Raw genomic sequence first — 121,896 nt, forward strand, 5'->3', positions numbered from 1 at the left:
AAAGCTAACGTGTCGTTCTTGACGCAAGTAAGGAACTGAGGAACAGTCACAGTCGTGTTTTTTGCTCAAAAACTATAGAACGCGATATTTTATTAGGTTTTGTACATTGTTCTTTTATGACCGACATTTAATCAAAGAAAACCCTCTTTTTTAATTATTATCAAGGTTTTTCGGTCACAACAGTCGAATAGATGAGATCGTATCTCTCCGGTCGATCATATCGTGTACAGATCTTGGAGGAAGTGTCACACGAGCCGTCTACGGGTTCCCCAGGGCAGCAACCAAGTTCCAGTGCTGTTTCTCAATGATGCTGCGATTTTGCACGATAAAACATAGAAATGATTGTGTTGGTTTTCAACACGCGCTTGACATATTTAGCTCTGGGTGTCGTCGTAACCTATTGTTGTTTTTCGTTTCGAAATTTCAAGTAATGTGCTTTCCGAGATTCATCCGCTAGCATTATTTGACTACAATTGACGTATTAAATGTGCTATTTCGATCAGGGTTAGAAAAGCTAGTATTGTTTTAGCTATGATGGCCTACTCCATAACCGACCGAATGAGGGAGTGTTATTACCGCATTTTCAAAAGGCATCGGATCACGAAGCTCACGCGTTATGTTTATTACCACCCCAAGCAGTCGATTACATCTTAAGACGAGTATTTGTCGTCTGGAAGCATCATATACAGATCAATTATGTATAGCACAAACAGCAATGACATGAGTTTGCTGCTCTGCGCAATGCCTGAGGACGCACAGAGTGATCTTGACAGGTGGAGGGCCTTCCTCATAGAATAAGATCATCCAACCCGGTAAAAGCTGATCCTGTTCACCATGCAATAAGCATCATACTCAATGCCATCATCAAGTACTCAATGCCTACTACTGGCACACCTCTCAGGAGTCGCTGGTAGTGCAACGATCGACAACACAGTGCCTGTTGGAGCATGTAGGATTTTAAGGCTACGCGAAATAATTCGTATAAGACACAACAAAACAGTGATAGAACATTCAGATCCCTTACATTTCAGGTGTAAAATATTCAACGAAAGCTACTCTATGTACGCATTTGGTGTCACAGTCCGCGTTTCGTGGGTGTCTTGCAAACATCCATCATTAACACATTCATTAACCCTCACGTATTGCTGATGACTGTAAGAAATAAGAAAATTACCTTTGAAACAGAATCAACTATTATTTAGAGATATTTTGTTTGATGAAATCGCGTAATACCTTCACCTTTCATAGTCTGCCTAAATGGGGCGTGGGCAGTAAGGCCATAGTGACACAATCCGATGGTGGAGGCCACATCTGGACCGCCTACCCTTACGTAGGGCTAACTACTTTACTACGGGTAAAACTAACCCTCAGAAAGCCAGAAATGGCAGGCCGAGACCTTTCGAGGTTAAAGTGCGCAAGGAAACAAGGTAGACGAAGAAAATCGCACTCATGCGATGTCCATCATACTTTGTGTGAAAATCATGCTTCAGTCAGTTTAGAGCAATGACAAAACGCAGTCTAGGCCCTTACAAGACTCGTCATGGTCGAGTAAGACTATTTCTAACATTAAAATACTCTGCGACTTTACTTTCGTTTAGATTTATGCTAGTAGAAGCTGAGCTGGAATTGAAAATGCACCCCAAATTATCAGTTTTCCAGCATTAATATTCCAACTCATATCAAAATCGGGTTCTTTACACAGCTCTTTTAAAAAAATTGTTGCCCATTATCTGAATCATCATGGTTGAACATTAATTCATCCTTTAAAAAATCCACTTATTCACATTAATCCGTCGAGGAAATATTTTTTTTCACTGGCTCATTTTCCAATAACGGGACAGGCACATTGTATTCTTTTCCAATCATACTTCATTTTCTCTTCCTATTCTCGTATTCGTGTATAGAGCTCTACCAACATGTCAACACATCCTTTTGCATGATATTTTTTTGGCTAAAAATTTAACGGTTGTCAAAAATTTCAAAGTTACGATTTAAGTAGGGTAAAAATTTAAAGTAGGTTATTTTAACATTCAAAAATAAAAGTAGAAGAAACGAAGAAAAACTTGAAAATGATGCCAATATTAGCAAAAAACATATTGGTGCTATTTGCATTTCGCGCAGTGTATTAGTGAAACTATTTTCAATTGCGCTCTTCCGTCTTCGAACACACGAACGAACACACACTGTAGTTATTGGATTAATTTCCACCAAGTGTTGAAAAAGGCAAGTGCAATTTTTTAATTGACCCGAGAACAAAAATGATCCACACAACGCCACGCAAAATACAACCACTACCGGTCGGTCCGCCATCCTAGCACGGCAGCTTTGCGCTTGATGACAATTTTTGCTAATTGTAGCTATTTCCGTTTTCCCGGAACCAGAGCTGGTGGCGGAACGGTCAGAAAACAACGAGTCGACAACGAGTCGTACTAGTCCGGGCATCATCTGTCACAGACCGGCCCGGTTGTACCGCGTCGTGGTTATCGCGCAGATTTGCTAATTGTATTCATTTGTTACCACCCGGAAACCCGACTGTGACATCCAATTAGCGCGAACGAAGACGGAAGAACCCGTCGGAAGCTCGGATGGAAAATGAAGGTGGCAATATATATGTGGCGGTGAAACCGTTTCCGATTTCTCGCCGTCTCTCATCACGTAAGTACGAGCTTATGGTGGCCGGCAGGCAGCAGAATAGTGAACTAATGCGGAAGTACTGCGGAAGCACGTTGAAGCTTACAGAGACTCGTCCACCGGATTCATCCACGAACGGCATGGGATGTTTGAAGAAACAGCGGTCGAACCCTATTTTGCGTCGAATGTCGTCGAAGGACGAAACGGAGCAGGAATGGTAAAAAGCTGTGTTAAATGTTTAATTTTAACTTCCATGCGATTCGTTTTCTTGGCCACGTCCCTCACGACCCTCTTCACAAGCGTCTAGCGCTCCCTAAGCTCCAGTGCCAATGATGAATAAGCCTTCTGGGAAAAAAACATTCTCAGCGTCAAAAGGGCTAAGAAGAGAGAAAAAAATTACCCTCTTTCACCGCTGTTAGCTAAAATGCCAAGTAATAACTCCAAAGCAGCAGCAGCAGCAGCAGCAGCAAAGACGGTTCTGGCCATGGCTAATTAACTGTTAAAAGTTTCGCTGACGCTACCATTTCTCCCGAGCGCCGAAGGCTATCAATCAAACTAAAGGAAAATAAACTTGAATGAGTCACGATTGAAAGAAATGCGAAGTAATCCTAAAATTATGAAGCAACAGCCGCGGTGGCCGACTTCAACCACGGGGACGCTTCTAAGGAAGTGGAACGAGTTCCGTAAGGGGATCTGTGCGGGTATCGTTCAAGGTGAGGTTCGATTGAACTAATCGAAATAAGGTCAAAAATTAAGTCTGTCCCATGTAGTGGTTGAAGCCGCGAGTTGAAAGAAACAAGTAATCAATTCTAATTTAACAATTCCATTGTTCAAGTGACCCAAACTCAATCGAACTGACCATGCCTGTAATGTGCTTCACTTCATTATGAGTTGTTCATTACGCAGGTACAAGACGAGTACAAGCCGAACTCCAAAAGCTAAAGCATCCTGCTGTCTGCAGATATCGACCCCTTACCATCACTGACATGTTGGCCACACCAGGGCAGAAATTGGCGAGTACAAAGGTTACGCTTACAATTTGTTACAATGCGTAAGCATCGGAATCGTTTTGATGAAGCATAGGAGAAAGAAAAAACACACCAAAGTTGCCAACAAAGGCCTCCACATCACTTACTTACAGCGCGACGCCAGTAATCATTTTCACCATATCCCGAACAGTACCGTCGGTACTGGTTCGTTGGCTGGTTGCTCTGACGAAAGGCCGTCGTCATCGATAGCGCGCAAATAATAATGAAAAAACTTTTTCAATCAAGTCTTACCACCCAACAGGACGACGTCGATCGCAGAACGTAACAGCAGCAGCCTCGTCCTGACGGGTGACGACGGGCTTTTGCAAGGCACATTACTTCCGGCCTGTGCCCCGTGTACGCACTTGACGGACAATGAGCCGAGCGGTGTTTGTTTTTGCCAACCGATAAAGCACACGGTAAACCTCCTGTTCGAAGTTGTTTTTGGTTTTTGTTTCTGCCACACACACATACACCTTGTGATAGCTGGCAGTGCACCCGCTGGAACCGGATCAAAAAGTATCGTTTGTTATTTAAAGTAACGAGTTTTGTTTTCAGCTTCATTACCTTAGCTGCAGTCTATTGTTTGTGCGAGGTGGAGCAACTTTTACTTACACTTTAAAAATCGTTGGGCGAAACTCGTTGAACCGGTGCAAGGTAAGCAATGTGGCCACCTAAACGTGGCTGTAAATAAGATGAAATAAAGCAAATTGCTTGTACAGTTGCTCAAGGCATCGATTAGTGTCGATTGTTTGTGGACTTCCACTGTTAGGCACTTACACTTTTAATCTTCTTCTAATGTACTTACAGTGCAAAAAACAATGTGTATTCGCTAATACGTGGCATAACTTGATCGCGATAACATCAACACAGCTTAAGTGTCACGTAAGCTGATAAAAACTTACAGGGTATCCCGGCGATTTTTTACGCTTTTCCATGTTCTTTTATTAGTTTATATATTAATTGAAATAAAAAGATATATTTGCCGCCATAGCAAATACTAAACTAAAAAAAAGCGAAGGTAGAGGAGTTGTAGTCGAAGAGATCGGAGAAAGTATTGAAACTGCGCAGACAAACAAGGAGCGGGTCATTATGACCGAAGCACGTACGTAGGCACACGATAACTAGTGGAGCACGAGGACAGAGTGATCGGGTGGGAACGTATAGGCCTATCCGGTTCATAAGATCAGGGGCGTCGTTAACGTGCAGAAGCGGACCAGCGGAATTAGCCACAGGCCACCGCTTCTCTGAAGAAGCTAGAACCAGCTGATGCTCACGTATTCAAGGAAGGATCGAACCAAGCTGTAGTAAAGCGAGTTCAGGTATAAGGGATCAGTAATGCCGACTAAATATTTGCGAATAAGTTCCAGGGTCTCATACGCCTTTGGACCTTGAGAGGATTTGTGGGTTTATGGAGTAAAGCGCGGTCCGGTGGCCGAGGCTACAGCGGCGCTGATCTTACACGGCAGGACTAGGAATCAAATCTCATCCCGACCACCTCTGCGAGCACAGGACTGACTGCCTTGCTACGGTTTAAATCAAGACCTAGAAAGACAGAAATGGCAGGCCAAGACCTAATGATGAAGGAACACTTATCTAGGCTTTGTGATAGACAGTTAGAAGAGCACCTTAGAGGGAAGGAATCTAAAATTTTTTGCAGGGATATGAAATCACGGGAGTGCGATACAGGGAGACAAATTTTCACGTTGTCAGTGTACATTAGATGGGAGTATCGTGGGAGATGCTGAATATGAACCCCTAGACGCACATATAAAGTCCGGACGATGTTGGGATACATTCCGCAACACGTATAATATCGAAAGAGGATAAAGGGACAACACCCTATTGGTATAGTGCATAAGGAGGCCATTGATGCACATAAGAGCGTACAATTCGGCACATGGAACTCAAAAACAGTACAAGTCCGGTAGCTTAGGTTATTCATAAAAAGGATATAAAATAGAGGTCCTAGGACGCTGCCTTTCGGAACTCCAGGCGAGTAACAAAGCTCGTGCTTACTCGGGAAAGCATTCCCTAAGATATTTTTGTTCTTGTCTCGAGATTTTTTAGCACGTTGCCAGCTGGTTTTGTTTTGTTGCTTAAAACCAAACCTGAAACCTCCCTATTTTTGCATCGAAATTCAATTAGTTAAATTTATATCGCTCATGCTATTCATCCTTAGCAGTATTATTAATTGTATATGTTCAGCCTCTAGCGGTCTGCCATAATTTTATTGGCTTCTCTAGACTTAAAATAGATGGATAGCTCATCTTGTGTACAGGGAAGTGATCCGGAATAGATTCTATAACCGTCCCTGCCCCGCAAAGACGCTGAAACCGTCTCTTCCACCTGACCACCTTTTTTGTACTCCCTCATCACAATATTTCATGTTTGGCAATATTCAAAAATAAATTATAAAAAAAATAACATAACGTCTTTACTGCTTGGTTAGTAAGCCATCAAAGAACTATTTAAAGTTTATACAAAAAATTTTGGATCAACTTACAGCGTGCCAATATGAAATTAAAATCAGAAAAACCAAATCAAAACTAAATGGGAAAGCATTAAAAAAACACAGGAAAAAACTGAAATACGTAGAGGACATAAAATAGTAAAATATGAGAACTCGTCAAGAAACTTCGGGATACCCTGTAAATTCACCGAAGAGACTCTTCGATCAAGCATCCAACAGCCCTCTTCTGCTCGTCTGACCCACCGATCGATCGAACATCACGATGCCACCGTATTTAACCATCTATCAGTACTTGACTGTCAAATAGTGGCATATCAAATGACCGAGGTTTTTCTATCCGCTTTGGACGCGTCTAACCTTTCGCATCCGCCACACACCGGAGGCGATTGGAGAAGGCTCATTCGGTCGTTACACTAGAGGCCCCGGCCGAAGATGATCTTTTGAAAGCGTAACACTGTTGTTAAGAAGTTTTTTTGCTTCGCCTCCCTCTCTCTCTCTCTCTCTCTCTCTCTCTCTCTCTCTCTCCCTCTACCGTACGTCCATTGCTACTGCTGCCATCCTATACTCAAGTCTCCGTACTATGATTTATGGGTTCTTCATCTTGAATTGGACCCGGAGCGGACGGTACCATTTTGTGTGTGTGTGTGCCGTGTCTTCGAACGCCCGGTTGCATTAGCGACGGAGCAGTAAAGCACTAAATCATGTCGGGAAAGCAAAAAACTTTACGACAGTCTCTTATTGTCGATGACGCTTCGCTCACAGCATTATCCTTATGTCATCAGCCACTGTCGCAAGAGGATTCCGCAAGACTCTGCAATTCAATCTCCTCTGCCTTCGGTTCCACGGCTTGCACTTCCCGTATCCTCAGCGTTGCGATACGGGAGCGCAGCGAACCTTGTTTACAGATGATCTTTGACTCAGCCTTGTTTGTAGTGTTTTGGGTCCCCGTATCGGGGGGAAATCAGAAAGTATTGAATATCCTGCCTGAATAAATGAAAATTTGAAAAATGCATATCAGTACCGTCGAATCGAACGGAAGGCTATCCCCAATTGTGAGCTGTTTTTGTGCAACGCTGACCATTTCTTGATTTAATAGAAAGCGACCTCATGCATGCTCTTCCGAAGAAGTGATCAGACAGGTGGATAAATTAACATTTGGGATAGAAATTCCTCTAACTCACCCCTTCCAAGTTAGATATCCAATTCCCTCGATTGTACTTATTCGACCAAATATGTAGAGGCCACTAGTGCCAGGACTCTGGACGATTCGCCTAACACGGAAATAAAGTTCGCCAAGGTAAGGTGGCTTTCCACCGGTAAACAAATACATCGGATGTTTTATTTTTAAACATGCCAGATTCAGCACCAGCACCACCTTCATAACTTTGCTCCCGATATCTCCCTGGGTCACTGATAACAACTGGAGAGGTGTTTTGGGCCAAAAACTTTCCAGGTATATTTAGCTACTCAGAGCGTTTGCACCGTGTAAACCAATGGCAAACAAGTTTAAAATTCCTTTGAGAATATAATTATGTTTTACGGACAAAATTCGGTATAGCTGTGTTCCAATTTTTATAATGCTTTATAATGAATGTACATTGGTACATTCCCGCCACAGTGTACTTGTTGATTGGCTAAACCTACAGTTCAAAACCCTAAGCCATGCTTCATTACTTGCATTTCATTAATATGAATAGAATTTTTAATACACACTCCCCTGGCCGACCCAAAGCCCGGGACCTAATCCCGAATCCGTAAATCAGCATTTGGCAAAAGGACGGAAGTACGCGAGCCCATTAATTTTGTCACCGTGTATATCACACCAGCACCTCCTGAACCTCGTGCTCGACCGGCCGAGAACTAGTCGTAAATTATATACCACAGTGTAACCTACCGTGATTCAGTTCCAACGGTGGCCCATACCGTATTATTTACCATAAGATACCAACCCAACCTTCTTCCAGCTCTACCGTTTTGTAATTGGTCAAGAGCACTGACCCTCGGCACGGTTGCTCCCGGTGTATGCAGACGGCACAAGCGCGACCTGCAAATGACCACGGTTTTGTATTTTCAAACATGGCCGCGGGCTATAATCTCTGATGGGGCAGATTAAAAATGCATGATTGTACCGAGCTGATGATAGCTACCCGCAACCGGGCCGGCACAAACCAAGTAGTAATTATCAGGAGAAGGATGTTTTATTCACCCATGTGCACTGGAATCTTTGCACACCTGTTATGCTTTCATCCGTGTGGCTTAAAGCTGTTGCTGTGTAACGGATTTTTTAAATCATAAACGGTTTGTATCATGAATATTTACCTATACTTTTCGAATATTATTCATGATAATCTTCCAGCGCAAGTTTTCAAACTAGACCAGAGATTAAAAATAGTCTTTCGGTATTGTCGCTAATATCCTTAAATATCCTTCATTCCCAAATCTTTAAACTCTATACCCTTGAGTGCAATTAGACCGGGACAGGCCAAAAGCTGAATAGTGTAAGGGGTTCATTCTTTACCCGACTAAATCGATAACAAATCCCAGCCGAACCGTTTTCCAACTCACTCGTCTCACTATCCAACCACGGTTAATAACAGGGTGTTCAAGTTAAATTTGATAGTTACGGCTCTGGTTAGAATTCGTGATCGCCATGGCATATCAACACAAGCGATACGTCAATCAGCAACTAACGTTATATACTAACAAATTTCATGAAAAAAAAGTTTAACCGGTCCTTATTCTGAATTCTCTGAGCACTGTTAAAACCATCTTTTTGGATTGGTCAGAACCAAAAATATAAAGGCCTCGACAACCGATGGCTGGCCTACTGCTCTTCGGACGTTCCGCAGGTGCCGCAGACCAAATTTCCCCAGACGGTGATGGTGTTCAGGTGCGTGTCTTCAGAAGGGGCCCTGATGCCACAAGGCATCCGGTTCAATTCCGAAGGCTACATTAGAACGATGGATACGATAGCGATGCTTTGGATTACTAGAATGGCCGATGGTAGGCCGTATGTGTCAAGCAGTATTCCGCTTCCTACCACACGGCTACGAAAAGCATCAAAGATTGACTGACAATTTGTAGGACTTCACCGCACCGAATTAGAGGCCACCTAGCTCGCCAGATCTAAATCCTCAAGTGAAAACCCTCAACACCAAGGCAGAACTAGTGAAAATAAAAAAAGACAATTTTTGCATCATTGCCAGGGTCTCGGTTACCAGTAATTGATGCCAACGACGATTTGTTTTCCTTTTTCCATAGGTGACTGTCTAATTTACCTTGAACACCCTGTAAATAAAATAAAGATCTGGCAGCTTAATACCTTCGATGATTTAGTAAGAATAGGATGATATTTCAAATACTTGATTTCATTCAAAATGTTAAACCTTTTTAAACTTATTTCTATACAGAAACTACCACAAAACAGGAAACATTACCAAATACCAAACTTACCTAAATAATCACTGCTCGCCTGCCTAATATGCTAACGAAACGCTTGCATTCGCCTAAACCCTTAGGTTAAGCTGGCAATAATTAATCAAAACCAGGCTTTTCCTTGCTCGAGGTGGTGGTAACCATTATCGTTTTTCACGCTATACCCTTTACGGTTGCAAACCCAAACGATGTCGATGTCATTAATTAAACACTATCCCAAGAAAAGTCAAATTGTGTTTCAATGCTACACGGGGCCTACACAGAGCTACACTGGCGGGGGGTTCTGGGGTGAAATCGTTTACCACAAGGCTCAAGTGGTCCCATTGCAGCCATATATGTTGATGAGTTGTACTGTTCTAATTGAAAAGCTCGAGCCTTGTTTAATTAGTGGGAAAGAAATCGACATTTAATACAAGCTGCTTCTTCTGCTGCTGCTGCTGTTGCTGACGACTTCTCAGGAATCCCCCCGTCTCGCTTTTTGGAACTGGGTTGTTAAAGCCAATCCTTTGTCAAACAGAAAAGTTCTTACCAGGAAGTTCTTACCGATAGTTTCTGGGAAGATAAGCTTCGGAGAAGGCAAAAAAAGAATGTAACATTGTTAAATCGTTTCTCAAATGACAGCATGCCAAGAATGCTGTCAAATTTGAACTGATTCTTCATGGAAGATTCTATTTGTCATTCGACAACGACCACGTCACACGATGAAAAGATTTCAATAAACAATACCCATTTGGCAAAGTGACGGCTAGTCATTTGAATATGTATGGGAATCGATCTCAGCAACACAGAACAGCAACAACAACTGACAATCTAAGCACGGAAGTACCGACGCGATAACGACAGAAAAAGCAAAAGCATGCCTCATGCATGCCATTTTCGCCAAAACATCGCACCATCCATCCATCCATCCATCCATTACGTCACTCCGAATCCGGGCTGATGGCTTTCAACTTTAAAGGGCAATGACAATTTCTTTACGGCCCGTTCGTTCACGGAGCAAACAACGGAATCGGCTCGAGGGAAATGTTTTGTCACGCTTTTACAACTGTTGTGCCACACGACAGGACACCCGCATTGATGCGCATGTGGGCAAATATAACGATTCATGTGCTTACTGCTGCTGCTGCTGCTGCCATCCATCCATCTGCCATCAAGCTTGACGAATGCTGCCAAGGTTGTTTCCGTGGATCTAAACTTGTCTTGGCGAAAAACAGGGAGTTTGAAAAATGATCAACTACCATTTCCGCTCCCCCGAGATGGAAAGAAACAATCGGACAAAAAAAAAAGAAATCAACACAGACGGATCTGACAAGCACGACCAGAATTCAAGTATCCGTTTTTAAGAGTCATCATGTTTTTCCTTTTTTATGTTGTTGTACAGTGCTGGAGTACGTACGGTCTACCGCTTCCAAGGGTAGGCGCTATGCCGGTAGAATAGAACGCAGACAAAGCCATGCGTAGCATTAACAAAATGTTGCCGTTGTTTGATTAATATACCTTGAGGGTTTCGCACTTTTCATCGCCCTTTTGAACATCGCTATCTCTTGAACAAATTTCCTTTCTTGTTGTTGTTTATTTGTTGTGTCGAAAAGGTGAACGGAACAAGCGAAAACACAAGGCTGTTTTATTATTCTTCTTCATCCGAATAGTGCCGCCACGTGTTATTACATTTGATACGATTTTTTATGTTCGTTGTGAATTTTAGATGTTGAATACTATTTTTTTGAAATGAATACATTTGTATTGGAAATAAATTGGCCACAGGCCGTATTCCCATCTTTTTAATTGCTATTAGGCCTTTTATTTTTGCGATATCGAGTGAAATCATCTCTTTGAAAGTGGGATGAAAGACAATAGATATGAATGCATACACTGAGCAAAATAAGCATAGCTCCATCATTTTTTCACAATATTTCCATAATTTACAAACCAATTATTCTTTTTTGAGTGTAGTATGTTAAAATATCTATTTTAAAGCTTTTTGAAACATTGCAGTGAAACCTCTAGAAGTTTTTTTTACATATTTTAAAAATATGCAGACAGCATGCTCAATTTTGTATAAAAATATTTTGCTCGGCTTTCAGTCAGTTCCCATTGAAGATGCAGTATTTGAAGAAGGGACCATTGTTTTCCTGTTTTTTTTATAGCAATAGAATGAGAAAAGCCTCGTAAATTCTAACCAAAGTAGACATATCATAGATCAGGTACTTGTCCTGGTGAAATTGGTCATAGTATCTCCTAATCAAAAGCAAATTCAAGCGGATTAGTTCTTGAGAAATGCTTCCGATTGCTCACTTTTAATGAACCGTTTTCATAGAATAAAAGAATAAAATGATGTAGCAATCAGGATGGTTTACATAATTGGTAACACTTTTGACAAGATCTGCATGAAGAAACCCCATGTTTTTTTTTCTTTCTTGTCACTACAACCTTGAGAGGTCTTGGTCTTCCATTTATGACTCTCCGTTATTTGGTTTTACGCGTAGCTGGATAGTCAGTCAGTCCAGTCAGTCAGTGCGTACGAGTGGGCGATTTTGTTGGGATTTGATTCCCGGTCCTGCCGTGTGAAGCGCGGTGTCGTTGTTACCCCAATTGATTTTAATTTAATTTAATCTTATATTTATTATGATTCGATGGCCTGCAAGAGGGCTCTCTTGACAGCACAGTTTTTAACAGATTTTACTAACTTTATACGGAATCACAAGGGAGACTTTAACGGTCAGGGTTGGACAAACGCTGGACATTGACACAATTGACGAACTCAGTAACGGGAATACTAGGCTCAAATACATCACAGACAACGTTGAATGCTCGACGCATACGAAGTAGTAGAACACGGGAGCCAAAAGTAGTCCGTGGTTCGATGATTACCAGCATTGCTCGAGCGTAAAGCGATCCGGCCGGCACGTACCAGTTTATAGCGGTAAGTAGTGCTGGGTGGAGGGAGAAGCATCGATGCTACCGTTGAGGAGCCCTTTGATCAATGATGACTGTGCCTGCTCTAGACGCTCTTTAAGAAGAAGCAGCCTTGGCATCAGACACCTAGTCCTGTATTCGAGACGGTCATCCCAGGAACGGAGTACAAAGCGCGAGATCTTATGGACTACAGCTACGCAACAGCACTTGTAGCAGCAGACTACCACACTATGTTGGCGTACTCCATAACAGCATAAGGGTACGGCACAACGTTTCTACTGACATTGGATCACGAAGCTCACGCGTCATGTTTATAACCAGCCCTAGCAGTCGACTACATCTTAAGACATCTTGATTGAACTGTTGTTTGATAGAGAATTTTGTGTCGAGAAAAACGCCCAGCTCCTTCATACACTGTTGACTTTCAAGGAACAGTCCGTTGCACCTGGCGCCCGTGATCGGCTGAAAGTGATCTCTATACGTTTGTAAACGCAGAGATTTTATACATTACGCTTATTACGAATCTTAACGAGACTGAAGTCGGAGGATATCTAAATATTAGAAAAAAGTTTATTCGAGCATGGCAAGTCTTTGAAGGGTTCAAGCTTTGGTTAGCAGCTGGAGAATGACACGACACATAGCTCTTAACTGACAGCATGTTACACGGATCTGAATCCATTTCACAACCTCATGTTTATCCTTTCTGATGGCATATATGAAATCAGCAAGTAATTGAACAATTTTAACTCGCTGTAATATTGTACACGTGAATGCTGAGAACTGGTCAAGCTGTATGGAAAAAATATGTTGGCAACGAAATCACGGCTGATTGAAACAATTAAGGCTAATTACTCGTACACTCTTTTCTGATAAGTTGATAGGATTCTTATTGCATTGTAGGCATGCGTTGATTAAAGAAAAAGGAGTGCTGTACTTTGTGTCCCACACGTTTTCGTTGCTCTTTTTACATGCTTCGTACAAATTTCAACACAATTTTTCAAAAAGGATTCAATAGATTATTATGACATTCTGACCTTAAAAAAGAAATATCGGTAAGTAAATTTTGAAGATGTCGCTTAAAAACATGGTGCTGCTATTCTTATTTCCCGCAGCGTAGATGTAGAGTTTAAATAAACAGCCATAAAGAAGCCCCTAGTATGACGCAACTGATTGAACCGTTCATTTAGTTCATTAAAATGTTGACTTATTCTACGTGGCTTTAAAAGTTTTGCTAAAGAAATGAATTCTACCAACTCTTCAGTTTTATGAGAAATTTCTACTTCGATAAAGAACTGGGACATTAGTTACAGCGCATGGACCATATTCGATACATAGTTCTAGTTTTTCCTGATCCTAAAACTTGAGTTAATTAATATGCTTTTGAAACCCTTTGTACAATAATGTAAATCTATACCCGAAAACGAATAGAATAGAAAGCGAAAGCTATCAACACCGCATTGATATACTTCCTGCGAATACTGCTGGCCCACAAAACCTACACAGCAAATGGCACAGCAGCACGAATCACCACCAAGCCCAAACCCCATACCCGTATGCGTAGGATAAGTATCTTATCGTAAATTGAGCAGAAAAGCCTTCAAGGATTTATGACCTCCTGCATTAGATAATATTTCCGTGTCACGCAGGGGACGGGAACTTTTTACGAGCCCTATGAATATTGCAGCTCCATCCAGCTGAAGCTATAGATAGCTGTAAAGACGATCTTATCCGACCGATCCGCACAATTATCTTCATCGCCCCGAGTTTGCCGAGAGCACTTTGCGGTCGTGTACGGTCGATGCAGTCGGGTATAAAAAGCGATAGTTTCGTAAATGATTATTGAGTGCTATCACATAACGAAGCGTATTTGAGGGCGCTTCGAGAAGGGATGTGGCGTTCGACCAAGAAGGCGAAGAAGATTTGGCTCACATTGTAACAAATTGTTTGCCAGCTCTCGTATAGGGTTGAAATATTTTTTTGATAAAGAGATCTGTAACGAATAATTCAACTACAGATGTAACTGATACTGAGACGACTCTGACAACGAAATCCAAAGTTGACAACGGTGGGCGCGATCACACATAAAGGACATTATTTGACACCAATTTTATAGCTCAAGAACTTCTCACCGCGCACAGTACGAGTAAAACATGCCCGTGTGATTTATGACACTTGTTTGTAACATTTTGAATCCACCTCGTAATAAATCATCTTAAGCACACTAACAAACACGCATGCATGCAGAGAGCGAAGAAAAACATTTAAAATTAAAACATCTTCGATGGCACATGAATCGAATCGGTTCCTATCACCATCTGACACCGCATTCGGTAGGTACGCACGCACCGTTTTCGTTTCATAAATTTGTTTGTATCAAATAAAACGAACACCGATAAATTACCGGAAATAGCTTCACAAATCTTTCTCCTCTGCCGCACGTCTGCCGCACAGCGCACAGCGTTCTCCCAGTACCCCAACCATGTGCGTCGGAATCCTTCGAGCGATGATAAGAAGTAGGCAGGCGACGTGACCTTTTTTCCTGGCTGTTGCTGTTATGTATCAACAAAACGACCAACACCGTCACCCAGCCAGGAACAGCAGGAGTAAAGCCGCAAGGAGCAGCTACTACCAGCGACAAAACGGTAACGGGGCCGTTTGCGAACCGAAAAGGTAACCGAAACGTAACTTGACATTTTCTAACGTGTCAACATCGCCGGTGGGCTCGTAAATCTTGTTCAGGCCCATGCTGCTATGTGCTGAACATACCAACCAACAAAACAAAAAAGGAAAGAGGAAAGAGGAAAAGAAGCAAAACTCCATGCGTCACTCCGCATATGAATACGAATCAAGAGTCGTCGCACTGGTTGACATATCGCTTTAATAAATGAATTTTTATGTCGTGTCGTTTTGCAGTGGCGGAATGCGGAAAAAAACAGCGAGTAAAACCGATTTACGATCACCGATTCTGTTTACTTTGAAGCTGCGAATTCATCGTAAAGAAGTGACACTGGACAAATAGCGCTTCGCGTAGGGATCAAATTTCACCGAAATTATGCGAAACGGTTAAAAGGGATCATATGGAGCTGAAAAAGTAACGAACAAAGACAAAGAATTTAAAATATTCATGGACATGTGAATCCTGGCTCAATATATACTTCTTAGACTTTGACATATTTGAAGCAACATTAGACCATACACAAAGGGCAAATGGAAAGAAGCAACCAATTGTGACATTTGATCGTTATTTTCTCATTTGCCTTTAGTGTCTTGGGACATTTCTTCTCAACAGGACGGCCTTATGCTGAAACGTCCGTTTTCCTCTTATTATCTGTGTGAATATGACCGTTGGTCGTTCATTGGAAACTGTCCATGCAAGCGGGTGATCTCAAAATCTGTCTTCCTGGAATCAATAAATGAGGACTGATTGTAATAATTTAAAAATTATTCTCTGTTTCTGTTTGGTGTTGTTCCAATGGACTGGAGGTCGTTTGATGACACTACTTATAGAATACTTTTGGGAAACACATTATGTGCCGTTGACACTGATTGCGTATATCCCATCGAAGATCTCGAATGTTGGCTCAATACGAAATAACAAGTAACTCTCCGTAATCTTTTTAGCGGATAGATCAATCTTCAAACATGATAGTGAAGTTTCTAATTGGTTTATGGTAGCAAAAGTGCAACGCCGACGCCGTCAACACCCGGTCAGGTCTCGTGGTGGACGCGTCATCTGCTACCTTTTTACTCGGAAGTTTCGAAGTTATGGAGGCATTACCTTCCCCTAAACCCAGATACTCCTGGGACATGACTATTCCGAGAGTATCTCTGTCTCAAAGGCTTTACGTCAGCAAACTGCCATTAGCGCCTAAGAGTCCTGGAAGCCACAGAACACGCAGCGTTCGAGTGTATCTGAGTCACTAATGTTCGAGAGGTGTTCCTCGTCTGCGGATCAGGTGACGCCTTGATATCCCATCTTAGAACCTGGGGTGAGAGGTACTATGCCATCTGTAGGTCAGCGAGAGTACGCCGAAGGGAGAAACGCCGAAGCGGACTACCTTCGCCACCACAGCAATTACAGCAGCTCGCCACCAGCTGAATTAGAATTGACCGCAGACGAAAGCAGTGAATGACAGAAGCCAAGCCCCAGAGACTGTTCGAAGAAACTTGTAAAAAGGTCCTCCAAGGATTCCGATTCCCAGCTATCGGAATCCGGATCGTGGAATGAATCCGTCCATATATTTGGGCAATTTTTCAAGCGTTCTGAGCGCGGCAGAAGAATCCTCGACGGTTCATGGAGGACGTGGCCTCCCGCTACATAAAGCAACTACGCTCAGGACGTAGCTTCTTTCCTTAACGCTGTCGCTTATAATACTTTGAATCTCTGCAAACCCGTCTTTCTCATTTCAATTTGTCTTTCCCAGGTCTTTTCTTTTCACCAATCAGTCTTTCTCTGGTCTGGTTAAACATTAAACCCTATTAGACTCACTAGACTTACGTAGATCCTTACCATAGCGCCCCTATCTTCGTGATTCCCTTTTCTTACCTTTCCCTTAAAGTTAATTTTGAAATCCAGTTTCGAACATTTCAGATAGAATTTTGTTAATAGTAAACAACAATCAGTTTTATAAGAAATGATGTCTAGTGGCAACGAAATTAAAGCCTTGCTCTACGGCATAGTTTCGTCGTTTTCAACTCGCTGCAAGATATAAAAAATAGTGTCCTCTCCACTAAATGAAACCCGTCCCACTCGATCTCAAAGTTCTACGTGACGCAATGAGTTCATGTGGCACTTCGCTTAGCCAATCGAGCTGCTTGACGTGTGCCATTGCCCCATTTCGAAATGAACAACCGTACCATTAAACGAACAACACTAATGGAATGTCTTCCAACGAGATACTTCAATTACCATGCACACAAAACGTAAAGCACTTCAGCTTAACCGTCAATTAAAATATCATTTTCATGGGTCATTACTCTGTGCGCTGTGAGTGTTTCGCTAAATTTGATAGAAACGATGGGCCAGCACCACCACCATCACATCCACAGCTGCTTAGCTGTGAGCAACACCACCCTGGAAAAGGCATTTTGCCCAAATGGTAATGATTTACTCGTGGCAGTCGGATGAAAACAGCAGCTTGATTGGGGGTTTTTCGGGAGCGATGTGGCTTTTTATTTCATTTCTGAGCTTCGTTTGATAAATGCAACCGGTATAGAATTATTCATTGCTTTTCGGTGGATTCCCTCGGTATCACGGGCCACGGGTAAACTCATCCATGCCCTCGGTGCCATCCATTCGGGCTTTCGATTAAATGGATTGGACTCGCTTTCTCCCTGCACGATAGTGGCTTCTCCATTACGAATGCTAACCAACCCGACCAATGCGTGTATATTAATACGGGCAACCATTCGCTCGCTCGCAGCCACGTGTTTCGGGGCGCTTTAGTGGAAAACCCCCGTCAGCTACGCAGATAGTGGAGAAGAGTTTACTGGTAAATTAATTGCTCGACGGAGAAACTACCTGCCAAGGACGGGGCGTCAGACGCGCGATTAGCGAAGATTGCAGCTGAGCGGAGTGGCTCAAGTGCGGCTGCGCGCTGCTAACGAGCCTTGCTAATTACGCTCAAAGTTTTAATTTAGTTTTAGCAAGGAATTTATTACGTTTCGTGTCATGTTTGAAACAGTCACATTCGAATTTCGGCTCCACTCCTCGGTACGGCTTCCGTTTTCCGATAGCGGGGCTCGCTTCTGCTGCTGGATGCTGGTTTAAGCAAATGAAAAATACCGGTACCAGCTCTTCAGATGATGTACAGCATCCACGTTCCCTCGAACAGCGTGGAGAGTAGCTTGCAGAGTGAAAACAATTACACAGCAAACGGTTTTCGGTACCGCTGGACGAAGTGTAAAGTTTTCGCTTCGTTTTTGCTTAGCACTTTTGGCGCGCTTCGATACATGAGCTTCGAAATTAAAAGAAGTGGCACAGCACCAACCATAAAGGAAGTTGTACGAAGATAATTGAATTGTAAATTACGTTACGTTTTGCTGTGCAGAATGAAACAAACAAGAACGAACAAAAAAAAAGAGAACAAAAAAAAGGCTACACCAAATAACTCCAAACAGGCGTTCATGTTTCGTAACCGTGGCCATTGCCTGCAGACTCCCGCCGTTGCCGTTGGAATTGTATTAATTTTCGGGAAAGCTACAGTTTTGCTCATGACATCCGGCGTACCGCAGTTGGACAGCGGTGTTTATGAGCAACATCCTGTTTCCAACAGCGCCCGGGCAATAACTCTTTCGCCGTAACGCGGCGTGCCTAGTACGCCATGCTGTTAATGATTCTGTTGAATGTGTGAGGTAAAGTGGGTTTTATAAAAATTTCACGTCTTTCCCGAAACTGTAGCTCTACAGGAAATGCTGTATTGATCTCTCTTTATAATTCCATATTTGTAAACATTTAGACTGGACTTAAGTGTGGTTATCTAATTCATATGCAATTAGTACAAAAGTAGTCTTAGCATAACTGCTACGAAGAACAGCAGAGAAAGTAATTCTGCTACACTTTGCAACCGGGAACAGAATAACTTAATCGTCCAAAAGACCTCGTCTACAGAATTTTATCTTCTTCTTCTTCTTCTCTGGCACTACAACCTCGAGAGGTCTCGGCCTGCCATTTCTGGCTTTCTGTTACTTAATTTTACCCGTAGAAAAGTAGTCAGCCTTAAGTACGGAGAGGCGGTCTGGATGGGATTTGAACCCCGGCCCTGCCGTGTGAAGACCGGCGCCGCTGTCGCCTCGGCCACCGGACCGCCCCACACAGAATTTTATAGCCATCCATATTTCAAGATAAATCTATATATAGACCTATATATAGACCTAATAGATACCTATATTAAACCTATATAGATACCAAACAATCTAACTACCAAAGGGCTTTGTCGTTCTAGGCTAACCAAGACACCAAGATACCAATAGAAAAGACATAGTCTTCGAAGAATCCTTAATGTCGAAGAGATTTTGTCATCGGATAGACCTTGTTCACCAACAAAACTATGTGGCCTTCAAGACTTTATCGTTTAAGAGCCCAAGGGTACTTATCAGAAAAACCAAAACTCCTTGAAAGAAGCAGAAAGAGCCTCATCACCTTATAAGGTATCTTGTGCAGGGCACGGAGCAAGTCTTGTTGTCCACAGGAATCCGAACCTTTCAAAATTCATTCTCATTGCCATTCCCGTTGCAACTTCTCAAATCTGGATACCCAGCTTGTATGACTTTTGTGTATGACGTAGTCGGTAAAAAAAAATCCTTACCATAAAATAAAATACTTTTCATCCAACTTGGTCAAAACAATCCATTGGACAAAGCTATAAAACTGAGTTGATCAATCACTACATTATTAACGACGGATAAAAAAAGTTAAAACCTGGTTCAGTGCTCAAAATCGAAGTCCGGTCAATTAATCCTTTTGTCTAAGGTGAATCCTTTAGGGATTAATTGAGCCGAATATCCACATTTTTCGATGATAACCAATTCAAGTTGGAAAAAGACGTTATTGTTGCTGACCTTTGTTTTTCATGGAGTAAATCTGCAAACAGAGACTCACGAGGCCCACAGAGGGAACCCTCCATTTTCAAGGCACATGTTAACCAGGTTAAGGTCAGGTCAGTACTCTAGGGTACCGACTAAACTTTATATGTAACTTCACCAAACTTTTCCCGATAACCAGCTAGAGTACTTCAGAATTAAAATGTCCAAACAGGCGTCCTAGCTTCAAAATGACCGGTGAAAACTGCCGCCTTGAATACTGCAATTTTTATAAAGCGGTCACTTCATTACACGAGTGGACCCGATAATTGCTGTTTACATTAAACGGGTTATCGATGTATAAGCTGGCAACCAAGGTATGATGCATCGAGCAAGCATCACGCTGAAGTCAGGGGCGAAGCCCTACGATTAGCAAGACTATCAAGCAGTAGAAGATTAGTGATCATAGATGGAAAGACAGATCGTGTATTCGGTGTGGAAGAGAGACAACCCATAACATCTGTGCAGCTCGAAAAGAGCTGTGTTTCGATAGGATTAAACAACACGTGTCTTTGTGCTGTGCAACCTCAAACTTCAATGGGAGAAGCAACATATCTAACGGAACGTATTTTCTCCATCTAAGCCTGCTCAGGGAAGAGCACGTCCATAAAACATGGCCAGGTCGCCTATCCTTTTCCAGGAAACTTTTACACGTTTCCACTCCTTCAACTCCGGCTGCTTCTTATCTCCCTCAAGTCTCACTCCACTTGATGAAGCACCTTCTTGGTACGCATCCTCATCACGTGCCCCGACTAGCGTTTCCTTCCGGCTTTGGCAACCGTCAGGATGCCAACATCGCCAAACAGCTCAGCTAACTCGTGGTTTATTCTTCTTCTCCACACGCCCTGCTTGCGGCGAATACATTCCGTCAACATAGTCGAAGACTCTTGAGGATCGTCCCATAGAGGATAGCTTGGCAGGCACGATTAGGTTGGTAGTCCGCAGCTAAGATGGTACTAAAATAGCACAACTTCTCTGCTGATAGCTGATCGGTTTCTGTTCCGGGCTCTATCACGGTCAGAGCCTCCAGCAACTAGGTACTATGTTTTCGTCATATTGATCCTCAGTTCAATCCTATGAGCTTCGGGGAACGGAACGAATATACTATTTTAAATTAATTGTGGGGCTATTATTCCCTAGTATGCCCATAAGGTAAAATAGAACAATGTGCAATTAAAAATTACGGAACCAACAAATTTAAATGAACGGAAGAGAGAATAATACCTGTCGGTATAATAAGAGCCAGTGTATGCGTCAAGAGGAACAAAATTGAAAACCAATTCGAATTGATCGTTACATGAACGAAGCAGCGAGAATATCCCTTGTCAGACAGAAATGAAAAAGATTTAATTTATCCAAGAATGAAATGGAAGATTTTTTTAAAATTTATTTAATGGAAGAAGATTTTCCATTAAGGATATGCGGTCCCATTTGCACTAACGGAAAAAATCGACTCAAATTTCGAAGAGTTTAAGCTCACTATTAGCTCACTAATTATTCCTAATTGGGGCGGTCCGGTGGCCGAGGCCACAGCGGCGCCGGTCTTCACACGACAGGACCGGGGTTCAAATCTCATCTAGACCGCCTCCCCGTACGTAAGGCTGACTACTTTACTACTGCTAAAATTAAGTCACAGAAAGCCAGAAATGGCAGGCCGAGACTCTCCAGGTTAAAGTGCCAAGGAAGAAGAAGTTGCTAATTATTCCACAACATACTAAAGAAAAACAACCCCGAAATAGTTTAGCTACGAGATATTTCTCACTAAGCATCCGACAAATCATGAACAATAGACTGATTTACCTAATAACAATCGGTATTTGATTGAGATGATGGTAGATAAAAGTTTTTGCTGTTAATCAAACCTTTCCCAAACTTTCCTGCCAGCTCCCAAAACACTTCTAACCAATTCAAAGAATTCTTACACCACCACCACCATTTCCAGTGCCCCAGTTTACCCCTTATCTAGCAATGGAAAAGGCCACTTCTGAATCGAGAAAAGAGCGTAAGACAAATGGTAGAACATCACACGAATTTCTATTGAAATTATTGAAATGACTTCATCACGTCCCCAAAGTGCATAAGCATGCCGACGTCACCGCCGAAACCGACCGCTCGTGTGCGAAGTGCGAAGAAAACTTTCTGCTTAACGCCAACCAGCGCCAGACATGGCACGGGACGAGAGGGGGTGGAGGGGTGGTGGTTTTCTTCCAGGCACACGTTTCGTTCAAGATCCGTTCAATGGTTGCTAGAAGATCAAATCAGAATGCGAACCAAATACCATTCCCGCATTGCTGCTCCATCAGCCATTCAGCCGCGACAACTCCGGACGACCACAGACGGAGGAAAGTTTTGAGGGTAAAATATTTTCACTCCCAACCGATAAGTGTTGGGCTTGCGGGAGAAAACCCCGACGTGGATGACCGCGGCTCTGACGGGGAAGGCAAATTAGAAAATTCATTCACACATTCCTTCAAACCTGATTGCTTCTTCTGCTATTTAAAATTTCGTGCTGGACAACGGTGTGAACGGAACGTAAGCAGATGTAGATTCTCAGGTTCTAGTGGCACGTATCGCAAAACACTTAGATTTGGTGTTCCCCATCTCTTCGGGATTCCATTTGATGATTTTGGCTTTTAAGATATTATGTAAACCTTTTTAAGCGTAAAGTTATTCGTCAAACCCTGAAGAGTTGCTTTAAGAAAATGGCACAGAGAGCCTGTAGTGCCTTCCGAACGGCATCTCATGAATCCTGTAGTTTGTGGTTTTGGGAAGGATGCCGCTTCACATTACCATCGCAGAAGACCTATGACAGGACATGTTTTTCTAAGGTCATCTTAAGCGAATTTACCTTATTTAGGAGGAACACAGTTCGGAATGTCCACAGCTGACAGGGCCACCGGAGCACGTGATTGTGGGAAACATCCAGCCAGTTGTACCAGCCGAAACAACTGGTGCGCTAAAGCCGAGACCATCAAAGTGATCTTTAGATGCCTGCAGCAGTGACGTATTCACATCGAAGCGAGTACGGTTCATGAGACGTCACCATCATCCGCAGCCATTTTGAGGGCCGCAAACTGCTGGTGAAGACAATTGAGGGACTTATCAAGAAAGATGCCTCTGTGGAGTCTTCCATAGGTGTTAATTCTGGGCCCGACACTGTAGAATCTATTATATGACGAGGTGCTCGATGTTCCTCTCGCTCTCGGAATAGAAACCATTGCCTACGCGGACTCCATGCGGCAGGTCGGACGGAGTCCAGTAGCACCCTAGCAAACCCTCGAGCAATGGCAGCAATAGTGGGATGTGGATGCCGCCGGTTAGGAGGTCAGTCGGTGTACACGGTGTGTGCATGTATCCAGACGTAAAGACATGGCAGTATGAGAAACATGGAGACGTGACGTTCCAACTTTCACAAGGTACCCTCTATTCACGGTTTTTCCGTGAATACCTGAAAACGATGGGCTTCATGTCGTCCTGGAACTGCCAACGATACCCAGACGAGGTGGAAACGGCGAGTTAGGGGGCGCAGGAAGTTGCCCTGGAGTTAATAGAGCACCTGTTTGCTGCAGAGTTCGGCTCGATAGAGCAGCATTTGCAAGACCGCCAACCGATCCGTTCTTGAAGCAGCAGGACTCGTAGACGGTAGCGTGTAGTAACCTGAGAAGAGCGATGATGTGTGCTGCCCCCTTCACCACCTACATCGCCAACAACTGGAGGCTAATCTCCCCATTTTAACAGCGCCTTCGAGAACATGGAAGTAGGTAAGGGACAAGGGTTTGTTAAGTTTTTGAAAAATTAATGGTGGTCACGGCTTTATACTCTATAAGTGACTATGATCTGTGTGGAAGAACATTCTGCATTGTCAGGCTAGATCACCGTTGGAAGCTGGAAGGGAATTATTAGCTCTTAGGATATCAACCGTACTCGTGAAGCTAAGACAAGGCGTCCTATAATCATCACCAAGTTGGCCCAGTGCGACGCCGTGACGAGTTGCCCTAGGTAAAAACCGTCAACACCACTCAATTCTAATATCATACCAGGTAATCTGATAATGTTAAGCGAAAGACCCCGAGGTGGTTTTAGTCAGTACAAATCCTCTATGAAGTTGTCCTCGGATAAAAAAAACGTGTCATTTAAGTAACTGTTATTTCATTGCTTCTAGGAAAGGGCTCCTAGGAATGTAATTTATCCAAAATAGAATATAATAATACTTCCCAGAATACGCTACGTTACATCTAAGAGCATCTAAAACAATTACAATTTGTCGTTTATCTAACCGCACTTTGCCTATCATCTCGTCCCGAGGTGAATTATTGTTATCACAATGCCACGCAACTGACACATCTGCCTGCGCCTACCTTCAGGCAAATCAGCATTGTTGTTAAAACGGAAGTACCCGCATGCTCATAAACAAGTTTTCGCGCGCACAAACACACACAAGCGTCCAAAGCATCGTCAAGTTTTGGGGCAAAAGCGCCATAATGTTTATGGGGCGCGCTCAACGAAGAAACGAACCAACCAGTGCTGTATGTAATCATAAATTTCGCTTTTTTACAGCAATGACGGCATCAGCAGCAGCACAAGATGAAAGTTTTGGGCCATAATTTTTTATCTATCTTTTCTTTTTTCTTCCACACGCAATACCGAGCAAAAGCCCCAAGGTGACACTTGCGCTTGCGATCGTACGCCACACGGTTGGTTCACCTTTAATATCCCATCCACGGCAGATAACAAAACAGGACTAATTTCGTACGCTAAGCGCGGCTTTAAGCATTCCCGTCGACGTGCTCAATAAATTCACGTTAATGGTTAAAACTTTTCGTAGAACCTAATAAATGTCTCAACGAAATGTGTTTTGCGTGAAGGACTTGATAGGCTTATGGGGAGTGTTTTTTTTTCCTTCTCGCTTTTCTGCCTAATCGTATATCCAATTTTTCCGCAAGGGCAGATTAATCTACTGAAGCAACATTCCAGCCGATTGAGAACAGCATTTGCCGAACAGCAGCACGATAAGCCGCACCGAATTAAATATCCATTCGCACAAACCATCAACCGTGCCCTCTGCATCTAATCTAGATTGAGCAAAATCAACATTTTCGCCAGATTGAAAGAGCAAAGCTGAAAACATGCTGCAAATAGCAGAAAAAAACTTTTCCACCGAACCATTTTTGTTCGCAGCCGAACGAAGAGATTGTAGTTAACCACATAATATCGACCACATTTTACTCCTAATGCTCGTAAACATCGATTATCGTGTCCATCGTGGATATCTGACGACGGCCCATGACGAAGTAAACGACTGACAAACGCGTGTCTTGCCGTGGAATCATCATCTTAAGCACAATTTGGGCCCCAGACAAGACCGTGGGCTGCCAGAACCAAGGCAAGAAGGGCGGAGGGCCAAGAGAATGAGAATGAAAATGAGCACACGACACAACACAACACAACACAGCCTCACTCAACAACATCGTCGAAGAACATGGAGGGAAGGATATGGCGAAGCAGATTAGCTTTCGGAGTGGACCATTCTTTCTATTGGACCGTCATTTCCGTTGAATAGCATCTTATCAAAATGAGGTCAACTATCGAGAGTATAAGTAGATGGAGTAGAGCGAAAAGGCGTGGAAAGGGATTTTGCTGGAACAGCTTACAGTGGCGGTGGTATGAGTGACACAGCCTTATGGTCGGTTCTGCCTGCTATAGACAATACTTAAATGGCACTGACCGTGAGAGTGAACGATCTTCAACATAAGTATCCAATTATCTGAGCATTATGTATAGTTTCGTGAAACTTACAACACTGAAGTCAATCGTGCCTTGGAAAGGTTAACTTAATCATTCTAGGAGCGGTTTGGTGTTGGTGGAATTTTGTTTTAATTATGGGCTTGCATGTGCGTACATAGGAAACACTTGAATTTATTATTTATATTTCGATAGAGTCTGCCAGGTGGTTTAAACTACAAACTTCCATACTAATTACAAATCATGCTACGCTTGATGGTGAGAGCTTAAACGTGTTGGGAGCTAAAAAATGAATCATAATCAGGATCGGAACGGTGAAGGTTTGTTTAAATAAATAAGACGAGGAGTTGTACGAACTGTTAATTAAAGAAAGATAAAGGCAAAGGGGGCGTTCTGGTGGCCAAAGCGGTAGCAGCGCGGATCTTCACACGGTAGGGTCTGGGATCAAATTTCATCTGGACTCTACGTGGTATGACCGGCATGACTACGCAGGTAAATCAGAAAGGAGCAATTAGTAACATACAACCGGATGTAGCAGAGTGGAGAAGGAGCATCCATAGAATCGAACAATTGCGAAGCAGCTAATAGAGTTTGAGAATTTGAACGATAATTTTCGAAAGGGTCAAAACGCAGCAGATGACATCAAGGCTCAAAATAGGACAATATGGAGAAGGATCAATTTGCTCAATACGATCCACCAGCCGTTGAGTATTGTGGTCATCTGACAACTCTCTAGCAAAGACCTGACCAACAAACAATACAGTGGGTAATAGAAGTCGCGAACATTAAATTTAAGCAAGTATTGTGTTTTATAGACTGTAGCAACTAGAAATTCGATGAAGGTAGTTACGATAAGAACACAAAGATGGAGGCATCTAGTGCAGAAATGGTTATGCGAAATGATTGTCACTTGTCACGGCAAAGAGAGATAGGATTTTACTTTAAAGAAAAACAAAATCTGATCCAACCAATTTTCACACATCGTTTGATGAATTGAATTGAAATAATGTCTTGTTAAATTTAAAAAAAAATGAAAATGTGCTGGCTTTCTAGGACATCTAGTGTTTGATGTAGATTCTCTTAGAGTGTAATAGGCGTTTGAGGGCTCAAAGACCCAAAGCCTCTAGAAATAAATGAAATAAAAAGATCCTCTTGGAGTAATGTTACGATTTCATCTGGATAGTGAGACTGCCACTAATATATGTGGTCGATTTACTGAGACGGATGACAATTCAATATGACGAGATGGACGATCGAATCAGTGTGACTGACTTGTGAAAAACTGGGTGGACTCTCTTAAATCGAGGTAATTCGAGGTGTAAATCGAGGGAACTTACAAATGACACTGTATAAATATCACGTGTCGTAAATAAGCCTTTTCAGTAATGTCCCTAATTTGAACCTGTGATAAGATACTGTACGATCTCCTTGTAACTCTTGTAGCAGGAGCTACAAGTATGTACGCTCCTTGTATTTACCTATCAGGCGCTATAACAGCTTCGCGGTCTTGGCCTACTGCAGAAGTTCCCAATACCCCTCATGGTCTAACGCCTTCTTGTGCTAAACCATTATCGAGGCCATTCTAGCGGGCAAATCTACGTCGAGTCTTACTTCATCTCAATCTGGGCTTTTCTAACTTCCTCTGTCCATGTGGACGATCTAAAAGGATTCTTCGGGCTGCGTCGTAAGCATGATGATAAGATCACCGTAGACTACTCGCAAAGCTCGTCATTGTAATGGCTGTTCCAATATTCTTCCATGCATACTAGACCAAAAGTCCTGCAGTCCATCTTCCTCTTGAATGCGGCTGATAGTGTTTCATTAGTTTTAGGCATATTCCATGTCCCATAGGCGTAAATGAGGGTTGGGATTATCGGTTTTTGACGACTTCAAAGGTGCGATCATCTATCTGTACCGAACCCTATTGTAAATCAGTGTTTTTTTTTTTATTAATTCCACCACCATTTTGGCTACCGCCATCTCTATGCACATTGTCAATGAAACACGACTGTCTTGAGGTTCAATTTAAATGAAATTTTCTTTCAAAAAACGATTACCAGACACGCCATACTGATGGCTAATCAAAAACTAATCTATTTCAATATGGTCAACACAGTTATTATAGCGTTTGTCGTAAATCAATGAAAAAAATTGGTATCACTTATAGAATAAGAAATTATGTCAAACTCTTTGAAAAAAATGAACTGGATAGAGTGGATCTTTACATAGAATTGTGTTTGCCAGTTCTTCTCCGAGGCGACTGCTGCTTGATACTGCTTGACATACTTTAAAAGCTCCAAAACAATGCTGGATGTGGTAGATTCTTGGCTGGATGTATGGCAGACCACCTTTACTGCCATGCGAGTGAATGAATGGGATGGGTGATGTATCAGATAATGATATTTATATTGATGGCACTCAATGCAAATTTTCCAGGTTTAATTGGTTAGAGCATTACAAAGGTTGTAATGTGTCAAGTGCAATAACATTATCTTTAATCGATCATCTCAATCTTATGCATCGATTTAAGGATGGATAACATTATCATCAATCGCCAATTTATGCTAGCTTTTATGTCCGTGTGATATTAGAAAACGGGCCGAGAGTTAAATCTACACGAACACAAATTACTAAATGCTATGGGGCACTACTCTTATCCCGTTTATTTGTATGTGTTCGCCGTGCCGTCCCGATGTCAAGTCCCCGAGCCGAGGACACGATCTTTGCGACCAAGATCGTTTCCACTCAATTCTCGTCAACTGCAGTAAGAGCGACTTACTGCAGAGAAAGTGCGTGAGTGGTTGGTCGCATTCTCACTTCCAACACTATCCCAATCAATTCAAAAATGTTTGTTACCCAGCTTCAAACCCTAATACGCTTCAATACGACTCACCGCAAAAATGACACTAAATGCAGCTCCTTTAGATCTTTTTTTTCTTAAACTATTACTAAAAACTAACCAAATCAAACAGTACAAGGCAGAGGAGATGTGAAAGCGAACAAAATCCATCACCGCTGACTGACGGCTTCCGTCATGTTCATTCCCCCTGCCACAGTTGTTCTCTCTGCCCGATGCTCATCAATGCACGCTTGGTAGGCATTAGAAGAAAATGTGACCGTTGTTTCCCTGCCGTTAAAAATGGCACCAGAAAATCCTGTGCCACACTGCTCGGAGGGATTTTATCACAATAAACAATACGACGCATCGCACCGTAGCCTTAGTCAATAGAATCGGCTCTCGAATCCTCTCGAACCTCGGAACCGCGCAGGACAACCGGCTGTGTGTCCGTTCGAGAAAATGGAAGGAAAATATTGGATAACAAAAGCAACAACAAAAAAGCGGTCACAAACACCGAAAGCGGAAAGAATGTCTGACAATGACTGGCACAAAACAACAACTACAAAAAAGGAATAGGGCAAAAAAAAAAACCGGCACCATCCAAAACCTATACGACTTTCCACACCCAAGGATTTTCGAGCGAGAAACAATGGAAATTCGAAACAGTAACTGTTCCTCCCCCCAGCCCTGCTAACAAATAACACCCACAATACAGCCGCTTGTGGATGGCATTTTTCTCACATTCAACAACAAAAGCTCGGAAGAAAAATGGTTTCCTTTCCGTCTGCTCCACACACACACGCACGGCCTCACTCCCCTTCGCTTGGCGTCTCGTCGGTCGGTTCTTGGAAGAAAACTGCAGCGGCCAGCCATTGTGCGAGATAGCATAATGATGTTTGAAAGAAATAAAAGAGCAAAACAGCATCAGCAGTATAATATTCAAAAGTTCAAACAAAACATTCACCACCCCCCTTTCTCGGGAGCCTCTCGGTACCGTCTCGCGTGAACTGCACCAGTGCAAAACTTAATGCACTGCAATAGTTATGCCACTGCACGGGGCCGTGAATTGCCGTGCAGGGAATATATAGGTGAGCGCATTCTCGCGCGCCACTGAAACAAAAACACCTCCGGTGCGGGAGTGTGCTCATAAACGGAAACAATTCTTGCGTGGTTTTCCTGTTCATCAAAGAAAAGTTTTGAGTATTTCTATCTCCCAGTGGCCTCCAGCCCCGGCGTTTGTTTTTTTTTTTGTGTTCGCCCCGTGGAACCCCGGCAGCTGGATAGATGCTTACCACAACAGCTACAGAAGAAAAAATATCACGAGTTGGTGAATTGGGAATGGATAGCAAACACACACACAACACAGCACAAAAAAGTACTTCAACGTGAGTTGCTATAATTCACTGCACTAACAATAATGAAACACCGGGCGTCTCCATCGCGACTCAAACGATCCCGACTTTCAATGGGTTTTTTTATTTACCTTTCAAAATACGACAAACGACACTGCCCGCTTGCTTTGATCGTTCAATGTGCAATTCGTGTTTTTTCCCTTCCCTTGTTTGGTTCAAGAGAGCTCGTTGACAAGATCTTACATCTAGTCGGTTGAGCGTGTACCCACCCTACACACGGTAAAGGGCGCTCCATTTGAAGCGGCTAATAATAATGCACTTGTTGCCAACGCCAACGCCGAACCCATCTCCGGGTTTGATAACACAGTTTCGTAGAAAACTCGTCATATCTTCGCGACAGCATCAAAGACTTTCTTATCGACGGTCTTCCCAGAAGAGCATCGATTTGGCTTTCCTTACCACCGTTGCGACGTGTTTTATTGGGTTGGGGGCGAGCCTTGTATTGCTACGCAATAACCAAGCATCCAAGCTACCGAGCCGTTCCCGAGACCCTTTTCGCGCGGTTGACAGATTTTTCCCGAGACCATATCTCGGGCACAATTAATCACCCCAAAAATATCGCTTCCCATTGCTTCGTCGCCATGCGTATTGGAGGCCCGGTCCGATATCGGTATTTTACCAACTTGCTCAAGCTAATTAGAAAGCGCTCAAGTGGAACCACTTTCAAACGAAATAGAGCAGCAGTCAGGAAAATGACTTCAAACAGCTCCACGCTTCCAGTGACACCCGTTCCGTTTTACGGACTTGTACATCAAACCTATCGTACGCTCCGATGTAGCTTGAATACGCTTACATTTTATCGAACTGTTCAACTGTTCGCCAATGCCAATACATCTAGCGGCCAGTGTTACAGGCGGGAGTGTTTTGAAGGCTGCAGAGATAAAATACATCCCACAGCACAGTCTCGCACCATCAGATATCCCGAAAAGTTGACTCGTGTGCTCGGGCAGCTTCGCACTCGGTCGCACACTAAATCCTTCGCCAAACAACCAGCTGACCTTGCAAGGACTATTGGCGTATTTTTTTTTTTGTTTGTCAGAAGGAGGGCGAACGAACTAAAACTGTCAAAGCCCAAGACATGCGCATTTTCCGACATGGAACCGACATGTCAGCGAGGAGCGCGGAGTGGCGGACTGGACGGTTGGACTTTGTAAACATTTTACGCTGTCTGCTCGCACCATCTGCTTGCTACCGTTACCCTCGGGTCCTTTTTCGGTGCTGCTGCTTCTGCTGCTGCTGTTGACCTGAAATTTCTTTATAGATATATTTTACCATCTCCCCTGCACCCCATCCCCACGCTTCACACCCTTCTCCCGTGCTTTGCAGTTTTGTGCTCCCAGCGGAGTTCCAGTGATTTTTCTCAGGACGTGACGTTATTCACCAATTTGCCCGAACCGTCGATAAACATTGGTCGCCTTATACCGTTTCCACTTCCAATTCATTTAGCACCCCTCTCAGCCCCACCAAAAACACGACACATCGTTTAAAGGCATTACATAAAAAGAACATTATGCTTTCTACCGTAACCATCGACATTGAGCATTGCGATGGACTATTGCGAGCTTGGAAGTGGGATAAAAGCAGATGAGCAGGGCAGCATTGTTTCAAGGTGTCCGTAAAGACTCGCTTGCTCTGTTACAGTTGAACAGTTGTAGAGTTTAGAAATATGTGGTCTCGACATTAAGTACACCGGATGAAGTATAGTTTCGTTCATCTAGAGGTATGCTTCGTTCACGGCTCTTAAGTTCATGCATAGCTACGCTTCCAATGCGCAGTCTCAAACAACAGCTAGCAGCCGTGGTGGGGAGCAATGAATTCTGGAGCGTTATATCAGCTGATGCCTTGAGGTACAACTTTCATCTGCCCAATTCATTCTATTGGATGAACCAAAAGTGTTGCTCGAAAACCAAATAGAAAAATATCTGAGACCGAGATCTGAGCTTCTGCAAACCTTGAATAATAGCAACAAAAACATTCAAAATGTTACAACATTTTGGAGCAGGAAAGCATAAGCGGATTAATATTATGTAAAACAAGCAAAACATGTACCGTTGTTCTTCAAATCATTAGTAAAACCACAAATTTCTTTAGCTTTCTAATAAAGTATTAGGCGCACACCTCAAACATACGGCCCGCAAAGCAATGTTGAAATAATCGACTACTGGGAAATTTTCAGTAGGTTTTCCTGCAGACATCAACTTTAACAGCTTGCTATACGGCCAGGCCGTTCCTCATGAATAAAAAAAAACAGCTGATTTAGTCATAATTTTTTAAACTGCAACTGCCAAATTAGATTGGCAAATTGTACAGTTTGGTTTTCCAAATTATCATGAAGAAATATAGAGAGTTATAAAAGATACAAGATTTCAAGAGGTTCATCAAGTTACCGTTTTGGGTATGCATCTTCTTGAGTTAAACCGTCGACAAGCGATGACTCTCTTCTGGTCGATGAATTCAACGTGTCCGTATACTGATGATGATTGTGTTGCGTGAAATTAAGATTTTGTGGACAAACCGTGCCACCCTTTTTTCTTACTCCAGGCCTTTAATAATTTGCGACATTTTCTGATACTCTTCAAGTCAACAATGCACCTACCGCCGACATAGAGATTCCGCTCGACTTATGGGCACGGGAGTCTTGGAAAATATGACCTCTGACACAAAAGTGTAGACAATCAATAATTATCTAACATACAATTTCAATGTACGTTAATAAACGTTGTAATATTGGATGTTTCAAATAATTACCTATCATCCTTGCTCAGAGATCAATAACTGAAATTAGTCACTTCAATCTACTGTCATAAGTTCTCTGTCATAAGTCAATTTGTTTGAGTTTGACCTCACCCATTACTGATATACTGATTTTCAAAAGGATTTTGTACAGATAGACAATCGCACCTGAATTCCTGAGTCATACGAAAATTCCTCTATAGTGTGTCTCGACACAAAAAAAATCCTGATAAATGAAACTGAGATTGAACTAACATTCCTGGGACCTCAACCTCAAACATATACTTTGTTCAAAAAAGAAGAGCTTTATGATTATAAGTATCTTTCAACTTTACTACTGCCCAGCGATGTAGAATCGCCAAGCTCCAGTGTTTTTTCATGGGAATTTTGAAGGACGACTCAGCTCATCGAGCCGTTTGAGGCGGTCCAAATGGATAGATGTGGTATGATAGGTACAAATTGAGATTTAGTGACGTTATTGACTCGCTCGTTAGTAAGACAGTTATCTGCTCGATAGTTACTGGTTCAGAGGATTTTTGCAGCTGACAAAGACTATCAGCAGTTAAAGCGCCGAATGAGTAACCTAGACAAGCCACATCTAACTCTGTTGGTAGTCCGTTTGTCCGGAAATCTTCTAAATTGTATCTTCTTCTTCTCGACTCAATGACCTACGTGGCCGAGCCTGCCGCATACCGCGATCCTTTTTTGCGGGGAGAAAACTTTACATAGGATCCCTGAAATCAGCAACATAGCTTAAGATTCCTACTCACTCAAAGTCTTCTCCTGTCTTCGCCTCTCTAATTCCTGGTTCAGCATACACGGAGCATACTAGGCGTAATGAAGTTGGATGGTCAGACCTCACTACGAAGGAATGGTTCGGATGGGATATGCAACCCAGTTTGGCCGTGTTAATACCTGTGCCTCCACCAACCGACCACATCTATTTTATCTGTAAAAAGTGAATAATATCTGGATAAAGACCTATCTATTATTGATCTATACGATACTGTCTTGTCCGTCTCATTCTCAAGTTACTAGACATCATTGCTCACTAACTATCATTACATTGTTATTATTATTACGTCTTGTTAGGTTTAGAATCCACTCAACTTGATTGATAGATTGATCTCGATGTTTTATCTTTAACGGATGAAATCGAACAATCTTTGATTTAGCTGTTTTTCAAATAACACCCTTATATAAATCATAATTACCGTTCTTTCTTCTTCATTACAGCATTACCCTTATCGTAAAACAAGTGTTTCAATGGTGATCAAAATAATTAGCAACTGTGGCATAACACACTTACATATTTTCCTCATCTAGGATTGCCCGTTCTGCAAGGCATCAACGCTATCACTCCATCTCAATTTGGGCTTACATCAATTCCTCTGTACATGTAGACGATCTAAAAAAACTTTACGGGTTGTGTTGTCCGCTGCTACTCTCATGACAAGACTAGCCCAACGGATATTGGCGAGTCTAATTCCCAACGGAGGGGGCGATCCCGGGCCGGCGGACAACGACGACGGTCTTCACACGGCAAACACCACCGTAGTGAGGGCTGACTATTCAACTAAGTGGTATCGTTGAGTCTAGTAACTCAGAAAAGGCAGACATGATCTAAGGAGAATATAATACGCTGAAGAGATCACCGTACAGGTGCCTGCCTCCAGTGTCTTTAAACGCATACGAGAACAAACTTGCTTCTGAGCATCTTCCTCTCCAACGCGCCTAAGAGGGTTTTGTCAGTGTTGGACTAAAGCCATGATCTCGGGCATGACATCATCATGACAGCATCAGCCTCGGACAGATATTTTGTGGGAAGAAGTATCCTCATGCTGTAGTATTACCGGTTTGCAGCCTGCTATGTATTGGAGCCACAAACTAACGCTGTCTATATCATCAGCGTATTCCAGGATCTGGATGGACCTATAGAAGATGATTCCCCAAGATTTCACCTTCGAGTCACGGATCAAACCCATCTCCCTGCCACGATCCCTGGTGCCAGCAAAGAGCCCTGAGAGTCTTCCATCCACCTTCATCTGACATGTAATGTTGGTCGGAATTACGGGATGGGTCGTTCGTGCAAGTTTTAATAACAAAAGAAAGACTTAATTGTCTCAAAAGGCACATTGTTCTAGACATGGAGACACTTGTATCATTATGTAAATAAACTCGTTGAATACTGAATTCCCAGCCAAACCACCTCACAAAATGTTGGTAGTATTGATTTTTTCCGTAAAATTACAACTGCCATTACTTTAGTTAATTGAGCGTCTAATGCCAAATTTATACTAGCCATCAATTTCCACGAGCTACGACAAATGCTATTGACAAAATTAGCCACAAACGCAAACCTTCTGGAAAGAGCCAATTTATAAATTAAAACTACTCAACGGCAATCCCCTACCGACCGACTAACCAACCGACCAGTTAGCGTTGTAACTATGTATCAACAATTAACAGCCTCACACGGGCGGCACAGAAAAACAAACCTCCCTATCATAAATCGTGCTGTTTTCTCCAAATAAATTTTATTTTTTCGCCCATTTACACTCACACATTTTTTTTCTTCCTAGACCTGCGCCGTTTTCCCGTTACTAAATGGCACCAACACGACGCCACGAGACTCTCAAATCAACAAACAAGGACACACAATTTATGCCTTCTATTAGCATTAATATATCCGTGAAAGTAGTTCATTTGAACGATAATTAAATTCACCTTCAACCACGCGACCCGTGTCGCACCCCGTGATGGCGTTTTTGCACGAAGCTGCCCGTACTGGTTCTGTACGCACCCAAACCCTTCGAAGATATACCGCGGGGCCGAGTCTGGACGGTTAGAGCTCATCCACCCAACACCTTTCACCAGCCCGGCCAACCCATGTTGCTGAGTGTCGTGTCGGGCCGAGCATGCAGCACTTAGTCAACTGTCAACGAGTCGTACGGAGGAACACTCGAGAAGTGTGCGTCCACTAGTCGACGGTGCAATCCAATGGCCACGGCAAAAACCTGTCCGAGCTGGTGCTGGCTGTTTGCTTCACGGTCCGTTTCAAGCGTCAGTGGCAATAAATTATCTCCCCTAGTACGATTCGAAACTCAACGATCGCCATGGTATGTTTCATGTCGTGGCTTCCACCGTGGCTGCATCCGTGCCGGCACCATTTTCCGTTCCGCGTCCGGCGGACTACGAGCGGGAAGTCCCTTGTTTTACCCAACTCACCACTCACCAGCAGCCCGTCGAAAAGATCACCATCAGCGGAATTGAATTTACAGTTGTAGCAAGTTTTCTGTCTCCACCTCCTAGACTACCTTCTGCGTGGCCAGCGAGCAACCGCGTGGTTCGCTAAGAGTTCCTGCAGTCTCTCTCAAGATTTGTGGTTTTTGTGCGCTGCAATCTTTCCAAAAGAAACCTTTCCCACCCAAAACCGTTTCCTCAAAAGTGCCCGTTGAAACACGGCGGCCCAAAGAAAATCGGGTGACACAAACAGGGTGAAAGAAACATTTTCGGGACTGCCAAATCAACGGTCATCGGGTGGTGCGCGCTGCGGTAGCGGTGTGGGAAAAATTTGCGACAAGGGACATCGCAGCCCAGCCAAGCCCAGACCACATCCCCTCGGTGACATTTTTCTTCGGTGACACTTGCTAACCGTGCGAAGTACCGTCGATGATAACGGGCACATTAGTCGCAAAAGGCAAAAGTTCTTAAAGGATTGGTGCGGTGCGATGTGACGCTCGGAAAATTCCAACGGCGAGCGCGAGCCTTTCGTGCCACGGTTTGAAAGTTGTCCGGCGAAACGGCACGAAGAGATTTACAGTTTAAATCAGTGTCATCAATTCCAGCCAAGCGGAGGCCAAACCTTTCGGTTCGGGCTTTAGCTTAAGCGTTTGCAGACCCATTTAGGTGGCAGAATTTACTAGGGGAATGTGATTGTGGTCTTGTGCGCTGTTGTGGAGAACCTAGAAAGGATAGCTAAAAACCACCTTCTCAACTATGCTCTCCATACGGTGCTTTTAGTTCTTTTGATGATATCGTCAGATAGTGATACGAAGATAAGATTGTGTAGAAGTACGTGAGCTTTTTGTACAATTTGCTTCTAAAGACATTTCCTTATTACAGATCTAAATCACTAACGCAGGACTTCAGTGTCGCAAGTATAAGTACGTCCATTTTTGTGATCTTCCGATTTTTCGTATCTTATTCATCGTTTGCTTCTTCATCTTTTTTTCTTAATCTTCTTCTTCTTCCCTTCTTCCTTCCTCAAACTTTCCATTTTTTTTAAATATTATCTTATTTTTTCAGCTTTCATCTTACTTAACTTACTTATCTTATTTTATTTGCTTTCATCTTACTTTACTTACTTATAACACATACATGAATATTCGATGACAGAACTGCGGATCAAATCCCATCTGGACCAGTCCCAGTGAGGACTGACTGTCTGATCAGGCGTTCAACCGTTTCCCGGTCTAGGTCTGCTTCAGAAATCGTGATTGCCGTGCTTATTACACAATTCATTCATTGGAGCAGTTCATCCACAAATAAGAGGTTAATGTCCTTCTGAACATCTCCCTCACGAATGGAACTATGACAATTTCTTCCAGTTTTGGACAGAGCCCGTGCCTCACAGGCGTATGTGAGGGGTGCGATTGTGAATGTTTTCTAAAATCTTAACTTCGGCAGTATCGACAAATATTCGGAGAAGTCTTTTCAGACTATATTATGTAAGGGTAAGATCCTTTGGAAAGTATGAATGAAGTCTGTACTTTACTTACTTTACAGCTTTTGTTTATCATGTGGAGCATCTACGACAACCAACAGCTGCCAGCATAATGTAAAGTAAGTGTGAACCAAATAACCTTTATCAAGTCAATTTTTGTGCTTTAATTAAGAACCCGCCACGGTGATTTACCCCTCATCGGTGAGATGAATAATTTTTTTTTTTTCACTTGAAAATGTTTTTCAGATGTCGAAGCCGAGAGGTTAACTGATGTGGGGCCATCGGACCGGCTGAGGCGATAGCAGCGTCGATCTTCATAATCCAGGACAAGAGATCTAATCCTATCCAGACCTACCTCCCTGTAAACGGGACTGACTGTTCAGCTACGGGTAAAATCAAACCCAGGAAAGTCAGAAATGATAGACTTTGAAACAGTTGCAGTTTGAGTGCAAATCATGTAACTGATTGTATCCAGTAATTCTACGCGCATCTAGCCGGACCGTTCAATTTGATCGCCAAGAGCAGAGTCGGTGAGTCAATCCGATTGTCGTTAAGCCCCTCTACAAAGAGGCCGTAGCGTTGCTAAACCAAGTAATCCACAGGAGGCTCCTCCAAGAACGCAAAGCAAACCTCTTAAATTTTCGATGGACTCTAGACGCGCCAGGGGTCGAACAAGCGAGCAGTAACGCAATTTATCCAATTTTGTATCTCCAGGATCTCGCGCCAAATATCTATAGGTTGCTTGTAGAACAGAGCAGATTTGCCCATACAGTCAAAATTTCTATAATATAACCATACTCATAGTTTTATCTATTTTTTACCCTTTATTATCACCGGAATGAAAGTATCGTAACGATATTTCCATTCTTTTCTATCTAGCCTAGAGGTGAAGTCTAGTGCTTTCCATCATCATCATCATGAATTATGCTATTCCAGCGTGCACCAAGTACTCCACAAGGACTCGAGCATTGCTATAGAATCCAAAGTTTTTTTTTGTGTTTAGAACATTTGTACAAACTTCATTATTATCTAATTGCGTTAGGTACGGCATGAAACGCGCATCGCCACGCGTTTTAATTACAACCCAACAATGCTCATTTCCCAACGCTTCGCAGTGTGTGTATTGAAAATGAATTTTAATTACACTGCCTTGATGACTGACCACCACAATACCACCGGGATACTTTTGCACGAACGGAACGGAAAAAGGTTATTTCGTATTCGACTTCACTGATTACGGATTATCGATGGAACACAGAAGCTGATTGGTATGCAAAACTCTAATTTTTGCTTACGCTTGGTAAGGAACCAACGCTTCAATTAACAGTCCATGTGAGCGATGTTTGGGTAATTTAATATATCATTTAATAGTTTCACAAACTCTTTTTCAAACCTTATGCTACATGGAAGTCAGCATCGATAAGCTTAGTATTAGCAACAGAAAATATGGGCCCCGTGGCAGGGTTTGTTATGATTCACGAGCCAATGCACATCGTAACGAATCACGCACTACCGTTCACACGTCCACCGGTTCCACGTTTTCGAAAGCCGTTGCAGGGCCCAGCTAACCACTGAATATACAAAACAACGCTTCCCTTGCAAGTTGTGTATGCCTTCGAGGGAATTGGGTCCGGGCTGTTACCCTGACTGTGATAACAAGGGTCATAGTGTCCTTCTGGGAGCTCTGCCATCTGCTGGAATCGTGGAATCGCACTGCCCCAATATTAGTGTCGTGCCCGGTTCTTGTTGCGTTCAATAATAAATTGGTTTTTCGTTTTTCTTCGCACACTATGGCGTCCGTTCGGGCCCCGGACGCTTCGTCATTTAAAACGAGCACAATCAAAACATCACGCGGAAAGCAGATGCCAGAACATGCCGGACCGTTTCCGATGCGGCACCCGGTCAGTATTAGTCGATCGTGTTCTGGGACCATTTGTGACCGGTCATCGGTGTCTACATATTATCGACCATTCCTGGCTGGGAAAGGACGTTCGCTCGTAGGGATTTCTTTTTTGTTGTTGCCCCCATTTGTTTCCGTAGTCCTTGTTCTGCTAATCGTGAAAGCAAAATTGTCCACAAAGTATAAGGAGGAGGAGTACTATTAATCATTTCTCAACCGTCAAATATAAAGCCATTATGTCTGTGGTTCACCACCATTGATGCTAATGGTTGTTGGCATAATGTTCCTAAACAAGTGAACGTACTACAACCGAACCTAACTTTTGGAAACGGGAGCATAATACAAATTACCGTTAAGGTTGAAGTGTGTTGGGCACACCAGTTCTGTTTTGGCGCCAGTCATCAGTGTGTGTAGAATATATATGGGGGGCTTCAGACAAACAGATTTGCTGGGGGGGCTGAGGGATACAGATTAAAACAGAAAACAGTTAAAATAGATTTACAAAACAAAAAAAACATCAAAATCTGCCGTGAAATCGCCAAACCTTTGTACCGAGTGATAGGAAATACGCTCCGAACCTGCTAGGTTCGTTCCGTTCCTTCAATGCAATGCTCGAACCTAGGTTCAAAGAAAATCACATCGTATGCTTTTTGCACCTACATTTTGTTGTGCGTGAGAAGGTTATCATGTGCACTCTCAATTCTTTATCCCTCCTCACAATTGTGTGATAATAGATTGCGACGTTGAAAGTGGCAACGCAAGTGTCGACGATTGCTCTTTTTTATTTTTGTGCTTTTTAAAGAACTTGAGCTACGGTAAAACTCAACACGTATCTGTTCTTGTTCCACATTATTATTTTTGTTTTATTTGTAGACATTTTCACTATCCCAATTTTTAGTTGGGCTGTTTAAGTTGGTCTAAAGAACCTATTAATTATGGTTAGAATAGGTTTCGATTTCCGCGATTTTTCCAATTGTGTCGTTCTCTAATGTGAACTCATCTGAACAGCTGATGATGAGCATTTACCGTTAAAAAGTTATTTCAGCAGGCATTTTAGTTGATCTCACAGGAATTTGAGCTATACAACAGAATTGTTGAATCATTTAGATTATGTTTCAAATAGGTACTGGAATACCCATTGGCCAATTATGGACCTTTGCAATCATATAATGGAATCTTGCATGCAGTTAGAGTGGATTTTCTTTCCTGCAATGCATTGGTCCTATTTTACAATTGCAACTTCAGCTTCTATCGATTTTTTATTAGAAGTCTAATACGAACGAACTTGAAACTTTATGTAAAATGTAAAAGTAACATCACCAAAAGCATAATAAAGGTAAATCTTATAATATTACAAAAATTGAGCGATACGACCAGGATGCCATCAGTACATTAAAAAAATAACATTATGGTGTCATGCCGTAAAAGCAAACATACAAATAAAATGTAAAAAAGATCACCAACCATTACGTAACCATCTAAACAGGTTCTTCTCTTCTTGCTTAGCACTATAACCTCGAGAGATCTGGGCTTACCAATAACTGACGCTCTGTGACTTGATTTTACCCGTAGCAAATTAGTCAGCTCTGCGTACGGGGAGAGGCAGTTCGGATGGGATTTGAACCCCGGTCGGATGGAATTTGACCCGGCACCACTGCCGCCTCTTCCACCCAACTGGTTAGCTGAAGGAAACGTATAATCAATCATGGAATAATAATGTTGACCACCAAATTATTTTTGAATATTTCCGTTTCTTTCGGTGTTGCCATTTGCTAGCAGGCAGTTTCTTATTGCTTTCCATAAATGAAACTAGAGTTCATTAGATCCCGACGCTTCCCAATATTTCGTTGGAAATCCAAATTGGGGTTTAGGAAAACATTTAACCGATTTTTTCCCTCAATACTTTCCTTCGAAATCCCTCCTGGTTCGTCTGATTTTCATGATACACAAAATTACAATTCCCTCGAGGGACGGCCCCGAGTCCAGAATGTTTGCCGAATGTCAAACATTAATCAACACAGGCAAAACTAAAGCAAATTTGTATATTTTGCACAACCATAGTACATACAGATTCGGTGAGCGTACGATTGCCCGTGAGGGTTAGCAGGATTGGTTGGTCAAATATTTGCTCGTTACATAAATTTACCAATTCTTCCCTCACATTTAGCACACGCACACACACACACACCCGTACTCCGGTCAGTGGGGAAGAATTAACATCCAAAAGAAGCCAAATATCGGCCAGGACCTTTCGGAACGATAATTTTCAACCCCCATACTATCGCTCCACCCGAAAATGCCAGGGAAAATGAGAAATGGATCCGTGCTTTCAAATAAATGGGACCTAGTGTAAAAAAAACACTGCGCGGAGAAAACCTTCCGATCCTGGGGCTCAGGCCCGGGGGATGGGCGGGAAGGATGGTGGCGTCGGGCAGGTCATATTTATGCCATCGTAATACAAAAATTCAGATGAGGATACGACGACGACGACGACGATCCGGCATAATCCAACCGAAACGAAAGCGTGAAAACGACCCTTGCAAGAAGCGGCCGCAAGCAACAGAAGCAGAGGCAGAAGAAGAAAAAAACGTTGACGCCAAATTCCCTCCGGGTCAATCTGGAATCCTTGGGCCAATGGTTAGCTTTCAGCTGTCCATTTTATGAATATCGCTCGTAAAAATGGACCAACCGCCGTAAAGAACCGTTACGTAAAATAAAGCTTCCAGAACAACCGACCGACCCTAACGGACGGAAAAGCGGTTACTGCTTGCCTCCACTACTCTACGGTCAGCACTCTAACCGCCGTGGATCAGCAGAACTAAAGATAACGTTGATAGGTTTAATGAGGTTACATAAATTTTATCAGATTGAAGGATCGATAAACGTGACTTCCTTCGTTAGCACCTCCGGTCGAGTGTGGCGGATGGAAGCGGTTCACCTGGAATCGGGCGGACGTAATCCTCGTACCGTCGAAACGGGGGAAGCAAGGATTTTCGCACATTGTAGCTGGATGTTTTATGCCAAAAGGCCCCGCGATACCTGCTTGCTTGGTGCATTCAGTGACATCTGAACTGACCTGACCCGACCTGAACTGCTGACCAAGCAATTGTTTTATGTGCACGAATTTGTTGAATGTAACTATTTTACTGCGACTTTTTCAATTGATAGTACAAAATACCACTTTCTATAGCCGTGCCTTTTTTTCGTATTACTCGAAACCTGCATAATAATTGGATCTTTTCTCATACTTTTTTGTTTCTTACTTGGTTAAATTCTTACATTTTTTTTGTTAATTTAATAGTAACAAAAAATCATGTCATTAGCAAAGTATCCTCCCAAATTAGTCGAGTCACATAACTGTTATGATGCGCTTAGTGACCCAGTGACTGTGTTTAAATTATTCCTTTAATATTTTCACTAAGCTTGAATTCAAACACTGGCCAGTGTAGCTTACCAATTTCATATTAAATGGAACATTTAATTTAAATAGTTCAACTAGCTAAGTTTATTACAAAGGAAAGCTTTGGAAAGCCTAGAATTAATCATTCTAGGGATTCGGACTAGTGCTGAGTAGGTCGTCCAGAAACTACCGGGTTGAAGCCATCCATAAGCGGCCCGTAATCGTTCGGGTCGTATTCTTAGTTCCAACGAGTTCGAAACGACCGGTAGATGCAACGAGTTTGGGTCGAACCATAGGCGCAACAAATCATACGCGAGTTCGACCTGTTGGGTCGCGTTGACCCGTGGGTTGCACCAACGAATCACATTAGACTCCTAACGGAATGAAATAGTGATGGGAATAACCACTCAGTAGCGTCAGAGTGAATGAGTTATAATAGTGAGTTACATATTATACTCACTCGTCAAGAATTTATTCTTGAATAATGATTTAACTCTCCATGGCGACTAGCAACTCACTCACTGCGTTTTAACTCACTCATGAGTTAAATAACTCATTGGTGATTTAACTCTCCATGGCGACTAGCAACTCACTCAATGCGTTTTAACTCACTCACCTCGTTTTAACTCACTCACCTCGATTTTACTCACTCACCTCGTTTTTACTCACTAGAGAGTTTAATATCGTATTGGTATAGCGCATTGGTCACGATCACACGATGATTTAAGAAAATACAATTCGGTAACAAGCCGTAAGGATAGATTGTTCATCAAACAAATATTTTGAAAGGGACTATGTAGATCTTTCGCTTTTGTGTACGCCCGCTCTAAAATTTTCAACTATACTGCTCGTCAGTTATTATATGATATCGAAGCGATCTTTGGGCAAAACTTTGTTAATGCATCGCAAAATGTTAATGAAGCAAAAAAAATGTTAATGAGCATCGGAATCAACTCGCGATATGCCAATACGATATTTAACTCTCTAGTGAGTAAAAACGAGGTGAATGAGTAAAAACGAGGTGAGTGAGTAAAATCGAGGTGAGTGAGTTAAAACGAGGTGAGTGAGTTAACACGAGGTGAGTGAGTGGTTAGTCGGCACGGAGAGTTAAATCAAAGGTGAGTTGAAATAACTCTTCGTGATGATTTAAATCAGCTAATTCATTGCTAAGATTTAAGCCAATCACTCATTCTGATTCAGTTTGCACATCACTAGAATGAACACAACTCCGGGTCGATGCTTGCAAAGAGTTCTAGTTGAGAAGAAGTAATTCGGACTAGTAATGGGTCATACGATCCGGAGCTACCGTCCAGAAAGAGCTTGATTCATCAAAGCATTTAAGCAGTAAATACACGTTACACGTGGGGGGCCTAAGGTGGCCTGCTGTTGTAGTAAGGGTGGCTCCACTAGCAGATGATATCATTCTACTACCACCAGGGACTGAAGGAATAGCAGCTGAACTAATAAAAAACGGTGGTGCACTACTCGAACAGGAAAGTCATCAAAATATTACTGAGGCATGGGATAGTGTCGTTGCCATTATCTATCCCTTATACAAGAAACGAGACAGGCGAGAATGCAGTAACAGCATCAAATACCGCCTATCAGATTTACTCCCTGATATTAGAAGATCGACTTGGCCCATGCGTCAAGAGTAAAACTATGTATATTATTTCCTAGCTATTTAGCCCGGGGTTAAACGAAACTTACTGTCAAGAGAGTGGAACCAAAGCTTTTTTATTAGTCGCAGTATTTGCATGTGTTCTCATCAAAAGCTATCACCGATCTGATCTCGCCTCGGCGCCCGAAACCGATCTTTGGGCTGCCGCATCTCGTGCCATCCTACGAACACTAGCGCAAAGCAGTATTGCACTATGTGACCACAGCTGGTCATTACTATTCAATACTATGAGCTATTTTGAAATCCCGGCCAAACTTACCAGGCCTCTAAGAATGACAATGGCCAACAACGCATTACAGGTGAAGGTGGATGGGGTTTCCTGTCTTCGCTTCAATCAATCAATCAATGAAGAGTACCATCCATGACTTGGGGGTGGAAACTTCGGGGATCGTCCTCTATAAGTCAATCCAGATCCTGGCACACGCTCATGATAAAAACCGTAAACGGTATCAAAGATTGTTGCAGCAGGCCAAAACCGCAAACTTGTTGTAGCCCCTGACGGTAGAAACTTCCTTACGCATTGGTTGTCACTTAGCTATAACAGTCAATGGTCATGGTATAATGTGTGCGGGTTAGTGATGAACGAGTCGACCAGAACGGGTCAAAGTCATCCGTAAGCGAAGGCAGGTCTATGCCTAAATCCAACGAGTTCCCGAACTCGTTGCACCCACGGGTCGATTCATATAGCATGGAACTCCACTCCGGGTCGATCCGTAAAAAGAAGTCGCCTTTTACAGCATCGCTAGTGCATATAAGCAGAATGCGTGAGTGGCAGATGGTGCTTACCGCAACCGATGCGGCAGCGGCATCGCATGATCAGGATTGCGATTAGATTGAGCCACATTTACAATAGGGAGCGAGCGTAAAGTTGCGGTTGTTAATAAAGGTAAAATAAGAAATATCGTTTGTTGTCAGTCTTTGTAAGGACATAACAGTATGTAAGTAAATAAGCAAATAGGGTGCTCTAATGAACTGCCATTTTCGGATTCTAACACTCCAAAAGCTTTTAATGATGAATGACCGCCAAACTTTTCGGCCGTATTCAATTTCATACCCTTAAATGTGCGATGATTTGTACATCAAAGCAGTTTAAAAGTTTTACTTTTAAATACTTCCAACAATATTCTAAACAAGTTGAAGTTCACTAGTTGAACGTCAATTTCTTTCAGCAAGTGATTCGATGAAGAAAATGATCGCTCAAGTGTAAGAAAAAAAGGGTTTTTAGCTTATTTAACCAACCAAATGTCATGAAATTTGTAGATTTTTTTTTCTTCTTTACGATGTTGCCCATACTTACTACACCAACAGGTAGGAGTAACACAAACCATCGTTGCCACCGTTCGTTGCCCCTTTTGGCACTAGTTCAGAATTATCACATAAAACATCCCTTTCAATTTCCCATTTTGCCTACCCGGCCGTGGCCTCCACCGAGCAGTTGCGCAAAAAAAAAACCTCAAATCGAAGCTGAAAATAATTTCCTTCATCGGTAATAAAATAGAAAGTATGTGTCGCCTGTTGCAAATAGAGCGCCCCGATCGAACCATCGGCAGCTCCCGCAACGCCGACCACAACATTACGAACATTTATTACAGCCAATGCGCATATCCGGTGGCGGCAAACAGCGGAAGCGAACCAGTTCCACTTTGCTTACTGCCACGGGTAGTTCCGGGGTAAACCGGGAAACCGTGACCAAACCAACCCGAAGCTGCAACCGAATGTGGCAATAGCATTTTATTTTCCCCATTTTCTAATAAAACATGCCATCCGGTACCACAATGCTGATGCTGTTGCCGATGCTGCCACGGCGGGTATTATTGTGCATGATGCACCATGTTTGTTTACCGCTTCTGTAATGTAATTTGAGGTGGAAAAATCGGAACCATACCGGAACGGCTGCACATAATATTGCATAAAAAAGCACAGATCCGTTTTTTGGGGGATCAAATATCACAAACAATAGTATGAAGTTTTAAATATGTTTATTTATTTTTTACAATTGCAGTATGTAAGATATGCTATCGATAATCATTTTTTCTTGGTGCTAATCTTATATGTGGATCAGCACCTTTTAAAACATCTTAAAAGAGAAAGACAGTGGCAGATCAAATTCCTTGGAGGGCCTAAACACAATGATAGTTGGAGGCCGGACCCACATCGAATCTGCTGAATGGGTCTGAGCGTCTGACTTTATACGAGACTCCTTTAGAGGCTAAGGTAATCCTCAAACTTATATGCACGTTTTAAAATGCTTACGCACCCCGCGGGCGAGGTAATCATTGGTCGCCTAAACTTGGCTTGAAGGCGTACGTTTTGAGAGGTCATTCTCGACATTGCACTCCCGCATAAGATGACGTTTTGAATATCGTTGAGAGTTTGTGTAATTTTGCAATTCGAAGTATCAGTAATTTGCGACTAATTGGCATGATGACCTTGCATCAAACATAAGCCCATAAGACAAAGGGAGGGCAAAGTTAAACCACACAATCTTGGCAATGAGTTCATGATCGCTTCCGCTTGATACAGTCATCGTTAGCTAACGTTGTCCCGCGTCCCAATATCAACAATTATACTTGGTAATTAACTGGGTAGTTTTATGTCACTTCAAGCTTCAGTAGTCAGGACATGATAAACCGTCAAAATGGTGGTCAAAATGGTCAAAAAATAACGGGGAAAATGGAAATGGATAAAATTATGTGTAAATTAGGCAGGCGCAAATCATGCTTATCTAGAATATATTTCCCTCTTACTGGCCCAGCAACAAACTCTTAGCTCATGCCTGCCATTTCTGGCTTAACAGACTTAATGATTCCACTTAGTTGGATAGTCAGCCCCCACCCCACTACGGGGGTGACGGTCCGAGTGAGATTTGATCCAGGACCTCGGTTAGTTAACACCCCCGTTCGTATGCATGTCTCAATTATGATCGAAACCACGAACACTGTTTCATGCTAACACTCGCCTCGTTTTGTAAAACGATCTGGTAGATCCACCCAGCACCCCAGCAAGAAAGGTGAGGACCATCCCTCGTCGTCCTAGAATTGAACTTCTCTTCTTTTTTCTTGGTCTACTCCTATCGAGCACGCCTTAAAGACATGCCCCGGTGTCCAATTCGTTTCCAAGCAAATTCGGTCCATGACTGCACTCCACCACCTTCGGCTGCATCTAAATCGCCCTCAGATCTAACTCCACTTGATCCAGCCAATGAGCTCGCTGTGCTCCTCTCGGCTGTGTGCCTCATGCCGGGTCGTTTGTGAGCACCTACCAGGACGGGGAATGAGTCCGGCATCCTCATCACCAGCATATCCTTCCGGCTTGCGCACCCATCAGGATGTACGACTCGCCAAACAGCTGAGCTAGCTCGTGCTTCATCCTCCTTCTCAACACATCCTGCTCGCAAACACCACCAAAGATAGTCCGTAGTACTAGTTGCTCAAAAATGGCGAGTGCACTGGAGTCCGCCGCCAGCATAGTACAGGAGGCACTCGTGTCCTTAGAGGACTACCGGCCGTAACAGTGTGCGATATATGGCGCATTTCGTGCGTTGTAGGAGTCTTCTGGATCTCAGGAGTCTGTGGAGCTCGTAGTAGGCACGATTCTCCTGTTGTCCGAAGTTACGATCGTGCCAAGGTAGCAGAACTTCTCTACTACCTCAAGATCGTCACCGTCAACCAATAGTCTTCTTCCGAGTCGTGCTCTATCCCGGTCAGAGCCTCCGGCAATCAGGTACTTTGTCTTGGTCGCTTTGATCCTCCAATCCAATCCTATCGGCCTCACGTTTTAGTCGGGTGTACGTCTCGCTCTGCGCGCTTCGAAATCGCTTGGTTTCTGTTCATTGCTTTAGTCTTGGGGGTGGCTTGCAAGGCCTCTCTCCCAACCTCATGTGTCGTCGAAGCCGCCCCTAACATGGAGAACAGACGCTAGCTATCCTCCTCCGCTCAATTTAGCCATATCTTCGTTCCATGGGGTTGGCGCTCCCTGTATACCCGAGCTCAGATATTTGGAGAGACATGTTACCGTTCTGTACGCCGAGGACGTATTGAGTCGAAGTGAAGTGTGGAGAGCCTTTGTTGATTGACCTCCTTGACTTTTATCGATAAAAACTGTCGATCTTTGTTGTTGTTATATTTGTTATATTTGATTTTTTACTTTCTCTCGAACATTTTAGTAAGTCGTCCTGCCTTACAACTCCCTTACCATGGGTGAGCAGGGCATCGTACCGCATTACTACATAAACTCTCCATGCTGATACTTCTTGACCTGCGTCGTCCTCCAGTCTCCATCCAATGAAGTACTCACTCAGCATTATTGAACAGGTAATTACAGAACCATGTTTAGCCAAATCTTTTACATAAATTATTAACCATAACATGAACATCGAAGCACAAAACCATCCTTCCCATCTCCATATAAAACGATGCGCATCGTCATATCTACAGTTTCAGTCGCATTCATCACACCTGCCCAACAAAATGGTTCCGTCCAGCATTCATCCAGGTCCGGCAGTATTCCAACCAAGGCCCGTTCGAGTTTCCCAACTACCAAACTACCGAAACCGCTCGCGCAATAGGTCAAACTTTGGCCGAGCGGTCGGCACGGTACAGCTCGCCTGGCAAGCCGTTCGTGATACGTTTTACGATTTCGCGTCCATGTCCAAAATTCACGGCATGTACTACCTGCAACGGCAGACTACGCGAGGGTTCGTGCGACTGCTGTGGGTTTGCATCATAGTGGCGTTCTTCGTGTTCGGCACGGTGCTGATCTATCTGCTGTGGCAAAAGTTTGTCGACTCGCCGACTCGCATGACGATCGCGTCGGAGATGAAGATCGTGCAGGTTCCCTTTCCCGGCATAACGCTGTGCCATCCGCAGAGCGTTGTGGACTATAAAGCGGAACGGTTCGTCGAAAGGATGTAAGTGTAAACCTTTAAGTGATGAGATTGAAGATCTGGATAATGTTGTACACACGGCCTCTTTATCTCAGCAAACTTCCACTGGGCGCCACGAAAGCTTCGGTGCTCAAATCGTTACCATCGCTAGGCTACTTTACCGAGCACCAGTGGACCTTCCCGAGACCGCAGAATTTGAGGATGATCGACCAGGTGCTGCAGCTTAACAACTACACCATCGAACGGGCCATCGACGAGCTGGGTATGATATGCGAGGACTTCATACTGGTGTGCTACTGGGCGGGCAAAAAGTTTCCCTGCTTTGCCAAGCACGCATTTCTTGGGTGGATTGGTTCCACCAGCCATTACGGTGCCTGTTGCTCGTTCAACTATCACCCAAGCGTGCGGGGCAGCAAGGAACCGTTCGTGGTCAACACGTACGGTATGCACGGTGGGCTGAGCGTCATCGGCACGGGATACCCGCAGGCATCGGACGGCAAATCGGGAGCACTCTACTCGGAAGGATTTATGGTGAGTAACGGATTCGGAGCCCTTTAATTCAGTTTCGACTCTAATCTAATCATCGGCCTACCGCAAGCTAGCTCATGATACATCATCCACACGATTTCGCCGTCGAAGCTTCTCCGCTGACGCTGCTCCGGTTGCGTAAGGAAACGTTCGTTAACGTGCTGCCGACGGATTCGCGCTGCTCGGAGCAGGTGCTAGCACTGCCCCAAAGCCAGCGGGATTGCATCGTGGGCAGTGACTTTAATCCGCCAATCGCAAACTATCGGCAGCCGGCCTGCACGCTGGAATGCTTGCGGAACGAGGTGCACCGGAAATGTGGCTGCCATCCGTTCCATCTGCCGCAACAACCGAACCAACTGGGCCAACGGATTAGGAACTGTACCGTGTACGATTCGATGTGTTTTGTGGAAAATTATTGTAAGTGGCGCATCGATGCATCATCGGTCTTGGTCACCCTACCTCCTCTTGATTACGTTGCCGTTTCAGACATGTTCAAGCGGTTAAAGTGCAACTGTTTGCCGTCCTGCAGTGATGTCACGTACAAAACCACATCGATCGTGTCCGACTTTTCTGCCTACAATCATTCCATCAATCCATTCTAGTAAGTACCACACCGATGATCGTCACTTTAATGTCACCTTTAATGTGCGCCCTCTCGATTATTGCTGCACCTACAGCAAGGAAACGAATCTGACCGACTTTGAGTTTATCTTCCACATCTTCATGAGCAATCAGGTGGTGGCGGCCAACAGGCGCATTGTCGTTGTGTCGTGGATCTCGCTACTGTGTAAGTATCTGCAAAGCGAATAGAGCGTTCGATCTATAATCCATTGATGCAAGAAATTCCCAGACTTGTACCATCCACGGATCCAACACGACTCCGGGTCGATTCCGGAAAGACTCTTACGTACCCATCACTTATACTGATCGTCGAACATTCTGTCGTCCTCCTGCAGCGAACCTCGGTGGAGCTTTCAGTTTGTGTCTCGGCATAAGTGTGCTCTCGCTGTTCGAAGTACTATTTTTCGCCGTTTTTCGCCTACGGAAAATGTACCACAAGCTAAAGCACCGTCAGGAGCAGCAGATCAAGCTGGTGGCACCGTTCGCGCGATTGCAAAAGTTTTAATACGATGTGAAAGAGCGGAGGGTGAAAAAAACGTTGACCTATTTCGAATGGCAATTAAAATAAAATTACTTCAGACACTACATGCGCTTTCTCGTATGTTTTTGGTTTCGTCCTTTGGTAAAGGGTCTACAACATTTCTCTATTTTTTTTTTTCGTTCCACAGTTTTCTAAACAATTCCCAAATAACTTATAGTAATTTGAAAAGAATAGAATTGAAGAACACTATTAATATTTATTTCATTAGGCAGAAAATTCGTCGTAATAAAATAAATATGAACGAATTTTAAGGAGGAATCGGAACGAACAAAATTTTTAAAAAATCTTAGCAAAAAAAGGGTTGAAACACCTCTGCTAGTTTCAAAAATAATTTTAAGCCCATCAAAAAACAAAATTACCACAAAACAAAATTATCCGCGAAAGCCGTCAAAAAACAATGGGACCGAACCAAAATCATTTGGGGCACCGTTAAGAAACCATGGGACAACGTAAAAAAAACTTCGGAAACTTCCCTATAACTGAACTACAAAATCCAAGAAGCTACGTAGAGCTCAGTTGGAAGTATTTTCGACGATGATAGACTAGTCATGTCTTTGTCTCAGACATTAACTGCTAATTTTGTTTAGCAATATCCATCTTGTCCAGTAGATTAACTCGAAACTCTATCCCAGATATTGTTGGTATCATCACGAGCCTTTTTGACGCTTTTCCGAAATCCAAGAATCCTACGCGGCCCTTTTGGCAGATACAGCCGAAGGACGGCGGCCGCAATAAAAGGTCCCTATCTTTTAGCTCTTCACGATGCGGCAAATCTTGGAGAAGATGGCGGAGCAGCAGCTCCACTCCTACCATCTCTTCATTGATCTTAAAGCCGCATATGACAGCATAGCCAGGATACATCTATAAGACGCAATGAGCTCTTTTGGAATCCCGGCCAAGCCTACCAGGCTTGTAAGAATGACAATGGCCAACATCGCATGCCAGGTGAAGGTGGATGGGAAACTCTCAGGGCCCTTTGCTGCCACCAAGGGCCTACGCTAGGGAGATGGGCTTGCCTGTCTCCTTTTCAATCTGTCGCTAGAAACTTCGAGGACTATCAACAACATAACAACACTATAACAACATTGATGTTGAGTTACGCGCAAGGGTGCTGGCCGCCAATCGGTTTTACTACAGCCTGAGGAAACTTTCCCACTCTAAACACCTGTCGTGACGGACCAAGCTGGGACTGTACAGAACATTTATAGTCCCAGTACTCACATACGCCTCTGAGACATGGACTCTGTCCAAAACTGACGAAGCCCTCTTAGCCGCGTTCGACAGATGCATCCAGAAGATGCTCAGAAATATTTTTGGCCCCGTATGTGTGGAAGGACAATGGAGGAGCCGCTACAATGACGAGCTCTACGAGCTGTACGATGATCTCACCATCGTGCAGCGAATTAGACTCGCCAGGCTCCGGTGGGCTGGTCACGTCATGAGAATGACACCGGACGACCCAGCCCGTAAAATCCTTTTCGGCCGCCCACACGGACAGAGGAGGCGTGGTAGGCCCAAATTGAGATGGAGTGATGGCGTTGATGCATCCGCCAGAACGGCCGGTATAACGGATTGGCAGACGACGGCGCTAAACCGTGAGCGGTATCGAGGATTGTTGCAGCAGGCCAAAACCGCAAAGCGCCTGATAAGTAAGTCAGTAGGTATCTTTTAGCTCTTACTGAACTTAGACGTTTAATTAATCCTTCCCCATTGGTACAGAATAGATGTTCATCCAGAAATAACGCACGATCTCTGCTGGAGTCAGTTGAAAGTATTGTCGATTAACCGCGATCTGAGCAATCATACATTACTCCACTGTGCAGAATGTAATGACCGATGGGAGTATTCGGACTTGATTTGACTCCTTTTCGTTTGACTCTTTATTATCGTCTGACTCGAACCGTTATTGGTGACCAATCTCGTGTAGCACTTATACACTTCACAGAACACAGAAGAAACCCTACAGATCCACTCACAAACAGCAAGTACGGGTACTATGCTCTACGGAACGATGCCCCCTTCCTAGATGAAGGATCGACGGGTACACTGTTGGATTCCGTAGTTACGAAATGTTTCGGGGCCGTAGAACATCAGGCGTGAGGATGATAAATCAATGAGACTTTCGCTGAAAACAGTATCGGACTTTCGCAGCATCGGACCATATGCTGCCTAAGCCGAAGACGGAAGTAGATGAAATTTTTAAGATGTATGATTATCGGTCTGTATAACATGTAACTGTTTGCTGCTTTAGTTACTCCCTTTCCGCAACCGGGGAGAACCGATAGCCGTAAGGTCCAAACTCGGATAGACCGTTTACGACTTTGACGGACATAGTAAACGTACATCGAATTCAATCTTTGGATAACACACTACTGCATAATATATGATGAAGCAACAATACCAGAAGAACTTCGAAGTAATAAACACCACCACACCACTGATCGTGTTCGTTTGTAGCGTAATAGTGAGTGAGACACGTCGAATGCTTCTCCGTCTCAGACCAACATGGGTATTGAAAACAATACCAATAGATCAAATTACTAGACGTTAAAGTCTCTTTGTCCCCTGTTAGTCGCTTCTCGTCTGTTTCCAGTAGTTGAAAGATTTTGTAACGCTCCCAGCGATTCTTAACGATTGCTAGTTTGCGTGTGTGTCACTGACAAAAAAAAATAGAATCAGAAAAGTTCATCGTCGAGTAGGTGCATCGCTAGAACAACTAGAATGGTCATCGTGTGAAGAATTTTTAAAACCAACTTTTCTGATGATCGATACGTTAAAGGCCGAGATGTTAGAGCATGAGTTCGAAATCAATGTTTCCATATGTACTGCAGCAATTTTTGTATTAATATTTTATTACCTTTTATTGCCAGTGCTGCTTCTACAAAGTTTCGTGGAAATTCTCGATTCCCCATCAACACCGAATTGGGTATTAGGTATCGTATTTAGATAGATACAATATGAGGTATATCATTTAACATTTTCCCTCTCTCCATATTCACTTTGCCAATCGAAACAAAAAAAAACCGCTTTCAGGGATGTGTGTGTTGTACTTGTTTTATTTATTTTGTGAATAATTGGTTTGTAAAGTGTGCCGTGTTGGGCACGGCATCACTTCAAATAGCACTCGATATGAAATGATTTAATCCTACACTGAAAGATCGTTTCCGGCGACGGCAGGGTAATCTGTGCAAATGATTCAAAAAAAATCCGGACCAATAATCTTTACTGCGGACAACAGAACTTGTACGTTCGTTCAAAAATCTGAATTTCAGCTAACACATCAGTAGAACACATCCAATCTGAATGGTGGTCTGCAGTGGTTTTGCAAAGGCTGCTTCAGCTGCTTTATTATCTCAATCTTTTGGTTCACTTTCGACATCCCAAATTGCAAGGGCTATTTTTTTAAAGGTAGTTTTTTGCATGCTTCGTCTCGCATTCACTAACGCTAATGAAGTACACCAATTAAGGATTGTTTAGTTTTTGGTTTCCTACAGTTAAAAAACGAAGGGTCGAATTTAAATAAATATTTGAAACTCAAGATACTCAAGATACGTTACGTTCTCACTACCATCTTTCGGTCCGGCTTGTTTTTGTGGTTCACAAACAACACAGCAGCCTCTTATCCAATCTTATCGTATCGTCGCAATATTGCGGCGTAAACCGCTCACTGGTTATCGTAACATGTTGTTATGTGCACGATTGAGGGGACTTTAGGAACAAATGGCAGATGCACAGCACACGAGCGCACACATAAACACACACACACTCACGCAGAAAGTATTGTGCGAAGCTTTTCCATCCCTTTTCCACATACAGGCGCAGGCAGTTGGGTTGAGGATCGAAACTTATCTGCGGAAAACATAACCCCGTTCGTTCGTTCTTTATTTATTTGTCGCGTGGTCTTTAGTCTTTACGACCTTACGCAAAATGTCCACAGTCTATAGATGCAATAAATAAACAGTGATGGTGTGTTTTGGGATCTGATCTGTACGCTGTTACTGAAAGGAAGGTAGAGGAGAGAAAAAAAAAACACTCAATTAACCACACGATCAGCGATGCACCTAGCGATTAGGTACGCGGTCATCCGAAGGCGCCTGTCTCGGTCGTTATCAGCCGATTGACTGGCTCATTAACTCTTCACAATTACAAACTAAGTTGCTGCCTAGTTGTTGGTCAGGGTCAAGGTCATACACGATAAGGCAACTCGTGGCGGTGCCCTTGATACTCACATAATACTTTCTAGAGCCAGGCTGGCGGCGGCAGCGGTTAGCCACTCCGATGACGTGCGGCTCTGATCTTCAGTTTCTTCGTCGTAGCGTCGCAGTCCCCAAAAATAGATCACACGGCAGCGGCAAACATCGTGCGGGCGGTTGTTGTTTACTTTGTTTAGTACGACCGAATCGCCGGCGGCACGGTAGCGCACTCCTCGCTGAGCGTCTCGTCAATCACTGGACGGTAACCGATGGTGACGTTACCGGTGGCCGGATCGATCCACGTCAACGTGTGCTTGCGCCAGTGCTCTTCCATCGGTTTCTTCTGCTGTCCTTCGAGCGGTTTGCTAAAGTCCTATTGCGGCAAAAATAGAGAGAAATTGGGAAGAAAAAAAGTCATAAGTGGGTGCGTATGCGCATGGGAAAGCACAACAAAGGCAGCGATTGTGTACAGCGATGGTGAAATTCAAACGCTCCGTCGACACGTGACGCGTTGGTATGCCGAATGTTAAACGCAAAACAAACAAGCCCACGGACGGTGTCTGCTGTACGGAATGTGAATTTTGTCAAAATGAAACAGTTTAACTACACCTTATCACCATTCGATGGACAACAACTCAATCAACGCAACGTATCATTATTACTTACATATTCGTCCGAACGTGTTTTGTAATCTTCGCGGGCATGGGCTCCGCGCGATTCTTTGCGATTTTCCGCCGCCACGATCGTCATGTTGGCGTTCAGCAGCAAATTCTGCAGCTCCAACGTTTCCACCAGATCCGAGTTCCACACCAGCGAACGATCCGACACTTTCACGTCGTTGATGGTCTTGTAGATGTCACTCATCTTGCGCACACCTTCCTGCAGCGTTTTCTCCTCGCGGAAAACGGCCGCGTGCGTTTGCATCGTTTTCTGCATGTTCAAACGCAGTGTGGACGTCGGCACCTGCCCATCCGCATTACGCACCCAGTCCAGGTTGGCAACCGATGCTTCGCCTGCGTTTGGCTTCAGGTCCTGCACCTTCTCGCCCGGGCGATTCTCTTGGGCAATCGTTTTGGCGCATGCACGACCGAACACAACCAGATCCAGCAGCGAGTTAGCACCGAGCCGATTGGCACCGTGCACCGACGAGCAGGCGGCCTCGCCGCAAGCGTACAATCCGGGCACTACACGATCCGTACCGTTCTCCGAGGTCAGCACCTGGCCCTTGTAGTTCGTCGGCACGCCACCCATGTTGTAGTGCACGGTCGGCAGTACGGGAATGGGTTCGCGCGTCACATCTACACCGGCGAAAATCATCGCCGTCTCCGAAATGCCTGGCAGACGCTGGGCCAGCTGCTCTGGGGGCAGATGGTGCAGCTGCAGGTAAACGTGATCCTTCTCCGGGCCACATCCGCGCCCTTCACGAATTTCAATCGTCATCGAGCGCGACACGACGTCACGCGATGCCAAATCCTTCGCGACCGGTGCATAACGCTCCATGAATCGCTCGCCCTGTGAGTTGATTAGATAACCACCCTCTCCGCGGCATCCCTCCGTAATCAGGCAACCGGCTCCGTAGATGCCGGTCGGGTGGAACTGCACAAACTCCAAATCTTCCGATGGCAAACCGGCGCGTGCCACCATTGCCGTACCGTCTCCGGTACAGGTGTGTGCCGAGGTGCAGGAGAAGTACGCACGACCGTATCCACCGGTGGCCAGCACCGTGTTCTTTGCGCGGAAGCGATGGATGCTACCATCCTCCAGGTTCATCGCAATCACACCAACACACTCGCCATTCTGCATCAACAAATCCATGGCAAAATATTCGATGAAATAGTTACAGTCGTAGCTCAACGACTGGCCGTACAGCGTGTGCAGCAGCGAGTGGCCGGTACGATCCGCCACGCAACAGCAACGATGCGCCTGGCCACCCTTGCCGTACTTCAAACTCTGGCCACCAAACGCACGCTGGTAGATTTTGCCATCGGGCGTACGCGAGAACGGCATTCCGTAGTTCTCCAGCTCGATGACAGCCTTCGGAGCCTCGCGGGTCATGTAGTGGATGGCATCCTGGTCGCCCAACCAATCGGAACCCTTCACCGTATCGTACATGTGCCACTTCCAGTCGTCCTCCTCCATGTTACCCAGTGCGGCATTGATGCCTCCCTGTGCGGCCACGGTATGCGAGCGCGTGGGGAACAGCTTTGTGATGACGGCCGTCTTAAAGCCTTCCGCTACCAGGCCAAACGCAGCACGGAGACCCGCTCCGCCAGCACCAACCACCACCGCATCGTAAGTATGGTCAACGACGGGATATTCTCGCGAAATGGCATCTGGGTTCGATTTGGCATTATTCTGTCCAACGGTGAAATGCAAGTTCCTCTGCGACGTACCAGCAGTCAGGCCTCGAACCTACGATATTGCGAGACGAGCAAACAGAAATCTTCATCATTATCAAAACAGATCACGGATAAAGATAATAAACACACATACACGCACATAACCTACAAACAACAGAGCTAACGGAATGATCTGGATCGATTGAGTAGGCTTTGCCTTTCTCTTTCCGGTCGTTCTGGGTGTTGCGACATTATTTCATTCTACGTTTTTGACAAAGGTTAGTTGACAAAAAAAAACAGTGCTCAAATCCAGTGCAAAGCGTGATAATTATTTATCTAAACTTGTTACATAACGCCACGAGCCGCCCGTCGTGTACGGTAACAACCGTTATTCCCACTTGCGGAATTTGCACAACGTTGTGTAATCTCGCCCGCTACAAATTCATCTGGAAAGGGCTGTGAAAATTGCCCCGCTTTTCGCGTGACACTCGTGGGGAGCAAATTGCAAATTGCAGCCCTTTTCACACACATCGATTAGCAAACGCATGCACTTACCGCGGAAAGCGCGTTCTTGGCTAGCACCGTTGGAAGTCGTATCATTCCGCTCATCTCGCACCAACTCACAGATGATTGAAAAGTAAATTCACACCACTCGCGAAGGGAAAACTGCTAAATTTATCTTCCCACTCCAACGCACGGCTTCGTGTGCGATTTTGACACCGCGCGAGGAAACGAATCGGAAAACAGAGTTGATAATGTCAGACAGTGGTAGCGTTCGTTGGTGCTTTCAACTGACAGATAAGAATGGAAATGCAATTTTATTATCAAAATTCGACGAATTATTAAAATATCTCTCGTTTGTTTTGGTAAAATAAATGTTTCTGCAAATAAATCCCCTTGTGGCGGGTTCTCGAAGTTACAAAGGCACGATAATTTACAACTTTTGTTTTAAATTCGTGTAATTATGACCTAACAAGCATTTGACGACTCCAAGCGTTTTCTCACGCTGTCACAGAGCATCCAAGCGTTTCGCCGTCAAAACGCTCGACCCGGTTTGTTTTGTTTACTTTTTCGGATGTTTTCTTCCGCACCCTCTTTTTGCTCGCAGCGCTCAGCGTTTAGCCCAAAACCCCGCATAAAATGATTCGTTTGCACGGTGATGTCCACCGGAATGATCAAAATGTGCTTCAGCGCAGAATAATACCATCATCTGCCGCAGATTCTGCGTTGAAAACATCAGCACGGATGGTGTTCATCTCGGTGTTCTTCTTCCAATCTGGGATCAGATTGTGTCTATCGAACTAAGACGACGACGCGCAGATGTGTCCGATCATTCCGTTGTTCGTCGCGTAGTAGATCGGAGGTACTTCACTGCTGCACTGCACTTTTCATAGTAGTAGTTCGCTGATAGGTACCCAGCACGGTACATCGCGTCGCAAAGTGTTCATTATTGTCGGTGCATTTTCAGCAACATTGTTTAAAAGCAAGTTGGCGCAATGGCAAACGAACCGAAAGTGAATCTGGATACGTTATTCGAACTGGACCCGTACCTCAAATCGCATGAGCAGGAGATTCGGCGCAGGTAAGTCTTAGCTCGTTTCTTTCCGTCCAGCATTATGCTCCCGCATCCGTGCCGGTAATACGACACCACCCGGTATCGGGAAAGTGTGTACAGAGTGAGTGGAAGTCGCTCATTCACCACACCGTCGGTAACTTAATGCCGTGCGCCGTCGTTGGTCTTTTAGCTCGAATCCATCGCATTACGATAGAGACAAATTACGTTGAAGAAAAACCGGCCATTTCCTTCCTTAGCTGACCGTTTAAATGAATGTCACATGAAGGTCAATGTCGTTCGATGCGCTTAGAATGAGCCGCGTACGACGTGGTGCCATCGCCTATGCGGGTTTGATCTTAGCATGCGTGCATTCCTGACGATAAGCACAGCATGGTTCGAAGAAGTTCAACTGACGGTCATCTCCTATCAGCTGGTGGGAAGATTACCAAGCCGGATGCACAAGAAAGCAAATCAAGCAATATCGCGTATTATTTTGATGGAGTGTTACGAATATTATTGGAAGGAGAAATGTTGTATAAGGCCTAAAAAATATTATTTTGTTCCTCTTTCGTAGAAACACTGAATTTCGGGGATGGATCAAACGACTGAACGAGCTGGAAGGTGGACTGAACGAATTCACCCAAGGATACAAGTACTACGGTTTGCACATCGCCCAAGACAATAGTGTAGTCGCCCGCGAATGGGCTCCCGGTGCCAAGGAAGTGTTTCTAACAGGAGATTTCAGTAAGTAAAGTAATACAGTTCCTTCCTTTTTTAGCATCCACTACCGAACATCCTTTCCGTTAGCATGCTTTACTACTAATGACCTCTAACCTGATCATCGGATCGTTGATGATCGTGTTTTTGTCCTTTACAAGGCGCCTGCACCTAATCGGCGGAACATCGGGTAAACATGACCCCCATACTATCACCGCGATTGAGCGAAATCATATCACTTTGTCACTAGAGAGTCGCGCCGGTTAAGTAATCTAAACATTAAATAATTATTATTGCACGCAGCCCTTATCAGTCTTGTGAAGAGACAAAAGAACTTGGGGGATCCGCTTTTCCAAAGCAATGACCTTCATTCGAACTTGCGTGAAAATGACTGTTTTCTCTTTCCGTTCCGGTATAAGTGTGTGTGAATCGTAACGTATTTATTTTCTTTCTTTCGTTTTACCATTCTGTTTAGATAACTGGCAATGGTTGGCAACACCGTACGAGAAACTGCCCTTTGGAAAGTGGGAACTCAAGATCCCTCCCAACCCGGACGGTTCCTGCGCAATCAAACACCTGTCCGAGATAAAGGTGATCATACGCAAGCAGGACGGTGCGCTGATCGATCGTCTGTCACCGTGGGCAAAGTACGTCGTGCCGCCACCGAAAGAGTTGGGTGTCAACTTTCAGCAACGCGTCTGGCATCCACCGGCACACGAAAAGTACATGTTCCGGCACCGGAAACCAACCCGTCCCCGGGCACTGCGTATCTACGAGTGTCATGTAGGGATCGCAACGGAAGAGTACGGTGTGGGAACGTATCGCAACTTTGCCGACAACATAATCCCGCGCATTGCGAAGCTCGGCTACAACACGATCCAGGTGATGGCCATTATGGAGCATGCGTACTATGCCAGCTTCGGGTACCAGATTACGAGTTTCTTTGCCGCCTCCAGCCGGTACGGGACGCCGGACGAGTTGAAGTACATGGTGGATAAGGCGCACGAGCACGGCATATTTGTGCTGCTCGACGTGGTACACTCGCACGCTAGCAAGAACACGCAGGATGGGCTGAATCAGTTCGATGGGACGGATGCTTGCTACTTCCACGATGGAGCACGCGGACAGCATACGCTTTGGGACAGTCGTCTTTTCAATTACTCAGAGTAAGTGACTGTAGCTGCTGCTACCTTACAGTTGTACCGTAGCTATTTCTCTCCAATTAGTGAGGTGACAGCTCTGAAGAACCGGGGGGAGACTGGGAACTTCTATATGCTGGGTGATTTTAATCATCCTGCTCAAGTAATGCAACCGATTGATTCTCACATTGCTACGACTTATATTAGCAGTGCCGTACGGTTACATTCCATCATTTCTACCGATTAAATCGAATTTTATGAGCCACTATGCTAGAGCAATGAAGACCCTTCCTATTCTGGGTTTCATCAGGTTGCTATCCTAAACTCAATTCTATCTTTTCTCGTGCGGTTGTTAACTTTGTTAACCTAGTTTGTTTCATCTTTCCAATGGCCTGGTCACTTCTGCACTCCATCATTGCATTCTCAGGTTTTCGTAATTTCCATCACATCATCTTCATCCGCCTAGCGATGAATTTTCTCACCAATTTTTGCTGGATGTACGATCCTTCGTACAGCAGGACCATTCCGATGGCTCCTGGAGTCGGTTGGAGCCGCTTTTCCCATCACTACTATGGAGCGCCTTGGATATACCGGGATGAAGCAGCTCAGCATTCTACATCTTCTTAGGTTTTATTCATTAGGCCATTGTATGTCATTCTGCAAAGGAATGTTGTTTTAGTGGGTTGCTTCTTTGGCCCACATATGCTCGAGACCTAGTTTCCTCTGTCTGTATGTTGCTTTACGACATCGTTCCCGTCTTGCTTTCAGCTTTTGATATGTTGAAGGATGTTGTGATTGGTATACCCAATTCTAAGACACTAGTAGCTTTTCGGCTATCGTTCAAGTCTCAGTTCGCAGAAATCCCAATAGTAACAATAATTTGGTGTCGTCTTGCTTGCAGGTACGAGGTGCTTCGGTTCCTGCTCTCGAATCTACGCTGGTGGCGCGATGAGTACAACTTCGACGGGTATCGCTTCGACGGCGTTACCTCGATGCTGTACCATTCGCGCGGCATTGACGAAGGCTTTTCGGGGGATTACAACGAGTACTTTGGGCTGAACGTCGACACGGAAGCGCTCATCTATCTGGCGATCGCCAACTACTTCCTGCACGAGATGGACCCGAACGTGATTACGATCGCGGAGGACGTCAGCGGTATGCCAACGCTCTGTCGCCCCACGGAGGAGGGCGGCGTTGGGTTCGACTACCGTCTCGGCATGGCCATCCCGGACAAGTGGATTCAGGTGTTGAAGACGAAGAGCGACGAAGATTGGAACATTGGAAACATTGTGCACACGCTGACGAATCGCCGCTGGAAGGAAAACACCGTGGCGTACGCCGAATCGCACGATCAAGCGCTGGTGGGCGACAAAACGATCGCTTTCTGGCTGATGGACAAGGAGATGTACACGCACATGTCCACCCTGTCCGATCCCAGCCTCATCATCGACCGTGGCCTGGCGCTGCACAAGATGATCCGCCTGATCACGCACGGGCTGGGCGGGGAGGCTTACCTCAACTTTATGGGCAACGAGTTCGGGCATCCGGAGTGGTTAGATTTCCCGCGCATCGGTAACAACGAATCGTACCACTATGCACGCCGCCAGTGGCATTTGGTGGATGATCAGATGCTCAAGTATCGCTTCCTGAACGAGTTTGATCGTGCGATGCACCACACCGAGGAGCAGTACCACTGGCTCGATTGTCTGCCGGCGTACGTGAGCTGGAAGCACGAGGACGATAAGGTGATCGCGTTCGAGCGCAACAATCTGCTGTTTTTGTTCAACTTTCACAGCACCAAAAGCTTCACCGACTATCGCATCGGAGTCGAGCTGGCGGGTAAGTATCGCGTTGTGCTAAGCTCGGACGATGCCGAGTTCGGCGGCTTCAATCGCATCGATAAGAACGTCGAGCATCACACATTCCCGGAGGGTTGGGCCGGCCGTCGCAACTACATGCAGCTTTATTTGCCCTGCCGAACTGCCTGCATCCTGGCGCCACAGTAAAATAGAGGGGACATTTTTCACGCACCAAGGCACTGGGAGGAGGAGTGGGGTTATTTGGGGCAGGCGGCGGTTCGCGTTGAATGCGTGCTAGAGTTATATCGATCGTTACAACGTTACAGTGGTATGTAATAGTCTAGAAATAGAATCAGAAAGCAGCAATAAACTAAACAAGCAGCAAGCACTTACTCGACACTGCCTTGCGGGTACTATTCATACAGCAGGACACTTTGGAGGTCAGCACAAAATGGAGTGATATTTGGGCGTTTTTTTTTAAGGAAAACTATAAGCTTACTTTGCCATTTTCCGGCCACAAGAAGGAATTGGTTTGGCCCTGCCGAGAGCAACTTCTCCATGACGGCGACTTTTCCGTCTTGTGGAGTTGTGACTCCGGTACTTTTTTACGGGATCTTTGGCCCTATTGCTAGTCCATTATGTTTCATCATACGCGGGAGCTTCAACGGAAATTCTGACAGCACTCTATCCGCGGTTTGTGCTGTCTTTACCTCACGTTTCGCCGCCACTGGACGCGATTCCGCCTTCTATCCTGAAACGAAGTGGTGCCACCATTGCGCCAATCCTGATCTCGTTTCGTCCCGGGTATCTATCCCCGCTAGCTGCAGTGTCTCGTGGTTAGTTTCAGTGCTGCTGCCTCGACTAAATCATCACTACTCCACACGGGTTCGTCCCCAAGCCGCTCAACCACCACAATCTTGGTTTGGAATTTGTCAGCCTATGCCACAGGACCATCGACTCAGGCTCCCAGGTGGACGTGGTCTATACGGACATCAAAGCTGTCTTTGATAGTGTCCCGCGCTCCTTGCTGCTCGCCAAGCTCCAGGCACCCGTCCAGATGTTCATATCTCCCCGGCCGATCATACTGTGTGAAGGTGGGACCCCACACGTCGCGTTGCATTCTCGCTTGTTCAGAGGTGCCTCAAGCGACCAACCCCGGATGCTCCCCGGCGGGAGCCACCTACCGTCTCCTGAGAAAGCCCTTTATGCCCTCTAGTGCACGACTATATATCAACCGGTTCTAAGGATTGTCCGCAAAAGCTGTGTTAGAGACTTGAGAGTGCTTCTCAATGAGAAGTTGAGCTTCCACGAACAGCTGGAACACGTCGTCACCAAAGTCATATCGCTCGCGACTTCACGGACCCGGTCTCCATCAAGATGCTCTTCTGCTCCTTGCTGGATAGTGTTAGGTAGTGAGCTTGAGAGCTACCGGGAGGCCTTGCCTCAATAAAATGAGGGCTCTGCATTCTCCAACCTCTGCGCTCTCGTCGACCTCGCGAGGTAGCTCTTCGCACTCTTCGACCTCTTCGCCCTCAGTGAGTGCGGAGTTACCGGGAGGCCTCACCTCTCACATATTAGAACTACCTGACCCAACACTAGTGCTGGATTTTGTATGGTATCCTTCTGTTGCTCGGTCCCGCTAGTCCGCTTGGCCACCCGGTACACGTTGCGCTTTTGGAGGGTTCACCAAGTTGACTCCGACGCTCGCTGTGCGCTTTTAAGCACTGAGTCGCTGTACCACCGTAATTGCAACGCCCCGAGCCATATGGACTGCTGGATCGACTCTCCAACGCTACTCGCTGAGCACAACATTTACGTCCCGTTTGGGTCGCTTCGCCCGAGGACGTTGCTCGACGTAGAGGATCGCCGAATCCGTTTCGGCGCCTATGATCGCTTTCTTCTCTTCGCCCCGCATTGGACATTGCGACGCAGTGTGTCTCATGAACTTAAGATACATTTGGCGATGCAGTAGACACTCTCAAGATATTTGCTTAACGGGCTAGAGCGAACGCCACAGTAGGGTATTGGTGTTTCAAGGTGTTTTCCCATTTTATTTCGGTATCTACGAAAATCTCATAACAAGAGGGTCTATCATTGATCGAAAGCAGCTTATCTGTTAAAGCGCTGTTTAAGTATGTTGTGTTTTTGTTTTGTTTGTTTGATTCGTAAAGCGTAGTTTTGTTTTTTTGCTCTCTGCTATTGATCATCTGTTGCGAAACAAAAACAAAAAAGCTATATCCACTCCTCTCGACTCCAAATCGACCGCCCTAGACAGCCTTCGAGAGAATCAACAAATCAGGCAGCAGCGCGTACAGCACACAACTAAATGCTTACCAATGGAGTTTGGACATTAATAGGAGAAAACCGAAGCAATAGAAACACGCATAAATAGTCCATCTCTCTTCTGGTGGTGACACTCGGTTCTCGTTATTAAATAACTTCAAGCATTTGCTTCTGAAGCTTATAAGGCCCTAGCATTGGTTTACGAACCGATTGGAACCGAACTTTTTTTTTTTTTTTTGTTCGCTAATACTTCTTCCGTGTTTGCTTAAGTGACCTTACTCTCTACTAGGGTCCGCCCCTATACACGATACGAACACACACACACACACACACTCGATACGAACTCGCTCTTATCTCTAAAACCAAATCTGCTACAATCATCAATGCTATCAAATGATACTGGTGTGCTGTGTTTTTCATTTGTTTCTTAATGCTTGTTTCTTTTGTACATTTACATACAAAGTCGTCAGAATTATAAACATAACCTACATAGTTACATCGATTTTTGAAACCCAATCAACCAACCAACCGATAGGTGCTTAACGTAAAGAAATGCTGGTAGGAAATGGTCAGGACAGACTGATCCTGCCAGCCAGTTGGTGGAAGGAAAACTGGAAAACTATACATCAATACCCAGAGTCGTGGAAGTAAAAACAAAACAAGGATCAACCCTTTCGAACCACTCACTCGCTGTTGTTTACTGTGCACTCTCATTGGAACGTAATTTGACTAATGCAGCGAGCCACCAAACACGACGGCATGCGAAACGCGGCACGTCAAGCAGCAGTGGCAAATTCTATTTCTAACCTCCGTTTTTCTTTAGCGAAAGATTGATAAACTGTAGTTGTAGCTTCCTTCTTCTAGTTTAAATTAGTGGGAAATTTTAATTAAACTATATCATCCACCGGGAAAGAACGAGTAAGTGTTGTGCTTCTAGGAGGTGGTGGTGGTGTCCGAGAGCTGTGCTTTCTAACCTCTCACCCGATGTCGCGACGGTTTATGAAAAATTTATTCGGAATCTGTTGCTTGTAAGCTTCTACTTCATAAAACGGTGTGTGGTATTGACACGGGGACTGTGGCCAGGCGTTGAAACAGGCATAAGTTGTTTGCTGGTTGTGTGCTTAAGTCACCGCTGGCATGACTGTATTTGTGTGTGTGTGTGGTTGAAAGAGAGAGAGAGAGAGAGAGAGTATCTTACAAAGCAGACGCTTATTAACCCGCACTGGCGAGAACTTTTTCCGACACATGTTCCAAAATTCGGAACGCATCGTCAATGTCCTTCTCCGACAGCAGCCGATTGACCGTCAATCGAATGCTCGGCCTTGGGCAGTGTTTCTCCATGTGCTCCAGATATTCGGCTGCAACAACGGCCAGACCATTGTCTATGCACTGCAGTTAGGGGGGGAAGGCAAATTTAGTAGAATTGTAATTGAAAAGCATTTTGCTTCCCTACCACATACCTCGGTAGAAATCTCGTCCAGCAGCATCTTTTCGTGTGCCCAACATTCATGCTTGTGCTTCAGATACAGATGCTTGACGGGCGACAAAGGATCGCCTCTCGCTTGGAAATGTTTCAGGTGAGAAAGTTTGCTGGTGTAGAACAAAACAAACGAGCAAATTAGTATCCCATTTCTGGTATAGACACTTGGTACGGCGGTAACACTTACTCCGAAACCGTTCGACAGCGTTCCCGAAGCTCGACGAATATTCGCGGACTGCTTTCGAACCGGTCCAGCGCACTGATGGCGGCCTGGGTGAGCAGCGGCGGTAGTGAGGCAGAGAAGCAGTAGCCCAACCCCGACAGCCGCTGGTGCTCGACAATGAACGAGGAACCGGCACAGAATCCACCGATCGTTGCGGCGGACCATTCCAGACCGGCCGACACCAAATCGACCTCCGTTTTCTGAAATCACAGCGACGGAACGGCATTAATAGGAGAGATTTTTTTTAAACAAAAACACTACCCGAACGGACGCCTTACATCCACATTGCAGTGCTCGATCAGCCCCCGGCCACAGTCACCCAGCACACCGAACGACAGGCTTTCGTCCAGGAACAGGCGCAGCTTGTAACGTGCCCGTAGCTCCACCAGCCGGGGCAGCGGGCAAACCTCACCCGTGTTCATGTAAATCGATTCGGCCACCAGAAACCGGCGCGTCTTCTTAGCCTTTGCCGGGTTGCGCTTATCGTCCGCCTGTTGCTTCTGCAGCAACCGCTCCAAATCGTCCATATCGTTGTGCTTGTAGTAGAAAATCTTGCTGCGCGATGCGTCCAACCCTTTTTGGATGGCAAAATTTACACATTCATCACTGCGAAAGCAAAGACAAAAGCCGATCAATAGGAAGGCGTCGCGTCGTTGAAGAATCCGGATGAAAATGTAGCAAAAACGTATAATTACACAAAGATCAAATCTCCTCGCTTGGAGTAGGCCGGAATGGCGCTGGCTATCGTGGAAAAGGCGTACGAATACACGACGGCTTCCTCCACCTGCATAAACTTGGCCAACCGTTCTTCCAGCTCCAGATGCACATCCACCGTGCCGTAAAATCCGCGCGGACCGCACGAGCCGACACCATACTTTCGTAAGCTCTTTATCGCTGCCTGCTTAATGTCTTCGTCCTCCGCAAGCCCGAGATAATTGTGGGTAGCCATGTTAATGCATTCCTTGCCGTTTACATTCACCATGCGGCCAACAGGCCCGTGCACGACTTTCGTTTTCAGTGCCGGATGGTCCGGCGGCACTTCTGCCACCAGCGGTTCCGGTGTCCATCGTGCAAGAATGTCTTCCTCGGACACGGGCAGCTTCTTGGTGGTGGTACGTTTGTAGAACACTATCCATATCAAACCCAGCGCTAACAAGGCCTCCAATGTCAACTCGAACGGAGAGGACTGCAATAGGGGAAAGAGATGGAAATAGACAGTGGCGTGGTGTACAGATCGCTAGATTTAATTAAATATTATTACCTTCTGAAGAATGTCATAAATTTCATTGATTATGTACGGCGTGCTGACCATTTTGTGCGTGCGTTCCACCGACCAGCCCACGATCGAATATGCTGACCCGTGATTGACTGTGAGACCTCTGGCGGTTCCCTCAATGGTTAAATTTTCACGACGACACAGTGCTTTTCGTTACCCGAAGATAGTGCGTCTCGCTGCAGATAGGGCGGGAGCTTGCAGTTGCCTGGAGTGAAAAGTGCAACGGAATGCATTAAAAGATTATCTTGCGAAACAAAAAGAGAAAACACAACACCGACTCGGAAGCGAGTGCCCACTGACTATGTCAATTAGCGTCTGTTAGCCGTGGCAATGACGACAATCGTGCCCCGAAAGCTATGTAAATTTGCTTTGGGCTGATTGTTAGTGTCATGAGGTTTATTTTTAACAGGAGGTAGTATACTATGCCTAGCGTTTTGGGCTCCAAAAAAGGGTTGGACTGTGCAGTACATTTTTCTCACCGATTTTTATTCTGCATTATCAAAAAGCCCTATATACGATCGCAGAAAAATCGGTCGGTGATTGAGCAAAAAATATCGCTTTTTTCTAAATCCAACGCGTTGGGGCCTCTATTGTGCCCTCTGATTAGCAATTTGCTGTCGAGATGATACGACGACACTGCGCTTGGTATAGCGCCTGACGCTAAGCCAAACATTTTAATGTTTCCAGCCAAAAAATGGTATTTGTCGGACGCTATATTGAATTCGCGATCTTGGCCTGTCGATCGCCTACCAACCCACCAATATCCTGGCATTTCCATTAAGACAGGTATAAAGGCTGGGTTGTCTAGTGCCATTCTCATGACATGACTAGCCCTCTGGAGTTCTATTAGTTTTTCCCATATACATTAGAACGAACGTGGCTAATCGACCTGTTGGAGTACTGGAAATATAAATGTTCTATACAATCCCAACTAAACAAGCTCCACTAGGCTTTAGTATTGACCGGCTGGCAGCCAGCACTCCAGACACCAGAGTAGTATACATCCTCCATCGAACATTTGAACTGATCTTGATGTTTCCTAGCACCAAAGCAGGCACAGCCTACTACGAAAGGCTTCGTTCGTGTTCGAATGCACACAGGAATGGTAGCGGCGATAGGATCTTAATCGTATTGGCTGATAAATGTTGACTAAATTCGAATTACTGCTGCTTCGTCATACTACTACTTCTACCTCTACTTCTTCTTCTTCTTCTATCCAATGATGTAATATACCGATGCACAACCGAAATCCCCCACTGTCGTGGCACGATGTGCAACAAACTTCTTCCAAACTGAATCATTGAGTAACGACACATCATGGCAAGGCGATTCCTACTTATCGCGCGGATAAGAAAATGCGATACGTTATCAAGAAAGAAAAATAAACCAAATCTTTATAGCATCACACCAAAATGAGCTTCAAAAAAATGGTTGCTCTAAAGAAACCTGGGACATCGACAGCAATACTGTTCAAGTTAATATCCAACACAAAATTCAACCCAAATGATGTTGTTTTCTGTACCGGTATGTTACATCGCGTGAGCTCATGTTTATCGATAAACGACCTCACTGCCTGTGAAACATGCAAAGGCACACAGGGAAGGTGGGTCAGGTACAGCGAATACGCGTGTGACATCCATGTTCGAGCGCCTTCTACTTTGCATTTAACCCACCGAGTTTACAGGCAGACAGTAGATAGGGCGATTCATTAACTAATACTGCCCCCTTTTCCGTTCGCATTGGAAGGAAATTTGCATTGGTATCATATGCACAACTTCCCATTTCAATCGATAACAAAATAAGTAAAGTCGATTTTAAAGATGTCTACCACGCAAGGCTGTTTTCCAGTTAACCCCTTCCTATTTGTATTGGTTCACAAAAAAATGTTGGATATAGGGGGCGATATGTTTGTCCCCATATAACACCTACGGCAACCTGGTGCATGTGTTAAATGGACAACAGCTTCGACAAATCCATGTCACATCGGAAAACGTTTAACGTTGTTACAGAATGTTGAGAGCGATGTGGTAATTGGTGGTCATAAAAAATGTACAGCCCTAGATTACCCGTACCCCCCCGTATCCCGTTCGCCTTATAAGGCAATTTTTAGTTCAAGGCACAATAAATGACTCGCAGAACCGACGCAATAAATGTTACTGGCGTAAATGGAGTTTCCTCTGCAAATCAAACTATGTGCAAATTGACTAAACTCTCAAAACTATAAAGCATGAGTCTACATCTTTAAAACACTAAGCGCATTTGACAAAAAAAAAAAAACAGCCAATCTAAGCAATCTGTTTCTTTATGTTGTTATGCTATTTTGAACCGTAAATTTCTTTAAACAAAGGAAGCCATTTTATTTAACTATAGCAAAATTCTTCTAAGCCTAGATTAAGGCCAGTTGCTAGGCGTATTCCATACCGGGGACCGTTGCAGTTTGAATTAAAGCTACGATCACGTTACTCAGTTAAATAGGCGTTAAGATTGTATCTGCTTCAATTGTGTACTATGCAAATGCCGTAAATTGTAGAATTAATGTTGAGACACTATTTTTAGACGGCCAGCGAGCTCAAAGTTTGCTTTAATGATAATTAAAGTAAATCCAATTTGTTTGATTTGTTGTGTGAGTCATCTTATCAACAAACATTGTGTGCAAAAAAAATGTACATAATACGGAAATGATTAACTGCAAATGATTGCACTTGCACTTCCCTCCACTGAAACTCACGCTCACGTGTCCCGCTTCTTTTTTTTGTAGTTAGTATTCGTTGCACGAATTTCATGATCGTAATGGATCTACGCCGTCCTAGTTAACGGGGGTTTTTAAAAAGGAAAAAGGAGGTGAAAGCTTGCCAATGGTACCCAGGCAACCAGTTGGTAGTACGCACGTTGCCTACTGAGTAGTTTACATTACGAAAATCAACCTAACGCAGCTTAAGTAAGCAACGATTCGTCTCTCTGGGCAATGTAAACAATTTTCTTCCGGTCATAATCTTTCATGCAGAGCTTCGTTTGCATATTTTACCATAAATCATCCTGGGTGTAACGTATTTCACAATGTTGGAAATACATATTTTGTTTCATTTTAATTCATATTCCGGTCGTGCCACAGCAAAGATTTTGGTAGATTTGATCCCAAAACCGTACAACAGCTCACTCTACCCTTGCTCCGTCGTTTATCTTTGCGGTCAGTTTGTACTACACAGAGGCTTGGCCTATGGAGCTTTCTAGACGGAGTGTTGTAACCTTCATATTCGGGCATCGTGCCGGCCTGAAGCGGAGACAGGTGTATTCATAAAATACTATTCCCATTTACACTAGTGCCAATGTGACTCATTTCCACCAATCGCGGCTCATGCAGATAAGCACGTGAAGCTCACATACGCCCTTCCACACATGCGACGCGAGCGCAATCCAACACCTGGAACATGTACGGCTTCTTCTCTTTCAATGAGCAAAGTTTTAGGCGCGCCGTATTAACAACCATGCTTTTGCCCCTAATGCCTTCTAAAATGTTTGGTAAAACATGATTTTCTCCTCCTCGTTTTGCAGTTTTCCGTTTATGGTGCTGGTAGCACTTTATCGGCCTCATATGCAGGCGCACTTCGATCATCCGATCCATGGCATGATTCACCGAAAAATCATCCGAATATACTGATAACACAACACAGCAGCAATACCACCACGCGCCGCACACGTTCCGATTCGCTCCGTTTCGCTCGCACACGTTTACCGGTTTACCCAGATTTCACTGCCCAATACTGTGGAATAGCACCAGCATACCAATCATCCGGTGCCGATTGGAGCTTCAGTGGTTCGTTCAAGAATAAATCACCGACTAATGAAACAAATGGGGTTCTAAATATCACCCTGCTACACACCTCGACGGAACCTTGGCTGTGCTCACGCACCGCACCACCACAATAAACTGTACTGCAGTATTATATCCACTAGGCCGACCCGACCACCGAAAAAAAAAGTTACGAGAACTCGGTTTCTGCCAATTATCGGGCGCTGGTTTGGCACACAGTAAGGCTGATAACTGGCATGTACCAAGGGTTCCCGTTTCTGTGCACAATTTCCGACACGGACACCTTTTTTTACGCCAGCATTTGTGGAAAATATTCACGACTTTTCCTACCACGGCTCCGCGCCCGAAGAAATTGCAAAGCGGTGTCACATCACCGAACTTCAGCTCCCGATGCATACCCGAGGAACACGTTTGACAGTTGACACTTGACCGGCGTTGTGCTGCCGTGCCAGTTAGAAGTTTCTTAGGCGGTTATTAAAGCAAAGTGAGTTGAGAGGAGGTGTCGGAATAGCGATTTCTCGGTCGGACATCTTGAAAAAAAATTTGACGTTTACTTGACTGAAATGTAAACAAACTGCGGTCAAGCATTCTTTGTTGGTCAAGCAAGCGATCTTTAGCATACATTGATGAAGCTCGATCTGCTGTGCTCTTGATGATTTTTTGCTTTCAGATCGGCCAAAAAGTGGAACGATCCTATATCTCGGATCAACCAATAGTTCGGGGATGCAAACCGGCTCCGCCTGTGACGCCGATACAGTCAAAGCTGCCGTGTCCGTATAGGCGCTGAATCGTTACCACCTCAAACAGTAATAAATATAATACAGAATCACCTCAGATAGCACTGACACACCACAATATCCTGATTTCTTCACTTGATCTAAGCTTTCCGAACGATATTGAACAGCAGAATGGAAGAAAACAAATCTTATAATGATGTTATTGCTTCGAGAATAATAAACAACACATATAACCAGCTGATTCAATGCGGTCAAGTAAACGTCAAACTGGTCCTGGTCTTCTACTTCTTTCCATGTGTCAAAACGGGCTTTTTACGGCACCTCCTCTCAACTCACTTTGTATTAAAGCCAGGCTACATGATGAGAGATGTCAAAAAGATTTCGCTGAAAAGGAGGGGGGGGGGGAGGGCGGAGATATGCGAAATCTATTCGTCAAAAAGATTTCGCCGCCTAGAGCTGGAGTCTCGAAAAGATTTCGTTTCACTCTAGCCCTCTCTGTCACATTCTATGCGTTGCCATGGTAATTTTCGATTGAAGAAAGAGATAGCATGAAGTGCTCTGCATGCATGAACACGGGTAGATGCACCGGGATGATTTTGACATAAAAATTTCGCAAATCCCTCCCTTTTAACCGAAATCTTGTTAGCACCCCGCATCATGTAGCCTGGCTTTTAGATCCCCCCAGACAAAAAGTGATCTAAAACGACTGACAGCCCCTAATTTTGTGTCATATCCCCTGAAATTAGGACCTGGCTGTGAGAATGTGTGAGTGAGCACGAGCAGCCATATTGTATGCATGTGTTAGTGATATCGATTTGGTTTTGGACGGCTCCGAAATAGACGATGGTCTAGTTCACATGAAACATTTTTTGTATAGGCAAGTTTTATTGTCAAATCGGTTTACTCCGGCACGGTAGCGTTCAGTTATTTTGATACAAAACGGATAGATATCAGTATCGGCTTTACACGGCCCGTTTCACGATACGCGGACTAATTAGCTGCTGGGGTTCCGAGTTCGCTTACTCGCTGGATTCACACATATTCCAAATTTATAGGGCCCCCCGTATGGCTTTCTTAAGGCCCCGATTTTCATTTCTCTAATGGCCTTGTGTAAGCAATCCGCCACTGGTTCCGCGTTGGTTTTCAATGCGATCACGAATGGTTTCCCACTGCACTGTAACACTCACAATACACAATACACAATATGGCAAAAGGATCCAGAAGCCTCCATACGATTGTATTTAGCTTCGAATTCACGCTCTGCCTCTTCCAGAAAACGACGGCGCTTTCGGTAATGGGTTGATCTTGACGACATTTTAATATATATCAGCAGAAATATTGCTTTTCTAAAACGAAATCAGAATTGGGGTTAGTTCAGTTTGGCTAGTATTTTGGTTCTGTGCCGGCATCGTAAGTGTCAAGTATTCATCGACGCTCCAATACATACCAAAACCGCGCATGCGCGTTAAATCACCGTGTACACACACGACTGGTTGAATCGAAAACGGTTGTCGATGATACAGAGGAGCAGAACAGAAGACCAAAGCCAATACGAGGAAAAGAGAACGCAATATTGCGAATACACATTTGTGGGCCAAGTAGGGTGAGAAGTTCAGGGCCTAGCCTCAAAGTGATCTAAAATGTCTGGTGGGATGGTAGAATATATTGACGTTTGATTTTGAATTCCATATGTCCACATCAGCCAGTCACTTAAAAAGGAATGCTTTTCCCTAAATTTTGATTTGATAAATTTTTGTGATCGACAAACAATCCTTTTTGTGGAGCAAATGAAGAACAACACAATACATTTTATTCAAAATTGTCACTAATAGAACTCGCAAATTTTCATGCTTAAGTCCGATATACAGATCAGCGAGGTTTCGAATATCGAACACAATTTTTTATCATTTCATATTTCGCAAGCCAGATTTTATAAGATGGCCAGCTTTTTAAATCTGTTAAATGAACCAGAACCGTAGTATTCCTTCAGTTCATATTGGTTGAGTGAACTGCACGCACTATAAACTTTAAAACAAAGTTAACATACGGTTTATAGTTAACCTGTTGCAAACAACGAAAGAACTAATTTGATGGGCACCCAGCCTTTCGGCGCGAAAAGTACACGGAGAGCGAAAAAAGACATTTCCACGGAAAACTCGTATATGTACGTCGTGTTTCAAAGTTGTCACAACAATTGTAATATCAAGGAAAAACAGTTCTACTGAAGTTTATCCAATATGGGAGAAGGAAGAACGTTTTCTACGGGCGCCTGTTTTTCGGCAAACGGAAATGATAAAACTATCCACCAAATGAACGCATTCACAATACGACGTTCAGTGCATTTGTGACAAAACATCAGCTATGCCTGAGAACGAGTGAAACAGATCGTTCATTGTCCGAATAATCATGGTTCTCGTCACGTTGCGCTAAACTCAAATGTTCAAAGAAATTTAAAATAATTTTTTATAACATGGAACTAGGAACGATGAAATATGCACTTTCCAGATTCTAAACTCTTACTCTGAATTCCTTCCAAAATAATTTGCTATTATTACTCTATCAAATCTCCATCACATAATTTTTATTCGAAATTTTGGTTTCACGATACAATTCGTTTAAATTTGCCTTTCGGGTAGCCCGTCTGCAGTTTATCTATAAACCTCGCCAAACACGTTCAATTCACCTTGGGGGCCTGTACTTGCACTGCGAGATGTAAACATTATGGAACCAGCATTTGTCTCTTTCCTACACCGCTTTTGCCCGGTTGACAGTTAGTTCTTCTGTGCGTGTTTGTTTACAAACGAAAAAGTAGCTCCACCGAAAAAGGCCGCCAGCGAAAAGTGAAACGAACCCGCTACGAAAACCACCATGTCGGACAGTGATGTCGAGTACGATGCGTCCAACGTGGAAATTGAAGAACTCGACGTCGATGAGATCGATGAGTCGGTGCGGTCCGAATTTGTTGAGCTGCAGCAACAGCACGTGGTGATGCAACAGGGCGGCGGATATGCTGGACCGTCAACCGCATCTGCCGGTGCGTCCTCATCCGCCCAATCGGAGTCGGAAACGGATGACGAGAATATGTATCAGCGAGAGGTGCTGATCAAAAAGCTTGTCGCACGGGAAATTAGTTTCTCCGAGTACCAGGCTCAAATCCAGCAAGAGGACGATCTCGACGATGACGACGTTGATGTGGATCAGAGCGCGAAGAAAAAGTCCACCTTCTTCCAGGACTTTAATACTGCGCGGCGTGACGTTTTGAAGGGAAACTTCCAAGGCTCGACCAAACTGGAAGGAAAGTCAGTGTATCGTCGTCAGAAACGATGCCTACCAACGGCACTGCAAGGTTTGATGGGACAGGCGAACCTTTGCTACGCCAGGGGTGACGTAAAGACGGCGGAAGATCTGTGCATGGAAATCATTCGGCAGCTTCCCTTGGCGCACGAACCGTTCATCACGCTGGCCCAGATACACGAGATGACCGATCCGGAAAAGTATCTTCAGTACTCACTCATCGCGGCCCATTTGAATCCGTCCGATTCGGAGCAGTGGCTGCATGTGGCCGAAATATTCATCGAGCGCGATGATGTGTTCGAAGCGCTCAAATGTTACACGCGAGGCATCAGGGCCAACCCGAAAAATGTGGACATGCGTCTCAAACGTGCCCGACTGATGGAAACGAAAGATGAGAAGCAAGCCTTGCGGTACTACTACAACACGCTACCGTTCATCCCGAAGGAGCAGTCCGATTTACTCATCAGTACGGCGAAGCACGTCGCGAAAAAGTTCCACGAAGAAAGTAACGTCGGCGCGGCGCTCGATGCGATGCAGCGTGCTTACAGCACAGCGCCGGAGAAATTTAGCATGGAGGACATTAATCTGCTGATCGAGTTGCTAATAGCGAACGGTCACTACCGGCAGGCGCTGGACATTCTAGCGATGCACGCAAGCGTCGAGCTGTACAACTACGATCTCGGGGCTAGCGAGGATTCACCCATGAGCCCCAACTTTTCAATCGTAATACCGGACAACATAGTGCTCGATCTGCGCACAAAGCTGGCCGTAGTGCTTGTGCACTTAAAATGTGAGCAATGCTTCGAGAAAGTGATCGATGACATTCTCGCTCGCATCGATCCGGAGAACGATGGCGACTGTTATCTGGATGTTGCCGAAGCACTCATGAAGGAAGAATACTACCGTGACGCATTGCGGCTGCTGGTGCCGTTGATCAAGAGTAAGAAATTCTCCCTGGCTGCGGTCTGGTTGCGGTACGCCGATTGCTCTCGTTGGATTGAAAACTATGACGAAGCGATTGTGGGCTACAGAAAGGTGGAATGAATATAGCACAACGATCTGCTTTTCCTTGGACTAATTTCCCCGTTTAATTCTAGGTGGTTTCCCTCGCACACTATCTCGACGCACGATTGGCCCTAGCTGCACTGCTTAAAAAGCAGGGTAAATACGACGAAGCACTGCAAGCGTTAGAGCAAGATCCCGACAACGAATATCTCGACCCGGAGGTGCTGCATGAGCGGTGCTTGATGCTGCATGAAGCCGGTCGCTACCAGGAATTGCTCGGAGCCGGTTTCATACTGCTCGCTCGACACTGCTACCAGATTAAGAAACGGCAAGACATAGCAGTACTGTCGCACGTAAAGTACTACGAGAACAAAAATCGAACCCTTGGTGAAGGTGTACCGGACTTTGTGCAGGGAAGCGATTTGCCGCTCGAAACGGAGTGGGATCTTGCCATCCGCCTGCTGACGGTGGCCGACGAGCAACGGGACTATACGTACTACATGAAGCTGGTGTTTACGCTGCAAACTTCGAAACGATTCCACTGCTACCGGCCGGAGCTGCTGCAGCTTGCACTTACCGCCTGCATTTACAACCGCGATCCAACCTTCGGACTGAACATAATGCGCGATCTCATCCGTCCGCTGTTCAACCTGAAGGGCGACGCATTCGAGTCGAAGATCAACCATCCGCAGCTGTGGAATTTGTTCAACCTGATCGTGTTCATTAGCGGCGACGTACGGTACCATCGCTATCTGTCGCGCATTTTCTTCCGCTCGTCCAAGATCGGCATCTATCCGAAGGTGTTGATTGCCAACTATCACCTGAACTGCTGCACCTTCAAGTACGCACTGAACGAGTACAACAAAATATATCTCGTCACGAATGATCCGCTGCATGCGATGATGATTGCCGTCACGCTCACGCAGATCGCCTGCCAAAAGTTCACGAACAAGAAGCAATCGCTGATCGCACAGGCGAACGTGTTTATGGAAAAGTATCTGGCTGAACGGCCGGAAGAGGTGCGGAACGAGGTGTTCTACAACTTTGGCCGAATGTACCATCAGCTGGGATTGCTTCATCTGGCGGTCGATTACTATAAGCGGGTGCTAAGCTTCGACAGCCCGGTTGTGAGGGAAAATCCGCAGTACTTAGATTTGAAAGCGGAGGCGGCTTTCAACCTGAGCTTCATCTACAAACATAGCGGAAACCATGATCTGGCTCGCAAATATCTGTACGACTATATACAGGTGTAAGGGAATGGAGCCGGTTGATTTTGTTAAATGGTAAATATATAGTTTTGTAATTTATAGCAGCGGTATGTTAGTATTATTTTTTAGGATATTCTCGTCCCATACTTACTTGCTTCTTCGGTTTAACTAGATCGTCAGTACCGGATACGGAGAGGCTCTTTTCTGGGGTTTCTTCTCTAAGCTCATCTGGATGAATAATGATTAATGTTAGTTGGCAATTTGTTTATTATCTTGGGTAAATAATTCAAAATGTATTAAGAAGTGGTTATGAGTTTGCTGAATGCGAAGAACCGTGCGAAGACTGTACACGTTCCATCGAGAAATTCATCAAAAAAGTTAACCATCTTCTGTGCGGTGACTCGTCAAAAGAATGCTCGCGAGCAAATTCTGTATCCAGAGTAAAATGTTACTTGATGTTTATGCCTTTGTGTGTCGAAAAAGCAACGAACGATTATGTTTTGCTCTGGCGAAAACCCGTATGGACGCTGTTTCCAATGGACGCCGCTACATGGATAACTTTATTTCACATATTTAAGCATATTTCACGTATTTAAGCATACGAGCCGATGAATTTCCAAACCCCAATCATCTGACCAGTGTCATGGTTTTTGGCTTGGTAACGTCCAATGACGCTGATGTATTACTATCGCAACGTCCACTTATCTGAAGAGCAAAGTGTTTTACTAAAGGAGGATGGAGTGGTCCGTGTATTGAAGCTATACTTGCCTGCAAAATATCCCATCCTAGTGTGAAGACTTTGAGGACAATTATAACACGCACGTGTCACGTGACCATGCTAGGGAACTAGGTACGAAAATCGTGTTCAAGCTTCTGGCGTCGCTTTGAGAAAGATTTACATGGTCCTCCCTCGCTTGGTGACATGGCTGCGATCGTACCTGAGTGATGGTACCTTGCATGCTCCAGTATTCTTCAGCGGAAGTAATCTTGGACCGTTGCTGTTCGTGCTCTACAACAGCGACCTGTCGATGGTGCTTCCTGATAAGAACTTTCTGTTATACACCGACGATGCAAAGTTGTTTCACTCACTATGAGAGTTCGACTCCAGGTGCAAGCGAAACGTCCTGAGTCTATGCGATGACAAATCCGTCACCATCACCTTTAACCGATCACGAACCCCTACTCTCTTCAGCTACGAATTAAGCGGACAAATCCTTTAGACCAGTCAGTCCTTTAGATTTAGGCGTGTTCATCGATACGACGGTGTCTTTCGAGGAAACAGCTGGACCATGTCGTGACGAGGTGTAACCGATTGCAATGACTGGTTAAAAAAATGGCGCGGGAGTTCCGCGTTCCCTTTTGCATCAAGTCGTTACACTGCGTTTGCTGATGGAACATGTGATTAAAGTGTGGTTGCCTTCCTGGCCACCCGTTCCTTACAGCTTCGCGTTTCGTTTTACGCTGCTAGTATCGTAGCCTGGACTATGGGACCAGGTGTCTGCTGCTCGGATTGCCACAGCTCAACGAACGCATTCAACGTGCCAAACTTGCCTTCTCTGCCGGCGTTCTCAACGGTACCAAAGATTGTCCAGCGCTCCTCTCGTCGGTAGGTCTATTTGTGCCAGCCAGTCTTCTCCGGACGTCGTTTGGTTTGGTTTGGTTTGGTCTCTATGTGCCGTCTCCTCAACTCGGTCGGTGAAACAAAACCTTTCTGTTGTGCGTTAAACAAATGTATGTTAAATGTAGGTTTACGTTCGTCAACAATATCGAGAGGGCTAATCAGTTCGTCGGTTTTAATTAAATAAACAAATAGACATTTTATTTTATTTTTTAATAACTTTGGAACTTGATTTTGCAATGGGGTTTCTATACCTCAAAGGCACGCTCTATACATTTTTGTTCGGACACGGAAGGAAGCTCGTTCTAACACTTCAGGTACATGTTGTTATAGGTTTCTTTTTTATTGAATCTGTTAAAATATTAACACTTTAGTTTTCACTATCAGATAAATCACTCACGTTAGTTGTATGTATGCTGTCTTGCAGACCAAAATTTCCCTCGCAAAAATTTCCATCTATCAACTGTCATGTTCTATACAAAGCTCGTTTGAAATTGGTTTCTTTTGTCAGGCTACACAAACAATTTAAACTGCATGGTGCTTCTTCGGTATGCCTATGCTATAAAAAAAGCGAGAAAGATTCATTGACATTCACTTTTTATTAGATTTTATTCAAACGTTTTGTAAAATGAAGATAAACCGTCTGCTTCCACTTAGCATTGAGATGAATTTAAAAAATTACGAAAGATTTTTTTTTTACTGCACATAATTTTTAACAAAGCATCAGCAAAGTCAAGCAAAAACTAATCATTATCGCCGCCCATAAACATCATACTTCTAACGTATCTGAACGTTTAAATTGCTGATACAAGATAACGTGTATTGCGATAAGAATTTGGGTTTTGCAATAAAAAGATGGAGCGTACTGCCATCTTTTGCAACGTGACGATGTGTAAATTTGCAATCTTAAATTAACTGTGATCTTGCAATTGTTTCCAACCGAGAACGAAACACAATATTAACGACCTGTTAGACTTCCATTATTAGAGTTTGATTAATTCTTTCTGACAGAAATATAAATTATTTTGTGGGTGTGTTTCATTGCCTGTCTGTCGGCCCTTAAACCCTAGCAAATGTGAGTGTGTTGGGTAGTAAATGCGGAAGTAAGATAAGTTTATCAACTTAGTGTACTCAAGGGGAGGACATACAACCAATTGTGGTTAGAACAGTTTTTTTTCAGTCTTTGTTAATATGCGGTGCATTGTAAAGTTTTGATACATTAATTATCTACGATTTTTTGTTTGTTTGTTTGCTTTAAACAGCATGGGTGACACTTCCAACAACTTCCATACTCAATATTCTTTGCTGTGTGGTAACGTAAGCAATCTATTTAAGGTAATCCTTCCTTTTTTGCCCGTAAAGCTAGAATAGTAAAAGCTTTTAAACGAAACTGCTTGCTCGAACGTTCAAACTCTATTCCAGCGTGATGCGTCGCACACCGCACGACATACAAAACTTGGCGCTACTAATCATAAACCGTGCACCACACTCGTGACAAAATTTGGACATGGGATTCATGATCAGATTTGCGATCCCGTCGGAATTGTCTTTGTGGGGCAGTGCTTCATGCTTGTGGCCCTTGAGCTGTGAAGCACTGGTTATCGGTGGAAGCGATGTGTGAAGCGGAAGGCTACTGAACGAGCTGCTGTCTAGTGCATTCGTTGGCTGCGCCGGTTGGATTTGACAGGTGGTGGTAGAGCTGCGCGAACTCGGCCGTGTCTGGCGTATTGGCACGGGAGGTGCATAGTCTGGTGGTGACTGCGTGGATAGACTGCTACATTCCATCAAGTGGTTAAATGGGGAGTCCGGAGAGAGAGAGAGAGAAAAAAAAAACGACGGGATATATCATGAAAAGCGGTTAGTGAGGCAACCGTTATTGTATATTAACAGCATGCATTCAGTTATGTTTTACTGCATCACTATGGTTTCATTTCCGGGGAAAGGTCCAATCACGATTGTGATCAATGAACTTGATAAAACGATTGTACAAAATCATCTCCAGTAAACCGTTCGAATCAGTAGATCTGCTAGATCGACTTGTATGCTGTAGTGGATAATCATACTGTTATAAATTATTGTTGAAAGTTAAATGTCGTTTAAAATACTAACTAAGCGTTGGTGGAAATTATCCTTCTGACCGTGAACGAGTCGAACTGACCTCAGTAGCGACTAACATTTTTTTTTTGGCAAACCTTCCTCGCAGGACCTTATCGAATCTTTATTTTGCCATTACGGAGGTGCTACTCTCTGGTTCTCTCTTCTTGACCTAACGACCTTTTAAGGCCATGCCTGCCATTTCTAGTTTACTTGACTTAATGATACCACGTAGATGGATAGTAAGTTCTCACTATGGGGGAATGGGCCTGATGGGATTTAAACCTCAGTCCTGCCGTGTAAAGGCCCGAGTGGAGTTGTTACTAGAAATCAACATTTAGATTGAGCGAAGAAAAAGTGACACCCATGGCAAAGGTCCGTCCCTAACTGACCTGATGGGCTGCGTTAGAAGGAGTGGCAATATTTTCTTCATGTGGGGTGTAGGCAAAAAGAATCCTATAAGATATCTGTAGCAATTCCCACGTTAGTCCAATTTTTATCCATACGTTATGTTATTTAGATTATGTTATTAGATTGACGAGTGAATCATCTATTCCACAAGTTGTAGTTATAGTTAAAACGATGCTTTGGTGTATATGCAAGATCCGTTATTTGATTTTTTCTAATGAGCTGAACTATGATGCAGTTACATTTGTGGAAAGCCTGAATCTGTTAAGCTCATGTGGGAATGGAGTGAAAGATCGTAAAGAGTTAGGGTGCGACCTACCTGCGATATGCTGAATCAGCACTAGCCTGCGAACGTTCGGACGATCGCTTGTTCAACGGGTAATCCTCGACGCTGTACAATTCCTCGGAATCGATCGAACATACGGAGGACGAGGAACCGCACATGCGATTGAGTTCCTGTACGCTTTTCAGCAGATCACGCTCCAAATGATCGAACGATTCCGCCGGGTACCTCGGTTCGTACATGTGTCCGGTTACATGGGACGAAGTTGGAGTTGATGATGCTGATGTGCCGGTATGGTTAGCGTGGTATGATGATTTGTTACTGTAGCTATTCTTCCTACCGTTTACGGGACTCGGCGATGAGTAGTACGGATGTGCGACTGGCTGCCCATTCTTGCCACTTCCGTTCTGCAACGGGTCCGCTGCCGTCGTTGGCCTGCTGTGAATGTTAGGTAAATTCTGCATTGTCGACAGGGAAGTAGTACCGCTAGACCCATTATTATTATTAGCCGACGACGGTACAGCGGGAAGCGAAATGGCAGCTGAGTCTTCGCTCATCCTTCGACGGGCAACGTTGCTTCGTTGGTGATGGACAGGCGGATGAACGGTTTCCGTACCCTTTGAATGCTCGTGCCCATCGCCAGCAGTGGTGCTGTGGTTGTGTGGATGTTGGGTATTAATCGGTTTGCTGTTATAGTAAGTGTTACTGTTGAGGCTATTACTGTAATGGCTAGGACTACTAAAGCTACTACTACTATTGCTACTGTTATTATTACTGGCTGTGCCGCTACCATTCCGCACACACATATCCACTCGTGGCACGCCACTACTTTCATTATTGCTGTGTACGTGATGGACTGTGTTAACAACAGCGGCCTCTCTGTGGCCGCCACTGTCCAGGCTATTGCTTCGTTTGCCATTGCCATGATCACCGTAGCTGGACACCGTCCGGCGACTGCTGTCGGTACGAGAAAACAGTGAATGTTTGTATTCTTTTGCACTGAGTGGCGAACGTTGATGCAAATCTTCCAGCGACTGCATAAATTCATCGACATCGAATTGCTCCAGCGCCGAAGCTATGACTGATCGATCACGGCCAGCCGAAGGTGTGGACGGTGTGGTATTGCTTGACGGTGATCGTGTGTGGTTAAGGTTGCCCAAGTACGACGATGGTGATTTCAACCTGGTCAGATTGTAGGTTGGTTGCGTTACCGTACTACTTTTGGGAGCATGATTATCTTCGCCCTTCGGAGGCGTCGGTGCGATGGATGATTTTTTCGGCTGCTCCTGTACATCCGAATTGCCCGACTCATGTCCGGTGCGGTATCCCGAATCTTCCCGATCCTGGCGGGTAAGCTGTGGTCGTTTCTCACAGTTTGTACTACTTTTGCTTATTCTATGATGATCCACTGGGCTGGAGGAATGACTTGCGGCCGGGCTACTGTTGTCACTGATACTGCTCTCAGCACTGCTGCTGTTGGGCCCGTCGTTTGTTTTGCTGTAATCGAAACTAGTCTCGATACGCGTGCGTTCGGGTGGTTTCGGGGCCACACTTATCGAGGCTCGCGGTGGTGGAGGTGGTGGAGCAACCGACCGTTCCTGTTTCGGCTCAACGGTTTTCAGCGTGAGCTTCTTACCTTCTGCAGACATGCCGCCGATGCAACTATCATCCACATCCTTAGTTGAAGCTCTGACCAGATTTATCGGTAAATTATCACATTTGTTTATAAGCTTTGGATCGATATAGCTGTTGTCGGCGCGGTTATCAGTGTCCACCTGTGGGTCCTTCTGTTTTGTAATACTAGGCTTCCCAATTATTGCATCTAGCGATATAACCATCGGTTTAATGTTAGTGACTTCGGTCGTATGATTACTGCTGTAAGTGATGTTGATTGGTTCTAGCTTAATTGGGACCAATTTTTGCGGCTGCTTTTTCATCGCATCATCCTCCGCTGGTTGCTGTGCCACCGTTCGCTTCGTTATCGTTTGCTGTTCTTCATCATTTGTTAAAGATTCGTTACTTTTCACCGAAGCTTGCGCAATGTTTAACAGCTCCTGTTTCTGTTTCTGTTGCGTCGAATCCGCGCTTAACGATGACGTTCGCTTGCTGAGACTGTTACTCTTGTCCTTCATGTCCTTTTCACTGAACGCAAGCTCGTTTTCGTACTTCAAAAATACGGCTAACGAATCGGTCTTGGACAGAGGTATCTCGCCACCGGCTGGATTGTTGGGATCCTTGATGTCTAGCTTGAGATTCTTGCGAACCGTACTGGAGTCGCGCAGCTTCGGTTTCGGTTCCGCCATCTGCAGCGCATTAAATGTCGATTTGATCGGTAGTTCGTCGTATTCGGAGGATTTGAGGAAATTGGGCGACACCGGCCCATCGTCGGTGATGCCCTTCTGTATGTTAGACTTTGCCTTCTCCACATACATTGGGCGAGACACCTTGCGCGGCATTCGCAACGAGTACGCTCGCCGGAAGTTCGAGTTGTGGTGCGCAGCTTTCGACGCACCGCCATTGCTCGCTTTGTCGGATGGGATACCACCACCGCTAGTGCTCATTTGATTGAGCCGTGAGGTGCTGGTAGTGCTCCCTGCGGTGCTGGCATTTATCAGCGACGTGGTAGGAGAAAACAACTCCTCCAGCTGTCGCCTAGCAGACAGGAATGGATCGTACCGGTCAGGGCTGTATCCACTGGTAGTGAAAAGGGTGTTGGGGAAGAAACAAGAATAAACAAAGTCGTAGTTCGAATTGGATCCAATGGTGTGATAAACCACGTTACTGTACAAATTAATCAATTTAGGTTTTTGCAGATGTTAAAGTTTACTGTATCGAAGCATGAACAGGTAGAACAAATGAATGTGAAAGTGTCCGTCCTCGTCGTCGTCTTGTAAGGTCTATGTTGAATGCTTGGGTTGATGGCAGTAGCAGCATTGTGAGTGCAATTTGCGAACAGCGTTAATGACACATACAAAACAGGATGAGTGAACATTCACCATCTAAAAGAAGTCCGTATGTATGTACACAAGTAACATCTAGTATCTATTTATTATACGAAACAAACAAAACCACACGTTTAAAAACCAGAAAAACAAACATAACAGAAAATTACCGATTCTTGACCGAGTGATAAAAAGCAGAAATGGTTTCGATCTCCTCGTATCACTCTATTGACCCAGGACCAGTAAAATGTGCGCCACAGTCTAACTCTAAGTGCACAATAACAATAAGTTTCAACTTTACACAAATCACACTGTACTGCACTATGACCAACTTATGAAATAAAAAAGGGAATCTCTACGAAGAGGTGGTGCAAAGTAGTAGTAGAGCAGAGGAGCAAGCCAAACACACCCCATCGCTACTACTAGCCGGTGACAATGGACAGGTGGTGGTGGTGCGATATCTTACTGGCCACTACAGATCTAATCACACTCGATCGTTAACCCTGGCCATAGAAAGAGATAAACGGCCAACGAACCTGTTGCTCGTGCATCGCACGGTTTGCGCGATGACCGGTCGATGGGTCATCCGTTCGCTATGGTTGTTGTGGCCAATGATTTCGAACTTCTCAACCCTCTGGTCGGCGGTCCGTAGTTTGTGCGGCTTGTACGTCGTCGTCGTCACGTTGCTGTCTACAGTGGAGCGGTTCAGTAGGTTTTTTAGCTGCGTACGGCAACCGGCGTCATTTCGGTTGCTGAAGGCGTTGCTGCTGTTATTATGGTTGCAGTAGTTCTGCTCTACTCTACCGTTCTTGTTAATTGTGTTGTTATTGTTATTATTGTTCGTATCGCTAGGCAGTCGTTCACTACTGAGTGCTAATGTCTTGGTCCGTTTCGTGCCCTTCTTGGCTTCCTCGCGTTTGATGATCTTTGGTTCCTTGGCGAGGCTAGCTACGTTCCCCAAGGAGTTTTGCTGTAATGAATTTGGTGATAGGTGGAATTTTCTGCTAGGATCGGATGGGTGGTCAGTACCGGGCACAGGGAAGAGGGGGATGAGGAGAAGGTTTGCAGGAAGGAGCAAAAAACACATGCAGCATTAATTGGAGTAAATGGAAAGCAGCGAAAAATGAGAATGAAAATCAGTTAGTAAATTTGTATTATTAGTTTTGCTTTTTTTGCTACGCAATGCTCCAAATTTTTAACTCTTTTGCACTTGCTTGGTGATTCATGATCGGCATCCCAACTTACTTATCGCTTGAGACGGATGAGCTCATCGAATTGTGACGTGGCATGTGCAAATCTAATTCGGCAAGGCTGTTCGTGGACCCTCCGCAGCTCAAGCTTCCCGAATACTTCTCTCGATTTAAGGCACGTTTCGATCTGAAATTGTACGGTACATTTTTTTTTTTCAAAACATTCGGACAAATTGCCGTTTCCTCTGCTTTTTGCGTTTACTTACCGTATTTGTGGTGCTTTGTACTGAATTCTAGCCTGAAGCCTTTCCTTCGCTGCTGAAATGCTTTGGTTATTGTTGACATTTCTGTTCAGCAGCGCTTTCTCACGACACCACTCGACATGCCGATCGTACGCTTTCATGCCGAAGCATCGTTCGCAGTATGGGCATGGTTCGTTCTGTTGCGACATGCTGCGTTTTAATACCGGCTTTGGCGTACTTGCAGCACTCGGCATCGACGTGGACATTGTGGTAGCGTTGAATTCTTTGCGTTCGAATGTAGGGGTTTTGCTGAGGCTTAATTTACGCACGGGTATTGCCTGAAAAGTATCAGCATAGTTAGTGTGATTTTGAAATAATTTATTTATAATTGTTATTTACATATATTCAATAGAAAATAGGCGAAACAAAAGCATCAACATGTTGCTTCAACAACGTAGTTGTTTGATGAATGCGGTAAAGATTGAAATACACATTTAAAATTATAAAGATTTAACTCGATAGCTTTTTTACAAAGAAAGACGCACGTGCAAAATTAGCAAACAGATGAAATACACAACATGCAAATGAAAAATGGTAAAAAGTAAGATTTTTTAGCAACATTGTTAATAGAAAAGTATGAAAAACTATAAATGGGAATGTTTTGTTTTTTGTTGCTTTGCATCATTGAGCTACATACATTTCGGCACATACTTCACCGGCTTTCAAATTTTAAAACATATCAAAAGTTGATATTCCGTCCTTTGTTTTTAGATTTTTTTGTCTTTAGCTATGGCAACAAGAAGCATGGAAAACGCAAACACTCACCTCATTTGAGGAGCTTACCGTCTTGTGAGGGAGTCCAAAATTTTTCGGCAAGTAAGACGCAAGCTCGGTGCCTTCCCTTCGCTGACGGGAAGAATCGAACGGTTTCCGTTTCTTCGTCTGAACCCGCTCACAGATGCTGGTATGTTTGTGCAGCGATGCCGGTGCAAACTTCCTCAAGCATATGGGGCATGGTTGCAGTTCAAGGTTTGGTGGCGGCTCGTACGAGGGGTCGAACGTTTCGTAAGACTTGCACTGCTCAATGTAGACAGGCTCTTCCTTTTCGACCTCGGTGTACTGCTGTTTTTCGTTGAGATTATTATCTGCAAATGGTAGCAATGTTATAGAAAAACGTGTTATTCGCCGAGAGATGATTAAATGCAGCTTAAAAGACCGCATAACATTGCATAAAGAACAAGGTAAGCTGTATCCACTATCCCGATTATTCCGATCTGATAGCGCGTCCGAACTATCCGAACGATCGGCTGACAGCGCCGGCTGCTGATCGTCAAATTCCCTTTTATTTTCTCTAGAGTATTATGTTACTTCCTATTAAATCCACGTGAACTACATTCAGCGCTGTTGGTAGAATTATTAATCATATCAACCAACCACGACTAGCGCAAATGATTAAAACATCACTCAACCGTGTCCGAACGTGGTCTCGGTCTGCCTGTCCATCTGGTTACAGCAAGTGAGCACAAAGGGACGTAGGCTATTTGATATCGTGTAGCTTCAATCAAAGACAAGAAACTGCCATCTGATGCCGGTTGTGTAGGGAGACACAACCGCCCCTGTGGGAGACACCAAGTAAATATAGTAGTCCAGCACGAAAAACCGGTCGTTCGTAGCAACTTCGATTTGAGACAGATCAAACTACTACCCAGCTTCGTTTTGTTGTTGATGCTTTAATTACTTAAGCCATTCACGTCCAGAAATGATCTCCCTGAAAGTTACTGATTATGATTAATTGTTTTAGTTTTTTCCCTGTTTCTGTTTCTAAAAATATCCTCACAATCGTAACCGATTCATGGTAGAGGTATGATGACATAATTTAATCAGTATTTTCCGTTACGTATAGATAAGCAAGCAGATTTACGCCAATCATGCGGGGCGTTCTCACCGGGCGTAATATCCGGATTAACGAATATATGTCACCCCACCAGAGATAAGGGTGATTTCTTACTGGTTATCGCGATGCTCTATATAATGCAATATTTTTATGTTTTTATAGCAATCGGAGCACTGTTCTCTAAGTTATGGTAAATGTAGTCAGGTCGATATGTTAGATATAAAACCACATTTTAAACCTTAAATTCATGCCCTAATTTCACGACATTAATTCACTGCTCCTATTGGTACCACCATCAACCTCCAATTAGGACCATTAAATTTATAGCACCATTTCAACTCACATGTATGATAAACTATCATGATTACCTTTGGTTGGTTACTCTGCTATAAAACTATTTAGATTAAGGTCAGTAAACCTTACGATGAAAAATGCAAACCGTAAATTATTGCAGCAATTACTGTTCACCGGAAAGTTTAATATTTTCAATTTTAAATTTTCTTGTACTCTTGTATATTTTGGTAAAATAACAATGGTTGGGGATGCAGAAATAGGCCACTAATAAGTAAACCCCACTTGCAGAGTTTAGATCGCTACAATAAAAGCAATTGATTTGCATTCGTTAGAGACCCCATTTGATCAGACTGACCCGCTGCAATAAAACGTAACAGTGTGAGCGAACTAACTCATTTTCTCGACACGTGCTCACGACGCATCCAAAGCCAGTTATGGGTCACATGGCGAGGGTTCCGCTTAATTTATATTCCATGTGTACAATACTCTATTTTTTGCCGTTGTTCAAAAAGTGTGAAACACTTGTTCTTTAGTTTATCACACCGTCTTCGAACCAACCAACCTTGTTTCAGTGCGCCGATGATGAAGTTAAGGGATTATTATTGTTTACGCTTTCATCATCTTTCAACCCGCGATTCGTGTTAACATGAGCCGTTGTTTCGACGAGTATATTTACACGATGACATCACTCGGTGATCGTCGTTATCAACAGGAGAAAGAAGTTTAGTTTCATTTTTTTTTTGTAACAATTCTGAACTGCATATGTAATTTGTTCGACTGAATCGTATTTCTGAACTGCCATTTTAATTGGACTTACTCTACAAGGCGTGTTAATTGCGATGGAATATGTGACACATAATTTGTGCTCATCTTTCCATTATTTCGCTCGGGGCAAAGATCAAATGACTATAGCAAATATTGCACCCCACTTAGTAGCTTGAACCACAGAACCAGACTGTATTAGTTAATCCCTTTTACGTTTGTGGCGTTGGTGTCACTTCGCATATAGTCAAGGCATCACGCTGTTTGATTCAAACAGACGGCTCACAACTCGCTCGCTTCGTACTATCGTTTGGAATGAAGTCATCAACGAACTAATGTAATTGTCTCGCGTCACACCATTCCGCAGTATACCGGCTGCGTGACTTCGAAAGACTAAATGTTTAACAACTTCTGTATATACCCTCTGCCTGACTGGCCTCTTCTTTGGAGGTGGTATCCAGCATTCGTACAAACCTAATTCACTCCTATTAACCATGGATCGAACTTCTAGCCACTTCTAAACCGATCGCATTACTCAAAGGCGCAGCAACACGGCGTAAACATGGAATATTGTTCTACAAAAAGGGAGTTCACCAAGATGAAAGAAGACGTCACTCATCACTTCACATCACATCGACACAACGTTAGATTGTTTCCATACTGTTGACTTCAGGCTCATATTAACCAGAAGAATTGCAACACTCAACCCAGCAATCCAGCTCGCGAGCTGCTATGCTTTGATACCCGACTTGAGCTGGACATACACTCAACTGAATTCGACATGCCACTGCCGAAAACTAGTTTAACATTGGTGGTGCACGCTAACAATGCTACAGGTTTCGCTGCCATTCGACGTTCTCCTGTTATCGTTCAGAGATCGATATTTGTCATCTCTTTCCTTTTGGTGTGCAGCAGTAGAAGGGGCAGCATAAATCCGTAATCATGTGTTGCTATCTCTGTTGCAATTAAGGAGTAAAGGAGATACCAGTAGCTGGTTATGTTGTTTAATGCTACAAAAATGGTGCACATGGCGTTCAATCATAAAAGGATATCCTACGTGATCCTCGTCGATTGGGGGAACTTTTTTTGTGTTGCCGACGACAGAGCTGCTTGCAGATGCTAAGTTGCATTATGGTTACGACAACTTTACAGCCCTTTGGCTGTTTGACAAGTAAACCGGTTTCGTCTGCCGAATGTAATGATGGCGCGAAAAACCAATTCTCAAGTATTAACAGAGAAACGTTACACATTCTGAGCAGCGGGAGAGCCATCTAACTTATAAAGTAAGTTCATTCATTACGTCAGCGTAACAGCTATCAAATTAACTTAAAGCTTGTTTATTATCGATTTAGCTATCAATTCTGCAAGGTAAGCGCTACAAGTGGTCTATCTCTATAACGAGTTTTTTTACATCACGATCAGCACGACCGCATAGGATTGATCAAAACACTCAGGGTAGCGCTCGGGACAAATGTGAAACGATAACAACTTAGGCGAGGGTAAATGCCACTTGCGATACGGGTTAACTTGTTTGGGTTCCCAAACTCAAATGGAAATGGAATCGAAAGAACTTATTAATTGATCCCTAAACAACTCTAATAAAACTCCGCACCCAAGGAATGTTTCGATAGAATAATAAATGCTGATGAAGTTTAATCGCCAAACGGATTAAATGCTGCAAGTCCCCAAGAAAAACAAAATAACAATCACCCCGTCGCATCTCATTATAGGTCGCCTTATCCGAAAACAAACCGGTTAAACGCTGATGAAACGATCATTTAAGATGCCCATGTTGTGGTTTTAAAAATTCATGAATATCTGATATGAACCGTCTGGCGAAAAACAACATTCAAGCGAGTTTGTTGCCGCCGTACCGGGCGAACCAACAATCCATCCCAGCACCTGCTGCGAGTGGTGCAAAATCACAGCCGAAACCTGCCCGCTGTCATTATTGTTCGTCCTTATCAAAGCATTTTCTTTACATAATATTTCATGATTAAGTTGCCAGCGATCTTTTACGATTCGCAGTTTGTTGTGAAACATTTCTTCCTTCTTCGTGCCTTCCAATTCACCACAGAATGGAAACCTGTAGCAAGGATAACCTTGAGGTTGCCCTGGTTCAATGGTCGTACTGATATGCAGGACGTTGGGATCTTTTTGCCGGCTGAGTCTGTTTCGCGACGTACCAAAACACCGTGCCATATGGCCTCCGCATCATAGCGTAGCCATGTTTAGAGGAGGCTCAAATGACGGTTTTTTTATCACTCCAGGAGTCCACGAGCGAGCAAATTTTGAATCGGACACCATGTTGAATTTTATTTCCTCATGCACCCTTTACTGGGTGTCTGCGGGGTGCCACAAAACACACATTTGGCGTCCGTCTCGTACTTATTCGTGCGCTTACACTACAGTGGATTGATTTATCTTTATACAATTTTTTCCTGACCCATTTCCTTCATCAATCTTTTCTCTACGTCTTGTACGGGTCTGCACACTTACAGCTGGCTCGTGAGGTTTTTCACCTTGGCAAATAGTGAGTGATTTGTTAAAAAGGAAACTACATTCACGAGCACAAACAACAACAAAAAAAACAACCCCATACACCATATGCGCGCCTCGTCGGTGTCCATCGATAGCGCAAACACTGACGCCAACGACGGCGTGGCGGTAAGATTAAAGTATGCGCAAGACTGCGGGTCTATAAAGGGTCGCATTGTAGTCACTTGCCGTGGGGTAGGTAATTTTATAAGATTTTTTTATGGACAATTCCCTTACGGGTATGTTTTACTTTGCTGTTAACGAGTTGTGGTGGATGAAAAAGCTCAGTGAACAAATTTACAATTTGGCGCTAAAGTTTTCAAGAACTGTGGATAGGTGTTGACGCCGGTTAGTTGTTGCTGCAGGCATTTACTGAGATTGTCATTTTTTACGGACCTTATTGCAGATTTTAACCCTCAGACATCTTTACTTTAACAGAATTAAATTTTTATTGAACTATAAATCGTTATGACCCATGCAACTGAAACGCACAACATTTGCGAAGGCAAAGAATTTGAATAGCCACATATATTAACATCGGTCAAGTTATTTTGTGTTTCTAATTACGAAGCCACCCCTTAATTAAGCCCAGTGGCGATTATCGAATGATTGATGAATTTTAAAACCGATAGAGCGAGCTTTCTCCAAGCATAATGGCCAGTTACTTTCTGGCACCGCTGGACCACACCACCGTATGTGGTGGTTACCATACGTGGCCATTATTTTTTTCAATTTACTCCTTCAGCGGTGCAATTTCTTGTGGATTGTGGATTTCTTGTGCGGCACCGGCTCCGAACACTTCCCGTTTCCCCTTACGGGACATACCTGATTTACACGGCCTTAGTGATGCCCGTTTGCCGGCAGTTAGGATCTCGTAGTCGGTAAGATTCTTCTTTTCGGCTCCATCTGTGTCGACCGTAGCCACCGCTGTACCGTGTCCACCGGGCGCTTCCAGCTGATTAGTAGCTAATTTCAGTCGACTTTTCGAAGCACTTCGTTTTAAGCTCAAACTTTTAAATGCACTGGATAACTTGGACCGACGCATCGGTATGCCACACATCTCAACACCGATGGAATCGCGATGGTTCGTGGAGCTGGCCAGATCCAGTGCATTCGGATCGTGTGCATCCGAGCGAACGCGCATACGCACAGGCTCAGGCATTTCGCCAAAACTGCTGCCATACTGCTCGTACTGGGCCACAAGGTTAAGCCCGTTTGCGGTGGATTTGGACGATCCTGGAACTGGTGCCTTCTCCTCCAATCCAGAGGAGCACGAGCGGTTGGAGAGATTTTTCGAAGATTTCGATTTACTTTTGAACAGTTTGTTCCACATTTTGGCAACAAAAATGTAGCACTTTTCACAACTTCACTCAGCAAGACAACAAGATACGGGGAAAAGTTACTGAACACACTCACTCACTCGCACTTTTTTCGTAGGAAGCCTTTAAACAAAATAAAATGGAAAAATCTCATTAATCTCCGTGAGACCTTCGATGCTAACTACGGTGTCCACAAACAAGAGACCAATTTCACTTTCTTCTGGATGTTTGTACCTCTTTCTTGTCACTATTCTCATCAACCTTTACTGGAAGTTTAGAGTGTCTTTTCGCCACTCAACGCCTTTACTTTCAAGTAATTGAACAGATGATTCGGCATTGCTCTACACTATTCAACGCGCCCAATTAAAGGTCCAGAACTCAGGAAACGTTCGCCCATCGCCTTCGAGACACATACACACACACACACACACACTTATAACCATACGCCTGTCACCTATAAGTCGATAATTGACTGCTTCTATTTACAAAACTTTGAAGGTTCCCGTTCCGTGGCGTTACTTCCATTTTACATTGCTCGCTTCCACCACCGCCGCCAAAGTTCAACGAAACCGATAGTTTTCCCTTTACTTTCGGCTCATTTTACCCTTCATTTTTTGCTGTTGTTTTATTTCGGAAGCGGATAGAAATTCCCCCTCACTGCCTCACGGTGGTGGCTGGCTGGATGGCGGCCACAGTCCTCACCCTCACTCTATTCGGTCTACCTAAACCTAAACAGCGAGCCACCGTCCGAAACGCCGTAGCACTTTTTCGATCAATTTCCTTATGGGTTTTTGCGGTGTGGTGTAGGCTAATAGATATTTTCGTTTCCGTTCGCGAGTCCATTAGCCGGGCAAAAGATGTTAGAAAGCATTGAAATTGTCATGCTTTTTCCATGTGTATTTGGAAGAATGGAATTTCATTAAGGATACGTATAAAAATATTTTTAACTTTGTGTATTTTTTGGTCAGTGGGGTGCTATATTACACACGTAAGATGAGTTCCAGAGTTCGTATTAATACCTGCGATTTACCATCCTGTAAATCAACGCTCACTGTCCGTTGGGATAGTGTCGGTTTCGTTAAGCTTTAAAACAAAACCTAATGGATGGCCAAGGAATTTCGGAGCACCCTGCCATGAACGGCGAGTTGATGTATGAGAAACAATATCAGCAACTTCTCTCCAGCTTGAAAAACGCACAGCAATCAAATGTGCATGAGAATCAACTTAAGCTGACGATCATTCATCACTCAGATGTCATGAACCTGCGCTACGGCGGTTAACAGCGGCCTATCCACGAATGTATGCTTCCTCATATATTTACATCAAAACCACACACACACATGCACTCTAGAAACACACGTGGATGATCATTATGTGCGGGAAACATTGTTGTTGCACAAGTTAAGCCTGCTCTTTGATGAGCGGCTTTTGGGAAACTTAATCTCCCGGATGCTATTCCTATGTAAATGCCACGTTTCACTCTACCGTTCTCACACAGTTAAATAACTCGCCCGGAGAAATTTGATTCCTTTCTGCAACCATCATTCACCCAGCAGCACACCTTCAATTACCGTACGTCAAAGTGCCAACCCATTTGCCACCTTTACACTGATTACATCGAGGCACTCGGCCTTCCGAAACACCCTCCTGGTGGTTCAAGTGACATTCAACAAATCAAGAGAGTGACTAGCGTGCACTATCTTAATGCACTTTCCATCCAGCACTTGCTAAGCCGCACACTACTCACGACAACAAACTGAATAGATCGGACACATTTCACTATCATCGCCTTGCAACTCGCCGTTGTAACTACTTCCTCACAGACACTTTACTCGGTGGCCCCGAGTGAACGAAAATCACGGTCTATTGATCTTGCATCACGATCACCCCAGCTCACAGGCACTTTAATCACGAGAAACATACAAACGTTTGCGTGCGACACCGGCTCATCAAAGCCATAAGTGTAGCGCAGCAGACCCCGCACAGCTGTTACTTTTACGTTTGCTGGATGCTCCTGTTTCTATCGCTGATCTTGATGCCGTAGAAGTCGCGATGCTACTAAATTCGTCGGGTGGGTACCGAGACAACTCATCTTGCCCGCGCTCTCCGGCCGTGCTCACATTGCGTACGTCGAGACCGAAAAAAAGGGCGCTCTCTTTGGCGGTATCGCTTGGGAACTCGGCGCTCGGCGTGGGGAGATTGCAGACATGGTCGGCTTGGGAATCTCTCCCGGCGAGCAAGCCGGCAAAGTACACCGTTTCTCGGGGGCATAGGGCTTCCACGATCGTCTTCGGAGACGATGCTAACGGTGGTTCAAGAAGTTGGGCAAAGTGAGTATCTGTCTGTGCGTTTTTTGTATCATTCCGTTAAAGTTTTCCGTTAATGAACAACACAACACAAGTGATTGAGAAGTGTGTTAGGATCTATCAATGGGTTAGGCTACTTTTTACATATGGTTAAAGGTAAATGTATTCTTAAGCAATTTATGCACACATCAGCGAAGTGTTTAGCAGAATCAGTCACTAATTGTGCAAGTACTCTGGATTCATGCTCACGATCCGTAGCGTGTGTGAAAGATGGCTACCGCAATTTGCAAACATGTTCGATGAGAAATACTGGCACCCGATGTTCTCGTTGCTCGTTAATGCAAGAAACATGAGAATATGTGATGAGATTAGGAACCGCTTCACAGGCGTCTGAAAACTGACGCTCCGCTTCGTACGATCATCATCTTCACACAACTCCGGCCTGCATCGCTATACGGTTGAGTGATGTAAATAAAACACTCGCGCAACATCCCCATTCTTCCCAAACCCTCGTTGTCTTCTGTTTGAGTTTCGCTGTCCTCTCAGCTGAAATCGTTATGGGTACGTGTAGGCGCGATGCCATTTCGAGACACCCTCAGCCGCGCTGTTGTCAGAATATGCGCTCAAGATGCGAATAAATGTGGATGTTCAAACTTTCAAGTTGCCGTTTCAAGAACGGTTTCTACGTAGCGCGATCCGCTTAACTCCATTTTCCCAATACATATATAAGACATATGTCAACTGAGCATAGTTTGGTGCTGTATAAACAATTCAATAATGTTAAACAAATCAGATTACACCTCGTTACACGAGCAAGCCGGGAATCGACGACCATCCCGGACATAATCTAGGTTCTACCGCCCTCTCTCACCAAGCATCACCGACTGTGACTCGAAATGTCTTTGCATCATCACCATCGGACGGCGGTTCGGGTCGGGTTCTGGTGGAAATCGCAGAGCTCAGTGCTCCCGGTTGAAGATGTCGTTTTATTTTTATAACGCGTTTACTCACATTTCTTCTGGGTCCGCGCTACTTCACAGCATTCTCGGATGCAGTTCTGTAAGCTGCGCTTCGTTTGTTTATGTTGTGTTTTGATTTTCGTGTCTCTTCTTAATTTTGCCCGTTCTGCCCGCGCATTGGAACGAGAAAAAAACGGGCAAAACAAGAAATTCTAGAACTCGTATTTTCTCGGACACAATGCCATACTTTCCGTAGGCTCTCCCACACACATGACTTTCAGGAAAGAGGCAATAGGATGCAGATCGCGTAGTTGCCACCGTTTTGCCAGCTTACCAGCGCTTAAAGTATCGCGCGAGGGAAGCATTCGAGAGTAGTGGCAGAAATAGAACAACGGTGTTGTCAGTGCAATAATATTGGATTTGTGAAGGCGTCCTTTCGTCTATACTAATGGGTAAGTCGCGTAAACGTAAACGAACACCGTTGTGTCGTATGCACTATTAGGCTTCTTTCTTTCTTTCTCTCTCTCTAGATAATGGTCGTATAGTCATAGTACAAGAAATAAAATCGTTTTCAGCACACGCTTCAATGATTCGCTGTAGATTGGTTTCCCTGCGACACCAAGAAACGTTTGTGGTAAAATACAAATGGGCCACTCTATTACTCCACATTCAATGCTAGGTGGTAGCCGACCAGTGTCCGGAAAGCGGAACACATAACTTATAGATTGCAAATCTTTACGGATCCGATATGGGGAGATCGCCGCGCGGGATGCCGCAAAAGTGGACGGACCATTCATCGGTATGTGCCATAAAAGACGTCTGTGCATTAGCGAAGGTCTGTTGCACAATTTGTGTGCCTCGCCGTATTTTGCATAACTTGTGGAAGATGGATGGCTGGAACGGGACGACTCCATGTCTAACGCCCGCTACTACTCCATGTCCAGGGAGTAGCAACATGTGCAGTGAAAAAAGGCTTGGCCTTGCAAATGACGCACTAATGCTTTAAGCAGCTTTTCAATCATGCCTTGATGTACGAAGCTGAAGGCAAAACAATACCAATGTGTATGGGCTCTTATCAAGTGTGGTAAGAAGTTTTGCAATCAAGCACCACCAGGTTTAAACGAGTTGTTCTTCCCTGCCAAATGCTCCTCCAGCGGCATTTGAACCCATTTCGGTACAGAATCGTTTACTTTCGCGCTGTAGCGAATACGAATAGTTGGTAAGTTGTTTGTTCTATTTATGTACAAAGTAACACAACGTCTTGTGGGTAACACAACACTACGTCCCCGGGCGGCTCGTCGATCGAGGCGCCGGCGGTGCAGGTCTTCACATGGAAGGCCGGGTTCAAATCCTCAACTACGTGGTATTAATCCAACTACGTGATAAAGTCTTGAAGGCATCACCCTAGAACTGAAGTTCGTTAGGTCAAGGCGAAGAAGAAGAACGGCTTACGATCTGATTTTGAAACAAATTAAGCACATTCTTACATTCAGTTCTAATAAACAACCCGGTAAAGTTGAATAATTTATGTACGAATTAGTTCTAGAGTAAGCTTCAATTTCATGGAGCATCTCTTCAGCATGCTGCCCTAATCCTGTATAAATTAAATCTTCTTTCACTTTTTCGTTCGTTCTACTGCTTACCAAACAAACGAATGATGTATCACACAACCGAATACAAATCATCATCCTTCCAAGAACATATGTTCTTCCGTTCGTACCAAATTAATTTGCATTGAAGCACGCGTACAACACGCTGGGCGGATGTTTGATGCAGAGTGCAGGTTATTCCTCACAGTTTGTTTTCCCTGCTTGTCACTTGTACCGGGGGCGCAGTATGCTAACGGTGTGGTAATGTCGACATTACTCCGAACAGTCCCCGACACTCTCCACCTTTCCTAACAAGACTTCACAGCTCATCGTGGAAATCGCCGGAGTTTTTTTTGCTTCTGTTGCTTCTATTGCTAAGAAAACAACGGAAGCGAGAACTAACTCAAGATCGCAGGGGGCGCTGTGACCTCTCAGTCTAGCGGATGGCATGTAACGCAATTATCGGCATTTAGTAGCGATCCATGCATTTTCATGCAACAAAACCGTGTCTCCAAGACGAGCAACCTCGTTACAAAATATGCTACAATAGAAAGCCTCTCCGTGCCTCCGGGTGATAAACAATCTGCTTAATGGCTAGTGCTGCAGCAGCAGGTTCAAGAGTTCACCGGAGAACGCCATTCGCAAATATTTACAAAACCTATGTGCCAGTCAAGGCAACTGGCTGAAGTGAGTTCCGCTGGTGGGGAAAGAAAAAAGAAGAATTGCTTCTCACGAACGACGAGGCTACGGTAACCTCCAGTTGCCTCGCGTGGACGACGATGATCGGTTACGGCACGATGGAAGTAGCGAAAGTTTACCAAAACCCTTGACGCTTTCGTTTGCGGTCCGAAAAACCATTTCCCACCCATTTTACCACCAGCTCGCTGCTCCAGTCGCGACGCCCGGATCTGATTTGATGTGAACGATTGATAGCCTCTCGGCTGCAACGCGCCTAATGATAGCGTAAGGGTGACGCGGCGACGGTGGCCACGGCGCCTCAGGTTGAAGGCCCCATTTTTCTCACTTTCTTACACTCTTCCCACTTTTCTATTCACGGGTGCGTGTGTTCGGTGTGCGCGGGTGAGAAAAATCGTTCGCCAATTTGCAGCCCCAGTGACTATGCAAATACTAACTAGCAGTACCCGGCTGAAGAGTGTTAAGAGAAAGGATGCACTGGAAACAATACAGGAAGCAGCGGCTCACACGGTCGTCCGCTTACCGGAAACGGTCGCCACATTACGAAATGGGGATCGCACGCACCAGTCGCACGTACAACACCATTGACCGTGCAAGAAGCTCACGTGCCAACCTTTACTGCTCGCTATACCGCGTTCCCTTTGCGAAGGCTATCAACTCACTGGACGAAACAGTTTGCGCTGGTCTCTTACTGCGGACGATGAGAAGACATCACAAGTCGTCTATAAATATCAAAACGGATTGAGACCTACTTTTTCCCACAAAACTTTACGTTTGTGCACACAATTTTAATCTAATTCAAGCTGCAAGTGATCGTAAAGGGATCGCTTGGTACTATTTATAATTCCTGAGTGCGTTTTCTATCTGCGAAACGTACGCGCACTATATTCTCGGTGGTCGCTTGCTTAGCCCTGTTGGCGCATATGTCGCTTTGCCAGATTTTATATGGTGTTTATGAGTCACGTGATGATTTCTGGTTTGTTTGTACGCTTCCGTGAGGAATAAACACATGGTTTTATAAGAACAAACTAATAAAACCCACATATCTCAAACTCCATGTTGAATTTCAAGATAGACCATTATTCTTATGCCTAGTGAATACTCTACCTGACCAACTGCCTTCGAAGCGATCTGCAAGAAGAATATAAAAAGAAGGAAATTAATATAGTAATCGTACTTGAGAGCTTGGAATTGATTGAATATCGAATGTTGTTCTGAAAATTGAGATCCGTTCAAAATTTGGCTTTATGCAGGGAAACAACGTGAATATACTTTTAACCATTTCTGAAGCGTAACGCAGGAATTAGGCCACTTAAAGATGTTCTATTGTAGAATGAAAAGAGTTCCAAACATCCTGCCCTCCAAATGACACATTTTGGACGGCATGCTAGCAATACATAAAATCAATTTCAACTATTCTGAACATCAGAAACTCTTTCGCTCGCTCAACTTCGCCGCAACCGAGCGGTACAGGCTGGCTGGACTAATTACGAGCATCAAACGGTTGCCTCCATTACGACGGGACCACTCTGCCCGACGCTCGCACGCAACCCCGTCTACGGGTAGTAGCAAACAGATCACAGAGACCGGAGTGTTCCGATATTTTTAGTCATCAGTCGTTGCAATCAGCGCGCGCTCGACATCCAGAGCGCATCGCATTTTGTAGGCCCGAGAAAGAACTAATTGGATTCCGGCAGACCTCGGGAGGTCTCTGGTGACAGTCGTCGTCAAACTCCCTAGAAAATGTCACTTTTTGTTTATGCTTTGCGCGTTGCGCAAGAGGAGGAGGACACTTTCTCCATCCTCGTCGCCGGGTGTAGACGCGGGTGCGCTTTTCCCAATGTTACCTCAGCGAACGGAAAGTGAAGGTGCACGCGGTTTCGCCGTCGTTTCACTTCAAATGCTGCTTCTTTATCGCGGACGCTACAGACAAGAGCGCACTCCGAAATAGAATTGCCTCCGGGGCAGCAGGCGGAGCATGCGAGTGCATCGAAAACGCAATCTTAGGACTCATTAACCGACTGTTACGAATCACCAAGCAGCGCCCGGATCGGATCGCGGGATGAAGCTCCAAACCGGCGATGACAATTCGATGCCGGTGATTGAGTAGGCGGAAATGATGCACACTTCAGCGGTACCCATTCGACCGGATGCTGCTGCTTGCTGAGGGCTCGGGACGCAGGGCACATACGCTCATTAACCGCCCACAAACATTATCGCGAGAATGGCGTGTCGAAGGCCACGAGACAGGTCGGTATGGAGAGAGAAAGATCACACCATAGTCCGCTGGTTTATGGTAACCTAGACGTTACATACAGGCCAAAGTAAAGACACTGCGCGACTCGAGACATTACTGGAACCGATGTACACCGGCCGTGTGCTTCATTTCAGTGAGCAAAAAGTGCAATTGCCGTGACATGCGATGCCGTGAATGTGCGCACAACCAGTGCTCGCTCCCATTATCTGCAATGGTAATGTTTTCAAAATTAAAATTATTGCTTCATAATTGAGTTCAACGGGTTTCAATGGCAAACGAGTAACCTTTTAAAATTAAACGCATAAACCTACTTCCGAGATATGTTTAACCTTACGCCAGCCTATGCACTTGCTGCTACTAGAGACTTTTAGTTGTTTGACCAATTACCTTACCAAAACAACTAAAATTCGTCTAAACAACACAAACACAAGCATTGCAACATTGGTAAGTTTTTAAATAAACAAACTTTCATTCGAAATCTTAATATATGCAATGTGACCACCAAAAACCAAAAAACCTGCAAGCGTAATGTGGAAGGAAAAGTCAATCTTTCTTCTTCAAAACTCCATCAATCATTCCGGTACGACCGGAAATACTTCTATGCGATGCGACGCTGCCTAGTAAGAAAAATAGAAAAACTCTGTTGGAGCTAAGGTGTTTCACATTATTTACGTTTTCCTATAGCTCAGTCAAGCGTTAATGTATCTCATTTGTTAGAGACTGACTCCATCGGAAGACTGTTTTACGATTAAATTTATTCTTCATAAAAAACTTTGGGAACGATTCTCAAGTTTTGATATTCTGTTCAATTACGATGATCAACTGGAAGCTGGATATTGCTTTTTGCTTTTTTAGCTCTCAAAACTCTACTCACTTAGTATCTTTCGCCAGTAACTAAGCCTACGAACGGAGATCACAGATCAGTGTGTGCGAAAATTATTAAAGGTCTTCTTCCTCCTTGGCACTACAACCTTGCAAGGTCTCGGTCTGTCATTTCTGGCTTTCTGTGACTTGGTTTTACCCGTAGCAAAGGAGTCAACCCTACGTCCGGGGAGGTGGTCTGGTCTGGATGGGATTTTAACTCCGGTCCTGCCGTGTGAAAACCGGAGCCGTTGTCGCCCAAATTTTTAAAGATACTACTATTAAATTGTTTCAGTATAGTAATTGCCCATTACTCTAGAATTTTGATTTCCCCATTTGATCGTAACCTAATTTTGCAATATTTGTGTTCAAACTTAACTCTGTTTGTTTCAATGTTTACTCGCTTGTTTACTTAAAAAAACGTGAATTTTCACGTGCTCTTTCTCTATCTGATTGAATGCTTCGCCGACTTAACCTTGACATTACGCGCCGTAAAACTTCCACTTCCAGCTGTCTGTCGGTTCATGCCGGTTAATGTGCAAGCATAATCCGAAACTGAGGCCCACCCAACACGGCAAGCTGTCACAAGGCGTTTACTGCGTCGTCTGTGAGCAGTTACCAAACGATCAAAAGCTCGCCGACACCGCACCTTTCAGCGTGCGAGAGCCTAATGCCCGGGAGGCTTTACTGTGCGTTGTCGGCGGCCAGCCTGTTCGTCCACCGGTCAACAACGTTTTGATCGACGTGACGAACTTGTTACTCGATCGCTCGATTAATGTAAGCACGTCAGCAGACGTATTTAAACTTCGATCAGCGGGCTAAACAAACGGCTAATAATTAGAACCATTAGCTGTGGTTGTCGTGTCGTATGAATTGTACAACACTAGAAGCTGGCAAGGCGCGAATTAGCGAATGGCAAACATGTATCGGCCGGCTGCGTGACGTTTGATCGTGCGATTAGATTAAAGACGATATGCATTTCTCGCCGTTTTCCAAATTCAATCAACTCAGCCAGCGCGTACTAGGTCACAATAAAATACAGCAAAAAAGGTGGTTCCTTACAACATCAGCTCTCCGCCACGAAAAAAACAGAGACGTATTTGTGTAGGTTGATGCCGAGGCATATTGTTTGGTATCGTCAGTTTAGCTTAGAAAATCAAAACAACTCAACCCCTTTGAAACTTTACGCCGATAGACCACGAGCTCGTTCCATTATACTTCCGGTAGGGTTTGAACACCGTGTCCAATCCAAGTGAGTCCGGCATTCGAGACCGGCACGAGCTAATCTTATAATTAAATTAATTTACTAAACCATAACTTCCGGTTGCTCGCACGCTCCATGTCGGTCAGTTGTTTTCGATGTCGGGGCGTTCGAAAATATCGGAAACTGCTGTCACTCCTAAATTTGCTGCCACGCACAAAATGTAGGCTAGTTGGACGGTTGGAAGCTTCCCGATGAACACTTTCAGCACCACCAACAGTAAACCGGTACAACCACTATCCGGTCGGTTGGTTGGTTGATTGGTGGTGGTAATGTGGTCACTTTTTTATACAAACCTCAAGTCACTGGCAAGAAGCGACTATTAATGCCAGAACCGGTCTTACCATAATCGGGAAATTGCGTAGGATCGATTATTACGCTTTCGGACTCAATATCGTTGCATCGATCATCGCTGCGTTTCTCTTGCGTTTGGGGTTGTCCGTGTGCGTGTGTGCTGGTTTGGGAAAGAGTTTTACATTTGTGGGATGCTGACAGCATTGCACACGGTTTCGGCAACAATCGGGACAGATTCTCCATTGTTGGAAAGATATATGTGAAGAGAAAGCCAATTTCGATTAAAATGTCAAAGTAACAACGACCGCAGAAGACAAGCGATCGGTTACGACAAAGAAAAGTTTTTTTTGCAGGCCATATTTGTGGTATTGATAAGCAAAATGTGCAGAAACTGAAGAAACAGCGCCACGTTCAACCATTTCCTAAGGCTTTTTTTAAAAGAACCTGAATTGCGTCGGTATTTCCGATAATTTTTCGATAATTCTAACCAACTCGTACATCCCATCTGTTACCATATTGCGACATTTAAATGAAAGGTGCACTGTAAAATCATTTACCATTCCAAGCCCTACGCTAAAAGATTCACTGGTACTAATTGAATTTGCCAACACATCACAGCCAATGACACCAACGTCGTAGAAACATTTATTGCTCTTGCACGTTTTCTTCGATATTTACAATTCAAGGCAAACGCCAATAGCTTCTAAGTACACTGAATTACTATTGACATCATGCATTCCTTCCACACAATGTTTGCATGAGGCTTCGTTCTTATTTTACGCTCGTCTGGTAAACTTTTTCCATAATACTTGACTCATTGTTGCGTAATACCAGTTACAAGATTTAAACGGTAAAGATTACGTTTAACAGCGTTTGTCAGCTATATTTAAACCGCAAATGAGAGCTAAATATATTTCAAGTTGTAATGAAAACTAAACTATAGTATACAGCCTCCCGATGCATTAAAGTTAGCCCCGCTCCTGTATTTAAGAAGCATATTAAAAAAAATTATTGACAATCCATGGTAAGTGACTCTTTGGCTATTAGCGGAGACCTTAGATATTTGCCTCAAGAAAAAAATATTGTGATATTCAGCTCTTACAGTTATTGTTTAATTTATTAATGTTTACTTAAAAATTCTGGTCAAGTCTAAAACTCTAACGAGAACAAATGCTCACGGAACAGATAATATTCAAAAATATGACACGCGTGTAGTTGGGCACGTAGCCGTCAGGTCAAACACAACATTGTGCTCACGACACATGGTAAGAAATGGGTCAAAGGTGTTCTTCTAAGTCGAGTAAAATCCTAGCTCGAATCGTTCTTGGCAGAATTTATAGGTTTTTCCCGGAGAGGAGAGCCGACGAGCCTATCCGATTATCCATAAGCCCCCCTGTGAAGGATCTGTGCATGTTAAATACACGCTACTGCAACGTAGATAGGCCAAGGAGTGCACAGTAACCACTATAATCGGCAGGAGCCCTTCCAGGAACGTAGAGCAAACCTCGTGAACTTACGCTGGACTTGCGCTAGAGTGCTCCAGCTGGTCATAGAAGCACGAACTTATAGTCAAGGAGAATGCCAAAGTCCCTGACACAGTGTTTACGTTCGATAACTGCATCGTTCCAACTGTAATAGGGTAGCTCTAGGGTAGCTAGAGTAGGGGACCGGCGATATGCGACGTGGGGATATCGTCCCCACTGATATTCAGCGAAGAGTGGGGTTCATTTTTCATTGCTTGGGTTCTATAAATTAGCTAGAACTATATTATTGGATGAGTTTCTAAAAAAATGACTATAGTCAGTTTGGATCTGAATTCTCTATGATCGAATATGAGCATGTCTTTGCTCATCGGTAAATATCGGTGATTATTTCGGCTCTTATTGGGTCCTAGCAATCAGCTGGAACTCCGTCTTGGCTACAGAATAATTGGATTACTTTCTCCAAAAAAAAATATACTATGGTCAGTTTGGACCTGGTGTCCCTTTCACTGACGACACGCATATCGCCATTGTTTAATCTGGTCCAAGATATGCTTGGCCACATAAACTCTTTTAGATACTCTGACTTTTTGAACTAAATTTCACGGTGGTAAAGCTACCATACGATTAACTCTTGAATTTATTCATCAGTTTATCCGATTTTTTTTCCGGAATCTGTGTCCTATTATAAGTTTTCGCCTTTCAACAAAAGTGAAAAAATTCTTAAAACACGATGCAGATATAACCGATCGTTAGGAAGTGCTTTGCTATTTCCAAATTCTCTGCTCAAGGATAATAACCATAATACAAACATCTTAATACAAACATTAAAACTGGTAGATGTTGTCTGTACATAGAAGACATGCACAAATGACGATAGGAAGAAGGGTGGATCACTGCAACAAAAGGTCATCGAATGAAAAATATCGAAAATAATGCTTTTTTTAATCATACGTTATCTTTTGGAAATGTGACCGTATACGCGTCTCGAATCGATAAGCGTTACAGTTTCTCTTCCCCATGGTCTTCATTTACATGTCCTTCGATACTTTGGGACTATCGATGGTAATGAATTTGCTTGTTCCGATACTGGTTTTTTGGCTCTCCGTAATGACGTCTATTGTATCCGATTGCTGTGTGTGTCAAAAAGAAAAAAAAAATCGCTGTCTTGCATCAGAGTATTGATCTTTCTGGAATATGAGACGACGCACTTGCTCCGTCCAATTTTGCATTGTTTAATTTTGAATTCATTAGCGCATGCTGTTTGAGATTCACTCTTCGATGTTGATGGGCAGCGGTTCTGAGAAGGACGTGAAATGAAACGAAGCCGTCTTGCCCAGAAGTGAAGTCAATGAATGATCGTGATTGTTGGACGTCGTGTGTGTCGCGCGTTCAAACCGGAACCATCCTATGGAAGACGATCACGCTGCAAACAGCAAAACCAAGTAGCAAAAATGCCGGACGCGAGCTCAATTTTCAACAGAATTACACTGTTGAAATATTCATTAGGCGCAAAAGTGAGCAACTACCGCTTAACCGTTAAACTGTTAAACCGGCAACAGGCAATCAGTGCGTTAATGCAGAGCAAATATTCCAGAAGTTTGAAGAACACCATTTCAGAAAGCTAGCCGTCATGCAATATTGTTGAAGTAAATTTCTTTAAAATATATTTAATTTAAAATTAAAAATCTAAATGTGCCATAAAACACGAAACACGATTCTTAGCTAACGGGCTGTCGAAACTAACAATTATATCGTTAGATGCTGCGGAGAAAAACAGCACAACAAAAGTGTGAACTGATGATGTCATTGGCGTGGTGGTAATTATTGATAATTAATTCCAGTTAGTGGCATCCTTCAATGTCAATCGCTCGTGGTGACACGGCCGATCGGTGGTCGAGCTTCAAGCGAGATGAGTTAGTAAAACCAACAGAGAAAACTTCATCAAACGACACTTTAGCTCGTTCAACAAAACACCAACAGATGGGAACACCAACACCGTACTCATGCGGATGAATTATCTTATCTTACGAGAAGTGCAAACAAACAAACACCTCTCGCCTTGGCCACTATGCTGTTTATTTGTACGACCTCTGTCCTATCGTTTACTGCTGCTTCCCCAGCGTTGGAAAGATGTTGACGTACCGGTGTATTTATTTTCACAAGTACTCAGAATTTGAGTGGTTTAATGCATCATTATGTTATGTCATTATTAAGCTTTTTACTGATAATAATAACAAAATTTTCATTTCATAACTTTTGCTGTAAAAACTGTTCAAAATGTTTCAATTTCAATACTCTTTCTTAATAAAAGTAAAAAAAGCTATTCAAACAGCTTTCTAAAAATAAACCTCTCTTTAAAAAAATGAAAAAAAAAACTTTCAGCAAACTGTGAATATTAAATTGAAAGTTTCTTCGCAATTCTCCGACTGTGTTTGCGACGAATATCTAGTCTGGGTGTATGCGATGGTAAATATTTTGTTCCACGCAGTCAACTTTTTTTAGTGTGCATAAATTAGCCCCATATAACACCAAGCAAGCCAGTCCATTCCATCTTACTGTTCTTTTTCAGCTCTAACTGCAAAGATGTCTTGGCATTTTCTGCGTCTTACGGCTCTCCAAAAGCGTTACCCGTGTTCGTTGGTGGGGTTGGTTTAGCGAGTTTGTATAGGCGTATATGAACGGCCATTGCCGCATGATCATGCTTGCCGTAGTAGTACAGGCGCTTTGGCACAGCAAGCGACACCCACAAAATGTGGATTCAAGTCAATTTTTCGCTCTTTTTCTTTGAGCCTGTTTGAGTCTGTTTATTTTGCACAAGAATACGGAACTGTGCCCACGACGGTCGAACAGCCGGGACGGGCGCTCTTCCGTTAGCGAAATATCACCCAAACATACGACCGCACACACACACACACACGAGAGCTTACGCCCAGGTCCCTGATCAACGTGTTTAAAGCTTAACGAATGGCATTCCAACCTAGATTTGAAGTAGCTTTGAGACGATATGAGCATAAATTGCGCACCAACTTGCATTGGTCTGTGGGAGTACTATTAACGTTCCTAAGAGTACAGCGTCTTGCATCACACCCACCCAGAAACAAGGACAACTATAGTACACGTATTCGCGTCTCTCCGTGCCCTTTGGTGCTTGCAGTATGTAGGGCACCAACAAAAGCATTTCACACTACAGTAATATTTCGTTAGAGCGTTTGAACCGACATCTTGATTACACATAAGCATTGTTTGCTGCTACTAGCTCGAAGAATCACAAATAAATATGCCCAAGTACACGTATGATTGAATCAAAGCTTACGTCCATCCCTTCTCTGGCGCTCGATCAACTGAGATCAACAGTCGGTGTGCTTGTTTGCTTGAGCATACTAGCACTTTGGACATCTTGGAGGCCTGCTGGGTCGCCATCGACAATATCGCAATGGACAAGCAAATATGGCACCCATTTATGGTACACGTGACTCTTGTCCGTAGCTTTGAATATGCTATTTAGGATCATTTACCCACCGAACTCCGAGGAGGAAGGGGTCGGGACGCCGCACATACACACGTGAAGAAGCCAGCAGTTCTTGGTGGTCTCCGTTCGATGCTGAGCTTATATTTCATCATCATTGTTCAACACTTATCCTTGGCCGGCCCTAATTCGGCCAACAATCCGAGGTTAACCAAACCGGGGTGAGCGCCCCGTCGCTGAGCCACCGGGAGTCAGTTCATCGGGGAACCACCAACATTGATTGATTGCTTCTCACCCACCAATTCGAACGCCACCGACCACTAATTTGAAAATGATAACCTCCAAATATGCTCAAGAAAACACGTTCAAGTTTATGGACTCTAGCGCTATTATCATGATACTGGGAATGGGAACTTAAATTTTGACCTCAGCCATGTTTAAAAATTGATGACATTGAGATCAAGCGTCGCGCAACTAAACATTGTCTAAAACATGTTTATCCATTATCCAATCACGCAGATGTGTGATCATGTTACAACAGAGGCAAACGAAAATGACATACTCATACAGCTGGTTTGCTATGAGCTTATTTAATCGATTTTTGCCGAACGTTATCATACTCCACCGTAGGGATAGGCTTCCGATGGCACAGTACGAACCTGCGTGTGATGAATTCAATAAAATAAAAAAACCGTTTCTTTGATTATGGGTTGTCATGGTAGTAGAAGCCTGAAGCTTACTTCGTTCAATTTTCTATGACATCATTCAAAAGATGTTTCGCAAAGCCAGAATCAAGCTACCTCATGTTAGGGTCAATTTTAACATGTACCCCATATTTGTTGTGGTGCTCTTGCAACATATAATGTATCCATCCATTTATCTACCAAATATTACGATAGGTCATAAGAGCTACAGAAATAGCGATAAGAAACTTACGGTTGAACCGTTCCTTGAAGTCTTCGTCGAACCCGTTCTCGATGGCGTTCTCCAACGCGTCCATGGCGCTGTTGATGCTTCGCTCGAAATCAGTGTCGCTATCCATGGTGAATATGGCCGTCGTCGTCGGCTCACCGGGTTTTGTGTATTGCACTCGTAGATCAAACAACTACTGATAGTGGATGATTGATTTTCGGCTCTTCTTCTGCTGTCACTGCTGCCACCATATGGGCGCCGATCACTGATAAAACATGGTACACACAAATTTCCGATCACTTGGCCACCACTACTCACTCACATCAATTATTTTAATAGCGATATCGCACCAAACTTCAAACCATTTCCACCGAGGGACTTATATGCTGACCACTTAATAAATTACAAATTTTGTCACTTCACCTTTTTTCTCCTTTTTTATCCTAAAAATTTCACACGCAAAACACGTTGAAGAATATAAACACATCTAGCAAATGACCACGTTATTTCTCACTTTTTAACATCACCACCGCTGTTCCACCAATTTAGCTTCCTCTGCTAGCTTGCGTCATTTTAATTTAAATTTTTTAATCCTGTATTCACTAAACAGAGTGCGAGAAATCCTCTTTTTTGCTCCGTTAGCCTTAATCGCGAAGCAACCGCGGATAAGCGCGTTTGGCGGAGGTCTGTTTGCCCGAGCAAAACACAGCCCTGCTTGGGCTTGGCCAGTGAAGCGAACAAACGGGTATTGAATGGAGTTTTCTCACTCGACTGAACGTCGTCGCATCCCATTCTCACACCAACGTAATGCGCTCGTCGTTCATGCTTTTTTTGTTGCTGGTGCTGCTGCTACCTTCACTCTTTCTCGCTCCCACCTGGGCTCCATTTGTCGCCCGGCCAGAGATCGATCGGCCGGTGGCATTCCAGTGCATACCCACACACCAGCACTTCGGAGCGAAGCTCGTCATAATCTCCGTGTACGTAGCAACCATCATCATCATCACCACCACTACAAAAGGAACCACGAGGGACAACACAAAAATATTATGCGCGACAGGTACCACCTTCTGTCGGCCGTATGATATCATCGTCCGCGTATCAGAATCTGGTCGCGTCGCTGGCCGTCCTGCAATGAGGCATACCGATCCCGGGCAAACGCACACTGCACTGCACTGTTGCTCAACCTAGGCTTTGATCCGACTGGAAGGATTGGATCGATTGAATCACCTGAACCTTCCACGCAAACTAGCGCTGAATGTCAGTAACAGCCACACACAAAACAAATGCCGCCGCACGCCTGATCGAATGCAGTTTACTAAAACTTTGTTCTCGTGTGTGTGGTAGGGTATCCGAAAACACACGGTGCGTAGGTTAAACGCTAGGCGGATAGTGAGTTGCACATGCTCATCGCAGTTGTAAGATGCGCCGAAAGGTACGTGGAATTATTATAAATGTTTTTTAAAGAAGCCTTACCGTGCGGGAAGAATTAAAACAGCTCTAGAAATTTCGGCTATAATCCTGAGTAGAAGAACAAATCATGAAACATTGCTCGTTTCCATGGCATCAAGCAAGGCACGGGGGTCATACCAGTCAGTTTGGTTTGATCGATAGTTCTCTTTTCAGTTAACCATTTACCACAACAACAACAACAAAACCCTATAAGGACGAAGGAATTATCCTCGCAGTGTTTTTTTTTTTTATTGCGTGTGCTAATTTTCCCCATAGCCTTTGCGTGCTTAACTACAATACAACGCAGAGAGAAAAGTTTTTAGTCATTCAAAAATCATGAAATATAAAAAAATTAACTATCTATCCGAACTATCCTTGCTTCGTTATTTTTCATTTACTCATATTGACTGTTTTTAATTAAGTGATTATTTAGACAAATATATCGGATTGCAATTTATATAGTACAATGCAGTAACACTACAAATTGTTTCTTGTTTTTACAATAATTAAAATAACTAGAAAAAGCACTAAATTTTTTAACGGTAACTTTTACTTCAAAAGGATTCTTTTTGCATTTACCAATTTATGTATATTCGCTGTAATATACTCACACCACATCTGTTTCATGCCTGGATTAGCATGCAAAAATTAGGACCATATCACGCTAGACAATATCCTTTTCACGTTTTTGACCTCCATCTGGTTGGCTGGTTTGTGTGTCTGTGTGTGTCTGTCAGTTACGCCTTAATTAAATTAACACCGCGTAAAGCTGTCGCGACAAGAATAATCGTTAGCTTTTCTACACTCTGTTCCATGCTAGCACGCCACAATGCATCAAATATTTCAATCGGAGGGTACCCCCTAAAGTATAGTCAACAAAATATCAAAAATTCTCTAAAAGTAATAAACATGTTCTTCTCAACACTGATCGCGCATAAACAAACACAACTCACTTGTGAATTTAATTTACACCACTAATTATTTCTCTTTAGCACTATCGCCAATTCTTCCCGTAATGGCGCAATATCCTTTTTCACATTTGTCACCACCGTTAGTAAAACACTTCTTTAAAAAAAAACATGCAGCTACTGCTCGTCCGTGCTGCTCAAACGTGCCCTATTGACTGACCGAATCGACCGAATCGGTTAGATGGTTGACGGCGGTGGTGTGTTGCCTGGCGACCACAACAACAACCCTCTAATCATACGCGTGCACTGGGGGTTTTCCTAGCCCTCTCGCGGCATAGCGTTTTACCTTTGCGCTTACATATGTTTGTGAACGACCACCACCACCACACCACAGCTTTCATGACCCATTGATCAGTGTGCAGCAAGGTGAATTTGGCCGCCCAGTACTTTTGTTTCACTTACGATGGATATATGTATGTATTGCGCCGATGTGTGTGTGTGTGTGTGATATAAACCTGTTTTGTCGCGGCAAATCGTAAAAGGGATTTTCATACCCATGGCAACGTGGTGTTTTCGGTACAAATCAACAACAATAAGAATTTCGTGCAACACTTGCTTTACAGGATCTTTATAAATGTTCTCGGTACTTTAAGCTCGCAACAACATATTTCCACTTACCACAGGCAGTTACGTGTCCATTTCGAAACACACCCTAGAACGTAACCTAGGTAACCTTTCGCATGTCCCACTGCGCCTTCGTGATCGCCAAAAGCTTGCGGTAGAACGATTTCTTTTAATCTGCACGCTACGTAATCGATTGAAGTGCATCAATCCACACGATGATGCCCCCAGGGGAATTCGTGGTTGTTACGGCCCCATCATCAGCAGACCGCCGATTTGTCTTCTATTGAGAAACAGAAATCTTCCTACACAAGAAAACAGATTCATTTTGTACTCTTACAGGAGGTTGGATGAGCCTGAGCGTGTACATTACATTCTTGACGTAAAATCTCCCAAACGGCACCACTTCGTGTAACCTGTTGTCACGGGAAAAAAGAACCTGTTTCGAAATAAGCAAGAGAGTATCGACCTTGAACATGAACTTCCTTCACACGGGCCAATCATCAGGAGAGACACGAGATGGCTCGTTTCACGACAGCTAAACACGCACACACACACACACACGAAACACAGTAAAAAAAGATAAACAACCCTTTCGGAACTGGACCATAAGGGCCAAACAGACCAACAGGCGTAATGTTGAAATAAAGTAAGTTTTATTACCGTTTTTGATCAATTTTAATAGTAATAGTGTGTGTGTTAATTCATTACGTTTGTCGTTCAAGTTTTTGTGTCTTACAGTTACTACTACTACCATCTCGATCGATTTTCTCTCGTTCAATGCACACCGAAAATCAAAATTGCTTTAAGATATACGATTCTCTAAACTTTCGAAGAAACTTATTCAAACACGAACACAAACCACTAACCTAAGTGTATTGTTTTTTTTTCCTAACGAAAGCTCAAACGCAATCCATCTTGCATAAACGTTCCTAACTTGCATATTAGTTATTGGTCAAGTACCATATACTCAAGATTGTCCTAATGAAAATAGTGCTATAGTAGTAAATGTGCTGGGCATCGCAAAACTGCTAATCTGGACATTCAAAAAGTTGAGACGATTTTTACGTTCCAGAAAGAAAACAGATATAGCAAGTACTCCCCGAAGAAGCTCTGAACTTATGAGAAAAAAGGCAAAAAAAGTCTCTAATTCAGGACAGACGATGATATCGACCCGATATATGCTACGAGTTAGTAGAAATCATTAAAATTATTTTTTGAAGCCAGACATCATTCTTCCTGTCTGGTTGGCCTTTTTGTCCTATACGAATTAATTTTCATTTCTTGATCTCAAAAATCGCCTTTTAATCCAGCTAATTTCTTCTTTTTTTCGCTGTCCAATTTTGCGTTTGCACCACAGCTTAGTTCACTACCAATGCAGAGAACATGGAACACTGGTTTTTCGAAAAGAACTGCTCTTCTACTGCCTTAGTACGTGTGCCACAACAACAGCTACTTCAAAAACACGGCCATCATATTACTATTATTCGACCCGAATAATGTCGGCCATTGTCTAGTAGCTGCAAAGCAGACAAATAACCTCTCATTTGTGTGTCGCCCCTTGTAGCATCGACGGTTTTAAAAATTGCGGAATGCAGTCAGTGCCTCATCGGTACTCACTGACTGACTGACTGACTGACTGACTGACTGTGTGTCGTGTCGGTTGGTGTTTCTTCTGGCTGATACACTACTGTGATCGTGCGCGCGCGCGTCACAAAATGCAATTAACCCGCTCTATTCGTTGATCAACTCCCCATAGTAGGCGGTCAGTGCGATTAGCTTACGGTCGAGGAAGTTCTGCTCGATTTCTACCGCTCCGTTCGGTCCGGCCAGCATCGTCAGCTGCTGCGTGTTGGAGTTACGCGGCAAGTAGAGGGCAATGTTTTTACTCACACGCTGGGCAGCCTGCATTAGCTGGGTGGCCGGCACGGGCAACAGCGATTGCTCCAGATCGTACACTTCCTCCTTCAGATAGCCGGGACCACCCCACGGTGGCGAAAGGTACACCACGTCGGCCCGCAATCGATCCACCAGCTGCATAAAATCGCCAACGATAAACTCGATCCGGTCCGCCACCCCGTACACCGTCGCATTGTGTTTGGCCATTTCAATCTTCCGTGGGTCGATATCGATAGCGATCACCTTCTGGCAGCTGAACGCGAACTGTATCGTGTTGCCACCGCACCCACAGAACGCATCGACAATCAGGTCCGAGCGGCACCGTTCGGCCGTGTGTGCGGCCACCTTCTCCGGTGTGACCGAAAACCAAGACTCCCGATCCAGCCGGATGCCCGAATCGAACAGCGAAAATAGGGAGAACCGCTTGTACCAGTACTTTAGCAGCGACCGATCGTTCGCAATGTCCGCTGGCAGACTGGCCACAAATTTGGTTTTGCGCTTCTTTTTCTTCTCCTTCTTTGTGCTCGCTAGCGCAGGCAGGGTGCATCCGCTTTCGCTCGATGCAAGCGCTGGTGGGTCGATCACACCCGTCTCACCCGGCCCGTCACCACTCTCCAGCGAGTCAACGTCCCGCTCGATAGTGACCGGCAGCTGATTATACTCCAGAATCGTGCTCGAGCGTACGCTAGCTCTCCCCACCGTGCCAGGATTGGTTTCATCGTCGTCGTCGGAAGAGGTGTGAAGCAGCAGTGCTTCCGGAGCGGCAGAGTCCACCTTATCGATACCGCCTGCTGCCGGCAGCTCGTTCCCATCGTCGTCGAAGTACGTGTGCTTCGGTTTGTGGTGTTTCATCTTCAACACCCGATTGTGCAACCGAATGTGCTTCTTGCGGTACACTACCTCGCCGGAGATGTTTATGATCGATTCGGTTTCGTTTGCCGGATCGGAGAAACAGTATCCCATCAGCTCGAAGGCCGCCTTCAAGCGTTCTTTCGGCGTTTCCTCGTTATCACTCTCGTGGCTGCGCTTCAGATTGACTGGTTTCTCGTTCGGTGGTCTATCGTCGCCTCCGTCCCCTGCCGGTTTCCCGAATGCCGTCGGTAAACCGTACGATTGCAGCACCGTCGTAAGATCTTCAACCGATTCCGCCGGTTTGGCAGCTTGCGTGTCTTTGCTGCTGCTGCTCGGGTGCTCGTCCTGCCCATCCTTAGGCTCGTCGGTCGCATCTTCCGCTTGCGATAGACGCATTTCCGCTACCATTTCGGGTAGCTGATGTTCCGACTGCTGGAACTGCTGGTGGTAGGAACGGGGGGCTGGCTCGCCCCGGTTTGCCCCACTATTGCTGTTGCGCTTTCGCTTGTGGTACTTGGAGTTTGTGCTTCGTTCGCCGCAACCCGTACTCTGATCGTCGTGCGCGTGTTCGGCCATAAAGTGGTGGTACTGTTTGGCGTACAGCTCTTGGAAGTGCTGCTGCCACAGAATTTGCCAGTACTGCTCGCCATCCATCGCCGCCTCTTCGTCGGGCGGTATCGGTGCTCCGGTCGTTCGATTCCCACCACCGACCAGATACTCCGTTTCGAGCATATCGGAGCTGTTCGAGCTTTCGTTGGACATTTCCGAGCTGAGACTCTCGGACAGATTCGAGCTATCCGAGCTTACCTTGGAGCTACAAAAGTCGTAGCTAGAAATTGTCATGCGCGTGACATTGGTCATGGAATCGGTAGTGCCTACCGTAAGCGGTATGCTCGACGTAACCGAATCGCACCGCGGACTTAGGAGCGCTTCATTTTCGCAGCTACCGGAACGGTGCGCGCACCAAAGCGCATCGTCTCCGGTACCGCCGCCACCGCCACTGCCTCCCGCTGCACCGTCACCGAAAGGCAAGGGCCAGTGTGCCGATTGATAGGTGGACTTTGTGTAGGGATGCGGTGAACAGGCGGACACAACGATTTGCATGCTGGTGGTCGTGATTGCATCGTTGTCGAACGAAAAGTCTTTATCCACCTCGGTTGCGGTCCCCGGTGTGGCTTCACTTTTGTCGTGCGGTGTATTGGTTCCGGTGGCCTGGTCGTGATCTTCCGGCTCCAGGTACTCCGGGTTGATGTAATCACTGTACTTTTCGATCCAAGACGCCCAGATTATTGCTTCACCGTGCTTGCTCCAGTACGTTTCCCATGCATCGTGCAGATCTTCCCGTCCGAATGCCTCCGGAAGACTGTTGTTACGTTCCATTAATGCAGCGGATGGCACATGCCCACCGCCACCACCACCACCACCACATCCCGCATTGCGCTCGTTATCGTCGCTATTCGTCCGACCGCTCTCGAGCAGCTCATCCTTGAGCGATAGTTTCCGTTCATGGATTCGTTCCGACAGGTCAGCACCGCTATCGCTGGAGTGTAGCCCGGATGTTACAAAACTTCTCACGGTGGTGGTGGAGTTGCCCGTCGTCTTCAAACCCGTCGCCACGTTTTGCGAACCTGCGCCAGAAGCGTACAGCACGTGCTCGTGCTCATCGGTGCTGCAGTAGTTGGTATCGGAGTGGCTAGCACTGGCACTGAAGTAGCAGCTGGCGTCACTGGTAGTGCCCGCATCGCGATCACCCCACTTGGAAGGCATTTTGCGCACACCATCCCGCCCGAAGCTTAGCTGCTTTACCAATGGTTCCTCGATAAACACGTCGTCCACCTCAGCGCGATCCAGCACATCCAGCAGCTCGTCGGGTGTATGACCCCCAGCCAAATATTGTACCTTTTGCGCTACGCCATCAGCAGCAGCAGCTTTAGATTCTGCCGTTTTTACAGCCACCGGAGAGCAAGACGACGGCTCCGTTTGACCGATGGTATCCATCGATGGAATCAAGGGCACGGAATCACCACGTTCCAGGGTGGACACGTAAACATCGTAGTAGTTTTTGATGAATACACGACTGCACAGGCAATAGATGCTTTTCTTCTTATCCTTCACCAACGGATGCGACAGGTAAATCTCTGCTAGGGGTTCCCAGTGACCCTCGGAAGCACTCATCGTGTTTTTGTCCCGCTGCACGACTGCCACCAGCGCTGAAACAATACAGGTGTGTGTTAGTCCCGTTCCAATGCCTTTCTTCGGTTCTGGAAACACCCATCCCCCAGCCAACTACACACACACACACACGCTTCTGGCTGGGCTGCACGGGTTTTCGCTGAAACTTGTTTCAGTGGGAAAAGATTTGCATTACGCGATTTTACTTACCATCAAAAAGCACCACTGGGAGGGGATTTTGGTTTGCAGTACCTTTCAGATCGACATTTTTTATTTACATTCACAAGAACTCAACTCGCGCCAATGTAAACACAAACACCCGAACATGGCCGAAGTTTGAGAGGACATCGCGATGAAAGGTGCTGTTTTAGCACATGTTGACAGTTGCAACCGGGGGTTGAAATATTTCGCAGGCTCTTTTTAGTACAGTGATTAGAATGTTTCCGTTGGAGTGAGTACTATTCTAAAAGAAAAAACTTCACCCTATTTTGGTTTCCAAAGATACAATAAAGACGAGAAGTACAAAGTTTTATTGAGCTTTTTTTTTAATATTCAAGTGCAATCCTGTGTGGGTTGTATCTCTTCAATGTTCCTACCACAAGCCTCGATGGCTTTAATTGAGCTGTTCTAATTATCTGTATCAAAAACGAGTAGCACAGTAGTTTTTAAGTATTCTTATCCAGCTTCACGTGCATCATGATTTGCAGCAGATACTAATAGGCTGTCTAGTCCTTTAGTCCTCTAGTCCGAAAAACTGTGGCAAATCACAACATCATCAGTTGAGCAAACAATTTAAACTGTCCATATTGATTCACCGCGCAAAAACAGAGGACAGAGCATGAATTTTTATTTGTTATACCGGTTCGTACGGGTTTACCACAGCCATTGAATAAACGAGACCCCATTCAGAGCACTAAATTTTTGCACTAGCTGACACTGAACCACAGAGTTTAGTAAATAGAAGCTGTTTACTGTTATCGTGACGTCAGGAGGAATTTTGCTGATCTAATGAATTATCCAATTGTTAACTGATTGGCGACACGTGCGAGATATACTACAACTCAAAAACAGTGCGCCAACCAACAAAAAAAAAAAAGGAACAACAAGGCGCTATTTATAAATATGCTATTTGTTCACATGAGAGTGTGGTAGATTTGTCTCGCACAGACGACATAAACACGGGAAAGAAATATTCAACTTGCCGAACGAGAGCACTTAGACTTTTTGCCATTTGTTCTGCGTCCCAACGAATGCTCCAAGACGACAGCCGTTCCCAAGAAACGCTGAAGCCAGACGGTTAGAATTAGTACAGGTTTCAGTGCCATGGGTGTGTCGTGCATCATACTCGCGAGCCGCAAACTAAAGAGGCGTTTAAAATGCCAACTCTTCGCCTTAAACATATCTAACGTGCAGGCGTGCATAGGCGGCATTTTTGCAACAATAACGGTGGTCATTTGTTTCCTTAACTTCGAACTGATTCGCAATCAGTTCGGTGAAAGATCGGCTGCCGATATCAACCGATGGAGGCTCGACCATCTAGCGAATGCTTGCAAGCGATGGAACAATGGAGGACGTAAGTTTGTTAGGTGCTTGCTTTGGTTACCAATTATGTTCGCCAATTCTAATCAACGAATTTTTATATCTGTATTTGTAGACACTAACCTTCAACCTGCCTTCTACCTGCACAGCAAAAATCACAGTTTGGTGTATTGCTTAGTGTTTAAGGCTGGTACAAGCAGCTGGTTTTACAACTTCAACTCGTGGGCAGGATACTCGGAGTACGAGATAATGCACATCGACAACCTGTACCTGGCGCGCAAGTTCTACCCCAAGGAAAACCGTCTTACGCTGATGCAATCGATGCAGCACTCTTTCTCGTTCATTATCGTCCGCCATCCGTTCGAACGGTTAATGAGCGCATTTGAAGACAGGCTGGCGAGTAGAAAAAATGCGTACTATTCACGCGTTGCCCAGGCCATCTACCGGCGGTATCATCCCCTGGGACAGGGCACTGTTTCGTTTCGCGACTTTGTCCAGTACATTCTCGATGACGTGCGGCACAATAACGGTACGATTGCGTTAGACATTCACTGGTGCCCTATTAACAACCTGTGCACACCCTGCCTGGCAAGGTATGATTTCATAATTAAATTAGAAACGTACCAGCAGGACGTGGCGGCGATGATAGAGGCTGCCAAATTGCAAGGAATCGTGAGGCTGGCGCAAATAAATCACGTTCGAAAGGAGCCGGTCCGGACGCTGGCCGCGAAATATTTTTCACAGATCACGCGAGCGCAAATGGACAAATTGTACAGTATTTATGAGATGGATTTTGAGCTGTTTGGCTATTCGGCGGAAACATACTTTCAAATACCGAAAGCACTAGTGTAAGTGGCGACCCGCGACACCCCCTCTCGTAGCGAAGGTAGACGTGCAGGAACATGAATAAATGTGGAACGAAATCTGTTTTTATTCGTTTTATTCGTACTTCGTACTTCGTCCTTTAATCATGTGAACTTAAAATGGCCACACAACAATTAACCCGAACGCAGTTAGCATCGTCACTAACTATCATCGAAGGATACGCTATATATAGATTTATTTGAAAACATGAATAAAGACCATTAAATTAAACTCAACTAGCTAGTTTAATTTCTTTATACAAAGGTTATATTAAAAGCGTTTAAATGTTGAAAAGATTATCTTGCGCGATCTCTTTTTTGCGTTTTAAGTATTCCTGCTACGCGCGATCGATATAAATTCCACGGAAACAGCCACAATTATTGTTTTCCCATTTATCAATCGATTTACTTTTATTTTCGCTACCATGAACACACAGCTTAAAATTCAGTCATTAGAACACCAGCACCACCACCACTTTGAAGGTTACTTAATAAACTGCAAGTACCGTTCGGGTGAGTATTGGAACAGCTCAAAATCTAACCGGTACAGTTCGTACAGATCGTCAAACTGTTGCTGGGTCAGTTGCGAAAAGTACTTTTCGATCAGTCGATGCAAAGGATCGCGGCGCGAATAGTTCATGTGCGCTGGTTTAATTTTCCCCTGCAAACCCGTCCGATTCGTCAGGTATGCCAAGTCGGACCCGAACGATTCCATCTTGATGATCGAGTCGTACCGCGCCAGGCACGGCGTACACAAATCATTGATCGGTCGCCAATGCAGATCGGACGGTTGACTATTGCGGGCCTGATCGACGACGTACCGGGCAAAGTCCTGAAACGATGGTACCCCGTACTCGTTACCATCGTTGTGGTAGCGTTTGTAGATTTTATGCGATAGATTTTTATAGTACGGATGCAGCTGCCCAAGCAACCGCTCCTCGTACGCACTGATCAAACGTTCGAACGGATCGCGCACCACGATGAAGGTGTACGTGTTTTTCATGCTCGTCAGCAGCACGCGCGGATTTTCCCAAGGATACTTTTGCCGGGCCAGCATAAAGTTGTCCGTTTTGTCGTCCAGTATCTTCTCCTCACTGATGCCGGCCCATCGATTAATGTTATAGAACCAGGTGGTGGTGCCCGACTTGAACACCAGGCAGTACAACAGGCTCTCGTTTTTCACGTGAATGTAGAAAGACGTTTCTATTGTATATTCTACAAATAAAAGAGGGACACAAAACGGCAATGCATAAGCTTGTGTTCACATTCACTGCTGCTCGCTCAACACGTACTTCCTCCGTTGTTGGTGCGCTCGCAGGCCGCCCGCAAATGCAACAAACGATCTCGATTTATTTCTTCGACCGATTTCGTTACAGTTCCATCCATGAGCAGCACTACACAGAAACATACTAACGTACCGACGACAATTGTCGCCGTTATGCAGCGTTTAAGCTGCGATCGAACTAAAAACGAACAGTTCAGTGTTACCATTTCGATAGCTGCGATGTAACTGAGCTGAGCTGGGCGAACCGCGCAACTGGAATGCTTCCCTGCGCATCTCACGCTAGAAGGTGATCTTTTGCGTAACGTTCGGCTATGTGTATCGCAGGTAGTTTAAAAACAAAAGGCAAACATCTAGCTCACCTATTTTTGAAAAAATGGAGATGTACAATGATTTGATTGTTGTGCGAGCGATGAACGATACTGGCGTTTGGGATTACTTATGACTTATCACACGGACACTGTCAGCAATGCGTGTGTGTATAGAGCGGTAAACATTCAAGATACTAAAT

The 121,896-nt window shown here is 44.4% G+C and overlaps 9 protein-coding genes and 1 long non-coding RNA gene across 37 annotated transcripts; 4 read left to right on the top strand and 6 right to left on the bottom strand.

The window, feature by feature from the left end:
• The first annotated feature begins 48,675 nt into the window (after positions 1-48,675).
• On the top strand, positions 48,676-51,306 carry LOC118504230 (sodium channel protein Nach-like). The gene is made up of 7 exons (XM_036038447.1): positions 48,676-48,810; positions 48,934-49,406; positions 49,478-49,913; positions 49,985-50,327; positions 50,397-50,511; positions 50,588-50,697; positions 50,867-51,306. The coding sequence occupies exons 1-7, from the start codon at positions 48,781-48,783 to the stop codon at positions 51,034-51,036; spliced, it is 1,677 nt and encodes a 558-aa protein (XP_035894340.1). The 5' UTR covers positions 48,676-48,780; the 3' UTR covers positions 51,037-51,306.
• Positions 51,307-53,895: 2,589 nt separating this feature from the next.
• On the bottom strand, positions 53,896-58,350 carry LOC118507364 (succinate dehydrogenase [ubiquinone] flavoprotein subunit, mitochondrial-like). Of its 2 annotated transcripts, none has more exons than XM_036045780.1 (4): positions 58,160-58,350; positions 55,932-57,677; positions 55,302-55,638; positions 53,896-55,064 (listed from the first exon to the last, which is right to left on the bottom strand). In XM_036045780.1, exons 1-3 carry the CDS (start codon positions 58,211-58,213, stop codon positions 55,459-55,461), a joined length of 1,980 nt encoding a protein of 659 aa, XP_035901673.1. In that variant the 5' UTR covers positions 58,214-58,350; the 3' UTR covers positions 53,896-55,064; positions 55,302-55,458. The 2 variants fall into 2 exon arrangements, with proteins under 2 accessions (XP_035901673.1, XP_035901672.1); XM_036045779.1 differs by having other exon boundaries at positions 53,896-55,070.
• Positions 58,351-58,690: 340 nt separating this feature from the next.
• Positions 58,691-63,211, top strand: LOC118507362 (1,4-alpha-glucan-branching enzyme). 2 transcript variants are annotated; one of them, XM_036045778.1, is made up of 5 exons: positions 58,691-58,967; positions 59,073-59,186; positions 59,734-59,903; positions 60,352-61,042; positions 61,917-63,211. In XM_036045778.1, the coding sequence occupies exons 2-5, from the start codon at positions 59,101-59,103 to the stop codon at positions 63,019-63,021; spliced, it is 2,052 nt and encodes a 683-aa protein (XP_035901671.1). In that variant the 5' UTR covers positions 58,691-58,967; positions 59,073-59,100; the 3' UTR covers positions 63,022-63,211. The 2 variants fall into 2 exon arrangements, with proteins under 2 accessions (XP_035901671.1, XP_035901670.1); XM_036045777.1 differs by having other exon boundaries at positions 58,691-59,186.
• A 1,627-nt stretch (positions 63,212-64,838) lies between these two features.
• On the bottom strand, positions 64,839-72,287 carry LOC118507365 (serine palmitoyltransferase 1). Of its 5 annotated transcripts, none has more exons than XM_036045783.1 (7): positions 72,171-72,287; positions 68,062-68,281; positions 67,496-67,986; positions 67,079-67,406; positions 66,765-67,000; positions 66,558-66,687; positions 64,839-66,486 (listed from the first exon to the last, which is right to left on the bottom strand). In XM_036045783.1, the coding sequence occupies exons 2-7, from the start codon at positions 68,110-68,112 to the stop codon at positions 66,310-66,312; spliced, it is 1,413 nt and encodes a 470-aa protein (XP_035901676.1). In that variant the 5' UTR covers positions 68,113-68,281; positions 72,171-72,287; the 3' UTR covers positions 64,839-66,309. The 5 variants fall into 5 exon arrangements, with proteins under 5 accessions (XP_035901676.1, XP_035901674.1, XP_035901678.1 ...); XM_036045781.1 differs by having other exon boundaries at positions 71,958-72,258; XM_036045785.1 differs by having other exon boundaries at positions 72,218-72,238.
• A 1,202-nt stretch (positions 72,288-73,489) lies between these two features.
• Positions 73,490-74,263, bottom strand: LOC118507367. Its single transcript, XR_004905631.1, has 2 exons — positions 74,072-74,263; positions 73,490-73,970 (listed from the first exon to the last, which is right to left on the bottom strand). It is a non-coding gene; the product is annotated as an uncharacterized LOC118507367 (long non-coding RNA).
• Positions 74,264-75,377: 1,114 nt separating this feature from the next.
• LOC118507370 (general transcription factor 3C polypeptide 3) lies at positions 75,378-78,230 on the top strand. The gene is made up of 2 exons (XM_036045812.1): positions 75,378-76,953; positions 77,016-78,230. Exons 1-2 carry the CDS (start codon positions 75,493-75,495, stop codon positions 78,174-78,176), a joined length of 2,622 nt encoding a protein of 873 aa, XP_035901705.1. The 5' UTR covers positions 75,378-75,492; the 3' UTR covers positions 78,177-78,230.
• Positions 78,231-80,067: 1,837 nt separating this feature from the next.
• On the bottom strand, positions 80,068-112,370 carry LOC118507368 (putative uncharacterized protein DDB_G0277255). 22 transcript variants are annotated; one of them, XM_036045792.1, is made up of 10 exons: positions 112,203-112,369; positions 109,825-110,243; positions 100,373-100,396; positions 93,222-93,838; positions 87,734-88,053; positions 86,933-87,246; positions 86,722-86,853; positions 86,013-86,477; positions 82,571-85,228; positions 80,068-81,523 (listed from the first exon to the last, which is right to left on the bottom strand). In XM_036045792.1, the coding sequence occupies exons 4-10, from the start codon at positions 93,727-93,729 to the stop codon at positions 81,163-81,165; spliced, it is 4,758 nt and encodes a 1,585-aa protein (XP_035901685.1). In that variant the 5' UTR covers positions 93,730-93,838; positions 100,373-100,396; positions 109,825-110,243; positions 112,203-112,369; the 3' UTR covers positions 80,068-81,162. The 22 variants fall into 22 exon arrangements, with proteins under 22 accessions (XP_035901685.1, XP_035901686.1, XP_035901679.1 ...); XM_036045793.1 differs by having other exon boundaries at positions 80,068-81,520; positions 86,013-86,480; XM_036045786.1 differs by having other exon boundaries at positions 86,013-86,480.
• Positions 112,371-113,412: 1,042 nt separating this feature from the next.
• LOC118507369 (trimethylguanosine synthase) lies at positions 113,413-118,025 on the bottom strand. The gene is made up of 2 exons (XM_036045810.1): positions 117,912-118,025; positions 113,413-117,739 (listed from the first exon to the last, which is right to left on the bottom strand). The coding sequence occupies exon 2, from the start codon at positions 117,702-117,704 to the stop codon at positions 114,513-114,515; it is 3,192 nt and encodes a 1,063-aa protein (XP_035901703.1). The 5' UTR covers positions 117,705-117,739; positions 117,912-118,025; the 3' UTR covers positions 113,413-114,512.
• Positions 118,026-118,884: 859 nt separating this feature from the next.
• Positions 118,885-120,179, top strand: LOC118507371 (carbohydrate sulfotransferase 8-like). Its single transcript, XM_036045813.1, has 2 exons — positions 118,885-119,274; positions 119,356-120,179. Exons 1-2 carry the CDS (start codon positions 119,025-119,027, stop codon positions 120,090-120,092), a joined length of 987 nt encoding a protein of 328 aa, XP_035901706.1. The 5' UTR covers positions 118,885-119,024; the 3' UTR covers positions 120,093-120,179.
• A 104-nt stretch (positions 120,180-120,283) lies between these two features.
• LOC118507372 (carbohydrate sulfotransferase 11-like) lies at positions 120,284-121,620 on the bottom strand. The gene is made up of 2 exons (XM_036045814.1): positions 121,396-121,620; positions 120,284-121,318 (listed from the first exon to the last, which is right to left on the bottom strand). Exons 1-2 carry the CDS (start codon positions 121,592-121,594, stop codon positions 120,588-120,590), a joined length of 930 nt encoding a protein of 309 aa, XP_035901707.1. The 5' UTR covers positions 121,595-121,620; the 3' UTR covers positions 120,284-120,587.
• Between the last annotated feature and the right edge of the window lie 276 nt (positions 121,621-121,896).

Source organism: Anopheles stephensi, chromosome 2 (genome assembly GCF_013141755.1).
Source record: "Anopheles stephensi strain Indian chromosome 2, UCI_ANSTEP_V1.0, whole genome shotgun sequence".
NCBI lineage: Eukaryota > Metazoa > Arthropoda > Insecta > Diptera > Culicidae > Anopheles > Anopheles stephensi.

Coding starts and splice junctions, on each gene's coding strand:
- LOC118507362 (XM_036045777.1), top strand. CDS start 59,101: ATGGCAAACGAACCGAAAGTGAATCTGGATACGTTATTCGAACTGGAC. Junction 59,187..59,733: donor GAGCAGGAGATTCGGCGCAG/GTAAGTCTTAGC, acceptor CCTCTTTCGTAG/AAACACTGAATTTCGGGGAT. Junction 59,904..60,351: donor GTTTCTAACAGGAGATTTCA/GTAAGTAAAGTA, acceptor CATTCTGTTTAG/ATAACTGGCAATGGTTGGCA.
- LOC118507365 (XM_036045783.1), bottom strand. CDS start 68,112: ATGGTCAGCACGCCGTACATAATCAATGAAATTTATGACATTCTTCAG. Junction 67,987..68,061: donor TTTATGACATTCTTCAGAAG/GTAATAATATTT, acceptor CCCCTATTGCAG/TCCTCTCCGTTCGAGTTGAC. Junction 67,407..67,495: donor CGAGGAGATTTGATCTTTGT/GTAATTATACGT, acceptor TTGCTTTCGCAG/TGATGAATGTGTAAATTTTG.
- LOC118507371 (XM_036045813.1), top strand. CDS start 119,025: ATGGGTGTGTCGTGCATCATACTCGCGAGCCGCAAACTAAAGAGGCGT. Junction 119,275..119,355: donor GCGATGGAACAATGGAGGAC/GTAAGTTTGTTA, acceptor CTGTATTTGTAG/ACACTAACCTTCAACCTGCC.
- LOC118507369 (XM_036045810.1), bottom strand. CDS start 117,704: ATGAGTGCTTCCGAGGGTCACTGGGAACCCCTAGCAGAGATTTACCTG.
- LOC118507372 (XM_036045814.1), bottom strand. CDS start 121,594: ATGGTAACACTGAACTGTTCGTTTTTAGTTCGATCGCAGCTTAAACGC. Junction 121,319..121,395: donor GCGCACCAACAACGGAGGAA/GTACGTGTTGAG, acceptor TTTTATTTGTAG/AATATACAATAGAAACGTCT.
- LOC118507364 (XM_036045780.1), bottom strand. CDS start 58,213: ATGAGCGGAATGATACGACTTCCAACGGTGCTAGCCAAGAACGCGCTT. Junction 57,678..58,159: donor CCAAGAACGCGCTTTCCGCG/GTAAGTGCATGC, acceptor GCAATATCGTAG/GTTCGAGGCCTGACTGCTGG. Junction 55,639..55,931: donor AAACACGTTCGGACGAATAT/GTAAGTAATAAT, acceptor TTGCCGCAATAG/GACTTTAGCAAACCGCTCGA.
- LOC118504230 (XM_036038447.1), top strand. CDS start 48,781: ATGAAGTACTCACTCAGCATTATTGAACAG. Junction 50,328..50,396: donor GTGTTTTGTGGAAAATTATT/GTAAGTGGCGCA, acceptor TTGCCGTTTCAG/ACATGTTCAAGCGGTTAAAG. Junction 50,512..50,587: donor CATTCCATCAATCCATTCTA/GTAAGTACCACA, acceptor CTGCACCTACAG/CAAGGAAACGAATCTGACCG.
- LOC118507368 (XM_036045786.1), bottom strand. CDS start 93,729: ATGTGGAACAAACTGTTCAAAAGTAAATCGAAATCTTCGAAAAATCTC. Junction 88,054..93,221: donor ACTAAGGCCGTGTAAATCAG/GTATGTCCCGTA, acceptor TACCATTTGCAG/ATAATAATCTCAACGAAAAA. Junction 85,229..86,012: donor GTGCGATGCACGAGCAACAG/GTTCGTTGGCCG, acceptor TTTCACTACCAG/TGGATACAGCCCTGACCGGT.
- LOC118507370 (XM_036045812.1), top strand. CDS start 75,493: ATGTCGGACAGTGATGTCGAGTACGATGCGTCCAACGTGGAAATTGAA. Junction 76,954..77,015: donor CGATTGTGGGCTACAGAAAG/GTGGAATGAATA, acceptor GTTTAATTCTAG/GTGGTTTCCCTCGCACACTA.